This window comes from Pagrus major, chromosome 18 (genome assembly GCF_040436345.1).
Source record: "Pagrus major chromosome 18, Pma_NU_1.0".
Lineage (NCBI taxonomy): Eukaryota > Metazoa > Chordata > Actinopteri > Spariformes > Sparidae > Pagrus > Pagrus major.
In genome coordinates this window covers 16165723-16306573 of record NC_133232.1, presented here as the reverse complement: position 1 = coordinate 16306573, position 140851 = coordinate 16165723, and the positions used below count along the sequence as shown (strand labels likewise).

The following is a 140851-nucleotide window of genomic DNA, read 5'->3' as shown; positions in this document are numbered from 1 at the left end:
CCTGCTGGATCTCACCTTCAGGTCTAAGTCAGACTTCCTCTGGCTACCATGAGCGTCTCTCCTCCTTGTTACAGCTTTGTCAGCCTTTCCTAAACGTAGAAAAAACAAGACGAGGAGAAGAGAAGAGAAGAGAAGAGAAGAGAAGAGAAGAGAAGAGAAGAGAAGAGAAGAGAAGAATCACTGCAGCTACTCTACCTCTACTTCCTCATAATACTTGATCATCTAAAACATAAAACATTACCTTTGATATCCACTGATTCTGTGCTCTGTGTGAACTTCACATCATCTGGCTGATCATCATCAGACTTCTTATAGTAATACTCTTGATCAGGGGGTCCAAACCTCTGCAGGCAAACACACACACAATCTGATTTCTTGTACTGTAGCTTCACTATTTGTCTTGAGGACCAAGCCACAGCCACCTCTAAATCTTTACAATAACTCAGACAAATCTACACACACATAACCATGCATACTCTACCTTGTCAGGCCACATGAAGCTTATAAAGAGAATGATGGGAAGTCCAACGGTGAAGACATAGACACCCCAGAGCCAGGGTCGCTGGACGGTGGCCAATAGGAGGCTCTCTATGATACCAGGCTGGAATACACATATATACGCCTGTTATATAATATCTATCAACCTACTGTATATAAACATGCATACATGTCAACATGCAACCAATAGTATAGAAAGGTGACAGATCATTCCACAGTGCCTGGATACCCATAAAAAATGATCGCATGGAAGAAGGATTAGAAGAAGTGATAAAGGGAGAACATAGTGGATCAAAAAGGTGGTGAAGAGGCATCATTTAGGAGGGAGAGCTTAAAAGCTACAGAGAACACGGTGAATTTAATATCAATGTAAATGTAATTTATGTATATGTATTTATATACCAGAGCACCAGATGGTGTATGAGTATTGCCAGCACATGGAGCCCTTATTAAAACTAGAAACAGGTGTTGCTGTGCGGTAACAAAAAGTGTATGTTATTGCATTTTGGTCTATCTAAATCTAAACTGTAGAAACCTGATCATTTGATTATGCAGATTTTTTTATTTTCAAAAACATTTTTAATTTTAAAACTTTTGAACTTAGACTTTGACTTGACTTTGACATGATTTGTACATGATAGTACAAAAAATGACAGCTGAGGTGGATCAGGGTTATTACATCGGTTGTATAAAGTACAACAATTAAAGGGTTACTCTACCAATTTCAAACATTAAAGCATGTTGGAAAAAAGTAGTATATAAAGTGTTTTGTGGGTCCAGAGGATGCTGCGTGTAATCTCAGTGGGTAAATTGCATTGTGGGTAATGTAGGCACCAGGTTATGCACTCCTACAACACTGTTGGACTCATTATGGACAGTTTGAAACCAAAACTGAACCAGAGATTTGACCTTTATTTCCCAACACATTCTTCTTCCTTTTCAAAGACTGGAGCCTGCATTGCCCACAATGCAACTGAGCCACTGAGTGACATCACTGGAGGCAATTTATCAGATTACATGCAGCTTCCTCTGAAGCCATGAAAGGCTTTCAACTACTTTTTTTAACATGTGCAGTAGTACTCCCCTTTAATGTGGAAAATTGGTGGAGTTACCCTATAATTAATTAAGCAAGCGAACACTTTAAAGGTAATTTAAAAATAGATTGTAGCACTATTGATAAACTACAGAACCATAAAGCTAACTTTTTGTTTTACCCATGCTTATTGTCTCTACATTGATTTTCATGTATTGATTAAACGTTCACTGTTTATGATTTATATGTCTCTGTGAATGTGTGTCAGCATCAATAAAGTTTTAAAAAGTAAAAGAAAAAACACTCTCTTTTCATAACAGTGATTAATAGACTTCATTCATTCAAATGAAAAGCAGGTCTTACCTGTGCGGCAGCAGACGCTGGTGTCACACTGGCCACCAGCAGCGTGTACAGCAACACAAAGTCGATCTCCATGTCTGAAACTCACACCTACGTGCACACACATGCACATAAGAATGTCCACATACACACAGTAACAGTGAATATACTGCACATTTACATGTGCACGCGCAATGTGAAACACACTCCATTGTAATCTTTCTTTCTCAATCTATTATATGAGCACAAAGATCAGAAAGATAAACGACACAGAGGGAGAGAAAGACGATCATGAACAGAGAGAGCAAAGGCGAGAAAGAAAAGGGAAGCAGAGAGGGACAAAAAACAAAGAAGACTACAATGAGAGTGAAATGAAGAGCAGCACAGATGGAGCCACAGATGACTGAACAGTATGTTTCTACCTTATTAACAGTGATTTCTCAGTTTCCACACGTTCCTTAAAAGTCACTTCCTGAAATCTTCACATGTCATGTGATGTTGGACTTTGGTCCCAAGTCACTTGCTGACATGGTTGTAGAGCATGCAGTGGCCACATAAGACATGGTCATTAACACACACACACACACACACACACACACAGATCCTGTCATGGTATTAGTTGTGTTTGAAGTGTGTCTTTTATAATGCTCAAAGTAAATGGTCAATGTGAGAGTAGTATGTAATAGTATTGTAGTTATGAAGCAGCTGATACATAATGAAGTTAAAATATTTTTAAAAGTTTCACAAGGAGTTAAAAGCATTTAAAAACGATGTATGTATGACACAGAAACAGATTCAAAGTAACTTAAGAAAAAGAAAAAAGCCTCTGACCAACAATATAACCCAACATATTTTACATTCTTATTTTTGATTAGAGTGGATGAGCTGACATTGTGAAAATGTCTTACTATCTTTATTCAGGAAGCGTGAATCAGAACAATCCACTGGAGCATATCACTTCTTACAGCAGGCAGGTAATCAGTAGCATTTATAGAGATTTTACGCCCCCTTGTGGACAAAAACATAATTGTACACCTGTTCAGACACAAGTCAAGTGTACGTTTATTTATTTTATTTTTTTTACCTAAAACTATTCCCATAGGACTGTATTACCATCTTAACATCGTAGCCAATAAATGAATTCCTGAGTAAACCCTCCTCTTCAGCCAAAGTATAAGCAGTTAGTACATGTGTTATTGTATTTTTTATATATATTCTAGATCAAGTGCCTGCAACCTTTAAAATTCTTAGTCAGTTTAAATGTTTTTTTCTATACAATCTTACAGAAAGTCATATAAATGTCTTTTGGAAATGTTTGGAATTGTGAGAGGCAGAAAGATTTAAAACGCTAAGTAACAAACATATATTAAGAAAGCTTTGAAATACAAACACAAAATTTAAATATGTGACAGTGATGCTGTGTTAATTCCATATATTTCCAATATAAAGTTCACAAATCTGTGCACTGCAGAAATGTAACATTTTTTCTGACGATTGGGTCGTGGTTTGATGGTACGGAGCAGAGACAGGGTGACAGCCAACCTGTCAGCTGGTCTGGAGTCAGTCTCCTTCACTCTCTGGTTTAGCCTGTCAAACCACTACTACAGCTGGATCTCTTTATTCTTATTATTATTTATTTGATCAGACAGACATGTGAAGAGCATCTATACCCCCCGATTCTCCTTTTTCTAAATACATGATTACCTGGAGGTTCGTCTGGATTACCGGCATCAATATCAGCACAGTTACCACAAACTGTCTTACCTCAGCAACATGGAATTTATCAAACTCCCTTTTTTCTCTTTATTTAAGTAAAAGTCCTGCATTTAATATCCTACTTGAGTAAAAGTAGAGAAGCATCATGAGCAAAATGTACTTAAAGTATTAAAAGTAAAAGTGCATCATTAATACTACTATAACGTATCAATGTGTATGCAGCTTTTCACTGTTGTAGCTGTGTTTGAACTTTTATAAAATATATAGAACGTCCTGTTAATGGGTGTGGGTAACAACCAACCAAAGCCAACAAGACTTCTTCTCCTTCTATATGCCAAACACTCTTAAGCATAAAAACCTGAGTGGAGGAATTTGAGTGAGAGGAAAAATCCCATGGGTTTCAGTGGAGAGGCTGGCAAATGGAAAAAAGAAGAAAGAAAGAAAGAAAGAAAGAAAGAAAGAAAGAAAGAAAGAAAGAAAGGTATGAATAGATTAACCAGAGGAAAAGAAATTCAAACTCTCAGTGCATGTCTTTAATTCATCAAAATACATCATGTAAGCGCAACATCAGTTCAAGTAAAATGGGTCTAAAAACTGTATTTTGATATAGGGGCCGTCTTCAAGACAGATTATTGTCTGAGGTGGATATGCGAAGGACAGCTGAGAGGTGATTATCAGTGATTTTCCTGGACAGATAATAGATTAGCATTTTACTTAAAAGACATTCTGACTCGTCAGAGTAGTGATAACAAAGATGTAAATAAATAAAAGAAATGACTGTGGCTGAATTCCATTTAGTTGCTTCAGCTTTATAATAGAACCCTAACCCTTCCTAAGCAGTTTTTGCTATGCTATTGCTATGTTTTTGTCCTGCTGGGGGAGGGAGACTTTGCCATTGAGGAATGCTGTTCCCGTGAAGGGTCGTACTTGATCTGCAACGTGTTTGGATGGATGGTGCGTTTCCTTTAGTGTGTGGGGGTCTGTGGGAGTTCTCAGAGAGCGAGGGCTGGGTCAGGATGCCACCAGCCTGTACAACAAATTTAAAGATATCTGTTTGATAATAATGCTAATGCTAATAATAATTGATAACAAAAGCCAGAGTCAGTGGAATTTTTTTTGTATTTTCTTGTGAGGAACTTAAAACCTCGGAAATAATTGCTTGCTCTTCATCCGGCAGTGTGTTCTGCAGAATTAGTCTGATGGTTTGCAGCCCAACCGCCACAACTAAATGTCAGTATTGTACATTTCTGCAAACCACAGGTACGTTAAATATGAAACAAATTGACATTTCTACAATACGTCATCACATTCACTTACATGGCTTTCACGACAAGGTGGAGGGGATGGCAGCGTCGTGAAACCTTATGGCTGACAAGCCAGAGGACACTGTTCGAGACAGTGTTCAAACAATTGTAAGTGAGAAACCACTAGTGTGTGACAGAACCAAGTAAGCCACAAAAACAGCCTCTCCCAACCCTAACCAAGCCATTTTTGTGGCCAAATCTAACCAGACCATAAGCACGGCATTGTCACAACATAAAATTGAAAATTTAACATAAAGAAAAGTTGCAACATATGGTTCACAGTCGGATGTTGATTTCACTGCGCACGCTGTCGCCACCAGAAACACTCTCGTTGCCGTCAGCATCTGACAGGAAGCCGCTGCCTGTGGCGGCTGTGGTGATGTTGTGTTCGAGGGTCGTGATTCGCTGTTTCAGTCGAAGCTGGGATGAGTTGAACTCACTCTGCAGACGGGCCAAACATGTCTGAAAACAAGGTTATCATTGGTTATTAACATTACTGTGACACAGCAATAGTCCCAACAGCTGTAGTAGCTGAGTAAGTATTCTGACCTGTAGCCGGTCCAGACTGCTTTCCAGCCTCTCCACCTTCTCCTCAATTTCCTCCCCTGCAGACACGTTCACTTCCTCCAGAAGCCCCTCCTTCTGCAGGATGTCCCGCCCCCTCTGCTCCAGCTGGGCCCTGGCGTGGGGGAACTCTTGAAGCGCCTCCATCAGGTCTTGTTTGGAAAGGCAGAACAGGTCTGAGTATCCCAGACTGCGAATATTAGCCGTCCGTCTGTTTCCCATCTTGCTGCCGCTGATGTTCAGGATGCTGATTTCTCCGAAGCAGCTTCCTGAGGTCAGAACAGCGAACTGTGTGACTCCATCCTCCCCCACCACTGCCAGTTGGCCATCTTTGATTATGTACATCTCCTTACCCACATCTCCCTTCGAAAAAGAGTAATAAGTTATAAAAAGTTATAATTTTTTCTACTTACAGCAGTACTGTCATTAGTTAGGTGTAGCACTAGTAGTACTGTAGGTTTGAGACATCACTAAGTAGGTCTATCATTAATTTGCATTGTTCATATACACAAGGACATATATGCCTACGATACTATACAATATAATCCTGTCGCCGGTTTCCACTTATGCCACTGATTGACGCAAACGTGGAGGAGAGAGGTGGAGGCAGATATGAGTGCGGAAGGTTATACCTGGGGGGGTGAGAGAAGCCTCCTTTGAGTGAAACAGCGATGAGTGAACGAGTGAGATTGGATTTGGGCTTAGTTTACCCGTAAGAAATTTTCTGCCATCCAGTGTTTTTATAGCATTAGGGCAGTCATTTATGGTATAGTATAGTTGAATATCATCTGCGAAGCAGTGATAGGAGATACCTTTAAAATACCTTATTATCTGTCCAAGGGGAAGCATATAAGCAAACAAAACTGAACCAAGTATTGAACCTTGGGGCACACCAGATTAGAGAGTTTCAGATGTGAAGGTGAAGTGGCCAACAGATACTGCAAAACTCCTATTAGAGAGGTAGGAGGAGAAGCCAGGTTGACCAAGTCTCTGAATCAAGCTACAGTGGTCCACAGTATGTATGGACACCCCAGCCATTACATCCATTACAGTACTGCAGCATTAGCAATTGATAATACAGGACGTTCTTCAACATAAGAGGTAACACTAACCTTTCTACAGATGTAGTCTCCCGGACTGAAAACCTGTGGTCGAAGTTTTAATACCAATTCTACAAGGAGGCCTGCCTCACAGTCCTGGAAAATACGCACCTGTGTCCACAAAAACAAACACAACACACACAATTATTTTTGAACGTTTCATGACAACCCCAACACAAATATATTTCCTTAATGGAGTTAGGAGGCTTTGTGATGTAGATGACTTTACCTTCTTCAGGGTGTCCAGGTGAACATTAATAGCAATCTCAGCTCTCAGTTTGTTGGGCAGGCTCCTCAGCACCTCCTGTTCATCTATCGTCTTCTGATTGGTCCAGAGGTAGTCGAACCAGCGGATGACGCGCTGCTCGAGCATCTTGCTTACATGTCTGAAGTGCATGTAGTGTTTCAGGGTGTCAACGCGGCTCTGAAAGGTGGCTCTCGTGGCATTCATGTTGGAGATCATGGCTCCGACATTACCCACAATGGAGGCAAAAATCAGAACACCCACCTGGGACAGAAATACCGTTATTAGCTACTTTGATAGACTGGAACAACTGGGATCCACATGGTTTAAGGCTTTGTTGGATTATTTAAGGTAACATCATATCAGTTAAGACTACACCATTGCTATGCACTCACCAGAAAGTCAAAAATCAGGAACAAATATTCCTCATCTCTAACAGGAGGAGGTGTCTCTCCAATGGTGGTCAACGTCAGAGTGGACCAGTACAGACAGTATATGTAACTTCTGGTCAGGGAGCCAAACTCAGGATCTGATGCATTGGGATAAACCCAAGAATCAGAGCCCAGTCCCAGGAACTTGGAGAAGCTGTAGTATCCACAGGCGTTCCAGTGGATGATCACCAGGATATACAGCACCAGTTTACAGATGCGGAAAGCGTTGGGGTAGCCCGTTCGTGTCTCTGTACGTTCAAAAAACTCAAACAACCGCGTCAGGCGCAGCAGCCGGTTGAATCGAAGAAGAGGAGTGTAGCTGATTCCAACGGTCAGGTACAGGAGGTCAGTCGGAAGGATGGAGGAAATGTCGAGTTTACACTGTAACGTTCGAACGTATGTTTCCCTCAGACGCTGCACATCTTTCACCATCAAACCTTGATCCAAGAAACCTTCAAATACATCGTAAACATAAATAAATGAATGAATGTATGCTTATCTCATATGAAAAATGTGTTAGTTTAAATCAAGATCCAGTCAAACATGTTCATACAGTAGTAGAAACTTGAGTCTAGACTAGCAATGACCCAATTCTTTGAATATTAGCAGTAAATTCTCACTGAAGCTTTGAAGTCAGGACAGCCCTAGTCTTAACTCATGCACTCATTTTTTCAGTACCTGTGTGGAGACGAACAGCTATGTCCAGGATATAGACACCATCACAGATGTAGTCCAGTACCAGCCACACCAACACGTTCCTCATCTGGAGCTCATCAAAACAGGCTCTATAGAAACATATTAACTGACTTACAAGCAAAAGAAGGAAATCACAGAAACTTCCTGTACCAAACAAACATTAGTGAAAACTATTCTTTAGATCAGGAATATCAGTGCTCCCTTTTAGTAACTGGAAAAGCAGTTGCGGTAGTAATGCAGTATCAGTATGATGGGGCCAAATGATGAAGGTACTATCAAAATTCTGTGACTATCAAACTATCAAATTACAAAATTCATATTTTTTTCCATATAGGTCGATGGTAACATTGGTGACATTATGTGTATTGGAGGATGCAGGTAGCTAAATCTCCCCCTTGGGCCTATGTGTAAAGAGGAGTGAAATGCATGACAGTACATTGGAAATGTGTGTTCCCCATTGGACAAAAAAGGGGCGCTCAATACCAAAGCTTCTGCTGGCACTTTTCAGAATTAGTGTTCCATTAAACCTGCATTAAAGGTGCACTATGTAATTTTAATCAGAAGAGGAAGATCTTCATTGACTGATTTTTTTTTATAACTAAACAAACTACATAGAGGAACTCTCTTTGTTTTCATGACTGAATAAACTGGATAAACAAACTGACTTTAAAGAACAACACAATTTCATACTGTTTGACTTTGTTTACATTTGGCGGACCCTGCCACCTTCCTAACTTCAGTGTTCGGGGGACCTTATTTACCTCTGAGAACAATCCAAATATTGGATTTCTCACACCAGACACTGGAAAAAACTGTTTGTGAACATCCCTTCAGGAAGCAATGGGTGACATCAAACTCACTAATCTTGTTAGAGTCTTTCTACAGTAGACCTAGTGGAACAGTGGTAGTTGTCACAGTAGTAGATCTAGTCAGAGGTATGCCCAAGAAAGGGTTCATAGTAGAACAAGTATCAGAACTTCCACTAGTATTGTTGTATAGCACAGTTATAGTTTCCTCACCTGACAACTAGCAGGGTCCAGTTATAAAAAACAGCAACACCAATCACCATCAGCCAGTGGTAGTACGCATCATCAGATGGTGATAAGACTACAATGTTACACTTCCTCCTCCTAGCAGAGAGTGACACAAACAGAAAGTCAGAGATCTTTATGTAAGGGTCAGTTGATGTTTAATGTGTACGCATTTTTTCAATTTTTTTGTTTTCTTACGTGCGTCTGGTGCGTCTTGCTTCATTGTCTGCATCAGAGCCAGTGCGGCTGTGGCTGAACCTGCTGGGCGGGGCTTGCATGTCTGTGTTGGCGGGGCCTCTGAAACGCTCCAAGAAGGAGTCCGGTCGCTCTGTCTCCTCATTCAAACTCTTCTGTGCCCATTCTCTCAGAGTCATCACCATATTAACTATCCTGAAGACAGGTAGAAAGATAAACGTAAAAAGGTTTATAATACATGACGCCAATAATTAACGTTGTCACACAGTGGAAATAAATGAGCTCATACTTCTGAATATTCAAAAAGAAATAAGAGTTCAATCAAATTGTGGATTAGTTAATTTATCAGGTGTCATACCTGGACAGAGCACCTCGCCCACGAAAGGAATTCTGGGAATTAATATCCCTTCTGTCAATGGCCGCCATTCTCTGAAGCTCAGAAGAAGTGTCATCACACATCGACTGTGCTCTAAACACACACGCATACACATCACAAATACATAAAGACAATATTTCACTGACCACTACAACAATTTCTATAAACTCCTACTCCTACACAAAGGAGGGTAACAGTAGTAGTACACAGTAGTAAAAATGATCAAGAAGTGCAATTATGAAGATAGAAAAAGAAATGCACATATATTCATTATCAATGCATGTTTTATCCACTTGGGGGCAGTGTAAGTATTTCTGCCCACCTGATGAATTTAAGTCCAGTCGCCACCAACTCTGAAGAAAAATATGTAGCTCTTTAGCTGCTAAATGATCCACTACATTCATTAACTAGAGGCTAACTTTGCCTGTCTGCCATTTGGTGCTTGGCATGTGGCGTACAGGTGTTTGTGATGATCTATCTGCTCCTGCTGGGATTAATGAGAGCAGTGAAACTGAACCAAAACAATAAAGTTGTCGCAGTTTAAACCAAAAGTTTGAGTCTAAAGAAGCTGAAACTAAAGCTGACGGAGGCTGTCGGGTTGATGTCAGAATTCTTACACAGAGGTAAACAAAACAATCATTTACGATCTGATAAATATTGTCAGATTATTAACTATCATAATAATGTTTGGGGTTTTTTTTAAGGAAAAGAGATACAGCACCTTTCTTCAAGCTCTGTAGATGTATTATTTTTTAGAAAAGATTTGTCTACGTCAAAATGTTATCAATATAACTTTTAACAAAAATAAAAGAGGTTGTTATTGTAAATGATATAGCCAGTATGTATCTTAAATGTAACATTTAAAGGCACACTATGCATGATTTGTTGGTTGCTGTTTGAGTGTTTTTACTCAAAGCTGGTCACATTGGTGATGTTCTTAAGCACAGTGAGAGTACATTTTTTATGGATTTTGTGTGAATTCATCTGAAGCGCCTGTCCGCTGTTTGCCTGTCTGCTCTGCGAGTGTGTCTAACTCAGACACGCAAACCTGCAGCTCTTGACACAGACAGAACAGAGACGGAGACGGTGATGTAGCCTGGACGCTGTTATTGGCTGGGGGCTGCACACCACTCCACAAATGTTGAGCCCAGAAACATCCTGAACATGACGAAATACTACGAAAATAAGAAAATACAGGCAGAGGGCATAGTGTCTGCACATACAGACACTGCCACACACTTCTTGTAGGTGTCTTTACATTGTTTTTTCAGAAAATCCTGTATGGTGTACCTTTTACAACATAATACAAAATTGGAAAAAATTACCTGCTGTCATTCTCACAATGCAATATCAGTCGTAGTTCTACTTTGACTGAATGACAGACATTTACCGTAGCACTATGTACAAATATTAGTAGCACCCATACCTGCTTAGTGTGCTGTCAGCTCGGTCACTCTCCTCCTCTGTCCATGTTTTCACAGACAGCCTGTGTGAATCCTGCACTGTACCTGTCATACTACAAAAACACACTATCAGCACATTATCACCACACATACACACATGGACCACAGGAATCAGACAGACGAACAAAAACTCAACTTAACATACACACACAGTCATAAAACACACTTGTAGACACTCACACACTCTAACTTGCAAGGTACAACACAGACTGACATTAAAGAGACATGCAAACATAGAGAGACTCATGCAGACTGCCAAGCACACACACATGCAATGATGGACCCATAGTCAGAAAAGGAAGGTCATCCAGTACGAGGTCATCCTGTATCAGGCATCACCACGGAAACCAGATGGCATGGCAACAAGCAGTATGTGACAACAGATCATAAGGGAGAGACAGAAAAATGTTCACTCAACAAACCTGATGAATTTCCAGATCCAGCGTTAGTTCATCTCACATTTAGTTCAGTTGCATCCCATCTGTCTGTAGGTAGATTCACACAGACCAATACTCATGTGAAAGGATGGATGGATGCAGTGAACAAACGTAACCGATCAAAAGCGTGATCACATGGTACTTGACAAAAGCATCGTTTAAATTGCAAATTGTGTGTGTGTGTGTGTGTGTGTGTGTGTGTGTGTGTGTGTGTGTGTGCGTGCGTGGGCGTGTGTGTTCCTTTTCACCACTGAGCTCATCTGAATTCAAGAACCTCGTTTGAAGTGGCCTCTGAACTACAAGTGTGTCTCCTGATTACTGAGAGAGACGTGTTTTTTATGCACACACCTGCACAGGAGAATTGAGACGTACATTTATGTCACAAACTAGGATTCTGATCCAAAATGCCGTTCATACTGAGCAGAGGAATAAATAGTTTGAGGTGGAATGTGTTGAAATGTGCTCTGAGCGCTATGGTGGTGCACACATGGTACATTAAAGCGCGTGCGGGGTAATTGCAAGTAATTTCTTTTGGACTGAATGACACATGATTGGTTGGATTAAAATAAGTGTGCTTCCAGCAGGCTCAACAGCTGCCTCTCAACACTGATTACTGTTTGTTCTTGCTTAACTACAAAGCTAATCTTGAGGAAAAAGCTGTTATAATGAACCAGTGCACTTATCAATATTATATTAACACTGGCAAAAATGTTGTGAAATGTATTGCTTCTAGTGAGGAATTCACTGACACTTGTCTCCCAGTGTAGTTACCCTCAGCTTTACTGTTATTTATCGGCTTTCAGCTCATTGTTTTGGTTTTCTAGGCTACAAACTAACGTCTTTTTTACAGCCTACTCTAAAAAGTGAACTGTGCACAAAATTAGCGGCTTGCAAGTGAACATAGTGGAGCATTTACCAGCTAAACAGCTTGATATTTACCTCAGGCATGGCAGAGAGCAAATAAGCTAGAAGCAGACAAAAAATTAGACTTGAATTTATCACAAGGCCAAAAAAACGTGAGTTAAAGGAATAGATCACAATTAAGGAAACTACCACTTGCTTGCTTTCTTTTAGAGGGAGATAAGGCCAGTCTCATGTTAATGGAAGTATAAAGATGAAGTTAGGATGCAATTAGCCTAGCTTAGCATAATCACTACGACGCAGGTGGGAAACGGTAATTGTATTGTGAAAATGTTAAACTACTCCTTTGACCTTGAATGAACTAAATTGAAAACAATGAGGTGTGGGGCGATGGAGTCTCGAGTGTGCCACCAAAATAAATTATGATTAAGAAATTATAGATTTTATTGAATTTTAGATATATTGAATTGATATGTCATCTGCGATGTGTTGGACCTTAAATTTTCCAAGGAGACGCCTGAGAAAATAATTCTCAATTGGCAAAGTTATTATGTTTTTTTTATGATTTTCCATTCACTCATTTAAATTGCATTGAATCGAGTTGATTCATTAATTATAATTAGTGATAAAGTCTTTATCCAGGTGGCATATGGTACATAAAAAGACAATAAATAAACAGAAAACAAACAATTTATGAAAAAATGCTTTTATTTAACATTATTGATCTGATTGTACACACTGAATTTTCAAAGTATTGCTATCATGTAAAGCTGTATAGCAGTTACATTCCAAGGAGCTGAGAAAGATAAACAGCTGATTGGAAAAGTCTTTACTGAGAAACATTTGGGATAAAGAAGAAAACACATCGGTACTGGAATGTTGACATCAGCAGCAACAAAACTGGATAACCAATCCACAAGTTTAACAAAACAAATTAAAAGGTATTCAGTTTTACAGTTACTTGTGTTAAGACACAAACTGCCAGTGATCTAGCACAGCTTTGGTCACATATAAAAAGGCCCAAAGGTATTCAGTAAAGAATATTAGAATATGGCTTAGTTACAATAAATGCTCACACTGTGAATTGGCTGGCACGTTGGGAGATACAGCAGAACTTAGTCGGCATATCATGAGGTTGTGACACATGGGAAACTTTAAGGCAATGCAGCTGGGGAAATGTAAAAAGTAAACAGGGACCTCCAACCAGAGTCTCGTTACAGATTAAAAACAAACCTTAAACGTTGAGGAAAAACTACAAAAATAACTACCTCTAATTTCCTGATGTTACACAGTCGTTGTCTTCAAGTGTTTCCCATGTATCACAGCCTTTACAATTAAAGAAACAAAACCTTGTATTCATTTAACAGGCTTACTCCTCATCGGGTCACAGCTGGGCAGGAACCTATCCCAGCATGCACTGCCATTCACACCTGTATTCATATCTATGTGCATAATGGGAAGTTGACTTACTTGAAGTGACCCAAACCAAAACTGAGATCGAGAAAAAAGCCACAACCCCAAATATTTAGCACGTTATAGTCTCACTTCACTGCAAACTGTCCAACCATTTAGACGGTACTCATTTCTTTGAAGCTCTAAGATCACTACTGTCATTTTTATCTTGTGTTATGTTCATTTTTGTTTTCTAACCTTTGAATGCAGAACAGATGAATAAAGTGACACTTCTATCTTTGCTAATAGTGAATAACCACCAAAAATAGCAGACAATTCATTCATGTTCACTCTCTTCATGTTTCATCCATTCAAACAAAGGCGAAGACAGTCTGTAAGTCAGTATGTGTGTGCATGTGTGTGTGTGTAACAAGTGTATGTGTGTCTCCTTTAGACCCTTTTCATGCCTCTCCCCATCAGGCAGGCGAAGATGGTCATCACCATTTTCTGGTTAATCTCCACCAAGTCCTCAGGCAGGGCGTAGACTTTGGCTCCGATCTTCCTCGCCATGGAGATGGCATACCTGGTGCAGGAAAGGGTCACAGTTAGGATCACTAAGCAATGTATTAGATCTTTTTTCCAGTTACTTGTTTATGCAGCAGATGTATTTTAAATGTATATGTAAAAATGTAATTTATTTCAGTTTGACATTGTCTTTTATCGTCACTCTTTTATCCACATTACTGAGGTCTCTGAGGGTTACATTTGTAACCTTTTTATCAGTGTTCTCTGATGTTTTATGTCTGACATTGAATGAATTTATCACTTTTTTATTACTAGTTGTGTGGATTTATATTTGTCACTGCATGCTCAGGATTTAGACACAAACATAATGCTAACTAATAAACAAACTGTCAAAGAGCAGGAAGGTGATTACTTGGCATTGTCCAGTTTGTCTTCGTCTGACAGATTTTCTGCTTTAACCAGATCGAAGTTCACACTGTTGGGCTGAAGTGCATCAATCAGGTCCAGAACTGGAATACTGGTACCGATCGATTTGTCCTGAACAGAGGGACACACGCACACACACACACACACATCAGATCACACATGTATCCTCCTTTGCTAAGGAAAGATTAAACACTCACACTTTCTCTTCAAACAATGATACTGAACAAAGGTAAGTAAAATATATGTGAAGTCACCTTAAAGCTTTTGATAGAGGAACTCTTGCCATTCTCAGACAAAGTCTTGTTGACCCATGAAACTATCAAATCATCTCCTGCAACTTCTCCTTCTCCAAGGAATTCCAGAACATTTAAAGTGTACCTGTGTATAGAGGACAAGACAAATGTCTGGTTATCAACAATTAAATCATATATATTGTAAATACAGTATTGAACCTGGGGTACAATGAGGTAGCTAAATAGTTATGGCGCAGCAGAATACCTTGCCATAATTACTGTAAATAACTGAACCATGATGACAGGTAGCCTGGGGATCAATCTTCTCACCTTGCCCTCCCCGGTGTATTACTGGGTGTGCTTGTTTTCTCTATGCTTCACTGACAGAAACAGGGAAAGCCTTCACTGTGTGATGTGACAACAGCCCCCTCTCCCTGTTCTGGGCTGTATAACAGCTCAAACATCCAGAGTGTTTTTGTAACATCTCAGAAATACCACATAATGACTGTAAGTAATGACTATTAAGCCTAGGTCACCTCCTCATCAGCTGCCACACCAGCGCCAGGGTTAGAGTTTCATTTCCATCGTAGATGTCCTGTCCGGCAATTCCCACCAGGGAAAAACCAGCTTTTTTCTTGCCCAGCTCCACAGCATAGTTACAGTTTTCAATCTGTCGTACACACACAAAGTTAGTTTATTTTACGGTAAACTCAGTTGTTCAAAGTGAAACTGAGTGAGAGAGTTACATGTGGATGTATATAAATATTTTGTTTATATAAATTTACAAATATATATGATAGGGATGCACGATAATGTCAGCACACAGTCAGTATTTGCCAATAGAGGCTTCAAAATAACATACCGGCCTGAAATGAACATTTCTGCCGATATGACAGGACGATAAGATGACACTTTAATTATGTGCACATGACATGAACTGTTGACCAGGTCATTTTTTATCCCAGGGAATGTGTACATTTTTAAAAGCATTGTACGTCTCCATCTGCTAGTGGGCCATCACAATAACCCCTAGATTCTCCCGGGCCTGTCTCAGCTGCTTTAAAGCCACCAGAGCTGATCACGCCATTCTATACAATGTTCAAGTTTCTACCGGATGCGCCCTGACACGTTTCAGCAGCGTACCAGAAGCGGCTCTCAGCTCTGCTCAGCAGTGAATCCACGGCAAGTCTATTTTTGACAGAAGCAGACCGCGACCACATCAATCTGCACAGAGCAGATCGAGCCAGACAGGAAGTCGGACAGTGGAACAGTTGGATATGACGCCGCGGAGAGCACAGAACAAAACACATTGCACTCGCCAGGTAACAGAGACGTGCCCAGTGGAATCAAGGGGTAAGAGTTGGGATAAAAGTCATGAAAAATGTGTGCGTATATCTATGTTGGCATCGACAATTGGCCAAATGAGTTGAAAAAAATCTGCATATCAGACATCCGCAAAAATCCATTATTGTGCATCCCTTATATATGAAAATGAGATTTCTACCATTTCAAAGACTCTTTTTCATTCATGTCAGGTTGCAAACCCATTCTTTAAACGATACATACTTTAGCAGTGTGTTAATTTACCTTTTTTATATGTCCTCCTCCTCCCTTGAATGGAGGGAGGTTGACTCTGTTGTCCCAGTCCACTTCCACCTTAATCTTTTCATAAAGCTGGAGAATCACCATGGCGTCATGCAGATCTCTGCATTAAGACACACACATACACACGGGCATGTATTGAATGAGTGAATTGTGGATCAGCGTGGCAACAAACAGTAGAAATGATGACTACAGCAAGCGAGAGATACTGACCCGTAGATATGGTGAACATGTGGACGCACTCCAAGAGAGTTCATCCAGTTCCTGAACGTTCTCTCCTCTCTGGTCTCACCTCGAGGGAGACAATGTGGGAGGCAGATTAGCTTCACACACACACACACACACACACACACACACACAGCAGGGTTTTACTGGACATTTGTGAAAGTATGTGTGTGAGAGAGAATATTCATCGTTGCTCACTTTGCAGATTCCAGTCTTCGTTCTCTGGTTTGGTGAGTGCCGGGTGTTTGTTGAACAGCGTGGCCACAAAGGCCATGTTGAGCTTTGAGTTTCCGCACACGACGTCAGTAGCGGTTACAAACTGTCGGCAGCCGAGGCGGTCGGCCTGTACGAGCATACACTCTGCTCTCTTCATAAGATCCTTCTCCTGGTGACATATACAGATTTACATTTTGTTAAGGAAAACAGGCTCTCATGTCTCCACACATCTGCCCTGTATCACCTTCGTTCCCCCAGCCTTCCCAGCGTATCAGCTCCTTCCCTGCTCTCTTGTTTTTCGCCTACTCATTACCCTCACCTGTGTTTCTCCGCATCTCTCCACCTGCACCTCATCCCTTTGATAGTTCAGTTGAAGTGCATTACACTTTGCGGTCTTAAGATAAAAAGTGGCATATTCAAGCTATAACTCTATGAACTCACATAAACACCAGTCATGTCCACCTCAACCCGTGGAACGTCCTCTTTGCTGCCGTCTGGAGCAATCTGCTCAAGCAGGTGGAAGTACGCCTTGGAGTCCTGCACATGCACAGATAGACACTTAGTGAAATATGACAAAATACCAAACCACACTGATAGGTATTCCCACCACATGAGACAGATTTATACTCCTCTTTGTTGATTTCATGAACATTAAGTTGTGGATTTATGTGGGAGTCAAACTGTTGCATCAAATATCACAATATGTAACTTAAACTCTGTTTAATTTCACGGTTTCAGTGGCAATACTGTAAGAGGTTCAGGCATTCCACCAACATTTCTTTACCTTAATATCTCCAGAAAAGTTTGATATGGACATTCCAACTTTCTTTAAATGGAAATTGGCCCAGCGCAGCAGCAGCTCCTCAGGACTGAGCTTCATCAACTCTTCCAGACTCTCCCCTTCCTCTAACAACGCTGCTATAGCTGCATACACAAACACAAGCATGACGCAGAATGATGAATTAAAGCTAAATATGTTTGTAGGAGAGAGGTTATCTGCATGTTTTATTCTTTATTCCATTGCGAAAGCATGTGTTTGTGTACATACCTTCATTGCGGCTCAGCTCTATATCTGCAAACAGTCCTATCTTGATAATCTGCCAGAGGAGTCCGAGCACCAGGTGAGGTTTGCCCTCCTTCAGGTCCTGAGCTCCGATATTGACGACTTGGCAGCCGATGGCAGAGGCTGAATTCAGAGCCAAGTTCAGATTCTCCTGTTGGGGGGAAAACAGATGCACAAAGTCAGGAGGAAACAACCAAACAGGTGATGATAGAGGCCATAGACATACAAGTGTCCACTAGTTGAGAAACTGACTAACCTGTATGGTGAAAGGTGTGAGTTTCTTTTTATTGATGGTTCTCTCATCAATGGTGTCAGGAACAGAGAGGTTGATGAGTTTACTGCAAAAACACATAAAGGAAAACTTAATAGCACACTGAACTTTTACAATGCCTTAAAACAGTGAAAACTAGTTAAAGTTGAAGACAGAGCTGGAGGAAAAGTACAGATAATATCAAAGTGAGGGATCAATATGCTTAAGTCAAATTTGTCTTGGTAATATTCACCAAAGCAAGATGCCGTCTGCTACCGCTTTGAACAGAGCTTCAGTGCTGGGGTTTATGGGCAGGACTCCTTGACAGTCTGGGTCCTTCTCCAAAGATGAGTTGATGTAGTTGGCGAAGGCAAAGCGCTCCTGCTCTGAAATTCAGTGAAGTCAAGTGTCAAGATCTTTCTGTCTTAGATACCATTGGACAGTGAATCCTGATATAATCGTATAGGTATTAGTTTTACTCTGTAATAAGACAAGTTATGTAGCTTTACTAACCAGAGATTGAATGTTGAGTTCCTTCACTAGAGATCTCGCTGGTGCCCCCGATGGCTACGATGCCTTCTTTTTTGTTGAGAGCTTTCTTGAAGTTTTGAGCATACTCTTCGTTCTTCAGATCCTGGTAAATCTGAATGTGCACACAAAAACACACACCTGAGTCAATCTAATTCTGATAATTGTTAAGATACTGATTAATAACGATGGTTTACTACTCTGTCAGTTGGTTAATTAGTCTTTTCTTATTAGTTATTTACTCACTGACCATACATCAGCAATCAACTGATTAAAGTCTAGTCAGTTATCCAATCAGATAGTTGGTCAGTTAAATATCAATCAACCATTATTCATTTAGTCATCAATAGGTAGTTAGTAAGCTGTTAGTAAAGATGTGAGTTGTGGTTTAGTTAGTTACTTAATAATTCAGTCAGTCAGTTAGTTAGTTAGTTAATGTTACCTACAGCCTTGAACTCTTCCAGGTCGATGCGGCTGTCGTTGTCTTTGTCCAGCTTCTTAAGGAGTTCTCTGATCTGGTATCCAGCCATAGGACAGCGCACCTCTTGAAAGAGATTACTGAGTTCTTTGGCACAGATGTACCCATTACCATCGACATCTTGAGAAGTGGGGTGGAGGCAACAGGGACAAGGAGGGGGGGAGGGGGGAGACATAAAGTTAAAGCAATGTTTTATTTGGAGCCCATGCTGCTCTTTTCTATGTGTGATTGATACATCATTATCAGGATTTGGTCTGTACTGGGGTTATTTTATCTTAAGCTTGGAGACTTAATTAAAGTATGGGTTACAAAACAGTAACAGTTGCAGTTTTCTGGCTAGTTAGATGTATTTTTTTTTTTTTTTTACCTTTGGTTTTTTAAACTAAGCTTACCATCTCCTGGCCCCATCTTCACATTTAACGCCCAGATATAAGGGAGGTATCAACCTTCTCTTTTCATTCTTGGCAAGAAAATCAATAATCAAATTTTCCAAAATGGCAAAATATTCCTATATAACTCCAATAACTGAACTGTAGGTATATCAAAAGGTTTCATTTCTTTCCATAACTCCAAAGAGAAACATCTGTCTGTCAGATGGAGCACACACAGTGTATGAAAACATGTGTTTGTCAGCTGCTTGACCTCTCTTGGTCGACTAATATATCACTGATGGGTATGTACTCACCCACTTTCTGGAAGCCTTCTGTGATCTCCTCCATCTCCTCAGGGCTGACCTTTGTTGCCATCTTCACACCTTTAAAACAGAACGGCAGAACACAAGAAAATGCAGCATTTAGTTACTTTAATACAGTTTTAGCAAGTGATAGTCGGTTTCTCTAGCGCTCCAGAAATCGCCTAAAATGCCCAGTTTATGACCTGGTAGCCTGTTTGCACGCTCAAGTTACAGTTAGTTCTTCTAAAATAAGGCAGCAGTCGGCCCATAGAGCGGCCAGGTTTGATTCCAACCTGCTGCCCTTTGCTGCATGTCTTCCCGTCTCTCTCTCCCCCATTTCCTGTCCAAAATAAATAAAGGATGGCTCGAGGCTCTGTTAGCTTGGTCTCTGAGATGATAGCATAACGTGTTCATCATTTTATTTATTGCCGAATGCTTGGGTCAGCCTGGAGGCAGGTTAAAGCTTTGAAGCACTACAGCTCTGTTAACTCAGCCAGGGAAATAGATAGTAGCCTGATCTATTTTAAAAACCCATTTAGCATTACAGTTATATCAGCAGTGAGACTCTTATAACTTCTAATAGATTTATGTAGAATGTGTGGTGTAATATGACTCTGTAATGGAGGGTAAAAGGTTTGTAATATAGCTTATGTAGACTAAGATGTATAAATGTTTAATATATCTCTCTAGAATAAAAATAGGTATTAATTGATCCACATATTTACATCCACAATAGCTGAAAGGTAGGGACGGGCAATTTGGTGAAAAAATAATACCACAATCTTTTTGATCGCAATCACGATCCACTATCTAAATTGTGATCTCTTCGCCAGACTTGAAAATGTCTAATAATTTCTCCATTTATACCATTCGAACACAATATTGCATTCAAGATAGTTCGTTTTTGGCACAAGCTCCTCATCCTCCATGTTGCTCACTATGACTGATGTTGCATTATTTGCAGTACGTCACCCAATGAAGAGCCACGTGAAGTAATTTGTCCAGTCGGCTACATCCATCTGTCGGTCTGTTTGAATTGTGTGGATGTGCTAGTCAATGAGCCTATGTGAAGTTGGGAAACAGAAGTAAGAGGACATTAAATATCGAGATCTCTACAATTCGCCTGAAAAGGACACCTGTGGACACCTTCAAGATCTATCACCACCTGAAATCATCAGATCGCCCACCCCTGCTGCGAGGTTAATGAATCTCTTCACCCATCCAAAAAACTGCCAAGGCAAAACACCAGCTGTCCATCTCTGTCCGCACTTTGGTTCACTTCATTTGTAGTGAGCTAAAATCTCAAAACTTCCCCAAATGCATCTAATTGAGAAATGTATTGTGTGATCTGGGCAAGCTGACCATTTAATACCACCAACAAGGCTAATGAAATGAGGTAGCAGCTGAATATATCTGTTTTAGCATGCAAATGTCTTCAGTAAAAAGAAATAAATCCTAGCAAATCTTGACCAGGATGTTACTTTCTGTAGTTGCTTGGCAGCTTAACACATCACACAATACATCAAATAATGCTACAGAAAATACTGGCCTAGAAATACAGTCTTAGCAGTACTGTAAGAGATAGTTAGATTAGCCCGTATATGACTTCATATGATTTAGTCCGAGAGAGAGAGCTCTCTGCTGCAGAAAGCACAGCCCTGTTAGCTGAGACGGTATGTCAACTTGATGTATTACATCCACAGACAATCAATACAAGCCTGGGAAGCCAAGTCCATTCAGATAAGTCAGGCATTATAAGCCTGAGATATGGCATCTAGCTCCAAACATCATATGGAAAAGGGAAACTGACCATCTTGTAGCTGTTAGATGAATATAACAAAATATTTTTTTCTATTTAGACATCCATCAAAAGATCTGATCTGATGAGAAATCCAGATCCAACTTGGAGAGATGAATGATGTCTGTCAGACGTTAGCAAACTAAAAAGATCCTCTTAAGTTGTTGCTCTTGACCTTCTGTTTGAACAAAAAAATCACCTTTCCACACCACAATCAGTAGTGCTCTCTGAGCGTCTTTGAGAATCTCTCACATGTGGCACGATCGTGTTACAGCATTAGCAAAAAATACAAATAGGCTCTGCTCCTGCGGCTTAAACATGCAAACGTGGTGGTTGCATGGTTGGCCAGACACAGGCACGCAATCACAGGGACGCCAGTGTCTACAAGAACACTCCTAAGTGTGCTTGTGACGATATAAATAACACTAGTGATCAGATGACATATTACTGAATGTCTCTTATCTGTTCTATTTCAATAAAGAAGAGATGTATTCCTCCAAATGCAAAACGCGCCTGTATAAACAATACAGACAGTAATAATAGTCATTTTTGAGGGCATTTCCGGTCCATTGGAAATGCATTAAACTTAAGCCATGTTTGTAATCTTAAAATATGTTTGTGTTTCTGCAAATATCATCTTTTTAACTTCAACCTTTTCAGTGTGAATAACACAGTAGAGAAACTAGAGAAAAATATACTTTTACTGCCACCAGATGTCACTGCTACAGGAAGAACAGCCCTTAATGTGGGAGGATTTACAGGTTTGTCCTTGCTATGTTTTCTGGGTTAGAAATAGAGATAATTAGAAGTCTTGTTATGTCAGTGTTGATCATAAAATCACAGGAATATATTACTGACATTACATGATCATACATAGCATGTCTGGGAAATACTGACCAGCTGTCTGCAGCTATATAGTGAAGAAATGTCAGCTCATAGATTTCCCAATTTAAATGAGTTTTTTTTTGGTCCTTTATCGAACATATTTACAGCACCAAAGTGTACTGATTAAAAAAGCAACATAAATCAGTCATCGGGCACACATCTGGATAAAATCTGGTGAAAATATGGTTGATCGACTCGATGACCCTGCAATGTCTGGATGCAATTTGTCCTCCAGATTTTATTCATCCAGTGATGCACATGACTGAAGGAGTGTCCCTGATGGATTCCTCACACACACACACACACACACACACACACACACACACACACACACACACACACACACACACACAGTGCTTAGCATGACGATGCAGTTCATGTCATTCATCCTGACACATCCTGACAGTGTCTGCTGCACTGTCTGCCAATCACACTACAGCTGCATCCCTTAAATTTATCGAGAAAAAGAGCAACCTTCAGCTTAACTGATTTGGAAACAACCACGAAACGTCTTATACAAACTAAACTGGCCATGCAGGATTTTATATTGTTTGCTGCAAATTGTCTTGACCAAAGGTTAATCTAATTTTATAATCTTGTAACCTTTACATGGTTCGAGCTAGCTAAAAGTTAAATGGGATTCTCAATAAAACATCAGCTAGCATACTGCAAATAAAAATAAATGGCAAATAGTATTCATAAAACATTGAGATGTATTGATAAAATATCGTGACTATCATTAACATATATAACATGAAGTGGAATTTCTTTTGTTTCTAGTGTCCAAACTAGCTTTTAAATGCATGTCACACGCTTTTCCCCACAGAAATACTGCGCATTTTAACCACTGTTAGCACGTTTCTTGACTTGTATCTCTCTACATACCTTGAGATAAGCAGTGAAATGTATTTCTTGCTGAATGGAGGAACAGCACATGTGCCGCAGTGACTTATAAATCCTATTTTCTGCTCTCCGGTCAGCCTCACACAAAGACTTCCCCTCCTGACTCTGGAGAAAACGCCCTAAAACGCTCCTTGCTCTCACCTGAAGTCCGCTGCTGCAGTTCAGTAACACCACCCGGGGAATGTGTCCCTGTGGCGGCCTCTCGCTGCTCCTCTGTCCCGTTTTCTTCAGCTGACACCGCCCGGCAGGGAGAACCGCTCCGCCCCTCCGCGCCACCCCCTTCCCAACCAAGCTTCCCCCGCCTTGCTGCCCTCATGTCTGAGCACTTAGCAAGAGAAACATCAACATCTCCAGTGGAGGCTGACATTTCATAGCATTGTTCTTACGTAGGGAACAGCAGCTTATGTTTGTTCATTGATATTTCCTAAAATATATCCACTAAATCTGTAGGATTTTTTTTAAAAAATTGATCAGGTTATGGCAAATTGTTATGCTAATGCTAAACAAAAGCTCACTAGCTTAATTAGCCAAATGGCTAAGTTTAGGCTAGTACAATTAATGGGTTAAAAAGGGCACTTTTCAGCCACAATTAGAAAGAAAATGAAAAGAGGCTATATGAAAACTGAAAAAAATAAATAAATAAATACAATTTAAAAAAATTATACATATATATATATATATATATATATATATATATATATATATATATATATATATATTAAAATTGTATTTATTTATTTATTTATTTAAACGATATATTAGGTTGTTTATGCTAATTGTAGCTTATGACAGGCTAGGCCTATAGAGTGGAGTAGTCTGTAGTCCCAAAACCCAGAAATCAGTTAGCATTTTTGTACATCCAGTTCCCTCATCTCAAAGTCAGTGGGTTTTTTGAATAGTTTTTCAGTTAAATGCCTGAAATAAGGTCTGTGGTTACCGCAGGTTTAAGATATTTACATGTTTTGTTCTACGACATAACATACACCATAAGATGTCCCGCAATTTAATTATAAAACACTTACATGTCATAAAAACGGCAGTTGCTAACAATTAGCTGCAAATTATTCTAACTCTGACTATATATCTAGATCAATCAATTTATAGAAAACGTGTACTGTAATTGTGTAGTGAGATGCTTAGTGGTGGTGACGTTTAAGTTATGCGACCGCAATGTAGTCTGTCTATAGCCTAACATTAGCTTTTTACTTCTAGTGATTTTATTTACGCTTGGAAAATCACAAAAGTGTTAATCTGTGAAGATTATCTTGCTGACCAAAACGTCTTTTGTCCACCAAGGAGGTTAGCTTCATTTAACCCATGGCCGTTTGTTGGTTTGTTGGTTGGTTGGTTGGTTTGTCAGCAGGATTACACACAAACTACTGAACGAATTTCCACTAAACTTGGATGGAGGATGGGTCTCAGCCCAGAATAGACCCCATTAACTTTTGGTGCAGATCTGCATTAAAAACACCAATCCAGGATTGTTTCCTGCACTTTCTTTAACATTGTGAGAAAGGATGATTTTCGTTAATTTCTCAGGCCGTATTTAGGTGGCTGGTATCTATGAGTGTGTACAAAAGGGGACTGTTGGGCCTTGGCAGAAGTATGCGCTCTACTGAGTGCCATTGTAGTTATCATTAGGGTTTTGTCAGCTTGTTTTGTTATGTAGCTAATGTGCTAACTTACAAACCATATGTTGGTGCCAGGATCCCACCAAGCTAAATGGATGAAGCGGGACAAAAAATCCTTATTGTGAATGAACTGCTTAGTATAAGTGTTTTGATCATTTGTTTGTTTATTTTTGCATGGTAGCACTAGCCTACATTAGCTTGATTAGCCACTCTTTGAGCAAGGTTTTATTCAGTTTAGTACTTCATTGTCCCTCTGGGAGCCTCACTCATCTGTCACATCTGCAGATAAGCCTGAGGAAGTCCAACTCAAGTGTGGAACATGTCAGCGGACACACTGTGCAGTCATACATGCCACTGTAGTTACTAGTTTCTCTTTAGATGCAAAATGATATGACCTGTAAATTTTATATAAAAGCCTTTCTTTACAATAGCAATCGAACATGAACATGTCAATCGAAGATTAAAAATGTATAACCGTCTGTTAAAGTAGGTTCAAATGAGTTCAGATAGTAATAAGTAGCTATTACTTATTATTCATTCTGCAAACATGCTTTATCAGTGAGTGTAACTTAGTGGTGTGGTGTCAGAGCTCTGCTGCTACCAGTCTCTACACGCAGGAATTCCTCCTTTCTCCCTCCTCCTCCTCTCATTCCTCCTCTTCTCATACCTTTCCTTCCTATCCCTCCCCATTTTCTCTTCCCTCTCCTCTCATAGCTCTCTGTGTCTGGGGTGATGTGCTGAATCTTGTCAGAGTAAATTCCTCCTCTGTGGCAAAAACCAAGGCAGATTTTTCCAGAAGGCCTTGACTTTTGTGTTTGCCATTTTTCTGGGACACGTATTTGTATGGTGTCCTGCACAGACTTGCTCACTGTCATCTGATTGTTTTAACTTTTCACGCCTCTTGATAACTGACTTTGTAACATTAGTTATCTGCAGTGATGTAGCAGTAAATTAAAAAGATGATACAGTATTATGATTACACGGTGAATAAATACAATATAGTTTAAATAAGGTTGGTACTAGTTGCTGAAATTAATTAAGACATTTAGCCTCAAAAAAGGCGAGGCAGCACATGCCCCTTCAGCTAGACGGGAAGTCATGTCTTACTGAAATATGACTCTTCATGTTTGAAAGTGTCACTTCCTTTGATGACAGTTTTAATGTCAGACTTCTTTCTCTGTGCTTTATTTATCCAGGTAGATTTGAAGTTCAAGTGTGTTTTTTTCTGAAGTGCTTCATTAATTCAAACAGTGAAACACTGCGGTTGGATTTGGTTTAGCTTGATGGGAAATGTGAGTGTGCTCTGTTAACCTAACCTGAGTATATCATCCTTTAAACAAATGAAAATCCTTCGACTGCCAAGCTGTGGATTTGGCTTTAACTTTTAGAAAGAGGAATACACAGTGATGTCATTGAGTGCATGTCTTTGTCTAATGTTGTTCAGTCCTGTTCCTGGTGGCCCCTGCCCTGTGTATCTATGTAGGTTTCCCTGCCCCAACACACCTGACTCAAATGAATGGGTCGTTATCGGGCTTGATGACGAGCTGATCATTTGAATCAGGTGTGTTGGTGCAGGGAAACAGCTAAAACATGAAACATGTTCTGCAAGCTAGAATTGATGTGTTTAGATGTCTAAAAGCCGAAGTTGTTAAATTTACAGTGATGTAAATCAAGGAAAAGCTGAAAATACTCACTTTGAACCTAAAACCAGAACATATTTGGTATATTACAATTAAATTGTTAATCAATTTCAAAATTTGTTATCAATTTTCGGTGAATCTACGTTTCTTACTGACAGCACGGTGGTGCACTGGTAAGCAGTGGGGTCCAGCTTCCTCCACCATGAAACATGTTAGATCAGTTCTCCAGCCAGTCACCTTGACCAAGGCACTGTCTGTCCCCAGGGGCTGTACATCCGCTGCCCACTGCTCCCTCGGGATGGGTTAAATGCAGCAAACCAGTTTCACTATTCTTTGCAGCTCTAGGTATATAGTAGAATTATTCTGACTGATTGGACTGCTGCTCAAAGCTAACTTTTGGCAAAAATTCAGTAAATTAAATGAAGTAAATCTTGCAGAGATTTCACAACATTTGCAAACTTTAATCTGAGCCATTGACCAACTGCTGCTTTTCACAGCAGACATGCTTGGGAAAGCACAGGTGTGACTGATAATGTTAATGATGGCTCCATTCTATTTAGTGTACCAGTAAGCCGTGTCATGCCCGCGTAACCGTCATTTATGTTATAAGATTCAGGGCAGAGTCTATAGCAAACTGCCCTGAGAGTGCTGATCTTTGAGAGAACAAAGCCAGACAGCTTTTATATGAACTGTTTCTGCAGTTGGTTATGAGACAGGAGTCTGTGGTACAAATGTCCGTCTTGAATACTGTGTGAACTTTATTATCCAGCGAGCAACAGAGCTGGCTAGCTCGCTTGCTAACTGGCAGATAGCAATATTTTGCTGTGCCACTTTCTGGTCTGACTGGGCAACAACATGAACAGGAGAGTGAGGAACATGTCAATCAGCAACAAGTGATACCACCTGTGTGGGTGGACTGTTAGTGTGCAGGATCAAGTTACAACATAGAAGAAACACTGAGGGACCAGTATTAGTAATTAGATGGAAGCGATTCTCTCCCTACAACTTTTTTAATAATCTTACAAAGAGTATATGTATCATGTAATCATATTGTAATGAGTTAATGACTTATAATAAATTGCTTTGAGTAGTATTTTGAAAATAACCCACCCATGTAATTCAATGGCTGATGTAAAGAAGTCAAATGTTAAACTGAAACAAAGCCCACCGTCGATTATTTCTGTTCCCATGTGAATACAGCCACAGAAGGACCTTGGATTCTGTCTGCTGGTGCTTAACCAGGGCTGGAAGCCGACAGCCGGCTCATGTGATAATACTGATAGTATGTCAACAAGCCAAATAAACTGTTGGCCGATTCACTATTGTTGGCTGCTCCTCTGCCCCTCAGCAATGTGGATAGGAGGAAATGGAGGGAGAGAGGGCCACAGACAGGACTGATAGACATACTGAAAGGCTGACCATTGTGCACTTCTGCCAGGATGCAGTGAATGCTTTAAACACATGCTACTGTGACTCATAAACCAAACAGAACAGACGCTGATACTGTGTGAAAGATGTGACTCATACCAATTTTAATATTATATATAGAACTGCATAAATACACATTTGTTTGTGGTGTGTGTTTACTCAGGTAAACATTTGTTAACTATTAAGCTACATCACACTGTCATGACTCCCTGAGGCAACACTCCCTATACAATGACTTCTCACATACTGATCTAATAATGCAGTCAACATTTAATAAACCTCAAATGAAACTTGACAACTCAGCTTGCACTCAATAGCATCTTTAGTGAGGAATGACTGAGCACCATTATCTGCATCTGTATCTGTTCAACCAATTAAATTAGCCTATCTGTATCCATTACCGTACTCCGGGTTAAACCAGAAGCAGACGTGACTAGCCGCAAGTTGTTATTTTGAGCCTGAAATTGTCATTGGCTGATCAGAAGTTGCTATATCTGACAATTTCTTTTGTCATGGCACAAAAAACACAGGTGCAATAATAACCATAATGATGGTTCAGTTCCATTTAGTTCAGTTCCATGCACATGACCGAGGTCCTGACTACACAGCTGAATGGAGTGCAGCCATGATATAATGTTAATTGATAAAAGCTTTATTGATTTTATTGCTCTGTTACAACTTGGCAAACAACTTATGTCTGAACATACTTTCTGGTTAGAATTAAAACAGTTGTTTTAAAACACATGCTGTGCAACTGCAGATTTATTGATGTTTGCATCTGCTAGTTGACCTTCCTTTAGATGATAAAACTGATTTAGATATATTCATTATATATCTATATTGTAATTATAATTAAGGGATAAGGTGGTGATATTCTACATCTTTTTGCACTATCAACAAATCACAGGAAACCAAAACCCACAACACTGTTAGTGCATGTCTGAATAATTTAAGACTTACTTACCCTGTTGATGGCACTCGGCCACAAGCCCAATTGGTTCCCACTGATGGCGTAAATGTATACAAAAACAAGTTCCACATATTATTTTCCTTTCAACACAACTGGACAGTTTATTGTGTAACAGAAGTAACTCAAACAGGAGTTTTTTTTAAAAAAAAAGCATTTGTTGGGGACTATTTTCAGCAGTGGATCAATCCACATTTGGTTCTCCAGGGAGAATTCCCAGCGGCGGGACAGTGTGTGTGGAAGTGATTCAAAATAAACTACAGTGTGCATGTTCATGGCACTGAAGGTGGGGATTTTTTAATCAGGACTCCCCTTCCCTGCTTCCACCCCGAGCTGCGATTTAGGAAGCCAACACGGGTGTGTTCAGTAGTCAGATGTCACCCCATGCTCGCTGAATAAGCATACATTTGGAAATAGTTCTTTGCTGATTGCCAAACTAGTGGTTGGTGGTATTAAAGGTTAATAACAATGGGATATACTGAGCCTGAAAACTGCTGTTAGAGATGAAACAATGTGGTGAGGCTGGACTGAAAGCCAATATGACTTCAGGTCTGGGGAATTTTCATCTTTAGCTGTTCCCAGTGCGTGGGGACTGGCAGTGCTGGCTGCCAATCACAGCTGTCAGTCATGAAATCGTGTCGTGGGTAGATTGCGCTTCTATCTGCAGTTTGACTTGAGTTGTCAACCACTTTTTATTGTCTGCACACTTTGTCTAAAATAGCTGAGGTTTAACAGAGCTATGAGGTTCCGCTTCAAGAGTTTAATCTTTCTGCTCCTTCCTCCCACCACTAGCACTTATTTATCCTCTTCCCTCATCCTCCCTCTCTTCTTCTTCTTCTTCTTTCAGGCAGAACAAGGAAACAAACAGGTTCTTACTCTAAAAGCCCAGAAATATTTTTAACCTCACATCAAGTAAGAGATGTTAAAAAGCAACACGCGGTAGAGGTATTAAAAACAATCGAGGATGTTCCATCACATCCTGTGTTTGTGAACAGGTCTGACCTCTGACCTCCGCTCCAGGACAGTACAGTCATGTTGCATAAAGGAGTGGGAGAGAGGAATGCTGGTGACCGGACACTTCCAGCGTTGTTGTTTTTTTGCAAGCTTGAGGAACACAAAGTATTGTGTGACGTGTTTGCCTTTCATCCAGGCGAATCAAACTCCCCATTGTTGTCGGTAACATTACACTTCTCCCATTATTGCAGGCTGTTTCTAATCCTTAACTACACCTTCAGTACTCCTCGTAGAAGGGATGACTGTGTATCATCACCCAAATCTCATTATACAGGAGAACCCTCAAGAGAAAAAAACAAGTTTAAATAGCAGAAGCAGTCCTTGAGGTTATGTGTTGAAATGCGACACTTTAACAGAGTGCATCAGGACAATACACTCCGTCCCCTGACCACACCCATCTTAAAGTACCCCTCCCTTTCCCTTCTCACTCACTCTAGCCCACTTGTCCTTATTTGGTCGTGCCCGCAACTCGACCGATGATTGGTCGAAGATAAAACATTTTGATTGAGAAACACACACACACCTGTACAGGCTTGCACACACACTTACCCAAGCCTGTTCTCAGCATCTCCCATATGTGCTGTACACACAGGTCCTAAAATGATACCAGTGTTTCATCTGTATGCTTTGCGTGCGATTGCTGCTAAGAATAGCATTAAATTAATACAATAAATACAAATACTATACATCATTATGTGTTAATTTAAGAAAAAAAATTCCTCACAGCTCAGGTAACCATCTTGTCCAGACATGCTGTCAATAAAATCCTCAGTCTATAAAACACACTCAGTGCAATCCTGCAAATAAAGATCTACAACTGTGTGTGTGTGTTGTTTTCTGACAGTGGAGTTTTAGAAAGCTAAAATAAGACACTGACATTTCTAAACAGACATCCAGAGCTTTTAAAAGCACTACTTCCACACAGCGCCACACAGACAGCACTGTGTGGAAGTGGCTTATCAATCATTTGAGGAAGTTGGTCGTTATCACCAGGAGAAATTTGCATTTGGCCACGGAATATGCAGAAAATACTAATCCCTCTCTGTGGTCGTGACAGTGACTGTCACATTCATGTTTTCAGAATCAAGCCCTTTTCTCTGGATGTTTTAAAATGTGCTTCATTGTAGCAATGAACAGTCTGGTTTCCACAAAAACTGAGCTGACAAGAATTATAAAGAAAAAAAGTGGGAAATAAACTGTAAAATATGACATTGTGGTAAAATCTTATGAAGTGAGCTACTAATGCCCTGACAAAACAAGGAGAAACAGCGGCCTCTAGCTGACACACAAAATAAAGCACTGGGAAAGGATTAGATTGTATTGATGCGACATATATTTTTATTACACATATAACAAAACAAGAACACTCTCTACAGGTTTGTCAGATTCTTGTATCAATGGATCAGCCGCTATCTTTCGCATCAGTCAGAGGGCTCTCCTGCAGTTCAGATAACACAGCTCTGGGTGAGACAGAAAAACAAGATATTTTAAAAATAATAAGCATTCAGATGAAATTCTACTGGAATATTTTCCTCTGTAGTTCCAAGTAGAGTAACTACACTAAAAATTACACATCTAACTCCCTAAGTGAAGAAGCTTCTCCTCTGTGTTTTTTTAAAAAAGACTCTAGGATAATATGACCCCTACTCCACCAAATTTGGTCTGGTTCTCTGATCCTTGGTGCCATCTGGTGAACCAGCCTGTGTTACGAGCATTTGTGAATGGAAACATTCGGTGTGTCACCAATGTCAGGCGTTGCACTGTGCACAGTAACCTGTAGAAATATATCACGCCCTCTACAGTTCCCACTGAAAGTTAAAAAAAATTAATTAAAAAAAAAAAATGTTATGGTTTCAGCGAGGAACCAACATTTTTTGTTCTGAACCAGTTTATTTTTGGTCAAAATGCTCAGAATGGTTGAAAATAAGGTACAGGATCAGAACCAGTTCCATATTGGTGGAAAATGGGCATCAGTGGAGCTGCTAGGGATGAAAACTCCTTTCTAGTTCAAACAGAAAAAAACTTCTGAATTTTAGTCTCGGAGGCCTCAAAATCTATGAAATTGCCCCTGTCATCTCCACAGATGGGATTCTGATGAAACCTGGGGAGATGTGCTTGGGGGCCGGTTTCACAACATTTATTTCTAGGCTGGTCTGTAGTGTTAGTTAGATCAGTATAATGCAAATTAGACCGTTCCACAAAAAGTAGATGTATTTTGAGCCTTAAAGTTCGCCATCTTGCACCACCCTGACTCTGAGTCAACAATTGGTATCACCTGCCCACTATAATTTGTGGTTTTCAAACAAGGAATGAGAAGGAAAAAGATTACAGATTTGTAAGTGATTGCCTCACATGAAAACACGTTTCCTGCTGTCATACTATCACTATCTCCTCCTCACCTTTGTTCCTCATTCAGATCGAACTCAGCCAGCGCTCGCTTGGCCAGTTTTGGTGTTGCCGACAGACAGAAGGCTGTGGACAGCTGAACCAGCTCCACTGCTTTCTGAGGAGAGCCATCTCTGTGACACGCTGACAGGAATTCTTCCAACAGCTCCTCACTGTAGAGTAAACAGAGCGAGAAAAACACGATCACTAACAGCTCCACGAACATGAGCATTTATGCCAAATGTAATCTGATGGAGCTGTTACATCCACACTCACCTGCAATAACACTCATCTATTTAATAAATTAACACTTTTATTAGCTCACACTAGTGACATGTTTGCCATTTGTTCTGAAAGCTCCTGTCATGACAAGTTGGAGACATTGGAGCCAACAAAAATAATTCCAATTTTACTACTTGTAATTACCACTTAGAGGATGTCATAACACGTTTCTCCAGATGGCACCTGTTTTAAGTCACACTCCCAGCACTAATGTGAAATGGTAAACATGTCCTAAATTTGAAGACATTTAATGTGGTAAATATAAAGTCTGATTAAATCAATTATTTCCTTTCTTTATGTTTGCAGTAGAGACTCACTGAGGAACTCTGTTCTTGGCTTTGAAGAGCTGCAGCACGTCCCTGCAGAGAAACACAGATAGGAGGAAGGAGAAGTCAGATGCGTTTCACTTTAACATCATTTGGCAGTAAAAGCTCTCCTGTAAATGGACAGACGGACAGACAGACAGATGTACAGCTGTCTCTCTCTCACCAGGCCTGCTGGGTCTTGTTGGCTTGAAGCAGCAGGGAGGCGATGTGTGAGAGGGAGGAATTGCTCCACTCCAGACTGAGCTTCCCTCTGTTTCCATCGTACACCCTCTTTACATCCAGAGCGCACACTGCAAAAGACTCCTGAACCTGCAGACACAAACACATAAACACAAGCCAGTCACCAGAGTTACCTTTAATGATTTACTGTCTCCGAATGGTAGAACATTAACAGAGGTAGAACTGTGATATCTGACTGACCTCAGGACTGTGTCTGTCTCTGGCCATCAGGGTGAGCAGCTCCTCCACCAGATCAACCTTATTATCATGACCTAGAGTGCAGATATCTGGAAAACAGGTGGAAAACAACAGATTTACAAAATAAGATGTAAAAGAACAGCATCTGAGTCTGTCTGACATTTTCGAGAACTCCTCCACTTTACTTTCTTAAACTGTCTTTAGAGTGAAATGTAAACATGCAGGGTTTCTGACTATAAGCATGGTCTATGTCATTAACTGGTGGTCAGATTTCATGAGTCATCAACCACTTAAGACATCTACTGAGTGATATTAGATTCCTGTAACTGTAACATTATCTTTGCACTCACCTTTCCATATAGTGGGCAGCAAATCCAGACGACTGTCTGTGTCCAGAGCCTGCAGCAGGTCCCTCAGGCCCTGAGGGTTCGGGTAGTACACCTGGAAACACAGAGCATAATCAAATGTACTGTTCATTTCTGCAAGGAAAGAGTCATTTTGAGTTAAGATTCGAAAGTCGAGCAGCCACCTCACTTTTTTAATCCATTCCATTTGTCTGATAGCTTCGGTTACTAGTAACTTTTCAGGTTACAATATTTCACACCTTTCCTGTCCAGTGAAAACATGCATCTCCACGTGTGTTGATTTTAAATGTTTGTGATGAACCGAAGGATGAAAGGTTCCTTTATGTGTTGAGAAATTCTCCTACTTCTTAAGCTAAATTAGCTGAGAAATACATCATCAGAAAGCTGAAAACAGGCTGTTTTTCTGACACCATGAAAAGTTGACTTTTTAGAAGTAAGTGGTTCTCACAGGACATCCAAGTTACAAACATATGATGATCGTATAGAATATGATGCATTGCTGTAGATTAAACTACCCAACAGCATATAAAGTAGTTGAAATGAGCTTAACCTTTAACATCTACACAGACATACACATAAAAGCAGCAGGAATATTAATTCAAAAACATCAGATATAATACAGGGAACAGGGAATGACTACTTTTACTTCCGATAAAGAAATCACATGAAAATGGAGTAAAGTGGACCCTCCTAGCCAGGAGCAATGGATAGAGATTGTAGAGGAAATCTACACAATGGACAAATTGACGCATCGCCTGAGATGACAAGTAACACAGCTTGAAGATAAGCGGGAGACATGGAGATTATTCAGAACCCAAGACAGCAACAAAAACCACGGAATGGACCATGTGATTTATTTGATGAAACTGAGAAAATGAAACTCCCAAACTAGTATTATTCTTTTTGTATTATTGTGTTTTTTGTGTTTATTTTTTTTGGCCGTACTTTTTGTATATAACTGTTAAAATCACCAATGACAACTAAAGTTAAAAAAAGATAAATAAAAGGATCTAAAGCCTTCTTCCACCACCAAGAAAAAACACTCTACTGTTACACTGCAAGCGTGTATAACAACTATGGGGTTGATGACTCAGTAAAGCAACAGCTACAGCTACTCATCCTCATGCAAGACATTATATGATGTGGAGTAGCATTTCGGAGCAGGGAGAGAGATGCAGAGATACTGACCGAGGGAATGAGCCGTCTGTACCACTTAAACACCGTGTCAATGTGCTCCATCATACACAGCAGGTTGAAGAAGCGACCACTGGAGAGGAGAGAGGAGAGGTTTACTTACATAGGACAAGAATGCTTTCAGGTTAAGGCTCATATATACATGTTCTGTAACTAGTTTTAGGTTGGTCGAAGGTTTTTACTTACTAGTAAATACTCTGTTGGAAGGAATCTCCCAGAAGCCTCCAGTTCTCCCCAACTTCTACTAGACTCTGGATCTTATAACCCAGCTCCATATCTTTACTATCCAGACACTGTTAGGACACAAATTGGCAGAGAGAAAAACAGGTCAGGGGGACTGTAAACAGACCTACACCTGCTCCAAAGTGATGTAATTAATATGGAGACACAGGATCAGAGTGTCTGCATGTTTTAAGACTAATTTAAGACTTGGTAAAAACCCTTAATCTTAAACTAAAACTGTTATAAACAGCTGTAAAAAAAAAAAAAAAACAGCCACACAGTATCTGAATAAAATAGCTGATTAGAATTTAATAAAAGTGGAATTAAAAAACGATTTCAGGATTGATTGAATAGGATGTTGAGTAGGATGTGATATTTCAATAGCAACACCTGTGTATATATGTAAAAGTGGGCAAAGAAAGATATGTGACTGATGAAAAAAAGGCTTCTAGTAACAAACTCTTCATTTAAGACTGTGTCGTAGTTTAAAAAAAGGACTAGCACTCTGCAGGAACTCATTTAAGATAAATATTTATATAAAACAGGTAATAAAAAAGACTTACTATTCTCATTGCATTTATGAAGAAGAGAGCTGGAGAGAAAAAGAGAGAGGGCACATTACCATTATTAAAAGCCACATCATGATAGATAAATCACTCTGCTTTGTTATGGTGATTATAATTGTTCATGTCTTTTCTATCAGTTTAAGACTAAATAAAAGATTTGTTTCTCAAATAATACAGGACAACATACTATCATCAGGGTCCTGGCAGGTGAAGCTGGTTCCTGCCAGCTCTGCAATAACTTCCTGCAAAATGTCACTGTTGCCCTGCCCAGAAGAGGCTGGAGAGGAAACAAAAACACTTAATACAACTCAGCATACAGACAGCCGCACCCAAGACTATACGGGGAATGTTTAAGTGTAATATAACACCAAACTCTGTTTACCTGGTTTGCAAAAGATTGCCAGGATGTGACTGAAGGAGGCCAGGCTGGGAGCTGAACACACACAGAGACAGACATTTAACAGAGGACATCATCCATCGTAACAAACTGATCTTACTACTGTGCACCTATGTGTGTGTTTGTGTTTGTGTGTGGTGTTTGTTTGTAGTCACCTATTCCTAAAGCCTTCATCTCATTCAGAGTGTATAGAGCTTGTGATTTGCCTAAAGAGCCACAGCGTCTCAGAGCTTTGAGGACACTGTTGAAGGTCAGCAGGTTGGGCTGAACTTTCTGCTGACTCATCTGCTTCAGTAGATCCTGCACACAGAGACAGGAACACAAACATCTCACACTTTTAATGCCACGCATGGCAAAAAGAACTGCACATTTAACACTCAGTATCAGAATGTGAGCATATTTTGTTCATTTGAGAGAGAATTTGAGAGTTTTTTCATTCCTAATGATGTCATTATGTCTCATCAAGAAGCATTTTCATATTTTTATATTTTTTGTCAATATATATGGAGACCCAAAGTGTTCAATACTAAATAAATAAATAAAAATGAAATAAATAATAATGAATAACTAATTTACAATACATACATAAATTACCAATTTTAGAAATTGTTATAAAACAAATGTTTAATTGGTGTTTAATTTTATTGAATTATTGATGAATGCATTTAAAATGCCCTTTTAAAAACATTTTTATCTCAAAGAAAATAGAACTACAATGATGAAATGAGTAGGTTAAATTTGAAAGATTTCTTAAATTTTATCGCTCTTAAGTTATTTACTTTACTATTTATTGATTTAGTGTGTATTTATTCCATAATATCTTTTCAGTGGGCTACATGGACTCAGGAACACTGTGTAATACTGTAAACAAAGTTTACATTGTAAATAAACATTTAAACAATAAACAAGCATGTTCATTGTTGATGACATGACAGGTTTGACAGGTTTCCTTATTTTTATAAGGAAACCTGTCAATGTGTTCTTCAGATCTGTAACACTGAGTGAAACAGTCAAAACGGATCTTACAGTGATGACGTCCCATCTGTCCTGGTATTTATCTCCGACATCTGGAGCTGCTGAGATCAGAGCGTTGAAGATGTGGACGTCAGCTGGAAACAAAAGGCTGAATTATTAGTCATCTTTCAACAGGGAGTGAAAAGAGTGCAAACAAGCCAGTGATAGTTTAGATAGAGAGGATATCTACAGGATTTAGCGGGTCATGTTTAAAGCCAATATGTGAAGGATTTGAAAATGTGATCATTTGGCACCATCTACTGGCATCGTCAAAGATAACAATAAATAATCACAAGGTCAAAACCAATGAAAGTGTTTTCGAACTGAACACATGACTTTTATCACTGAATTAAAATGTAAAATTTCAATTTATTTAAATTTTCAAAATCCAGAGTTGTAAAGCAACTATGGCAAGCATTTAAAAATGAAATATTACAAGTGTATGCTTCAAAGACATCACTTTAACCTACAACTTCAACTCCAAATAGCGCCTTTAAAATGGTGTTTGTATCCTACAACTAATGAGTTATTGTCTGTTGTAACTCACCGGTCAGTCTGTTGTTCAGCATGTCTGTGTATAAGCTGAAGGCCTTTGCATAGGCTCCATGCTGAGGAGAGAAATATAAATAAATACACTTAATCTAGATGCACCAAAATGACCATTGTCCTACAATTAGCAGCCTGAAGGTACAAGGAAAGTACTGTGTTCATACCAGGACCATGCCTCTGATCAGAGCAGAGTAACAGTGTGTGTCTCTCTCTGGCAGCAGGTTAAAGATTCTCTCTGCGTTGTTGTTTTCTTTCCAGGTGGACTTGCTGAGGGCCCGGCGCCCTCTCCCTTTTGTTTTCTTCGGTTGCTCTCCTGACTCCTCCTGCACACACACATAAGACATACACAAAGACATACAGAAGTAAAAATAAACATAAACACTGTGGTATCAACATGGTGTCTGGAGTCTCCGACTGAATGCGGCCGGTGTATTATTTTACTTGCTGTAGCAAAAACCTGACTTTAAGTTTACTGTGTCCACAGTTGCAATTATTAGATGATTAACTGCTTAGTCAATTGAAAATGAATTGCAGTTATTTTAATAATTGATTAATCAAGTCATTTTAAAAGAAAAAACACCAAAATGTTCTAGTTTAAGCTTCTCCACTTTGACTCCTTACTCTTCTGCAATTTTGACCAGAATATTTTTGAGGGTTGGACAAACCACTTGTCTTCTTGGACTCTAGGAAACTATGACATATTAAAATAAATACTATAAAATAAAGGATGAATCAAGAAAAAAATTGACAGACGATCAATAATGAAAATAATTGTTAGTTGCAGCCCTGCACTAACTGACACTGTTTTTTGTGTTTTGTCGCTGACTGTGACCCTGAGGTTTGGATCAGGGATGACTCACCATGTCCTCCGTCTCTGGCTCTCCATCCTGGACAGGGTCTTTGTCACCATAGAAACAGATCAGGTCCAACAGGTCATGGGTCGTTTCGACAGAGACTGCTGTGCCTGGAAGAATTTAATTCAAAAGACATGTGTGATGTAGAAGGATTGAAGCAACCTTCCTAAAACAGAATGAGTTTGAGTGTGTGTGTGTGTGTGTGTTCTTACCAGCTTGGAGTAGTTGATCATACATGTCAGCAGCAGCTGTAACTTTCCTCAAGCTGATTCGTTCCTTTAGAGCCTCCTCGCTCACCTCCTCAAGACGCAGTGACACAGTCTCTGGCATCAGACACTACACACACACAAAGTTGTAGTTCAACCTTCCAAGCCTGCTGCATTACTAGACTCGATGTATATCTATGTTCATTACATATGTTCATTTGCGTGTAGTTCTTACTGGTATATGTGGTTCAGCAAAGTCTTTGGTGAAGAACTTGGGATTGCTGTTGATAAAGTATTTAGCTGCAGATCTGCCCGACTCCTGAGAGAGAGAGCACAGCTTCTGCAGAGAGAGAAGGACAACAATATGTCAGTTCCTAAATATGTGACAGTATATCAACTGTTTATTACAGACACTACAGCAGAGATTATTCTGCTTTGATTATTGATACAGCAGAGATGTGGACTGTTCATCATGACACCATCTTGATATGACTGGCATATTATAAATAAGTAAGTAAATACATGGGGGTGTTAAAACTTATGTCATTAACTTAAATACATCAACAACAAATATTATGCAAAAAATTATTTGGCTACTTGTAAAAAGACAATAAACAAGAAATACATAAGTAAAAGGAAAGACAAGAGCACGTTTTAGCTTAGTCTTGATGGGAGAGCACGTGTGCAACTATTAACACTAACAACATAAATAAATGCAGCCATAACATTATTAATTACACCTGCTCTTTTCCTGCTATATCTAAAAATCTGCTGTGAAAAAATGCTTATTTTTAAGTTCCATAATTGTGTTGTAATAAAAGTGTGTACAGGGTCTAAAATACAACAACCCAGAGGTCCCTACACACGACAGAGGACTGATTACAGAGGAAAAATAGAAAACAAAAGTGATGCAGTAACGTAGTAAGGTAATGTCAGTGTAAAGTTTAGCATGCTTGAGACGTACAAACTCAGCAGAGGTCCTGGGAGAGAGGTAAGGGTCATCCTGGAACTGGTAGGGATACGCTGTAGTATCCTGGAGGGAGAAAAGAAAAAGCACAACACACACAGACAGATAATCAAGTAAACATCCACTCTGTAAGATCCACATCCACATTAGCATCAGAAAGATGTAAAGGAGCTCTCACCCTGCTGACAGTTGCAGCCAGAGCCTCCAGCACTGCCTCCTTGCTCCTGTTCAATAAGAAGGGACATTAATTCATAGCCTTGTTTGTGTAAACTTAAACACTTGGTTGCCTCGATAGAAAACTAGATGATCTATTTATATAAAGGTTCTCTGACTATAAAGGTACAGCGTTGATTGAAGTGTATGAACCTTCAACACTTCATTTGACGGTTGATATGGACACATACCATGTTTTCTTCCTGGGGATGACAATAGTCTCTGACAATTCTGCAACAACATTGACAAAACAATTTTAATGTGGAATTTTAATGTCACTGATAAATTAGTTACAATCAATTAGAAACAACATATTCCCTCTGACATAACTGATGCCCTCTGTTGGTAGAAGGTGACATTTTCCAATAAATGCTCCAGAAAATCCAATTATTTGAAGGATCAGGTTTTTTATTGTCAACATATCCCATGAGAAAAAGACAACCAACAATGTTTTAGCCCATCACTCAATACTTCCCTATTTTCCAACCCTGTCTCATCCCCAAGACCACTGGTTCCTGCTGAAGATTTAAATCTTTAAAAGACAGGTCATTTATATATTATTTCACTTTTTCTTAGGGCCAATTTATTCACTAAAAAGAGCTGGACACTGTAGTTTTAAGAAAAACACCTCTCAAACTGGAGTAAATAGGGCATTTGGCGACTATTTAAAGCAGCGGATTAATACACACGTCTACAGGATGGTGTTTGATGATGATGGGGTAATGAAGTCAAACACTGTAGTTCACTGAGGTGTTTTTACACACTAATGATCAGAGAAATTAACTATATCCTTTATGTATTTGACTACACGGGCAACAGTCGGAACAGTAGGACAACAATAGTAGTTTGACAATATGAAAAATATAGCCAAATCTATATGTTAAGTGTAGCTGTAAATATAACCAGTGAACCTGATACAAGCTTCCAAATGATTCGGCTTTCATGACTGAATGTATCTATCAAAAGAGCACCTGAAACAGGGATGACTACATTTGGCTGTAGCTTTAATTTTGAAGCAGTTAAGATGTTGAGCACTGATATTGTCTGTACTGACAAGAGTGTTTCTGTCATGACCATAAATCTTATTCTAAGTCACCTTTATTAGCTTCTGCAGCTTGTTGTCGCAAAGCTGAAGTCCAACCAAAACTCCTGGAAAAAAAGAAACGAGAGAAGTAACATTACATCTGATTTTATAAAGGACGACTTCAATCTGCTGGTAGATTGCATCAATTCAAGGATTCCCTTGTTGCACATGCAGTATCTAATGAAACCTGTTGAAGGAGGACGTGGCCAAGACAATATCATGGAAAAACATTATAGCTGCCTACAACATTCAACGGAGCATGAGGTCAGTATCAGTAGACAAGCAGAAGTTACAGAGAGGATGACTGACGGACAGCATTTGTCCTTTTGTAACAGCACCATGTTCTTTTAACTGGTAAAGATAAACCACATTCAATCTTTGGGGTAAAATACCGTGTACATGCTTATCAGCAACATACATCTGCTCTGCTCAAATACCAAACAGTTTGCCAACATTTGCTGCAGCAACGTAATTTAGCTTCTTGAAGACATGACCTCCTGTCAAATGATGCTAGCTGCAGCTGTCAGACTCATGAACCAACCAAAATTAAATGACATAAAAGTCGACTAAATATTATTCTGCTTAAAAACACCGCTGTACAACTTTTATTACCTGTGACCCCATAACGGCTCCAAGTTTTTTAGCAAAAATCGGCTGTTTCTCTGGATATAATGCCCTACGTGCCGTCCGGGCGCCGCCATGTTGTTAAACACTGAAGGCTTCTGGGAGGGAGAAACCATGTGGGGGACCGAAAAGGGGGAGAGAAAAATAATAACAGTTTGTATTTCGAGTAAAAACGCGCTGTATCCAAACTTAACATCGATAGAGTTTCGATTTCGATGATGAATACGTTATTTTAAAAGTAAAATATCCTCTGAGTTTACAGAAAAGCGTACTTATCTGTATTTGCGTCTCCCCTCTAATCTAAAGTTAGTGTGACCGTCCCACGTGTGATCCAGCAGCAACTTTGCTACGCATGTGGTTGAACTGTGCGCCATGAATTTACAGCAAGAAACACCCTGAAGTGTGGATAAGTCTCCAAAATGTTGTTTGGAAAAGACGTGCCATGGCGGCGTTTGGAGGGCATGTCGTTTGGCATGTACTCTGCCGAAGAGATAAGGTGAGAGATATCATGTTAGCTTTTGGCTGTAATGCTAAACATGAGTTCAAAACAACACGCCTGCTAATGGCAGTATGCTATAACGTTTAAATTACACTCACACTCAGCAAGCTAGGAGTTACTGTGTCTGTGTTCATAAAAGGCGTTTCATATTATTGTCTTGAGCCCAAAATCTGATTCTCTAACAGCAACTGTGAATGTAAAATAACGTTACCCTGTTTTTTGTCTTTCCTGACCGTGTGTTGTTTATTTCCATTGTACTTGGTAGAAATGATTCTCACCTTTCTGTATAATACTTTCTATTACTGAGCTGGGGTGAGATCTGGCTCACTTATGACACTAAACAGACTAATACTAAATATATATATATAGATATAGTTACCATCCACTGCATGACCAGAGTTGCCAAGAATCCAGTATAACTGTCAGAACAGTTGGTGGTAATAATGATAATGATAAAATAGTAATAATAGTGACAATCATGCACTCTTCTCATCTCCTGTGTAGGAAGTTGAGTGTGAAAACGATCACTAACTCCAGGTTCCTCGATGCTGTTGGGAATGTGGCCCCGAACAGCCTGTACGATCTGGCCCTTGGACCTGCAGATATCAAAGAGGTACATCTCTACTGGATCACATTACATACAATCTGTGTAATGTAAAATACAGTAATGACACATCTGTAACAAGCCATAAATCAGTCTGATGCTGACTTCAGCCTCTGTTTGTAAAGTTTATGATTGTGAGTTTTAAGTTTCAGCAGATATCTTTTTCATGTTGTTGTGTGTTGTTGTTTTTTACCAGGCATGTTCAACCTGCTGTCAGGACTTCAACAACTGTCCGGGACACCTGGGACATGTTGAACTGCCTCTACCTGTATACAACCCACTGTTTTTTGATGTAAGCCTGTCCACAAATACATCGCACAACCATACATACTATAAATGCAGTACACACATGTTTACAACTCACTGTCACCGGTAGTGCAGCAACTAATGATTATTTTTGTTATCGATTAAGTTGTCGATCATTTTTTAGTTTAGTTAATAGTTTTTGGGTCCATAAAATGTCAGAAAATGTTGAAAGATGTTGACCAATTTTTTCTAAAGCCCAAGATAATGTCCTCAAATGTCATGTGTTGTTCAACAGCCAAAGATATTCAGTTTACTGTCATAGAGAACAAAAGAAAACTAGAAAATATTCACATTTGAAAAGCTGAAATCAGAAATTTTGACTTCTCTTTCCTTAAAAAAATGACTCCGAACTATTTATCAATTATGGAAATAGTTGACAATTAATTTAATTGTAGACAGTTAAACTGACTAATGGTTGCAACTTTAATCATTGGGTGTGATAGTGGAGGAGATGGACCAGCCTAAGGGTCCAATTAATAAGTCAGTATTAACATTTAAACCGTTTTTTAAAACTTGTTCCAATGAACCTGCTTCTATGATTTTTTAAAAATTATCCTGTTCTCTTATCTCCTCTTGCGGTTCTCCTTCATCAGAAACTCTACCTGTTGATGCGTGGTTCCTGTCTGTCGTGTCACATGTTAACGTGTCCCCGAGCTGCCATCCACCTGCTGCAGAACCAGCTGAAGTTAGTGGACCATGGAGCCATGCAGGAGGTCTACCTGATAGAACAAGTTCTCAACCAGGTGGGTTTATACTGGCTGTGGAAACTAATTATGGCAAGAGTGCATAGACTACAGCACAGTTCGTACCAAAAGAAAGCAGCCATGATCTATAACGATACTCATCTGTTTTGTGTGGATATGTTGAATAGTTTTTTAAATTGTCTTTCATCTAATTGTAGGTTGCTCTGCTAACTAATGTACCTTTATGATGTTGTGTAATCATTGTAGATCAACAGTTCAAGTTCTGCTTTATTGATTTGTGTGAACAATATGTGTATGTATGTATGTATGTGTGTGTGTGTGTGTGTGTGTGTGTGTTAGTACCTAGAAGAGAATCCCAAAGCCACCGGAGATGAGATCCAGCAGTCGCTTAAGGAGTTTACAGATACGATACTTGGAGTAAATGCTGAAGGTTTAGAAAGCATCAAACCGGTGAGTACACACGAAGATATGAGGACACATGATACTGAATTACAATCATACACACACTTATAATCATGTGATATACAATCATTTCAACCGTACCATGCATCCTGTCTAATAGAGACACACTGGCCTAATTATGTGTTTGTGTGTGTTTCTTCAGATTAAACACCTCGTTGAAAAGAAAAGCAGTCTGATAAATGACTTCTGGAGGATCCACATGAAAACTAGGAAGTGCCCCTACTGCAGGTAAAAATGAGGATGCATTGGACTGCATTCTCATTAAATGCTGGTTTAAAATACAAGCAATGTTTAGAGAGGTATATAGTGTATGTACAGTGCTGTATACCAACTGTGGTGGTTTTATGTTGTGTGCGCAGGAGTGGCAGGTTCACAGTGCGTCGGGAACATAACAGTAAGCTGATTGTCACAATGCCATCAGGAGCACAGACCCCTGCCAACACTGATGGTAAGTAATATTTTATTTTAAGAAATGTGATTATGTTTTGTACACATGCTATTCATTATTGAACCAACAGTTAAATGGGCTAAAGAAAACAGAGATTAGAAACATTGTTAACTTCTATGAGGAGGAGGTCATTTGTGCGGAAGAGCTTATTTGTGTATTAGTTTTTTTGTCGAAGTGTGTAACCTGTAACTCTGCACCAACATGGTGCTCATTGTTCACTCTGGGCAAATACTAATGTTACATACAGTATGTTCATACAGTGAATGCATGTTACCTGGCTTTTGTCTTCTTGTAGGTGATCTGATGGCTGGTAAGAGAGTCTATCTGACAGCTAGTACAGCTCGAGAACACACCAACAAACTGTGGGAGCAAGAAGGTAAAAATTAATTAGTAATTCATTTCATACAAGGACAAAAGATGTGATGTATCAGATTTAGCTATTACTTTTCATCAGCAGTCCCTGGGCCCATTGACACAAACACTAATACAACTCATGTAATTACAACAAATACAAGTTCGACATTTTTTTATACAAATTGTTAATTCAATCATAGATCCTAACATTAATTGAAAATTTAAATCATTACACCCAACACATGAACATATGAATAATGTTTCTTGTTTCAGTATTACTAGTGGTGGTTAATGGTGGTGGCGAGTTGTTGTTGCAAATCGCAAAACAGAGCTATTTATTATTTTAAATTAATTGATCTAGATGAGTTTTTATAGTCTTTATAGTTTTTCCATTATTGTATGTCAAATCTAATGTGGTATACACTGAAGGCCCTGTATGCACGTGTGTAGAGCACCTTCATAAACGGACCACATAGTGTCTTATTCTAACAAATAAAGGTAAAACCTGTAATGCACTAGTCCACAGTCAGCAGTTAGAAATATTGCAGCCTTGTCAAATTCAGTGCTTCCTGCTCAGTGGATGCCACTGGCCAAAATGGCTGCCACAGTGAAGGTGTAGTTCATGGGCCCCATGGTGCTCTAACATGGCCACTGGGGATAAATATGTACTACACACAACCACAAATATTTAGTAACATTAACTGAACCAGTGAAGAGTACTATTACTCTGCACTGGACACCACTAATATTGATTAATGCACACCTGGTGCAGTCTGTCTGTCTTTTTTTAGTTTGTTTTGTTTTAGCTCTATGTCTTACTGTGGAGTTGTGAGGACGAGGTGGCAGCATCATTTGTTTTCTACCACTGTGTCGTGAGAGGGTATTTTAAAGTTGATTCACATAAATTGAGCCTGCCTACCTTCCAATAATGAATCTTGCAAACAGGAACAGTATTGTTGGAAGTGGGGCTGCAACCGCCCCGTTTTCTACTCCTCTTGGCTCACACTAAAAGGTCACATAATCAGGACAAACTGCTATCAAAATAAAAACAGCACTTCAGCTTTGCCAGAGCAATTTTATCTGTTTACAGTAATGCAACCTTTGACAGACTATCAAAAAAGCAAAAGAAAGTTTGTTCTGCAGTCCCTGGGCCCATTGACACAAACACTAATACAACTCATGTAATTACAACAAATACAAGTTGGACATTTTTTATACAATTTGTTAAATTCAATCAAAGATCCAAACATTAATTGAAAATGTTAGTCATTACCCCCAACACTTGAACGTATGAATAATGTTTCTTGTTTTGGTATTAAATGTGTTGTATGTTAAAATTAATATTTTTTTTGTGGATACAAAGTGGCAGAATAGCAAAAACAGCCAAAATCTCATTCAGTTTTGGCTGTTTGGAGGAATTGTTCTAAAAATCCCACAAATACCTCCTCTTTCTCTCCCAGCTTTCTTCTTGAGGTGCCTCTTCTCTGGGCTGGATGAGGCGACGGTGTCAGAGGAGGGAGAGGAAGGGTTCAACCCAGACCTCTTCTTCCTGGATCTGCTGGTGGTCCCACCTTGCAGGTACAGAGTGATGGAACAAACTTATATACTGTACATTAAACCACTGGTACAATGATTGTACAAATATTAGTAGTACCTCCTCAACAATCACTGCAACAATTTTCTTGCAAACAAAACATGCGTGTACAAGCTCCAAAGACTCAGAATTAAATCTCCGTTTAATATACCTAGTTTATATACAGTAGGAGATATCAAAAATATTTATCTTGGCATAAGTTGATTATAGTGCTTTATCACGTCTTTACTTCTTTCTCTGTCAGGTATCGTCCAATCAATCGGCTGGGTGACCAGATGTTTACAAACGGTCAGACAGTCAACATGCAGGCTGTCATGAAGGACTGTGGAATCATAAGGAAACTTCTGGCTCTCATAGCAGGGGAGAAAACTGCTCAGGAGGAAGAGGTAACATGAAATTTGTGTGCAGCAGGTGTTAACATGTCTGTTCTCAGAGTTTTTCTCCATACCTCTTTTTTGTAGCTGTATATATCCAGTGAAAACATGTTTAATTTTGTGATACAGGACATGTCAACCTGTCCTCTCTTGTCCCTCTCAGGCTTCTGAACAGGTAGACCAGACGTTTCTGTCAGGGATCCCTGGGGTGACATTAACAGATAAACTGTACAACATCTGGATCCGACTACAGACTCACGTTAACATCGTCTTTGACAGTGACATGGACAAAATGATGACAGAGAAATACCCTGGGATCAGACAGGTATCATGTACACAGATACTGCACTCTAATAAGTCTTCCTTTTGCTCTTTGTTTGCAGATAAAAACAATCCAGTGGCCTAATTGTCACCTCTCCCCTTCCAGATCCTAGAGAAGAAGGACGGACTGTTCCGGAAACATATGATGGGAAAACGAGTGGACTATGCTGCGCGATCTGTCATCTGTCCAGACATGTACATCGGGACCAACGAGATAGGAATACCTATGGTACATCTGACTGTGTATCAGATTAATCTTTCCCTTAAAGACAGAGTACCAAGCTTATTGAAGAAGGGAAAATGTGAATGATATTAATGTCTCCTCCATGCTCGTGCAGGTGTTTGCCACCAAGCTGACCTACCCCCAGCCTGTCACTCCATGGAACGTGAAGGAGCTCCGTCAGGCCGTTCTCAATGGGCCAAACGTGCACCCCGGTGCTTCCATGGTGATAAACGAGGACGGCAGGAGAACCATCCTTTCACCTACCAACCCTGCACAGAGAGAAGCTGTTGCCAAGCAACTGCTGACACCCTGTACTGGACCACATAAGATGCCCATGAAGATAGTAAGTCAGACTGACACAGACTCAAACCCTTGTACCACCTGCAGCATGAATTAACCTTCTGTTGTCCTCCTGTCTGTTCAGGTGAATCGTCACATAAAGAACGGAGATGTTATGTTATTGAACAGACAGCCAACTCTGCACAGACCCTCCATACAAGCCCACTGTGCACGCATCTTACCAGGAGAGAAGGTACCATCTGACCTGTGCAGGCTAACTTTAGTCATTGTGATGTATTATGGAAGCAATGTGTCCAACAAATTGTCCTTTGTCTGAATTGGACGTTACAGGTACTGAGGCTCCACTATGCCAACTGTAAGGCATACAATGCTGACTTTGACGGGGACGAAATGAACGCACACTTCCCGCAAAGTGAGCTGGCCAGAGCAGAGGCCTACACGCTAGTCAGCACTGACCAGCAGTACCTCGTCCCCAAGGTGGGTTCACACACACACAAGAAGATGATTCTCACAGAGTGTAACAAAGGCTGCCACAGCCCTACTCTCTCAGGCAGTGATGGCAGCAAACACCTGATTGTGTTTCTGAAGTTTGAGACAGTGTGACTCTCTCAACACAACTAAATACAGAGTTTCTATCTGGGCTGGGTTGGAACTGATGATTAGTAAAACGTGCAACCTGGGCTGTTCTGGGTTTCTCTGAGTTCAGCTGGCCAAATAACGCAGAAAGACTGTTTTGTGCCACATTATCATTACTAGTAGTGGTTAATGGTGGTGGCGATTTGTTGTATGCTAATTGACATCATGCCTATTTAATTGGTAAACTATGAATCAAATCGCAAAACAGAGCTATTTATTATTTTAAATTAATTACTTTTTGACTAATAAAAAGTGATCCGCAAGGTTCCCCTTTCACAGTTCAGCACACGTGAACTGTAGATTTGTTTAACAGTCTGTCCAGTCGAGAGACTTGCCGGGAGGAGATTGGCACCAAAGTGAGTTAAAGCAATGGCCTGTTCTGGGTAAATTAACTGTCTTTATAGTTTTTCCATTATTGATGTAAAATCTAATGTGGTATACACTGAAGGCCCTGTATGCACGTGTGTAGGGCACCTTCATAAACGGACCACATAGTGTCTTATTCAAACAAATAAAGGTAAAATCTGTAATGCACTAGTCCACAGTCAGCAGGTAGAAATATTGCAGCCTTGTCAAATTCAGTGCTTCCTCGTCAGTGGATGCCACTGGCCAAAATGGCTGCCACAGTGAAGGTGTAGTTCATGGGCCCCATGGTGCTCTAACATGGCCACTGGGGATAAATATGTACTACACACAACCACAAACATTTAGTAAGATTAACTGAACCAGTGAAGAGTACTATTACTCTGCACTGGACACCACTAATGTTGATTAATCCTGGAGAGTGGTTATCACTGAGTCTTTGGAACTTCAACATCTGAATGTTCACTGACACCTGGTGCAGTCTGTCTGTCTTTTTTTTGTTTGTTTTGTTTTAGCTCTATGTCTTACTGTAGAGTTGTGAGGATGAGGTGGCAGCATCATTTGCTTTCTACCACTGTGTTGTGAGAGGGTATTTTAAAGTTAATTCACATAAATTGAGCCTGCCTACCTTCCAATAATGAATCTTGCAAACCAGGAACAGTTTTGTTGGAAGTGGGGCTGCAACCGCCCCATTTTCTACTCCTCTTGGCTCACACTAAAAGGTCACATAATAAGGACAAACTGCTATCAAAATAAAGACAGCACTTCAGTTTTGCCAGAGCAGTTATATCTGTTTACAGGAAATAATGTAAAAATGTCCAAAATACATTACCTGGAGATTTAAAAAAGTTGGTGCGTATGTAAGGATATGACACCTTTGGCCAATAGGTGGGGTTGTTCGCCCACTGTAATTTATCAACTGAGTCTTGAATATTTGATAATTTAAGTCTTTATTTAAACACTGGACATCTTGAAGGCTGTTTTCTATGGGTAAATGTTCCTCACTTTTAGTGTTTTAGATAATGAATAGTTACATGTGAAAGTTACATGTGAAGTTAAATTTTTTCTCTCTATCTTCAGGACGGTAAACCTTTAGCAGGTCTGATCCAGGACCACATGGTATCGGGTACGAGGATGACAATACGAGGCTGTTTCTTCACCAGAGTCCAATACATTGAGTTGGTGTACAGAGGACTCACTGACAAACCAGGCAGAGTTAAACTGTTGCCGCCAGCCATTCTCAAACCACAGCAGCTTTGGACAGGAAAGCAGGTAATTTGAACCTCTAACTCTCTGTTTCAGCAGGAACTCTTCAGCTTTTGTCTTGTCCTACAAACCAGAAAAACACAACTGTGTCTAAAGTAACTTAATGCCTCTGCAAGCTCAATTGTGTCATGAATGTGTTGTTTCCTGTAGGTGGTGTCTACACTCCTGCTGAATGTAATCCCACAGAATGCTGTGCCTCTTAACCTGGTTGGCAAATCGAAAATCCCCAGTAAAGCATGGATCCAAGTCCCACCAAGAGCTGCTCCAGGCTACAAACCTGACAGCATGTGTGACTCACAGGTACACACACACACACACACACGCACGGTGAAACAGTTTTACTCATCACTCCAAATCAACACGTGTTGACACTGATACAGTTTGAAACGAACTCTGTGTTATTGTGTTTTCCATATTGAAACTCGCCACATTGAAGAATTAAAAAATGACCGATGCAGTATCTGATCCTTTGATGTTTTTATAATGTATTTGATTCTCAGGTGGTGATCCGTGAGGGAGAGCTGTTGGTGGGGGTTCTGGACAAAGCTCACTACGGCTCCTCAGCCTATGGTCTGGTCCACTGCTGCTATGAGCTGTACGGTGGTCAGACCAGTGGCAAACTGCTCAGCTGTCTGGCTCGACTCTTCACTGCTTACCTGCAGCTGTACAGAGGCTTTACTCTGGGTGAGAAGGAGCCAGATACAGTAAACCAAATCCACACGCCAGGCTATTTGTTGCCTGTCTGACTTATAACATTGTCACTGGTTTGTGTTTGTCAGATTTTGTGTATAATAGAAGCCAGAACAGGGGTATTGTGTTTAAACTTGTGTTTGTGTCCAGGTGTGGAAGACATCCTGGTGAAACCAGGCGCCAACAGGCGGAGGAAGAAAATCATTCAAGAATCACTGAAGATTGGCACCAGAGTAAGTTATAGCACCAACTTGTTCTGGGGAAATTAACTCTCTTCATAAAAGGCCATTGTAACACACGAGTCCACCGTCAGCACTTGTGAATATTGCAGTCTTGTCAAATTCAGTGCTTCCTCCTCAGTGGATGCCACTGGCCAAAATGGCTGCAACAGTGAAAACGTAGTTCATGGGCCCCATGGTGCTCTAACATGGCCACTGGGGATAAATATGTACTACACACAAACACAAACATTTAGTGAACTATTAGTACTGTACTCTGCATGTGCCACAAATACTGTTGATTATCCTCGGGAGCGTTCATCACTGAGTCTTTGGAACTTCTTCAGTCAACAACTGCATGTTCACCTGGTGCAGTCTGTTTTTATAGCTCTACATGTTAGTGTTCTAAGTGGATTTGGTGGCATCCATGGCTGTTTGTCTTTATTCGAACAGCCATATGGGTGGTGCCAGAGTCTGAATTTTTGGCTTTAATTACAACCTTAAGTCATCTGGCTGTTCAACTGCTAAATGCTCCATTGTTTTCATGAGCTAGCAAGCCTGTGCAAGAATTGTACAGTGGGTTTTTAGCTGCCTGCTGCGGCCAAAAACTACGCTTTTGAGAGTGGTGACAGTGAACCAAATCTGTAAAATTGTGGCAGGAAAGCTAAACAATGAGCTGAAACTCACTGTAAAGCTCAGAAAAGCCAAGTGAAGCTGCAGATTTAAGTGATAACTCACTGTAGGTTCATCCCTACGTGTGATCCCTTTTACACTGTCACATTGTTTTCACATTGTCATTCATATAAAAATATCAGTCGTAGCAACTTTCAATGAAATACATCTTGGTGAAAAATGACTGGTGGTGTTATTTCGTATGAAAAGCATATTTTTCCTTTTTCGTTTCTAAGGCGCTCCAGGCCGCCTTCAACTTGCCCTCCAATGTGGCTCAAGATGAGGCTCAGAGTCGCTGGCAGGACGCTCACCTCAACCCAGACCAGAGAGACTTCAGCATGGCCGACCACAAGTTCAAAGAAGTGGCCAACCAAGTGAACAATGACATTAACAAGGTAACTGCCATTACTGTTAGTAATCCCACCACCAAACGATGACTGATGCACTTACTCTAATTACTCCCACTGGCAGACACAATACTAGCATGGTGAGAAGAAAAGGAAACAGGAAGTATTTTATTTTCTCTTTCTCAGGTAATAAAGAACTTTTTAAGGAACTCAGGAACATTGCCTGTGTTCAGCTTAGTTCCTGTACGATAGTTTCAGGTGTAAAGATGTTATTGCTCTGGGGGTATTACTTTAAATAACCATCAAACATTCATGTCTCCTTTTTATTCATGCATTACATCAGTTCAAACAGTATTTAAACAAAACAACACAACATGTCTGTGTTGTTTCCTCGTGTACAAATTTAGTTTGAATGGTTACAGAGATGTGCACAGAAATTTCGGGGGGCAGGGCAAAAAAACGGGGGAAAAACACCCACAAATTCAATATTCCCACCTCCATGTTGCGATGTTTATGCCATGTTCAAACACTTTATTCCTTGAAGAAACTACAAATTTCACTTTTTAACAAAGCTCATTCATTGTATAGTCGTTTAGACCAGTTCAGTCGCTTTTGATCTCTGGTTTCTTCCAGAAAGGAAAATTAGGATTGATGCAGGTGAATGGCATTCAGATTACAACTATATACAAGAACATTGTTGATGTGATATTTTTGACATTTCTACTGTCTGTAGAAAACAGTGTATGTTTGATACAACCAAGCATAACATTCAAGATGGCATTCATTTCCGACCGATGCGTGGGCAGAACCGTCAAATCATGGCTGGAAACTAACACACCTGACTTTGCTTTCACCGAAACCTGCTTTCTGTGAAAGCATAGCAATACTTGGAGTAGTACCAAAATTGCACAAAGCCACTGATATGCAGGACAAACACACCCAGTTGAGCGACTTCACCAGGCCCAAAGTTCAGGTTAGATGAAAAAAATCCCCACCAGCAGAGAAAGCCCGTCAAATGACGAATGACTATTGCAAGGAGTGGCGGAGTAGTTGTGTTGTCAGTATGTGTCTATTATTTTGTTGATACTGGTGTGCCTCTCCCTCATTATGTCAGTCAAAAATAATAATAATAGCCCAATACAACTAACACTAGCCAGGATGACACTTGTCAAGTCTGAAGGCAAAAGGTCCCCTTTGGGATCTTTCTGTGTACGTGCCTACAGCGTCATCCTTTAATTTGTCATCGTTCACTGATTTTAAGATGTGGTGCAAAGGAGTAATAGACTTTATAGTTCCTGTTTGAGTCTGGCAGTTTTGTTGCATATAATTTCTGTTAGCTTTCTGCTGCACTCTATCCTATAAATGGACAAAATGTTCCAAAATGCAGAATTTTTAAAAGGAGTGTGTCGTGTGTTCGTAGGTGTGCATGCCTGTAGGACTCCACACCTCTTTCCCAGACAACAACCTCCAGCTGATGGTCCAATCAGGAGCCAAGGGATCTACTGTAAACACCATGCAGGTACCCCCCAACCACCACCACCAGAAACACAAACACACTCACCTTAAATTCATCCTCACATCATTCTGTACTATTATTATTCAGTAAAACGTCATGAACTTACCTGTGTGCCTGTGTGTTTTCCAGATTTCGTGTCTACTAGGTCAGATCGAGTTGGAGGGCCGTAGGCCTCCACTGATGCCTTCTGGGAAATCCTTGCCTTGCTTCCAGCCATACGACCCTGCACCCGGTGCCGGGGGCTTCGTTTCAGGAAGGTTCCTCACAGGCATCAAACCACAGGTACGTGAAGAGAGCGTGGAAGTGTTGTGTAGAGGACTGTTTTTTGTCAACTGGGATGCCAAATGGCTCACATGAAAGCACTCTCCTTTTTATGAGTAACCCTGCTGTGACTTTGTGAGTTTAGCTCTACAAACATTTATGGAGAGTCTTGTTGCTTCATGATACATGACTATTCTTGTAATCCTGTTGTGTTCAGGAGTTTTTCTTCCACTGTATGGCTGGCAGAGAGGGACTGGTTGACACAGCTGTGAAAACATCGAGATCAGGATACCTGCAGAGGTAACGTAAACCCTACGGCTTTCTAATTTGGAAAAGGCTGCAGACGTCTTTAAATTGTGGTCACATGAGTGTGCACGTTCACATCTGGTGTGATTCAAAGGGTTCCTACGCAGTATGGAAAAATATTGTATTTGATTTTAGTCGATTCAAGTCCTGGATAAGAGAGAATAGAAAAGTATTTGAGTTTTTTGCAGATTGTTGCTCCTATTCTGTTTTCTAAAATATAAAATTCAGAATTTTAAAAATAAAGTGATCATATGAGCAGAGTGTTTTTTTATGGCGTTTGGAGCAGACGGCCAGGACAGATTAAAATGTTTACTGCTGTGTAAGAGAGCATGGGTCAGAACGGCTTGATGCTCTCAGAAGCAAGGTCATGGAGTATGACGCTGTCTCTCAGAGCTTTCTTTATGACTGCATGTCACTGCCTGCAAACAGTTCTGCCCCAAGTGCTTTATAACATACTCTGGACATCCGCAACCAAATTAAAAAGAAAATGCGGCAATACCTTTTTAATTACATGTATACATAGCAACACACTTGACAATATATAAAGCTTGTCTGGGTATTCATGAGTTGTGCAGGGATGTAGTTATCAGAAAAATTAACAAACAATCTTCTCTCTAAAATGCAGATATAAAAAAAACAGTTACAGGTAAAATATATACAGGAGGGTCAAAAAGCTTCTGTGTAGGGATGTGGATTGAATGACCAGTTTTTCGAGGGCTGGTTCGACAATTCCAAATATAAAACTTGGTTGGCTCAGTGCAAATTTGTATGCGCCACAGTACCTTGCTACAGTCTTTTGCAATTATTTGGAATCGTAATCACATACATAGTCATAATGTAACATGCATTTTAACGGTTGAATTTTAAACCTTTTATTTACATAAAACTAATAATTTGTATAATGTCGAATATGGTGTAAACGTGTAAGAACCCTGGATTCATGTTTCCAGTCTCTTTCAGAAGCGCTGAGAAGCAGAAAAGCATACAGATTTTTAATTCCCCTGCACATGTCTGCACAGGCCCAGCTGAAGTATTTCCTTTCATATCTTGTACACGAGAGTAGTGAAATGGCAATGAGTCATCAGCTTCCCTGATACAAGCAAAGGAGACTGTTATATGAGCTGTGGTCACCACATCGATATTCAAATCACAGGTATTGACGTGCTCACGCTATTCAACAGTCAGCTGGTTTTCAGCAGAACTGTTGAATTGTTCTGGGTTCTGGGTAAACTGAGATCACAGATGTCTTTGTTCTAGGTGGGAGTTTCCAAACCAACCTTGACGTATTTTTTTTAAGCATGACTCAACTGTAAACCCACACCAGGATGTGTTATCAGTTGCTGCTTAAACAGACAATTTAGAGGATCATTTTTTAAGATTTGGAAGGGAAACGTCCCACATGGCTTTTGCAAAGGAGCCATTGTCATTATTTTGTAGTGTGAAATATATCTGAACCAGTGGAGCATATTTATAAATTGGCCATGATGTGAACTAACGCAAAAAACACTCCAGAGTGAAGAAACTCATCTTAGACTGCATTACACCCTCCTTATACCTGTATTCATCTTCTCTCCGTCTCCTCTCTGCAGATGTGTCATAAAGCATCTGGAGGGGTTGGTAGTGCAGTACGATCTGACGGTGAGGGACAGCGATGGATCTGTGGTCCAATTCCTGTACGGTGAAGATGGCCTGGATATCCCCAAGACTCCGTTCCTCCAGCCAAGACAGTTCCCCTTCATAGAGGACAACTATGAGGTAAAGGAGAACAAAACACAAAGATGGTGTGAACATGTCATAAGTCATTACATGCACGTAAAGAGTGCTGTTGGAATTTTAGACAAGAAAATGGTCTGAATGCAATACTTTTTATCTCAATGTCTTTCTGATGGTTCGATCTGTTTTTGCTTCATTGAGAACACCTTGATGAGTGCACATATGTTATTAAAACAAACAATGAGAGGGTCAGTGCTGGGTCACTTAGCGTCTGATTAGCTGTGGTTTAGAAGAAGTTCAGTTCAAGAAGTAGAGGTTTATATCACAGCGGTGTGCTAAATTGGATGTGATTACTACTGCAAAGCAATCACAGACTCTGCTGAAGAGCAGCAAAACCAGATTTATGATGTTAGGTGAGCCCAACCCAACACAGGTGATTCAGAGGAACGTTGCTGAATAATGCCAGCTTCTACATTTCTGATTTTACACTTGATTTGATGATAGCTTTTTAGTTTTGGTTTGATTTGGTGGATAAACATGTTGATAAACAAGTTTTGGCCCCACAGTACGTATAATTTGGGACTAACGTTTTTTTTAGCCTTATATTCCCTTATAATATTGGTAAATTAGCACCACAGATATACAGACAACTATCCTCCGATTACTTTGATACTGAAGAAATCAAAATAAAAAATATAGACCTCTTTAAGTCATATATCTCTGTAGCCTGTAACAGGGACTAAAAATACATATTACACATTTTCGATACATTGCACAGTTGCATTGGTTTGACATAAATGTTCATGAATTGTAAAAGATTAGAATTTTTGTACACTGAATTCTGTGACTTCAAAAAATTCTTGCAACCTGCAGTTGCAGTTATCATTATCTGACTAATGATAACTGCAACCACGGGTTAGGTGACACAGTAACCATGACCGCAGTTTCAACCACAGGTCCTGACGATGGCAATGTGGCGTATCAAAACACATTTCTTTGTTCCAGTCAACAGAGGGTTAACCTGATTTAACTTATACTGCAGCTAAGCTACTGGCTCCATGAGGACTACTCCTCAGAAAATTAGTATTTAAAAAGACTGCAGCCTTGTCAAATTCAGTGCTTCCTCCTCAGTGGATGCCACTGGCCAAAATGGCTGCCACATTGAAGGTGTAGTTCATGGGCCCCATGGTGCTCTAACATGGCCACTGGGGATAAATATGTACTACACACAAACATTAAGTGGGATGAGCTGCACTATTGCGCTGACTAATACTAATCTGAGGTTCAATAATATAAATGTTAACCTTATAATTAATCTCTATAGTAATATTTTCCTTCACATTTTATAAAATATGCATATTATCTATCTTGTCTATACTTATATAAAAAATCTTGATACTACTCTCACAGCTGTGCGTCAAGTACAGAGGATCGAGCACGGTGGCTATTAGCTTAGCGTAGTATAAAGACTGGATGCAGCAGGAAGTGATTAGCCTTACTCTCACCAATGCTAAAAAATACTCCAAAGAGCACATCTAAAGCTCACTAATTTAAATCTACAAATTGATGTTTTTACATTTGGTTTGTGTAAGATTTAAACAAACCAGACGATTAGCCTGCGTTAGAGGTGTTAGTGGGTGTATTTTTGAACCTTGGACGGAGCTGTGCTAGCTGTTCTCATCTGCGTTAAGTCTTTATGTTGCGCTAGGCTAACAGTATCCTGGCTTTAGCGCCCTGCTAAACACAAAGACAAGAGAGTGATACTGATTTTTTCATCTAAATCTCAATAAGTGTATTTCCAAAATCATCCACAATGTTACATGCAATACATTTTGTATTACTAATTTGGCTTATCTGAATTTGCCCTTCTGTTGAAGCACATATTAGTGTTTTATGATTTCTAAACTATTGTACTATATGTACTGTAATATATTACAATTTTCCATTTTAAATTCAGAGCCTTGTGTAGAAGATAAATAAATAATTGAAATTCTGTTTGTGTAGTTCTGTGTGTTTATAGTGGTGCGCACTCAAACTTCCTTCCTGAAAATGTTGTTTGTTTTTGATTAAACGGCTCACCTCAAGTTCACACAGTGGAGTCTTTTCAATAAGCATAAAGCAGAGCAACTCTGTTTGAAGAGTGTCTGTGTCTCCGTCTCCACTGTTTGAATAAGAGATGGATTATAACACGCTCTAACACATTTGGTAGAAAATGAACCTGAACAGAAAAAACAGCTGTGTGTTTCCTCATTCCTGTTAGGTTATCAAGAGGTCCCAGGGTCTGGACGAGGTTTTGGCACGTTTGGACCCTCAGACTGCCAATCAACACTTTGCAGCCATCCAGCGCTGGAGAGCAAAGAGAGAGGTGGCATGTCCACGGAGAGGTACATAGCAAAGTTTGACTGTGCAGTAAGGCACAGGCACGTCTGTCTGATTCATAATCAGATTTTTAGATATATATTTAAGCTGATGAAAATGTGTTTGTTATACTTTTGTCATCACAATTCCCACAACAATTAACCCATTTCACATTCAGTTTCTCTGGCTATAAGTGTTGTTGAAAATAACCAGCTAAGCAGGCAGTGACATCCCAGTGAAATGTTAAATATGACTTGAAACAAACTGCTCTATGATCCATACTGCTGTAATTATGACCTTGTTAGAGCAGCCATGTTAACAACTGTTACACCACCAATTTTACACATCCTGGGGAGTTCTACTGAATATGTGAAAAAAGTAGTATGAAACCTTTTGTTGCTCCAGAGGAAGCTGCTGTAATCTAAGAAATTGCCTCCAGTGATGTCACTCAGTGGTCAAGTTGCATCTTGGATAATGTAGGCTACAGGTTTTGAAATAAAAACGTATATCTGTGATATGTCTGGTTCTGCTGTATTGATTTTAATAATTTATTGTTAAACTGTTCATAATGAGTCCAGTAGTGTTATAGGAGTGCAATGCTAGACCAGTAGCCTGCTGTTCAAAACCCTCTGCCTACATTACCCACAATGCAAACGCATTCTTCAGTAGGAGGTCGATAATTTGATCCAGAATCCTGGAAATTGACAGTGAATTGTTGTTAGCTACATTTGTTCAACGCCTGTGAGAATGAGTCATGTCATCTTTGTGTCTTAATCTGTGTCAGGAGCGTTCTTGCTGTTTTCCCAAAAGAAGTTGGCCAAACTGAACCAGACTGAACAAAGTACAGACCCAGATGTTTATGGCAGAAATGCAGCCATGCAGCAGGTATATACAGACATCAACCAGATAATTTAAAATGTACAAAAGATTAGTCAGGTTTGCTGGCACACTTTGTTCCTCAAGCCTAACCCAGTTGGACTGAACTTCAAAACTCTGCTCCCTCCCCAGGTCGTACAGCAGTGGCACTCTCTGGATGAGTCCAGCAGATCTAAATACAGCAAGAAGTCCTCCCGCTGCCCCGAGCCCTCTCTGAGCTTGTTCAGGCCAGACGTCTGCTTCGGATCAGTGTCTGAAAACTTTCACAGCATCACAGATAAATACCTGCAGGACAGAGGCAGGCTGAGAGAGGACAGCCTGGACGCCAACAGGTACTGAATGTCAGAGTTCTCCAAGACACATCTAGAGCACACAGTGAATGACATTTCATAAGACAAATATGGTCCTCAGGAAGGGATTATGGTCAAGGTGTCAAAGGATGTTGAAACCATACGACTTTTATAACAAAAAAAGGAAGTACAGCCAACTCCAGTGCTTCCAAACTTAGAAATTACAGACCAGGCTTCAGGCTTTTATTTAATTTGACTGCAACTTGTTCATAGTGACAGCACTTTTAATCGACAGTGAAAGCACAAGATTAACAAACATTACATTTACATTTTAAATTTCACCAACTTAGATTTGTATTAAGGGTTCCTCAGCATTGGACACTGCAGGTGCCCTTTGAGGTTAAATAAAAGGTTTGAGCTTTTAGTAAATGAATGCAATTTAAAGAAACATTATTCACCTTTTTGACCTTTAAAATAACAGCTTCAAAATCATGTTGATGGTACAGTGTCTTGTAATAGGGTGAATGGTGTCTCTGTCTCAGCCACTTCACCAGCCTATCACTTGTTTCTGCACTATGTAACTTCAGTGAGAGGGCAGGATCACAGTGTTACATACATGTTTACTTGCTTACATTGTTAGGACGTAATGAGTTTTGTTTGTAGTTAGCACCTACATTACTTCCGACATATCATGGAAATGGAAGCACATTTTATTAATGATTGTTGATTAAGAAATTAACCTGAAAACCTAAAAAAAAAAAAAAAAAAAATGTCTTCAGTTTTGTCTTTTTGTGCTTTAAAATAAGCCCCATGTCTCTCTGTGTCTTTAGCCTCCGCCAGCTGTTGCACTATAAGTGGCAGCGGTCACTGTGTGATCCAGGTGAAGCAGTAGGTCTGCTGGCAGCTCAGTCCATAGGCGAGCCCTCCACACAGATGACCCTCAACACCTTCCACTTTGCTGGCAGAGGAGAGATGAACGTCACTTTGGGAATCCCTCGGTAATGTCGCCTCTACACCTAACTCATTATTTACTCATTTATTTATTTCATTATTTAACAGTGTGCAAAATGTGACATTTTTCTTCTCTTTGTGGGGAGTGAGGTTATGGTAAATGTTTAACTCACTTAACCCTTTTGTGCCACGCTGCTGTCTTGAATTTCCTCCTTGCTTTTGTTTTGACTTATGCACTTTTCCTCTCTGAGGAACAGGGAGTGGGCAAGAGCTTCAAATGACTCTGTTGAAATAATGTGTTGAAATCAGAAGTAGTTTCAAGTCTAAATGTGCTTTATTTTGCTGCTTCTTTTAGTAGTTTTCAACAAGGCAATTATGCAAATCTATTTTCTGTATAAAATATAAAATCTTTCAATTTTATAGACATTGTATAATGCACCTAAACAATCCAATCTAAACAACAAATAAAGAAATTAATTTCTGTAAAATAAAAATGAAAGTGTTCCCACATGATCATTTATGTCTGCCTCAACCACAGCAAAGGACTATGAAAAGAAAGGGTGTAGGTGGAAATTAAGTGCAGAAATTGTACTAGACAGGAACAGCATGGAGCGCCTTGGTAGCCGAGCGGTTACAGCAGATGACACATAACCGCAACCGTCTTGATCTTGAAGAAGGCCTGCGGGCCGAAACATCATCTAACTAAAAACTTCATATGGAGCCAGAGTGTGCAAGGTTTTTTTTTGTTTGTTTGTTTTACTTTTCTGTCTGCTGTCAGTGATCAGCACCTCAGTAAAGCCATTGGTGACCTTTCTATGACATAACTGCAACGTCACTAGTTCACTTCCAGCAGGGGACCTTTGTTTCATGTCATGCCACCATGGCTCTCCCCACATATCCTGTCAGCCTCTTCACTGTCATAATCTCCAATACAGATTAAAACGTCCCAAAAAAACGTTTGATTCAATTAAAAGAGAGAAGATAATTAAAAAGAGATAAAGATAATTTAACTTTGGCTCTGTAAATCTCATTCATGACTGACTAGAGTTCTTTTACAAAATACCTGTCCTGAAACTCTTTTCCTACATCAAAACATCTTACTTTTGTCTACTTACTCTTCCCTGATTCATACTCCCATGCCCTCCATTGGACTGTACCACAATGTCTCACTCTCTCTGTATTTGCTGTCTGTCTCACAGACTGAGGGAGATCCTGATGGTGGCCGGCTCCAACATCAAAACTCCCATGATGAGCGTTCCAGTGCTCAACAACAAGAAAGCCTTGAAGAGAGCAAAGACGCTCCGTAAGAAACTCACCAGAGTCTGTCTTGCTGAGGTAACGACCAGGTTCTCATGTGTCTTTATGTCTATAAATATCTTCTGTTTTTTCTTCTTCTGTTCTTTTTGCTTGACTCATCTTCCCTTGTCTTTGATTTTCTTTAAGTGTGTTATTTTGGTGTTTGTTTTATAGGATTTCAGTGGTACGAAATTGACGTTTATCATTCCATGTATATTTGCTCATCTACGGTATTGAACTGTATACCAAAAATGAACTTTGAACCAAAAAACCCTTCTGGGGGCGCTCCGGTAGCTCGGTTGGTAGAGCGTGCGTCCCATATAGAGAGGCTTTGCCCTTGCTGCAGCGGCCCAGGGTTCAAGTCTGACCTGCGGCCCTTTGCTGCGTGTCATTCCCCCTCCCTCTCATCCCATCTCCTGTCATCTCTCGATGCTGTCCTATCAATAGAGCCATGAAAAGGCCAAAAAAATACACAAAAAACCCTTCTGTTTTAATTCCTTTAACAGTCATTGTAACTGATAACTGAGTACTAGTATATCATAATAAAACTAGTTGTTTAATTCAATATACTGTGATGACATAAAATGAAAAGATTATCAAACATGAAAATGGTATTTTACCTTTGTAACCCTACTTGTTCATGTCTTTCCCATCTTATGACTTTTTTATTTTATTTTCACTTTATGTTTGCACATGTCTGGAGTTGTGTTTCAACTGTGCTTATAATTTGTTTGCTTAACTCATTAAAAACTAGAACTCACCACAACACTGTGTGTGTGTGTGTGTGTGTGTGTGTGTGTGTGTGTGTGTGTGTGTGTTCGGGTGTGAGCAGGTGCTGCAGAAGGTGGATGTGGTAGAGACTTTGCGTATCGAAAATCAAAAGGTGCGGATGTTCAAAGTCACCTTCAGCTTCCTGCCTCCTGACCGTTACAGTGATGATAAGCTGCTAACACCCCACCAGATCCTCCACTTCATGGAAACAAGGTGTGTGTGAATCTCTGTCAGTCTCTGTGTGTATGTGAGGGCCTGTCCAGGAATGCATTAGGAAATATCCTGATTTTAACCTCTGACCTTCTCTGTTTTACACTTTGTTTGGTTGTTTGTCCTCCCAGGTTTTTCCGTCTCCTCCTTGAAGCCATCAAGAAGCGCAGTGCCAAGCTGGCTTCCATCGCCGTGGAAACAAGGAAGGCCACCCTCAGGGATAAGGACCATGATGGCGATGGGACAGCTGACACAGCAGGGGTCTGTGTTTTCATTTCAGTAGTCCTTATAGGATTCTTAGGATAATTGTTGTCGCTCATCTTTAAACTTTTCTTTCCTTGAATACCAAAAAAAACCCTAAAATATCTTTGTCATGTTGACATTCCTCAGTTGGGTGATGGGGAAGGAGAAGAGGATCAAGAGATTGTTGACGACCAGGCCAACGAAGGAGACGCTGATGCTTCAGATGCCAAGCGAAAAGACAAACAGGAAGAGGAGGTATGAAAATGGATAAAATACTTTGTATTACAGTAAATACAGAGACGTGTGTGTGTTTCAGCTGAATCCCTCTCTGGGTGGACTAGCAACTGACAAGTTTGGACAATGATTTGCATGTTTCAGTTTATCCTGGGTTGTTTATGAGATGTGCAAATGCTTTTTTTTTCCGCTACCTCTGTTAATCTTCTCCTGGATGACGGTCATAGTCATGTCAGTGCAGTTAGAGCTTGCTCTCATCCATGCACTTCATAATGTCATTGTAGAAATTTAACAAGAGTTTACAGCCGTAAAGATGGCTCTGTGATGCTGTACTTAAACGCTATGGTGGTTTAGGCTAAATGCTAGCACACTTACACTGACAGTTGAGCAGATATAATGTTTAACGTCACCGTCTCAGTTTAATGTGTTTGAATGCTAACATTTGCTAATTAGTACCAAACACAAAGTGCAGTTAAGGCTGATGGGAATGTATTTAGTTTTAGAAATGTTAGAAATGGTATATGTTTTGGAAAAATAAAAAAAATGGACCTGATGATGGCACTAATGGAACTTAAAAAGAAAAAATCAGCATTGTTATTAAAATTCATCCTGAGGGGAACAGTGGGACCAATTATCATGGCAATACATCCAACCGTTAATGAGAAATTTCAATTTAGATGTTGAGGTATTTATATTCAGGGGTAAAGTCAGGGGATCACCAACGTAAATGGGATTCATCCTCTGAGGATTGTGAACCCACATTGCCATTTCCTATTATTGACAGAAGACATCATAAATAAACAAATAAAAAAAACATTACAAATATTAAAACACAATAACGTTAATATCGTCCATGTTGGATTTAAAGTAAAAACCTGGATGTTTTGTAGAAATTAAAGCCTATGTTGCTGTTATTTGTCTCTAATTTATAAAAAAACAGATTACAAGTTACTTCAAAGACAGTTGTTTAACTGCAAGAAAAACCCTTTTTCCAGCAATCAAAATATTGTATGATCTAGTAAAATGAAAGAGGTCATATTATGCCAATTTCAGGTTCATACTTTTATTTAGGGGTCCTAGTAGAATAGGTTTACATACTTACACATTATTTTTTTTCATATGGTGCATTGCCGCTGTATTCTACCATTTCATCGTGTTTGCTTTCAGCTGTTACAGGAGTCGTGATTTAGTTACTGCTGGTAAAAGCCTAACATTTCCTGATTTCGCTGCTTCATAATAAAAGCTTTTAAATAACTAAATAATGAAGGGGTTTTATTGTGAAGAATTTATAGGGAATGAAATGTGTTTGCCAACAAAAACGATTTAGCATCTTTTTTCAATAGTGCTACAGGGAGGAAGTGTGTTTACAGCCGCTCCTCTGACCACTACACAAGCTAAGCACATCATCAGTTAAAGACATGCCTTCAAGCAGGTAGCCCTGTTGTAATGGGAATGCAAATCCCTGCTGTGCTGGACTGATGTGCCAGAGGAAGTATTTTGTGACGTTTATCTGCCTGAAAATCCTGCTAAATGTTAAATCTAAATGTAAAAAATGAAATCCTAACTGAAGCAAATATAAAATGATTAATGTCCATCTCTGCTTTCCTCTGCAGGTGGACTATGAAAGTGAGGAGGAGGACGGAGGTGATGATGGCGAGGATAAAGAAGATCAGGGGGAGGAAGAGGAAGAGGCGGTAGAGAAAGCAGAGGATACTCTGGAGGAGACCCAGCCAGAGTCTGCAGGGCTGGGAATGCAAAAGAAGAAGAAAAGGGCAAAGAGAGCAGAAGAAGAAGAAACCTTGAATCAGATGAGAGTGAACTCCGTTCTTCAGTCCAACTCGGCGATAGAGCGATATTGCTACGATGTCAAGCATGAACTCTGGTGTGAGGTGAGTTTTTATGTGTTACACAAGCAGATTGAAAATGTTTTTATATGACTTTCTTGAACTTCCATGTTCAGATTTTAGGTTAGACTTCAAGAAAAAGGCAGGCTATATTTTATCATTTTATTATTTGCAAAATGAGCTCTGAAGGGAACAAAGCCAACAATGAGTGGTTGACGTTGTCAGGCTCACCCGTCCGCTACAGACCTTATTCGTTGTACATTACCTGTCACACAAACACACACACAGGAAGATAGAGGGAGAGTAAGAGCTAGTTAACAAAGCACAACAGAGGGATCTGAGTGAAAATACAGCAGAAACAGCAGGCCATGAGACCAATATGCTGTACGACCAGGTAGGGCCAAGGCAAACTTGACATACAGAACACCCAAAAACATTGTTCTAAAACTAAAGTCAGCCTAACCAAATCACGCCAGTTTGAGTCAAAACACAGCTGATCAAAAGCCGATCAAAGTATCCTACTTAGATAAAGTAAATGCTACACCAAAGTTAAAACATCAGAGAGAAAGACCAGAGCAAGGCCACTCAACAGGGACAAAGTAAACATGGTGACTCATGTTAAAGGTGTGCTGCTGTGCCGGTTCTAGGGTTGAACAGTCAGGCTCACTGTACCTGACATTTTGTTAGAAACAAACATTTAACTGCATCACAGGAAACACATTTTTACATCCTTTTAGTCAAAGAAACAATCTCATATAAGGTAATGCCTTCTGCATAAACAAGGGATATTTAAATGGTGGGCACCTCATCTCCCTGTGAGTCTTTAGTTTGGATTCCATAGTGGTTCCACACATTTCAATTAAAAGTATAATATTAAGATGTCTAAAACGACCCAACCTTTGTTATATATTCTGTTGAGTTGTGTACTTACAATATCCCAAATGTTACGAACAATGTTTAAACACAGAGTTTAGTTTTGTGGGTGAAACAATGGGCATGCTGAGCCTTCAGTCATGTTTTGATAGGTAAGATTTTGGAACAACTGGAAATATGTGGGCTGTCCCTACTGGCATTTCAAAATAAATCAGGAAATGTGTATAGGACTGTATGTTATTGAGCTAGACGGATTTTTCAAGTCACTGATGCAAGGATATTCACAATTATCCCGATTCATAATTGAAATTGTGTTTTTTTTTTCCCCACCCGCGATTAAATCTTATATCCTCCCATCCCTAATTGTTAATGTTAAAGTTCAGTTCTGATTGACTGTATTGTACTTTCTTGTGTAATGGTTCATTTGACATGTTTGTAGAAGCATGCAGTCTGTAACAATCTTGATAGCTAAGGTTAGTTCAGCTAGGTAGATTAACGGCTCAAACAGACAATACAACACAATTTTATTGGTTGCAATGTGCACTGTATGCATTCGATTGGTGTGATGTTGTCCTCTTTAGGGACAGTCATCTAATGTGGAGGCACAATAGCCCCTTTGACACCCTACTTCCACTGCCACCAGTGTAGCCACAGTCTTGCCTAGCTTATTTGTCTGTGCCAAAAGATCCCACAGTTAAAGCTATTTAAAACACATATAAGTAGTATTCTGATTACAAAGAAAAGCCATTTCATTAAAATATTGTGACTTTGTTCATTTAACCTCCTCACTGAGCTCAAGCCTGTTTTGTACTGCAGTTGTTGTAACATGCATTCTTCACTGTAATCGTGACCACAGTTCCACAACAAAACGCATATGATGTAATGCTGCAACGTGCCTGTTGTCCCACAGAGATATGAATCACCTCACACTCTCTCACTCTGTCACACATACACAAACTAATACAAGAGTTTTCCACACCTCTTCTTCTTTAAATGTGTATGGTACTCATAGGACAGTTTTTTTTTTTTTAATTGGTTAACAAGTTCAATCGTATCTAAGCCATACTGTTGCTGTCCTTACCTATGTTTCCATACTGGTTCATCAATTTAAAAATGACTCAACAAACACCTGTGTCAGGCGTTACACATTTTGTTAATGGCCACATACCAGCCAATCAAAATTGATCTCATTTGTATCCTCTTTGTAGGCAGATATGCTGGTTTTAAACCAAACAATCTGCAGCTTTAAGATGTCTGCAGTGTTAGACCTCCTCATTGGATTATTGTTTAAACCTTGATCCCTTTATCTTCATAGGTTGACCTGGTGTTGCCGGTTAGCAAGGTGCACTTCGACCTTACTTCAGTCCTGTCCACGCTGGCCCAGAACGCCGTCATCATGGAGACCAAAGGCTTGACTCGCTGCCTGCTCAGCGAAACCACAACAAAGACCGGAGAGAAAGAGACCGTTCTCAACACAGAGGGCATCAACATGCACGAAATGTTCAAGCACAGTGATGTACGTGAGCGGTTGTGTTTTAGAATGCAACACATTTTTGGTTACGGTTTACACATCTCATTTTAAACATGAGACCGCACTGTGGTCTTAAGGACAGATTGCCCAAAGAAGTATAATGAAATGTACCATGTTTATTCTAAAAAAGGTGCAGTTTCTGAAGCATTATAATGTAGATAGTTGATAGATGAATTGTTGAGAAGTGGGTAGGACTGATAAGTGTAGCTTGTCCATTTTGTCCTTAATATTTCTAACCTGTAATGCACATAAACCATACGACACCCTTTAGAAATGACCAGTAATTATGTCATATAATCTTATCAACATAGCCTGGTGGATTATGTTTGCTTTACTGACTGCAGATAACAATGTGTGTTGATTGTTGCTGCTTTCAAGTATTTAATCTATATATGGTGAGGATTTTAAACATTTATTGACAGAAACCACACATACCTGTGTCATTAGTGACCAGTCAAAACAAGAGATTTCTCCAGGACAATATTTATAAGTCAAAACTTTGATTTAAGATGCCTCTAAGTTACATGTGGCACGGAGGCTCCAGTTGAAGGGATGTACATGATGTGAATTCCAGATATTGATTTAAATTATGACCAGACAACACATCTCAAATTCAGTCTGAACGAGTTAGTGTTATAGTGTTAGTGTTATAATATTTTAGATATAGTTTCCACAAATACACTTTGTGGAGTTATATTACCAGTCCAGGGCTTTGAAATCATCCAATAATTCACCTTATGATCTATAATCACATGGTGGCATGGATACGGAACGACCATTTCACAAATCTGATAAGTGATTAACTGTTTCTGATATGTGACTTCCTCTTGTGCCTATTCAAATCTCATGCAAATCTTTGCGGTGGATTCAAGTAAAGAGAACATTGCTCAAAATGAATAAATTTTTCCCTTCAGATCTTGGACATCAACAGACTGTACTCCAACGAGGTCCACGCCATGGCTAAGACCTATGGGATTGAAGTGGCTCTGAAAGTCATAGAGAAGGAGATCAAAGATGTCTTTGCTGTCTATGGTGACTCTCACACACAAACACACACACTTGAACACAGTAAAAACATCAGATACCAGACCACTGAGGTTTCATCTGTACTTCTCTGCCTGTCTCTAGGTATCGAGGTTGACCCCAGACATCTGTCACTGGTAGCAGATTACATGTGTTTTGAAGGTGTGTATAAGCCATTAAACCGACACGCCATCCGGTCCAACTCCTCCCCTCTGCAGCAGATGACGTTTGAGACCAGCTACAAATTCCTCAAACAGGCTACCATGCTGGGTGAGTAACAGACGATAATAATGATAACGCAGAGAAAAAAAATATGCAAAGCAGTCTCTAAATAATATGTAAAAACTACAGTTGCTTTAAACTATCTTGTATTCCTTGAAGTTTCATGACAGTGTCTCACTGATGTGGATTTTAAGTTGTCTCCTTTACCCTTCAGTGAACCCTGCCCTTGTATTGAAGTCTGAAGTCTGTTTTTCCTTCTTTTTCAGGGTCACATGACGAGCTGGTGTCACCCTCAGCCTGCCTGGTGGTGGGGAAGGTGGTCAAAGGTGGGACAGGACTGTTTGAACTGAAGCAGCCTCTGCAGTAGGAGAGGAGATGCTGCAGTCAGTAGTCGGACTGGTTGGATGAGGCATACTGTAAAAAGTTATCTCACCTGAACTGATAGGATGTCAGAGCTGGAGTGGATTCACTTTCACTTCTATGAGATATGACGTGTACCTTTTCTGACACATGAATAAGAATGACTTGTTTTGTCTCAGTCGTACTTTATATGGTTGATGTGACAAATGCTCTTTAATATTTGTTGTTTGAGTCAGATTGTTCCTGAATGAACTGATTTAAAAGCGACTGATGGCCTCTATTAGAAATGAATGAAATCACTGAGCAGTCCCTGTATCATACTTTAAAAGGATGCATTGTGTGTGTTTACTGCAGAACAACTATTTTTTTTGTCTTTTGTATTTAATAATGAAATAAAGTAAAAATATAAAACAAAAATGTTGTTGTTGTTGTTTGGTGCAATAAACCTGTTATGAGTGAGCACATGGGTTTTATGATCTTCTCGTGTCAGATGGTTGAGGGCTCTTATTACGAAGGAGCGGAAGTGAGGCCGAGCGTTCCGGCCGCTGATAGGCTGGACGAGGAGGCCGAAGAAGTGTAGCTTGCATAAATGGCAGCGGGATGAGGAGCTGATCAGTCAGTCTGTCAAATAGATTGGACATGGCTCAACTACGGAATCCATTGAAGGGTGAGTCAATAAGTCAATGCTATAGAGAAGAAATGGCAGTTTAAAGGACAGAGGGATAACGTGTGGTTAGCACCGCTCACCATTGGAGTGGACCCGCTAACGGTCCCCCGCCGTGTGTGTTGCGGTACATTGCTCGACCAAGTGCTGAAGATAAGCTGCATGTTGTGCTCTTCGTTGTCTTTGCTTCCACACAATGTTAACGCTACTGTTTGGCCCTGCTCTGCTCATCGTTATTCGAGTTAGAATAACCAAAACAGCCGAGCCCCAAAGCAGGATATTCGTAGGCCGTGTTATTAAAATACGGCACTCAAATGAAGCCTTGCTGAACCATCAAACATGGCAGAAACACGGTTTATTCAGCAGGTAGCTCGTCAAAGCAGTGTGGGGAAATACGCATTATCAATATCATGAAATGCTTCGCCTGGAGTTCAATGCTGTGAGTCGTCTACAGTTATTCATCAATCCATGAAAATGTTGCCTGAGGGGCATTTATTCGACCAATTTTGTGGCGAAACTACCAAAAATATTCTGTAGTAGCAAGTGTCCTAATAACTAAACTAGCACCGTAAGCTAACGGTATAACGTGAACTCATACGTTTGGATATAGACATAAAAGTGGGACGTCACACTTTTTGCTAACATTAGCTACATTTCAGAGATGACTCTTGCCTTCAATAAAGACGGAGTTACTTGATACGTAAAGATTAATATTTCACAACACATGGAGCAGTCGTAAATGATGATGTATTATGATGGCTTAATTATTGCTATTATACAAATAAGTACTTACTGAACTTTGAACTCCACCTCAAGCAGCTACGACATTTAAAGACTGCTTGCATGTTAATATGCCTGCATCAGTAATGTTAACAATATAACAATGCTACCACACGCTACTCTTAGCTTTGATACTTTACTTTTGACTTTACTTTTTACATGTTTGATACTACTATCTTATAAGTAAAATGTAAATACAGAACCTTAACATGTATTTTAAAATGTTGGTAAAGCAACTTTTATATAAGTGATTGCTTTTCAAACTCCGAATTTAAATATTTGAGTACAATGAGGTAATAAGACAAACTCAGAATTATTCATCTTTTCCATGACTTAATAAACAAGCTGTTCTCAGAGGAAAATGAGGTCGCCAGAACACTGTTTGAATCATTGTCTATAGGTTTACCCTAAGGGTAATGTGCAGCCATTTGCTACAACAAAGTTACATTCCAGTTACAGTACGATCCCTAAAAATCTTAGTATTGAAAGGTGCCATATAAATAAAATTGTTATCATAACACCAGTTTGTATGTCCCTCCATTAGACATTGCTCCGCTGCGACATAACTGCCAGCATTACATCAAACAGCTGTTTCGTGAAATGTCAGCCTAATTTAAAAAAATGTAAGTTATTTGCTGCTGCTGTTTTAGTATCCCATCTTACATTGTTCACTAATGTGGCAAATATACTCTGTCTGTCCAGGATAAGACCCTTGAGAGCCAGAGGGCTCGAGAGGTCAGCAGTGAAACCAGAGGACTTCCCAGAATCCAATGTGGACGAGATCAAGATGAAGCTTCCTAAACGCTGGGTTGCAAACAGGTGATGATAACATAACATAACAAAACACCAAGACTCGTACTGTTACCTTTGAACAGTGGTGGGTAGATAAACAACACCTGATGAGACTGACAGCTGAAGAACAGCAGTATCATTTATGGCCACTGCCAGTTTGTTATTACAACTTGCTCAGTACAGTTTGCATTTACATTTATATATACCTGCATATACATGACTTTAAAAGGCAATTTTAACATCTAAAATACAGACTTGGAAGTGAACACAAACTCCGAGTCTAAATCAAAGCACAGTCAAGTATCACGTGTCTAAAGAAATGTTATCAGGCAAAAGCCGCCGTTACTCCCAGAGGGCAACAACAATGGAAAGCTCAACTGTGAGTTTGTTCTGCAGATTAATCATCGCACTGTGTAGAACCTGTTTGTCAAACTTATATCAACTAACAGCTAATCTGAATGTCCACCTGATGCTATGCTGACTGTGCCCACTAAACAATGACGATTGGTACCTAGGGAATTATTGCCATAAACTAACAATCAACATTATCCCTGTGTATTATGTTGATGTTCATGGGACACAGTCTTTTTCTGTGCTCTTGTCGATTTATCAATATTTCTTCCCTGAACTAAAAAGTCTGCCACAGTATTCAAAATACAACCCAGTCCACTTTTATTTTTGTGCAGAGTATAGTGCCAAAAGGGTGCCAAACGGTGCTTTTCTCTTTAACTTCCTAAAACTTTGCACCCTTCTATTCTCGTTTTAGCCCACAACATATTCTGCTGTGTGAAAAAAATATGTAAATGCTTCTGTGAAGGTTTAGGCTAGGGCTGCTCGATTATGGCAAAAATCATAATCACGATTATTTTGATTGATATTGTAATCACGATTATTAAAGACGATTATTCATTGATTTGAGAACAAGCATTTATTGAACTTTTAACTCTGGTATTTCTTTGAACACGATAAGTTTGAACTGAAAAACAAGAAAAATGCAAGTAAATAAGAAAAATATATTAATAAAATGAATTAAATAATATGTAAAAAAAAAAATCCATAGGTCCGTTGTGGTGGCAAAATATAATGCTGTTGACACTTCTCTTGCAACTTTTCTGCGACATTCGTCATAAAGGGCAGGCAGCGCAATTCTGCTGAAATGGTGACGTGATGGTAACACTTACTACCGCTTGTCCATTGTGTTAATCAGTTTATTGAACCCCGGCTCGCTAACGGTGTTGATAGGGCACATGTCTTTGGCAATCATGTATGTGACGGCATCCGTTATTTCTTCATGCCTGCGGGAGCTGGGTGGATGTGCGGTGGCATTGTAAAGTGTGTCCTTAATTGAGAACGGTGTGGCGGTGGCAGGAGTCGAGGAGCTTTTCATTTGTTTTGTTCCTTCACTGCTTGGTCATGTATTACTCTGTGTGTGGACTTTAAATGGTTAAATTAATTGGTCGTGTTCCCTTGACTTATCTTGCACAATATCTTCGTTTGTTCCGAGTCAGACTCCTCGAAACCGAAGTGTTTCCACACCACAGAATTCGCTTTATCTTTCTTCCCGACCAAAGGCTCCTTTCTGCCATCTTCTACCGTCTTCTTCTACGCGTTTTTTCCAAAAACCCACTGGCAACACACACCGGTGTGGCTGAAAGCGAAACTGTTCAGGCGGGGGCGGAGCGGAGTGGAGCGGAGTGCACAGGTGGAGATGGAAGGGTTCGCTGCATTTACCACACAAGACACGGCGTGCGGCAGAATGATCGTTTTATTACGATTATCTTGTTTTCATGATCGAGGGAAGCCAAAATCGAAATCAAAATTCAATTAATCGCCCAGCCCTAGTTTAGGCCCAGGTCAGATAAAATGGCCTCATGTGCACATTTTTCTCTACTATCAGTGCATCACTCTGTTGGTTATCAGCATTTCTCTGTGTCTGAATGTGACACCTGCATACGTCCCTTCTCACATCTTGTCCCACCACTTAATACTCACAAAACCTGTTGCTTCTGTCATGGCAACAACAATCTGAAAATGAGGAACAAGCCATTTTCACTCACAGTATTGTCACACTTTTATTGCTTTGAGCGTGGTACACAAGACCAAGGGTAGTCACAATAATGCCAGCTGTTATCTCTCTTTATACCATGGCTTCATTAGCATCTTGCATGCCTTTGTTCTTCAGACAAAAGGCTTATAAGACAAAGGTCAGGATCTTCTGATGACATCCAGGTGAGCAACAATGCCTTAGTTTACGCAATCAGGCCGCGTTTCAATCAGTCGAAGAATACATTTTGTGGAATTCTGCAAATATAAACATAAGAAAAATTAACATGATGTGCATGATCAAATCCTAATTTTTTTTCATTTTACAACCCAAAATCATCATCATCATCATCATCATCATCATCATCATCATCATCATCATCATCATCATCATCATCATCATCATCATCCAGTTTGGGATAGAGCAGAGTCAAGTGTCTGTTCATGTTTGTCACTTTGCACAGCATTTACACTGGCCTTAGTGCATTGTTTCCATATCAGACCAATCAAACCACTGATAGCAGACGTAGTGATAAGAAACAAGGCAATGCTTTGCGTCAGTGTGCAAATGTGGGATGTACCCATGAATGACAGGGTCCCACTCATGCACATCATGCAGATATTTCCCACGCTTCAGTATTCTCTTATAGCTTAGTTATTTTTGTGTCATTACTAGCCAGTATTTGACTTATGACACAGGAATACTATTGCATGTAAGCCAGTGCGCTAAACAAAAATAAACTGTTTCTTGCGCTCTAACGGAGTAGAAGATACAGAATATGGCACTAACAATGTGACCTCTGATATCTGCAGTATTGCAATTTTAGTCAACTCTGATCATTTTCTGTAACAATTAAACACAATGTTTCAAACTCTAACAGGATGCTTCCCTTCTCCCCATCTCGCTCTGTGTGTGTGTGTGTGTGTGTGTGTGTGTGTGTGTGTGTGTGTGTGTGTGTGTGTGTGTGTGTGTGTGTGTGTGTGTGTGTGCGTTCAGGCGTGTGTTACTGCTGTGTGTGGTTTTAGGTTTGCTGGGTTTGGTAACAGTCTCTCTCCCACTGATTGACACGGAGCCGAGCAAACCTGTTGACTGGCATGTCAACCCTGCACATAGAAAGGTGAGAGTGAGCATTTGTAGTGCAGAGTATTCAGGCTTTCAAATTTACTGTTCTCAGCATTCAGAGCTGAAGCTCAAGTTGACAGTGTAGAGACCGCCATGTTGACACAGATGCTTCCAATATAATAGAAGAGAAAAAAAAAACAAGAACAGATAGAGAATTCATAATGGAGCTGGAGAAAGCCAAACAAACTCAGTCAACATCAGAGAGACTGTATGAGCTCTGCTTTTTGAAGCTACACAGTTAAAAAACAATGTAACATCTTACACAAATGAATAATTTCCTCCCAACGGGATCGTCAGGTGTGTTTGTTGTGTTTTTTCCTGCACACAAAGCTGTTTGGTTGCTCTTAGATAAATGGCTGGTTGTTTGGTACAGATACCCATGGTTTCCACAGGATGCCACCAAGTGATGTTTGGGATTTAGCTGGACTTGGGACATTTATGGGATGATCGATTGTTCCTGTTGCAATTTGGATTCTATAGTCTTCAAACTCTGCTAACTACAGATGGTTGCACAATGGGCTACAAGCAGGATATAAATTGATGTGATCTGAGGGCGCAAATGAAATTAATCTGAGCACCGTGATTAAAATCTAGCAAGATAAACTAAGTTATGAATTATTTGAGTGAATGAATACCTGTCTGGCTTTTTAGGTACATTTGTAGAGTAGTGTAATATGACTAATTGTAGATAATAATTTTTACCATATTTCTTTTGTCGAAGTGTTGTGAGAAGAAATACGATTTTTTTTTTCTTACATAATTGAAATTAACATGAAGTGGCTTGGTCAAATTGGGAATAAAGACTTGTTGACTGGTACTGAAACTTGGATATGAAGATGATTTTTAAAGAACATTCTTTATTTTTTCTTCCATGTTGCTAAATGTAACACAATATGGTTTCAGTTTGTTCATATACTGTATGACAAATAAACATAGAAAAGCAATTTATCTTATGACTCTATGTTGCCACGGTGGAACATTAATATCAGTATAATAGTTGTAACTGCCTCAACATCGCAGAAAATCAAAAAAAGAAAACGCTTTGTATATGACTCAACTTCCTCTTCATTGAAAAGCCACTAAAATTGAGTCCATGACACAGGTTTGAAAATCTGCTCTTTGTAACCGCTAATCTGCTTCTTGGTAGTAATATGTTACACAATGACTGACCCCCGCCACTTGTTTTTGTCTCAGTTTCCTGACGTGCTGTGAAAGAAGCTACCATATTACCATGGCCTGTTCACCTGAGCTGAGCATTGTTCTGATTTTTGGACAGTAATGGAAATACCCTCAATTATCAAAGATAACTCTTTATCTTTATCTTTATAAAACTGGCGTAGATATTACAAGAATGTGTGCTGTAGTGTAACAGCAGAGAATTTGGCACTGTTCATCACACCATCATTTTAATATCACTGCTTTGGAGCTGACATAGAGCTGACATCTTGTTTTCATAACCTCTGCAGCAGGTGCACGAGCACGTGCGCAAGGTTTTGGATGGTCCGTGTCGTCCGGACAGAACCAGGCAGAGCCTGTTAGCACGACTTCCTGCTTCCAGTCAAGAGACTCAGCCCTTCCTGTGGAAAGACATTCCGTTCCCTGATGATCTCTTCCAGTATCCACCGCCGTTTGGGTTCAAAGGTCTTCAGGGCAAAGTAGAGGAGCTTCTTAAAACGGTGAATAATACAACCTTTTACTTTATGAAGTGTAAGTACAATGTTGACTATGTTTATTTTATTTGAAGGTGGACCCCAAGAAGAGTAGTTGTTGCCAAGACAACAACTTATGGGGAATCCAATAAGCAATAAACAATGTGACAAATGGAAATGCCAAAACACACATGCAGATATAGTAGAGGTACACCACAGCAGTTGTTGGATTAGATTTGTTCAATGTGAAATCAGATCAGCCACAGCAATAAAACCGTTGCCACCAAAACAGCTCTCACCCATCAGGGCATGGACACACGGCCTCTGGGGGTGTTCTGTGGTGTCTGGCACCAGGACGTTGGCAGCAGATCCTTTGGGTCCTGTTGGTTGGGGGTTGGGGACTCTGTGGACTGGGTTTGTTCTGGACTGGAGAATGTTCCTGAGCAGTTCTTTTGGTGTGGTAGGGCATATTTTTTAGGACAATAATGTTTGGTTGGGTGGTACCTGTCAAAGTCACGCCTCTGCCATCTGTTAATTTTGCGGCTGGTTGGTGTATAATACAATGATATAATATCCTGACTGGATTCACATTGCAGATATATTTCATTTATGACTATGACTATCTCTATTTATATTCTCACTAATAGCACACAATTTACTTTTGATACAGTTAATCTTAACATTTAAAATTAACGTATCTTTAATTTTGTTTTTACTGGTCATATTTCAGTCAAAAATGCCTTCAGTTCTCACAGTTAAATATCTATTCCAAGTCTAATCATATCTTTGGATAAACTGTAACCGTTGTTAACAGTCATCAGGTGCTTATAGATGACTAGAACTGGCTGGCTACAGAGGCCTGCTGGTTTCCTTTTATATTAGAAACCTGTTTGAACAGTGAGCAGGCAGCTGCACCTCTAGATGGAATGAATTGTTTATGGTTTATGTTCATGATGAGGTGCAGCTATAAGGGTAAAGGTAAGGGTATTGTTTCATCTTCTAAAATATTTTAAATCCCACGCAAATTTAAGATACTGGTAACTGCCAAGATTTTGCTACGATCACTCAAGTATGGTATAATCATTATGACATAATGTTTATGAACAGTCAGGTGAATTCACCTGTCTATTATGAATCCCTTCACCTGGTTTCCATGGTCATTTCTAATATGCCACCCATTATCACGTGATATGTGTTAAAATAACAGAGATCGGAGCCAGCTCAAAGTTTTACGTTTAAGTTTAAGAGAAATCACGACGCAACAACACAGGATTGTTACAGAGAGAGAACTCAGCGCAGAATAGGAAATGCTTGGCATTTATTTGTCTCTGTGGTAGTGTCTCTTGCTCTGTTCATGCAGCCGTTGCTGGGTCATGTCTTCTGCACATAAGATACAGGTCAAGAAGGGGTGAGTGGACTCACTTCCCTAAACTTAGGTAGAAAAACAGTTATATAAAGAGGCGCAAGACTTCAATTTACATGTCTCTAGTAAGTGCAAAATTTCCATCACAATATGAAACGCAAGCAGGAAGGCTTTTGTTTACAGTGCAAACTGAGAACATCGTTGACTGAGCAGGATTTGATAACAGTGCATACCTGTTGGCAAAGTACCTGCTCTGACCACACCGTCACAGTATGTTGTAACAAGCCTTTTTTCAGGCTGGACTAAGATGGCTGGCTTCATATTGTAAAGATATTTCAGTAAGCCAACATAACATGATAATCCTGGTAGGCTCATTTCTCTTAGAAAGAACGGACAAACCAACATTGGTCGACAAAGAGCAGGGATTGAAATATTCATTTCTTTTAAGACAAAACTTTAAAACAAATTATCCACAATGAGTATTCTATTTTTTTTTTTTTTTTTTTTTTACATTTATTACATTGAGGTACAACCTGAAAATTAAGAAAGGAGGAAACACCATCACCTGGTTTATAAATGGCATCACATATATAGGATGTCTGTATGAGTGCTTTTAAAAGTTTTGATTTGAAACTTGAAGCAAAAGTTTCATTTGTGAAATAATGATTTCTGGCCGCACCTAAAGCTGCAGGACTTGGTGCTCCAGTGTCCAAGACCCCCAAGTACATATTGCTATTTTTACACAAATTGAGCACCACTATAATCGGCTACATGCTCTCAGGTTATTTTGATAGAGAATTAAGTGGCGGTAATTAGCAGCATGGAAAAGGGACTTTTGATTAAACAGATTCTTTTCCCAAGTTTCCATCCAAATGTAGTACAAATGTTAACCCTATTATCAGAAATTCTGTTAAAGAAATTTCTAATGAATGTATTTTTCCATCCACTCGTGTTTTGTGAACATTAAGAATAGGTTGACGGAGAGAGAACAATGAGATGATATTATTAGGACACCAGTCAAACCTCAAACAGTTAAAAACAACTTAGAAAAACATGATGGAAATATGATTTTTCTGTCTGTTTACTGAATTAATTCAAGGTTGATAGTTGGTAGTCTTCTCATCACTCCACACATATCTGATGTTTTTTTTGTCTCTTCAGTGAAGAAGCTTCACTGATGTTTAAGTCACATGCTTAAGTCATGGTTTATTTGCTGCATGTATGTCTTGCACTTTGTTTTGGTTTTATTCATACCATATATTTATTGACATCATACATTTTTGATACTTTTTTTTTTGTGAAAATTTGCCAAAAGACAGGTGGATGGAAACTTCATAATGAAAACAGTAATTAACAGATTGTTTCAGACCCCAATAAAATTAAATAGGTTCAGTTATTTTCAATTTAAGTGTCATTGTGCAAGGGGTTGCAGAAGTTTGGCACTGACAGACTTAGAAAATAGTGGAACATGCACCTTTAGCTTATGTGAATGTAGTTTAGCTGACTGAAGGTTTTCAATAATGAAATTCACATCTAATTTCTACATTGGGCAACCCAGTAAAACAAAGATCCTGAATCTACTTTCCTCCGGGGGGAAAACAACACAAAAGTATATCTTTATGTTCTTTATGTTGGAGTAAAAACCTCATGATTGTATGTGTGAATTGTCCTTTACAGCTGCCAGACTCTGACTCCGCATCTCAGCCAGGAAACACGTCAGATAAATGTTGCCGCTGTGTGATCATAGGAAATGGAGGCATTCTCAAAGGCCTGGAGCTGGGCCAACTCATTGACCGTTTTGACACCATTATCAGGTCAGAAACATAAAAGTGAAAACATGACTGTATTAATCCCTTTTTTACACAGTGGTCGATGTGGAATAGTGACCAGATCAGTGCAGATGGAATGTTAACCTACTTGACTAAAAAAGTGTGTGCGGATAATCAATATGTAAGTTTCATTTTGACTGTAGTGTCAAATGCTCTGGTAATAATTATCATCACCAACACTTCCCACCTTGTGTACCCCAAAGTCATGTGACTCAATTATTTATATCAGAAATCACTGACTAGGTTTCTCTCTCGTTCAGGCTGAACAGTGGCCCTCTGGGAGAGTTCAGTGTTGACGTTGGAAGTCGAACCAGCATCAGGATGAGTTACCCAGAGGGCACACCGCTCCACTGGGTCGACACAGACCCACACACTCTGTTTGTAGCTGTGGTGTATAAAGGTGGAGACATAAGCTGGACCTCTGCTATGATCAACAAGCTCACTGTGGTGAGTAGTTTGTGTGTGTGTGTCTATGTTTATTGACTGGGTTAAACTTGTCCCAAATCCAACGATAATGTTGTTTATTCAAACATGGCTTCAGGAGGAATCAGTAACAAATATATCTTATTGGGTTTTATGTATTTTAGAGAAAATTCTGTCCTGCAACACATGCAGTCCTAGATACAGTAGTGAGCACTTCTTTCAAATCATTTAGTCACGTTTAAAGACTAAAATGGTAGCACAGCATTATCAAGAAATGTCAGCACAGAATAGTTTTGACTATCAGGACTACACTAAGTTCGCTGAACTCTTGCATGTAGCTGTTTGTTGCAGGTTTGTTAGTTGGAGGAATTTTATGCTTTTTTTTAATCCATAGAGTGAAGTTGATATATTTATACATGTTTATACACTATTGCCTGGAATGAGCAAACAAAATGTAGACATTTGAGCATATAGCAGAAAAAGAAAATCACTGAAATCATACAAATGACTCCCAAAATATAAACGGTTTCTAAGTCATAATATACAAAACAAAGTGATGGCAGATATGGACATATTTTACTTCCTTCCACTGTTTGCTGACCAACAAAGTATGCCTTTGCATAGAGTTCAAACAGTAACAGTGAAAACAAAATCTGCTGGTGAATTTGGTTAACAAATCGGATTTATTACCTCTTTTCAGTCAGAGCCGGCTTTATGTAAATTAGGCAATAAATAGTCTGTATTTCCACTTGTCTTTGGTTTACTTTCTTTGAACGACTGTGTGGCTAAACTCCCTCTCTTAGCCGGTATCCCTGATGAGTAGCTACATGTATCTAATGAGTTTGCATGACTCCTCTTTCGTGTTGGCCTGTTCCTCATATTGTTTTTAATCTCGATGCCACTACAGAAGAATGTTTTTGTGTGATCAAGATTAAAGCTGATCTGTAGTCTTGAGAAAGAGCTGTCGCTGTCTCAGATCAGAGTTAGGACACGTGTCCTTTGTGTTGCAGCCTCTGTGGGACTGGCTCTTCTTCTGGCAGAAGGTTCCAGATCAAATCCCTCTTGAGCCCCACAGGTTCAGACTTCTAAACCCCGGAGTCATCAGAGAGACCGCATTGGATCTACTAAAATACCCTCCGCCCACAAGACGCCTGTGGGGCAAGGACAAGGTAATAGACACTTCTTATACTGGGGATTAAATAAAGTCTGTCTGTTCTTATAGCCACTGTACAGAATCAATCAATCAGTCAAATACAGTCTGTTATGTTTAAGAGACACGTTTTAACTGGCTTGTTTATATTTATTAACCAGCTTATTACTATCACCTGCTTGTAGTTAGATAAATACAAGAGTAGTAATTTAAAAGTCAATTTTGAATTTTTTAAATACATTTTATTTTGAAATTATTTGAATTTAAAGCAGTTACAAGAACTTAGATTTCTTTGTTGATTCCGGCAGCCCCTATGGACAAAAGTGGTCATAAAGCCCTGTGTCATTGTGATCTTGATCTGGCCAATGCTTGCATTTGTTTTGGAAGTCGATGAAAGAAAGACACAACATATTGTTAATACTTGGAAACACAGCTGTTTGCAAGATACATGACAGTGAAGTGATGTATATTTTGTGCCCATGTATGATGATGGTGAAACAAAGTTAACGTTTTTTTTAGTGCTGTACCACCAGACTACAGAGCAGCTTCTTTTGTCAGGCTGGGAGACTCATCAGTTCATCCTCAGCACTTCTCCATAATAAGTAGTTTTAATTTTATGACGTATCCAAGCTGGAAGACCAGGAATCCGATTTGATGACATGGCTGTTGGCAGAATAACTATAATTATTCCGAAAGAGCCGATCGGCTTGCTGATGGTCTTGTTTGCTCATGTAGATCATCTAGAGGGATCAGTCTTACATCGAGACTGTTTCGTTACCAAAAAGTATCAAGGTTCCTTGTAGTACTTAAATTAACAGAGACATCTTAAACACTGTGGCTCTACTTCTCTTTTTAAACAACACTTGGAGGACCAGGTCCTCTTTGACAGGGAGCAAGTTTCAGACTTTCTGTGCAGTCTCCATCACATGTGGCTGTGCCCAAATTTTGTTGTGTAGGAGAGGCTCCCCCCCGTGTTTGGTTTTAGATATTGCAGTACTGACAGCAAGAGCATATTTTTGCTGAACAGCCCCATATTTATACATTGTCCAGTGTACATTGTGGTTATATTCCCCTTTCCTAAATTTAAACAGTTTTCCCTTAAAATGTAAACTGCCAGAAATGTTATGTGAGATATAAAGTTGATATGAACTTTTATATTAAAAAGTCAGTCAGTCAGTAACACTTAGTATAATATATACAAAATTATTTTCATGAAGGATCTGCACTAATCAGAATACGATTCAGCTTTATTGGCCGAGTATTTGTACACGTGAGGACACGTACTGACACAGGTCCAGTAGAAATGGAGATAGTAATAGACATACAACTAAAAACAAGATCTGCAAATGTTAACAAAGGCAAGTAAAAATAAAGAAAGCTATTATGTACATACAAGTAGGTGACAAAACCGATGTACATATAAATATAAAATCTGACAATAACCAACACACAATGGCTGTATACAGGGAAGTGTTTCAGTGATCTGTGATAACTTTTCTATTTAGGAATGGAAAAATATAAAATTGGAATTCTAAAATGTATTATTTGGGTAGTTTATAATTACAAAAGCAGATTACTTTTAAGGAATATAAAAAACAAAAACAAAAAGAAGATGCAACACAGGATTTCAGAAAATAAAACTATTATTGATGGTGGTTTGCTGGGACAGAAGTAGTAACTAAACAGATTTGAGTCAAGAATGGAAAGAAATAATGGCTAATAAAAGATGATGACAATATTGTTTTTCTCCTTAATTACATTTTGGGTCTTTGTTATTTTGTCTGCAGAATGTGCCTACTATTGGTGTCTCTGCACTGGATTTAGCCAGTCTGCTGTGTGATGAAGTCAGCCTGGCAGGCTTTGGCTACAACCTCACCCAGCAGGGGGCGCCACTGCACTACTATGACAACCTGCCCATGAGCGCCATGCTGCAGGAGACGATGCACAATGTGGACAGAGAGACTGAACTCCTACAGAGCCTAGTCAGAGAGGGGGCCATCACTGACCTAACAGGGGGGATTCACTGCTCCTTCTGCTGACCCTGAGATATCTGACTATAAAGCACTTCAACCTGTTTGTTGTGAAGTGCTTTTTAAGAAGAAATGAAAATACTGTGTGGAAAATACTGTATAGATGTAATAGCCTGACCAAAAGTGTTACAAACCATGTGAGAGGTAAACTTGGCCCAAAGACTGAAAGAAATGTAGTCTAAAATCTGTCAAATTTGTCACAAAGTGCTTCTTGAAGGAAACAAAAAGAAAGTAATAATAGTACCCGCTGGGCTAGTCTTTCAGTGTTTATATTTTAAGGGTTCCTCCGTTAGAAAAAATGGCCTTGTAGCAGCAATTCCATTCATCTGTCCCATAGATTTTTAAACCAAACCAATGAAATGCTTTAGCGTTTCTTTGCTGATAAACAAACGTTTTTTATGTATAAATCATACATTTCTAATGATTCAGATTCATACCAGCATTTCAGACAAGTATTTATCCAGATATTCAATTTATTGCGGGTATTTATTTATAAACATCAAAACACATGCACCCCAAACACTATGTAAAAACTGGTATTATTACAAATAGCTCTCACACTTCTGAATTTAGGACTACTTCAGCTTGTAATACCAAAATGTCTTACCGGTATCATCGTACCTTTACTAGTACTAAGAGTTAAAATGGTAGTATCAAAGTATATCCATAAGCAGATAAACTGAACTAAACCTATTCTTCTTTTTTTGACTTTTAAATTAAATGACAGTTAAATATGTTCAATGTATTTTGTGTGTTTACACTGGAACAAATGGATCTGTACTTAAAGTTACAGAGGAATGTGAAAACTATTTTAAAAAAAGTGGATTGATCTGCATCAGTCCAAGATGTCTTCAAGGATATTTTTGAAGCAGGCTTCAAATGGCTAAAACATCTGAAATCATATTTCCTCAGTTGTGTTGTTACATTTTAAAAGATGTTACAGAAGATAGTACCAACAGAATTTTGTGAAATGTTACGTTTATCTGCACATTTTAGCATTCCACTGTAGATTAGCAATGTAACAATTTTAAAATTTTACTTATTCAGTTCTGTCTGTGGTTTTGGTGGAAGTTAAAACAGTTCCGATTTTTTTTTTTTATACAACTTTATCTTATTTACTGTGTAGTCTCTCAGAATGGCTGGCCTGTGAAAAAGAGTATATAGATGTTTTTTTTTGTGAAGAGTCTTATTTCACTGTAATTTCATGAGACTTTATTAAAATGCACCTATGATGGAAATAAATACATGACACAGTGACTATATTAGTTGAGTATTTGCATGCGAAGGATTATTCATTTTATTTCAAAATTATGCGTTTCATAATTAAATATCAGGATTTAAATGTCCTATTTATGTCCATTTAAAAACAATCTAGATAAAACTATAATCCACATTAATGCACAGGGTTACAGCTGCTATTGCTGTCATCTAGCAGATGTAGCTGTCAAGCTTCACATTTAAGAAGCAAAATGCACTTTTAACAAGTTTGGAAAAAGCAAGTCATTACGTAACAAATGGCAGTAATGTGACCCTAACCCATTTGGTCTTAGTCCCAAGTAATTTTTTCTTGGACAAGTCAGGTCAAGTGGATCATTAGTTAAGGCGGGTCAAGTCACTTTTGCCCCAAGGTACTGCAGTCTTATCTGCAGTATCTGGTCTTTGTAAAGAAAAAAAGACATGGTATTAGTACCTTTCCAGTTATATCCAATATTATTGGCTGGTTTATCTAACCTGTTAAAAAGTTCGACAATTAATTGAATTTGTATTAAAATTATTAATCAGTGAAATAAATGTAATCTAACAAAAAAGAAATAAAACAAATTGAAAACATTACATGAACATAGACAAGTCATTTCAGGAATTATGTCTCAAGTCAAGACAACTCGCAAGACTCTAACTTCCAAATTGAGTCTTCAGTCATTTATATCCTGTCAGGTCAAGTTACCACAATCTCCACAATTGCCAACATCTCTAACAAATGTTACCCACTTTTACAGAAAAATATGCTTGAGTCAGATCATTCTGTCAGATGAAGTGAAATATGCCACGAGCACATTGCATATACAAGTCATGTATATGCATAAAGGAGTGCACACAGGCCAGGACACACCAGGTTACATATTAATACTTGCTACTCAGCAACTATGACAATGATTGTGAGACGAAGCTGGTTTGTTGATTGTACAGCAAACGTTGCCTCCTGTCTTGCTGATTGCAGAAATGCATGTCTTAAATTCAGTCTATTGTGAAGCTATCAATGTATGATCAGTTGGAAGGCACAGGGCCAAGCCATGCCTCTCAAACCTTTTACTACTAGCGTTACTGGGACCGGAAATCAGGCAGTTTCCCCTTCAAAATAAGGTGTAAAAATATGTTTAAATCGTTACACCATCAAAAGACAATCTGAAATGACTGCAACGGCATTTTATTTTAATTAAACATATCACCAATGAAATATATAACGCACTTATACTATTTTACTATTTAGTACTGGTATCTTTTTTCCCCGCATAAAGCTGTGTAAACACAACGGGTTTTATTTTGAAACTTTTATCCGGACGTTGTAGTTTTTAACTCCACAATTAGGTGCGCGTGGTCAAGAAGACGAAGCCGGGGAGCTCTGCTGCTAACAGGTGAAGTGCCTCTGACAAGTTACTGTTTGTCGGTTTATTAAATAGACATAAATGATCATTTGTAGAGTAGTTGTTGTACCGCATGCTGAACAAAAATGTACACATGTAACATTAAATTCATGCAGGGTTATTGGACTATAGGAGCAGCCCGAACTCTGCATACATCTGTCAGTTTAACGGTATCTTGTTAACGCTAAAACATGAAAACGCGTGACTGAAAAACCGACTTTTCCTTCATGGTTTTGTCCTACGCACTATTTAAACTCGGCGTTCACATTAAGAAAGATAATATATGACTGCTTCCTAAACACTGAGCACACTTCAGTCATGTTTCACGTACACACAGTCTTCATTCACTCAGTACACTGCAGAGTCTGCACGGTTAACGGTTGTAGTTTTTAGATAATTGTGGGCATTTAACTGATAGAGGGGCAAAGTGCTGCCCGGGGTCACTGGTTATGCTCCTGGTAAATGGCTCCTGGCAAAGTTGAAGGATTCTTAAGGAGTTTTCTTCAATTTTCAGAAAACCCGAGCTTTAACTTTATGAATGGAGTTTGCGGCTTGGTTCTGTGTGGTGAGTAAGGGGTTGGTTCGGTTTTAAGTCTGTTGGTGAGTGTTGCAGATTGACTTGGATTCTGGTGCCGTGTGTGTGTGTGTGTGTGTGTGTGTGTGTGTGTGTGTGTGTGTGTGTGTGTGTGTGTGTGAGATTAATGCATGGTAAAAACAGTTAATATTCTGTAGAAGCAGAGTCTATGTGCATAGATACCGTCAGACAGGTGGACACAGACTGTAAACGACGGCTATAAGGGGTCTTATGGCACAACGCAGGTTTTGAGGTGAAAGGTGACTTGTCTCTGATTGGCTGAAATCCATGAACCCACCTTACTTTCATTGGTTCCTTGGCAGGCTTCCTCCCTACATAGTAGACTCTCTGCCCCGCCCCCCTCCCTGGTGTCGCTCGTTATGCACTCAACAACAGGCATGTAGTGACGTATGACAGGAAAGCCTGCGTGTCGGTTCTAAGGGGTCCCAAGCCAAAAGTAACCACTGATGACTTTAATATTATCTTACATATGATAAGTTTCTAAATTTGAATAGTAACTACAGTGATCAAATAAATGTAATGGGATAAAAAGTATTTTTTCTCTATAAAATGTAGTCGTATAGAAGCATAAAGTAGCATAAAATGGAAGTACAAGTACTAGAGTAAATGTACATAGTTACTTTCAACCATAATGTAATAATTATTTCATTGTTGTTGGATTAAAAATAGTTCAAAGTTCTTGATCGACATTCCCATACTGCGATATAGAGTCAGAAGGATGCTTGATTTTTGGGTCTGTTACTGATATTAGGAATTTAAAAATTCTGATATTGACATATATCGGGTGATATACATACAGTTTTTGCAATAATCCCTTAAATGTTATCAGACTCTTGTGACAAAGATATGTAATGGAGGCAGGATATTTTATACTTTAACAATAAATTTTATTATTTAAAATTTAAAAAGGATATATGTCAATATTCGGCATTATAATACCTGAAATAGTAAAGGTATTAAGACTATATCTTAACACTCCACACTCCACACACAAGGCGCTCATTTCAGTTTTTATTGTGCTTCAGACACAGTCAACCCAGGGGGCCTGTGGTGTTCCTGTAGTATTTGGGGGCCTTTTTGCTTTTGCTCATAAAGTAAATGCAACAGGAAATGTAAACTTGTTTTGTCCTTACTCACTCACTCACTCACTCACTCACTCACTCACTCACTCACTCACTAAGCTGGTAAAGATAAGATATGCTATCACTGGCTGATAGAGCTCAGCTGAGATATGTGTGTGATAAGACAGCCTTTACTTGAAACAAAAGGACTTTTCTCACATTTCTGTTGTGAGGATTTGCTGCTTTTTCTCTTTTCTGAATATCTTTGGGTTTTTGACCCGTTGGTCAGACACTATCTTAGTATTTAGGAAGTACTAATAATGGGCATTTTTCAGGATTTTTTCATATTTTATTAATCATTCATTAATGGGCTCTTGTAAACACAGACCCAATTTTAGAGACATGAGTCAACAGGATTGCCTTTCTCTCTATTCTGCAGTTTTTTCTTCATCAGCCTTTATCTGTCTTTGTCTAATCTCAGCGGACCACACAGGGTTCGTAGGTCACTGGGGGAAAGGTGAGACCATCGAGCAACTGCTTGAACTTGTTGGCAAGGCACTTATCTAGGGAGTCACATTTCTATTCATGTTTAATAGAATCTACAGTAGACAGATGATACAGATGTGCAAGACAAACAGGGTGTGTTGATGCACAATGCAGATTTGTGGGTTTATAGATGTTTTATATTTGATTGTACTTTGCAACAGCAGTTAGAAAAATCACAATGATGTGAACGCCATACCTTTACTATCTCATTGATCTTGTGCAGGGATAAATTCATTGATGAATCCTTTGAGTCAATCAGACTCACTGTCTTGCTACAACCAGCCAATCAGAGCTCTGCCTGGAACCGGTCTGACCTTTAACTCAGATTAGCTGAGGTTATATATCACCTTGTAACTGAATCAGTGAGTGTTTTGTGCAGTAGTATTTCAGTGCATGCTCGTCAGGGTGTGTGGTTGCTGCAGCAGCAGTAACAACAGCAGGGTTGCTGTTGGATGTTCAGCTGAAAAGGAGACTCACAAATCCACCTGGCTGCTTTCTGTTACAGGTGAGTCAGCGGGGAGAAATTCAGTATGAATAGAATAGTACAAACCTACAGATCCTGGGCCTCAAGCTGGACAGACTATTCTAGTTTAGAGGTTGGCACTGTTGTTTGTCAGTAACCTTTTAAGCATATTTATGGTAAACATGCAGTTATCCTTTGTGACTGCAGAAGCGGGAATGTGTGGAAGTTAAATGCAATCAAAAAAATCCCCTTCTGACTGTGATGATTCTTCTGGATTCCCCGAAATGGAAATGGCTTCAAGTAGGGCTGGGCAGTGTATAAATATTATAACATTATTGTGATAGAAGACTGTATATCGTTCTTAGATTTTGGATATAGTTATGTCATTGTTTGACACAAGTGTTGTATTTTCTGGTTTAAAGGCTGCATTACAGTAAAGTGATTTAATTTTCTGAACATACCAGAGGTTATGTTTTCGCCCATGTCCGCCTGTTTGTTTGTTGGTTGGTTGGTTGGTTTGTCAGCAGGATTACACAATTGCAGATTCCACAAAACCAGGATGGAGGATGGGTGTCAGCCCAGAATAGACCCCATTAACTTTGGGTGCAGATTCGGATAAAGAGATGGATCCAGGAATTTTCTTTAATGCAATTCTCTGAACTTACCAGACTGTTCTACTTGTTCTAATACTTGTCTTTACATCCACATTACTAATAATTATTTATCATAAATCTCATTGTGATAATATTTTGTGAAAGTACCACAATATTGTCGCAATGTCAAGGTATTTGGTCAAAATTATTGTGATATTTGATTTAGTTTCATAGTCCTAGCATTTATTCAGTTTATTAAGTGCTATGAAGATATTTCAAAATATTGAAATAAACAGGATATTGTGTATTGTGTTATAGCCTTAAAATATTGCAATATTATTTAGAGGCCATAATGTCCAGCCATATTGAAAGCCACTAAACCCATACGTTTTGTTTTTGAATTTTTTTCTTGCTTAAGATATGTTCCCTTACACTGCCAAATAGAGTGAAAAGAGGTACAATCTTGTTTGAGTGGATTATCGCTTTTATTTTTGTAAAGCTGTGATATAATACCGTCACCATAAAGAGCAAACAAATACCATTATATAAATTTTAGGTCATATCCCCCACCCCTAATCCACACTATTATTTAATGGGGTATGTTCTGGGCCGAGCCCGAGGCCCATCCTTCATCCAAGTTTCCTGGAAATCCGTACAGTAGTTTTTGTGTAAACCAATCAACAAACAAACAGGCACGGGTAAAAATATAAACTTAGGTTATAAGATTGAAGCACCAAAATCCTCTCTTTATAAAGCTATATAATTGCCAGCAATCAACATTTTTATTGTAAACTTATAAAGTTGATGAGAATCTAAGTTGTTACTTTATGCTTTTCATCTCTAAACATTCATCAGAGGTTAGAGGCGTGAATCTTCACTGGACTCACGATTCAAATACAAGACGATTCTTGATGCATCTCAGTGTATGGTATCCTCAGTAATCTATATTACTGCACATGGCTACTTTTTCATCATTTAAATTCCCCTTTTATTCAGAAAGACCTTCCAATAATCAGACTACTGCAGTCAACAAAATAAAAGCTGCATCTTTTCAATACATAAACATTACAAAAACAAAACATTTATCCATCTGCAGTGCCTTACACATTTGTTGTAATCTACAATAATAATGTTTTCACATGGCAGCTTTAAGATGAGGCATTTATTGACTGCTGCACACACCTCTCAGAGTTGGATGGCAAAGTTGACAGCACCTCCTTAGTTCTTGGCTTATGAGCTGGGCTTGCTATAACAGTTATTATTTATGGCTGCAGACGTTAGCTTCAGGCGAAAATAGCTAACGTGATTAGTAATTGTTGTGGGGCTGAAGTCACAGTCAGCGTGGGTCTCGTCCAGTTTGTGCTTCCCAGCAAGTTGTGCTCCAAGATGTCAGTTTTAAAAAATACTATTTTTCACTCGTAGATGATCTCTGCCTCCCTCCGACATACCTCCAACATAAGTAACATTAGCCTAATGTCCGCCCACAATTTATAGCGTGTGAGCAATGTTGCGACGTAACTTTATTGTCCAGCTGAGGCCGGACAATCAACAATCAGCATGAGCTGCAGACTTTCAATTATGCTCTGTCTCTGCATCGATGCAGAATCTTCCACGTCCGCATCGCGATGCATCTTATAATCGAGAAATTCCCACACCTCTATTTGTCATTAGTGAATATTCATTCCAAAAAAATGGGGAATGATGCTAAAGGGGTAGTTTACTTGCAAGGATGATGAATTTATTTTGTATTCTGTTCTCATTTTGTGTTATAGGAAGATGGTCAGTAAAACTTTGTCTGGATATGATCAGTGCTGACCATCAGTATGTTGTGTCAGCCTGTAGTGTGGGCCTAAGGTCACTTCGTCTTCAGGGTTCACATAGAGGTTGACCTTTCCCTGTGTTCTCACCTTAATACCCCAGACTCTGTTACTAATCTGTTTATTCTTAAACAGCTCTTCTAGTTTGTGTGTGTGTGTGTGTGTGTGTGTGTGTGTGTGTGTGTGTGTGTGTGTGTGTGTGTGTGTGTGTGTGTGTGTGTGTGTGTGTGTGTGTGTGTGTGTGTGTGTGTGTGTGTGTTACAACACTGAGAAACTCACCCCACCTGTGGAAAAGAAAACACCCACACAAACCGTGGGAACCTGGCACACCTTCTAAACTTGAATGTGTTAAATAGATGATATGTGATCTAATTATATTGCGATCTGAGCCACAGGTCCACAGTAGTAGTATCACTACAAAGTGCTCTGTACTTAACATTAAGCCAGGTTTTGCCCTAGATTAGGCTTGAGTGAGCCATGGATTCAGTTGACTCAGATGACCTAGACTCCACATTTACATCTTTGTTGTCAGAACTCAAACACTAACCTAAAAGGGTCAAAATTGTTTTTTTTTAAAATGTATTGCTTGCGCTATATACAATAAATGGATTTGGCAGAGGCTGGCCATTTTGATCTTTGGTACTTTCTTCAGACCATGAAAACACATTTTCTAAAATCCTTTTGACACTTTGGGTTGGCAGCTTGGGTTGGATGCAAACCCAAACTGTCGATGACCTGGGGATGAGACTCAACAATCAACCATATTTCTCCAAGAAGTTTCATTTTGTTACTTTATAATGAGATGATAATAAGTACAATTTTCTGCTCAATGTTTTGGTCATTTTACATTCCAGATTTTTTTAATTTCTGTTTTTGTCCATGCTTTTCCCACTAGGCTGCAAACGGGCAGAACATGTGTACTTCTATAAATAAGATTAAGCAACATTTTGGACCAAACCACACAGACATAGTCCTAGTGTTTCAGTGTTTCAGTCTTATACTGTTAATAAGGGAGGATGTGTTTTTACCCAACTTAAACTTTGATTGTAGCTTAATTAGTATTTAATAGTATGTATACAACTACAGAGAAATACTTACGATGTGAATTTTTTTTTTCAGGGGCCTTAAGACTCTAATTTTGGCACTTTTTCTTCTGGAGGTAATTCTAGTGTTAAGTGTATCTATTCATTGTACTGGGTTAGCAACATAAATCTCAAAGAGAGATATCTCAGCAGATAAACATGAGATTATTTGCATAGACAGATCCCAGAAGGGACAAGTGAGAGAGTGGGAACATGTCATGGTCCCCAGAAGATGAACCCTACTGACCCTACTTTTTTCCCACAGTCAGCATGTTGGCATGCTGAGGTAAAAAAATGATAGACTTTGTTCCATTTTCATTTGGAAATACTGGAAAAAATGGTTTAATATTTAACTAATCACAGTACAAACACAAACATGAGGAATGTGGTTAGTTGGTAGTTAAGAGTAACAAACCTCCCAAAGGTAATTTTATAATACTTATAAAAATTAAACAAAGCTGTCTTCTTTTGCTCTCTCTAGGTCCCCTCCTGGCCAGCAACCCTCCACACACTCCTTGTAATACACACACTCTTAACCTCACCTCAGGGCCACAACATTCATTACCACTCCACCCACCCACACAAACAGGTGCACTTGCCACACACTATCTTCTTACCTTTTTCACCTCGCCGGCAGCAACATGCTGAGCCAGGAGTTCATTCAGAAGCTGAGGTTGCCAGATATGGAGGATGTCAGCCAGTCCATCAGGGGCATCTCCACCCCCATGTTAGTTAGCATGGGGGCAGTGGCTGCCGCGACAACCTACTACCTGGCAACACGACCCAAGGCCCTCCCACCAGTCTGCGACCTTCACATGCAGTCAGTCGAGGTTCCGGTAAGTTTAAGGGCAAAGTCTGTCTCACAGAGTCAGGTGTCTATAGGGTTGTAGGGCTTGAGTTGAGGTCATGGTCTATAGGGTCTTGAGTAAATTATTAATGTGCATTAATATGAAGACCATTATCAGTTTGTGGTGAAACTGAAATCTAAATCTTGCATTTTTGTGACAGTATCCCACCCTCTGCACTTCCTATTCAAAGATATCATGCAGCATTTTGTTTATTTGATGGTAATCTATTCACATTTGTGTTAAAAGATAACTACAAAATCAGTGATGAAATGTATCTAAAGTCCATTCACTCATTAAATGCTGGTCCAGAGCCCAAGTACTGTATTTTCATCAATATTCAAATAAAAACACACAGTTTTCAATCGGAAAAATGTTGAATAAAGGCCAGACCGATAGCAGTCCACCAATATGACTTTTAGGTACTTTGTACAACACTTTACAAAGTACATAAAAAGTATGACATAAAATATAAAAGAATGTACTTCATGATAGAAGCACACTGAAACTGGTGTTGGAATTACTAGATCTATCATAACCAGCTTTTATTTGTTTTTATGTTTTTATCAGGGTGGAGAGTTGGCACGTCAATCAGTTTTACTCAATGGAGACGGAGATCACTTGACCTATTTCTACGATGATGCCAGAACAATGTATGAGTTCCTCCTCAGAGGGGCCCGAGTCTCCAGTGAGTCACAAATACATCAATGTTTTACATCTTTGAGTGGGTACACTGAGTTACTCAAGAGCCTGTACCCTTACATGGGGTTGAAACTTCCACAACAGTAAACTAGAGCTCATTCTGCTCAGTAACTCTTAACATTACTTTTCCTTTACAAGTACATTCACTGAGGTTCTTTTTACCAATGTAGTTTACTTAAAATTTTTGGACCATATCCTTTTCCCTGTACTTTACTGAACAGTGTTAGCTCAGGGGTTTGAGTCAGCAGTCTCCCCTGTTACACTATTAACACTGCAGTTTTACTGCTGCCTAGACCCTATTGTTTGTGTGATTTCCAAAAAATAAGTCTTGTTTGTCAGCACCAGAATGTATATGTACAGTGTATTAAGATAGCGCTGTAAGATATTTACTCAATTTTTTTTTTTTCTTTTATTGTCACTCCTCCCTGTGTCACTTTCCTTTTATCCTCCAGATAACGGTCCCTGTCTTGGCTCCAGGAAACCAAAACAGCCCTATGAATGGATGTCCTACAGAGAGGTAAGAGTCACCTTATAAAAACATTATGGCCTCTAGTTGGACACAGTTATAGACAGTCACACACACTCAGAGTGGATTAAAAGGTAGAATATCCTGGCCTCTGCTTCTATCAAAAAGAATCTGTCTGTGTTGAGTCCTGTAAATTCATGGAAGAGAATAGTTTATAATAGCTATCATTATTTTTTTGTTATGTAAGCTTCAGAAGATGCATTCTATAGTACAGCAGGGCTGCATGAAAGGTAATGTCATAGTCTTATCAGTAACATGTACCCTTAATAACCAATTCTCCAATGTTTTGATGTAAACAATAGGTTTTTAATCCAACAAATAAAGAGGTTACTACTTAATCGTCTTAACTTAATTATCTGCTGATACAGTTTGTGTGTTAGAGTGAAGTCTGCTGATGGTAAATCCTATTAACACGTATTTAATCTGGTTCATTGCGTTTATTATGGCAATAAACTTTATTATTTTTGAAGATCACTCTTCCATTTCATGTTTCTGTAAGGACTTGATAATGAGGTGTTGGTAACATTACAGTTAACAAAATATATTTCACGTTTCTTTCTAATTACTATAGTATGTGAACAGGGAGGGAATTAGTATCACTGATAGTAGAACTTGGTAAGTACAGCTTGAACACTGTAGGTAAAATATTAATGAAATATTCCAGCCTCAGCCTGATTGACCATATTGTGCTTTTGTTTGTCATTTACTGATTAAACCGGTTAAGAGCTGTAAATGTGGCAACTAGTGACATTTTAACTGTGATAAGTAACAGAGCATGTGATTGTTGGGTATAACTACGATACTGAAAATCAAGAAACACTTCATATCATGTGTGCGTGTGTGTGTCTGTGTGTGTTAGGTAATTGAGCGAACAGAAAATCTGGGTTCAGCATTTCTCCACAAAGGACACTCGAAGACCACCGACTCCCACATAGGCATCTTCTCTCAGAACAGACCTGAGGTACAGACATGCCCCTTTCACTCCTTTTCTGACTCATAACTCAGTCAAATCCAACCATATAGACAAACATGCATCTTTTTAGATCCACTGTGACACACACTTTCTGAGGATATCTCTGATGGTCATTGCTAATAAACATCCGAAAATCTGCTTAGAAATCAGAGAAAAAAGACACTCCTCAGACCTTGCCTGAATCATCGTGATATTTTTCATTATGAAAGTTTTCCAGTGATAGTTATATGCACACCCTTGGGTACATCGCAAATAGGAAGTGCTAAGAGCCTATGCGGCCTACTTTATAGTGCCAATTTGCCAAAACGTAAACAAATATAGGCTAGGAAAAACTAGGCTCAAGTTGTAGCCTTCAGTAAAATCACTAATAGTGTTCTTAAACTTCCTGTGTACATTCCTGAAGCATTACGGGAACTTAAGTCCCAGAACTTAGAGCATAATTGTCCTCTAGATAGAAGTAGGACAAAGAATAATAACAGTAGTGACAAAATCTGTAAATGATTACTTTACTTGTTTGCTCTATTAATATATTTTTTGACATTCAGGCTCATAATGTCACATCATGTGGTTCCTATGGTATTTATCTGCTATTGCTACTGAGTCCATTGATCATCCTTTAATGCTTTTTCATGTGTGTTTGTGTGTGTAGTGGACCATCATTGAGCTGGCATGTTATACTTATTCTCTTGTGTCAGTCCCTCTGTACGACACACTGGGAACAGAAGCCATCAGTTATATTATGGAGAAAGGTAAACCCCAGCAGCAACAACATGAAAACCTACACTTCAGTGTTTTTGTCGGAGAACTGAGGGCGACCTGATCTGTCTGCATGGGTTTTTGTTTGTTTCTGCAGCTTCCATCTCGACCATTGTGTGTGACGTGGTAGAGAAAGTCAACCTGGTGCTGGACTGTGTGAAGGACAAGGAGCATACTGTGAAAATCATCATTCTAATGGAGACCCCCAGTGCCGACCTGGTCAGCAGGGGGCAACAGGCTGGTATCCACATCCTCAGTCTGCAGGAGATGGAGGTTAGTTTGTCTTTTATTCCTTAATCATTATTTTGCTTTATATATTGTTCTTTTTTTTGTTTTATCTCGTTTGTGCTTTCCCCTTTTGCCACCTTGTCTTGTTCTTACCTTCTTTTGTTTTTTTGCTTTGTTGGCATTTTTTAAAATTTCCTTTTTTCTTGTTAGTTTTCTTGTTGTGTTGTCTTCACTCCAAATGTCCTTTTTTTATTTAGATTTTCTTGATTGCTCTGTTTTTTGCTTTCTTGCCAGTCTCTTTATTACTCCATCCATAATGACTTCATTAATGTGCTTCTCTTGTTGTGCAGGCTATTGGGAAGGCCAACCATCACCAACCAGTGGTGAGTAGCTCCTTACCAGTCAATACTTAAAATAATGATAATGTTGTCAGTTATGTGGCACTGCTTGAATGTTGTCACCCCCACCCTTCCAGCCTCCACAACCTGAGGATATGGCTGTTATCTGCTTCACAAGTGGAACAACAGGTGACACACACACACACACACACACACACACTAAATATAGCACCCAGTATGATTTCATGAGTAATCAAGAGTACCCTACTACTACTTTAAAGATGTAAAGATGACCTATGTGTGTGTGTGTGTGTGTGTGTGTGCGCTTTCAGGAAACCCAAAGGGAGCTATGCTGACTCATGGGAATATTGTGTCCAACTGCTCAGCCTTCATTAGAGTGACAGAGGTGAGGTGCTGATGTAATACTTGATCTCCTACCCTCCTCTGTCTACTCCTCCTCTTTGCTACCTCTTCCTTTCCTCCTCTACCTCCTCTTTTCCTCAGTTATTGCCTCCCCTCCCTCTCTCTTCCTCTCCTGCTCTACCTCATTTCCTTCTCCAGTTCCTCCTTTCCTCCTCTTACCACCTCTTCTTTCTCTACCTCATCTTCTTCCTCCTCTACTTCCTCCTTTCCTACTTCACCTCCTCCTCTACCTCCCTTTTCCTTCTTTATCTCCTCTCTTCATTCTTTGTCTCTTCCTCTCCTGCTCTTCCTCTTTTCTTGCTCTACCTCCACCCCTCCCTCTCTACTTCCTTCTTTCCTCCATTACATCTCCTCTCTTTCTTTACCTCATGTTCTTCATCCTCCTACTTCCTCCTTTCCTTTTCCACCTCCTCCTTCACCTTCTCCACATCCTCTTTTACTCTTCTACCTCTACCTCTCCCTCTCTTTCTACTTTTCCTCTTCACCTCCTCCTCTTATAACGCTATAATTGACAATACTGTTAATATTCCTGTACTACAGTAGTAATGCCGTCATGGCTTCAACAGATCTACTGAGGAAGTAGGGCAAAGGCAAAAAAAAAGGAGCTTTGTTAAGATTGTGGCCAGTTTCTGTTGAGTCAAGTTCAATGCTAGAATAGACAGAAAAGTAAGAACAAGAGTGAGGGAGGTTAAAGCGACTTGACTGAGATTTATTTGTATTCGTTTTTTTTATAATGATGGAGCAGAGCGTTTCCAGCTGTTGCACTGACATTTCAATCCCTCCAATGATTCAGGATCCAGAAGTACCACCATATCTCAAGAGGAAGAAATAATGATAAAATTTAATTTGTTTGAAGTGGGAGGAACTTTGGTAAACTATTCCCTCTTCTCTCCAGTCTTGCGCTCAGACCACGTCAGAAGATGTCATGCTGTCTTTTCTACCTCTGGCCCACATGTTTGAGAGGGTGGTGGAGGTACACACATTAACAAACTGCTTTCTCCTGCCTGTCTGTGTGTTCCCCTGTCTGTCTGTTTGTCTGGCTCGTGTCCATCGCTCGTGTGTGTTTGTACAACTGTGTGTCAATGTGACCCTGTCTGCATTCCTGTCTGTGTGTGTATACACGTGTTTTAGGTTCACTGTCCAATGTGTACCAGCGACGTCCATATTTCCTACCTGCCCCTGGCTCATATGTTTGAGAGAGTAGTACAGGTATTGTATATTCCCTTAGATCCCATAGTCACCCTGTAGTATTCCTACAAACCCTGTGTGTCAACCTCTGTCATTATATATGAAGCAGTTATGAGGAGCTGTTAAATTTTCTCTTCTGACAGGGAGTGATGATAGCGCAGGGAGCCAGGATTGGCTATTTTCAGGGAGATATTCGTTGGCTGTCAGATGACCTGAACACACTGAGACCCACTGTGTTCCCTGTGGTACCCCGACTCCTGAACAGAATGTATGATAAGGTAGGTGGACACAATGATGATAGCCTTATTGACAGGAGTATTAGCTATCAAAACTATCACCTGACGCTGCTCATATTAGCATTTTAAATTAAGGATGATACTGTTCCTAATAATTGTAAGCATTGGTGTGTGTGTCTCTGCAGATCTTTGGGCAGGCCAACAGCTCTCTGAAGCGCTGGGTGCTGGGCTTCGCCTTCAGGAGGAAGGAGGCAGAGATGATGAAAGGCATCATGAGGAGAGACAGTATCTGGGATCGACTCATCTTCGGGAAGGTCCAGGTACACAGAGCCAGCACAGTTCAAACTCCTGTTACGTCACTGTATGGTTGTCTCCTCCATGTCTTGGAATGGGATTTTCTAGGGCTGGGCGATATATCAAATTAAAGGAACTCACTCAAAAATGAAAATTCAGCTATTATTTACTCACCCTCAAGCTGATGGAAAATCGGAGGAAGTTTTGTAGTCCAAATAACATTTCTGGAGTTTCACAGCAAAACAGGGTTGCAGCATTCTCCTAAACAACCGAAGTAGATGTGGACTTGTTTTAAGACAAAAAAACAGCTGAAAAAAACAAAGTGGCTTCACACAGCTCATAGAGCCTAATCTATTCCAAAGTCTTGTTATCTACACCCCTTCTAAGGCTGAAATATTCACTGTAGCTGCTAAGCTAAAAGCTTAGCCACAACCTGGCTGAAGTATAGGCATGAGCTCAGCTGCGCATTGAGAGTGTAAATAATGTCTTTTCAAATCAATTTGGTCTCAGGGCTTGCAGAAACTTGGATAAAGCTGGACGAGCTGTATGGAGCCACTTTATGCTTTTTACTTCTTTCTTTTTTTCTAATTTTAGTCTCCATCTACTTCAGTTGTTTAGCAGAATGCTGCAAGGCTGTTTTGCTGTGACGCTCCAGAAATATTTTGTTGACTATGAAACTTAACCTGACTTTTCATCGGCATGAGGGTGGGTAGATATTGACTTTTCATTTTTGGGTGAACTTATCCTTTGATACAATTAACTAATTTTTTTAATTATGCATAATAAATAAAATAAACATTTGGTTAGTTGGTTCTATGAAAGTAGTTTTTTGTTGTTGTTTTCTCACAATTTACTTCAACTTCAGATACTTAGGTGGCTTTTATGTTTGTAGACACAGGCTTAACTCATATGTAGGGTTTGTTACAGAAGGCATTGATTTATATCCTTTGAGCACACAATAAATATACCTACAACTTTAGCATTCTCAAACAGCTTAGCTGAAGGTGATGCAGTGTTGGATAATGTTTTTTATGTTATTTACTTGGTATGTTGATACTGCATTACTGTCAGATTAATGTAGTGTGCTGCCCTCTACAGGCCAGCCTTGGAGGTCGTGTGCGTCTCATGATAACTGGAGCTGCTCCCATCTCTCCTACTGTCCTCACCTTCCTCAGAGCTGCAATAGGCTGCCAGGTAACACGAACACACTCAAGTTAAGCTCAGCCCTTTTTCAAATGTTATCTGGTATCTTTTCTACCACCTTTAACTGAAACTGTGCAATGTACTACTGTCTGCAATCATCCACAATCTTCTTCTGTTCCCAATCGGTTGCCTAACAATCATAGCTTTTCCTCTGTCTCAGTTCTATGAAGGCTATGGACAAACAGAGTGTACAGCTGGATGCACCACGACCATGCCTGGGGACTGGAGTGCTGGTAATGAATAACAAAGCTGCTTGACTTAAAAATGTGAAATTATGTTGTGTTTTTTTTTCTGTCTTACGGCATAAAGCCTTTAAGTGATGGATGAACTAAATTTTACCTCATGTCGACAGGCCATGTTGGAGCTCCTCTGCCGTGTAACTCAATCAAACTTGTGGATGTGTCTGAGATGAACTACCTGGCTGTAAACGGAGAGGGAGAGGTGAAACATAAACATACATCATGTGGTTTTTATATTTCTTATAAATGCACACTCATAACTGACTGTGTATGTGTTTTGGTTTTAAGGTGTGTGTGAAGGGTCCTAACGTGTTCCAGGGCTATCTGAAGGACCCAGAGAAGACTGCTGAGACTATTGATGCAGATGGATGGCTTCACACTGGAGACATTGGAAAATGGCTTCCGGTACGTTAAATTATGTCGTTTAATTTCAACCTCACTTTTTTCATCTCAATGCTACAGATATTTATTTCACCCGAAATTAATTACCTTCAGCTTTATTCATAGCATTCTGTGTGTTTGTCAACCTGGAGGCGTTTCATAAATATGTGGACTAAGATAAATTCTGTGTGTATGTGTTTACAGAATGGCACCCTGAAGATCGTGGACAGGAAGAAGCACATCTTTAAGCTGGCACAGGGGGAGTACATTGCTCCTGAAAAGATTGAGAATGTCTACACGAGGAGTGATGCAGTGGCACAGGTCTACGTGCACGGAGATAGTCTACAGGTAGGTGGACGAAATTGAATGTGTGAATGTTCCCTGTTTAACTGCAATCAAGCTAACCATTAGGCCCACAGTCTCTCTGACCTCTGTTCCCTTTGGTTAAATTTACTGTCTGTATTGTGTTTTATATGCAGGCGTGTCTGGTAGCAATGGTGGTTCCTGACCCTGACTTCCTGTCTGGCTGGACCAAGAGGACGCTGGGACTGGAAGGCAGCTACCAGGAACTATGTGGCAGAGCGGTAATACTTTACATAGTGTAATGACACAATGCATTCAGACTGCATACATACTGCTTCCTGTGGCCACACTGTAAATTAATTTCCCTCCTTTTGACACATGTACACCAGGAGGTATTTCTGCAGTTGTAAGGGGGTGCATGGAAAGATCAACTAATTCAAAAAGAAGAAGAAAAAAGAAATTGCTTTTTCTAATTGTACTTCTTTCTGTTTCACATATTTGGTTTGAAGGAAAATAAAGAAATGGCACTACAAACCAGTGTGAGGCTAAACTTAATATATTTATTGGCACAATAACTAATAAACTACCAGCACCAGACCAGCCTCCTACCAAACTGAGACAGCTCACACCTGAACTCTAATTGAGTGTTTGAAAAATAGTTAGCAATCAAGCAGAGAAGTAAAAATGGATAGCTACAAATAACAGATAAAGGTTGAAACATCCAGCTCCAGTCATATCCTCTATATAGTATGTAAGTTTGACAAACTCTACTGAATACAAAAGAAAACAAAGACCAATGAACATTAAAGGATCACTTTGTCTTGTATGAGGGGAATTATTGTAAAAAGTCCACATTTACATAATTAATATTTAAAATAACACATTTTAGAACACGACAGATGGTGTTGATGACCAAAACAAACACATTTGAACTACTAAAATTGCTTTAAACAAGAAACTGAAAGCTTAGACTGAATGAAGCTTGTTTTTGGAAACCATAGCCCATGTACAGAGAGCTAATTGAAAGAGCTTTTTATTAGCTCATTGTACTGAGCAACCTGCCTTTTTTCTGCCTGTACAGGAAGTCAAGGCAGCCATCTTGGAAGACATGGTGCGATTGGGCAAGGAAGCAGGCCTCAAGTCCTTTGAGCAGGTACAACACTTGCTCATAATTCAGTGGGCCATACCTCTGGATAGCTCAGTAGACTTTGTGGTGTTTTTACAAACTGTTTCCAGCCATGGGACTCTTTTGTCTGAAAGTGAAACTTTATCATCCCCTCTAACACAACCTGCCACCACGTATGTGTCCTTTAGGTGAAGGCCATCTGCATCCACACTGAGATGTTCTCAATCGAGAACGGCCTGCTCACTCCAACTCTGAAGGCCAAGAGGAATGAAATGCGACAACACTTCAGATCTCAGATAGACGAACTGTACGCTGGGATCAAAATGTAGAAGGAGAGCAAAATGGAAGAACATGCACAAGAGCATGAAGTGAAATGAAGGCATCCTCTCAGACCAAAAGGATTGTGGACCTGTTATGTCTTCATGAACATTAACACTAGAAACAACAGGAACGGGAGGTGATGTAGCTTTTTAATGGAACTTGATTTAAAGCAGTTAGAACAAAATCATCAACCTTTAGGATCAACAGCACAGAGTACAAAACCTCTGAGGGTCCAGAATAGATATTTTGCTGAATATAAATGTGTCTATTGATGAAGTAGTTTTGCATATGCTATGTACAGTACACAATCTGTGATCCTGTGTTGATTCAAATCAATTTTTTTGTGATATTACCTTCATGAGGGGCAATTTAAAGGGAAGTATCGAAGAGCAGCTCTGTAGCATCAGATATCTCAGGATTTTAGTGACGAGAATCACACACCTTACCTCCTTACACCTGCACACACCCTTTAACTTTAAGGACAAAGACTCAGGCCACTACTTCAACATGTCAGTGTCTTAAATTACATTTTTCGTCAGAGCTCATGATTTTATTTTACTGTTTCTTGAGTTTGTTCAGTAGGAAGTTAAAATTCACAATGGTTAATAGGAATGTTTCTGCTGGGTCCTTGAATCTTTTCACGAATAAGCTTTGGTCCAGTTAGGATCCTGTGAACCAGCAGAGAGAGCCATATTTTAAAAAGTCGAAATAAAGCTAGCTGTACACAGGAAAATCGGGTACTAGAGAACAAACAGGACATAGGGAAACTGCTTCTGTTTTAATTTATTTATGATCTTAACAGGAAGGGAAGAGATTGTTTAAGAAATCAGTTTTCTTAATTTTTATAATAGGGTGATTAAACCCAAATGAAATCCTCTTGAATGTTTTACTGTTTTAATTCCATGGAAGTACTTTTGACTGTGGTTTGCCATAATTGTTTTTACTGTTACTCAAATTTGTTTTGTAAAAATGCTAATTAAAAATCATCAGAACAGCTGTGTGATCTACTGTCTTTTGGTTTGTATGGGCTTTGTGTTTGGAAAAAAACTATTTAGCTGTGTAGTTGAGTTTTATTGAGTCCTATTATTTGTACATTCTGTATTCATAAGGCCGAGACAAATTATATCATATTATTTAGGATGGATTGTATCCAACAAAACAAACAAAACATGCCTTTCACTTGTTTTATGTGTTGAAACTAGAGTAATTTGTGTGTAAATAGCTTTGAATTAATTTCATTGGTCTTTATAAGCGTATGCATCTAAAATACTATTTCCGATTTTGTTCCCTGGGACCTAAATTTTGTACCTTAATTTGGATTTTTTGGGGGGGAATTTGTACCTAAAGTTTTCCCTGGGACCTAAAGAAACAGAACGGTGCTGAACCTTTCGCTTCCCGTAGGACCGAAATTTAAGCGAAACTGCGTAGGGAAGATATTTTTCGCACATTTTCAGTACAATTGTTTATTTTACGTAAACCGTACCCGTACTACATCACTGTGAAGTTACGTATAATGTGTTGTATTTTTTGTCCCAAATAAACGTACGTTTTGTTATGTTAGTTTTTTAGTTGTGAATAACTGCTCCAGATTTCACCCCCGTTTATGTGGAATGGTACAGTCCCACTTCAAGCGTTTTGCGGGAAGCAGTCTCAGTTCGAGCCTGGTTTGAAATACTAGTGTTTACATACATTTCTAAGCTGCCGATGTCCAAAATGAGGTGAGAACTATAAGTTAATTATACGATATAATGCAGCCAAAATCTGAGCCCGTGAATCTGTTAAAGACACCGTCTCTCGTATGTTGGTTTAGAAATTTGAAGATGTAACGCTGCCCTGCTTGTCCTCTGTTATATGTTACGTTAGCTAATTGTAACGTTAACTTGCACATTTGAAATGAATTAGTGAAATAAGAAAAGTAACAAAAGCTGAATATGCTTTAAACATTGGCCAGATTCTGTGCTGCTAAGTTCATTCACAAATGATTTGATTGGTGCTGTTCGCAACCGCCATTAATTAGCTACTGTAATGTTAGCTAATTTGGCAGAAGACATGTTGGAGAAAAATAGTCATACTAGCTTATCTGAACAAAAAAAACAAAAAACATGCCTTGTGTTGGTGGTGATAGAAGAGATGTTAGCTTTGCAGTAAATAACGTACATTAGTAAAGTTTGCCACATAATAGCTAACGACACAACTTCTCCTGAGTAGATCTGAGGTCAGCGTCAAACTCTAGCCTGGCTGGAGCTGATGGGTGTGACTGAGGCAGAGCCAAAAGCTGTCACCTGGTGCTGGTGCTGGTGGCACAAATATTGAGACTGATCTTAATGTAACGTCTCCTGTCTTCTCTGTTTCCACAGTACCAAAAAGGGCAGAGCAGCCAAACTGCGCAAAGAGCCACAACATGACGCTGAAGTGAGTTGGTCAGTGGTCACTGTAGTATATAATCTATTATTTGATGCAAATTGGTACTTTTGAAAAGGGATGAAACTGGCCCATCCCCTTGTCAACTGTATATATTTTTCTCAGCAAAACACAAGAAGAGGGAATTGCCATGCAACATGTTGATGTATATGTCTAGCTTGATTTACTGTCAATCATGGAATTGGAATTTAGTTGTTGTCTCTTGTGTCATAATCCAGAAACAATCACGGATAAGTAATATGGATTCTCCCGACCTGTCTGCTATAAATAAAGTTAGCTTCCTGGAGGGACTGCAGCAAAATTATGGTGAGTTTCCACTGTAGTGCTTTATCTTTACCCACGTCAGTGCCATTGTGTCTTTAAACTGTCTGACAAAGCATAAACCATTCAAATATAACACCTGCATTATTTTACTGCAGCTCTTGTTCAAGCAGAATTCACAGAGACATTGGCAAAAACAAAAAAATGTGTGAGTGTAGCATTACAGCAAACCACCAATCTTGTGCTGACAATAGAACTCTTGTGTTGTTTAGATAAACCTCTGCACAGTACCGCCTTGGAGGAAGATCTAAATGTCCCAGAGGAAGAAGAACGGGTAAACAAAGGAAAAGCCATGAGAAAGGACACTGCTGAGAAGGAAGAGGAGAAGAAGAAGAAGAAGAGAAGTACTGGAGGGAAGGTCAAAGCCAGGTAAGGTCAAAGGACTATGTTTACTACTGTTACTGTCCACACTGATACCATTGTATTATGTACACAACACAGAAGTTCCACGGAGCCCCTTTAAGGGTGTATAGAAAAATGTAGATAAACTAATTTGAAAAATAAGTAAATATTCTTTAATATTCATGAATAGAGGCCTATGTACACATGCAACATGTGTTCACAGATAGACATGTGTACACATTCATAAATACATCCATAACTTGCACCTGAGACAAGTGATGAAAAAGGCACATTTTGAAGTGAATAGTTACGTGGCCTTAGAGACATGGGTGTTTGGTTTTAGAAATCAAGACAATTTCATTTGACAGTTATCAGCTGAATATAGCACACCAAGTTACAGTGGGCTTTACAGGTCCACACCAGAAACAATTGCTCTACCACATGGACTCTCAAAGTTGTGACCACAAAAAGTCTGGAATATAAATGGAAGAAAACTGAGGAGAAGGAGCAGCACTTTTTAGAAATACAAATACTTACAGATATATACAGTATACAGAATACAACAATTGTATTATTATCCACCAACAGGATTTCTCTATGCCAAATACAAATGTAATACATCCAGTATGAGTTTGGATGAAATACATCCATGAACAAGTCCAGTGTCTGTTCATAAGTGTGTTCCAGGTCCAGGTGGAGCAGTGTGAAGAAACTGTGGTGTAGCACATTTTTTGTTTGTAGCGCTTTTGTGGTTGTATCATATCTTGTCCATCTTTTGTAAAAGTGTGTTGGTGTTTCTGTCTTCCCCCCAAAAAATGTCTTGTCTGTCTGTCAACAAGTCCATTAAAAAAGCAGCAGAGGAAGAAAAGCGTGAAGAGAGAGAGGGAATCACGAAGTGTAAAGTCCACTGACCTTCAGTCACAGGTGAGGAAGTAAATAATGACTTTTCCAATAACAAGGGTATCTTACCACAATTTTGGCAATAATGTCATAATGAAAGTAGCTTTCAAAAAGAAAAAAAAACACGAGGAGAGGTACTGTTTCACTTATTTCTTTCAGGAGGAATCTGACATTGACACCACCCAGCAGAAACGTAGGAGAGTCCTGTCATCTGATGAAGAGGTGGTGGACGAGGACACGAGTTGGGTATGGCAGACCGTTGTAGTCAGGAGTCTAGCATCCACAAGAATATGGCCTAGATTAAGTGTTTTACTTAGTTTACATTCATCTTTTTCTTTATTTCATTTACTCAGAACCCGAGTCCAAAGAAGGCCAAGGTGTTAAGTTTGGGCAGAACCAGGAAGTCTTCGTCCAATAGGTCTAAATCTAGAAAGTCTTCATCAGGTAAGGGAAAAAAGAGGGTAGCTAAGCTGCAAAGTTAAACGTCACTGTTCACTTCAACCTCAGACCTGATGTTTTAACCCTGTTTTAAGAAGTAGTTCAACATTTTGGCAAATATTCTTATTCGCTTTCTATAGTTGTAGAACATTGATACCAATCATGTCAATATATGAAAGTGAAACTTGCTTATCAACTTATTATATCTCATTTGTTACTATATCTCCTGGCTCTAGCTCCTGCACCTACACTTTTGTTTTGTTTTTAGTATTTCATTATACAGTACAAAATACAGTTCATGTGATAAACCTCAGTAACCAAAACCTAATTGTTCCACATGAAGGCAGCACATCTGCAGACGCAGAAAAGGCCCACACTGATAAACAGAGGAGACGTGGTCATCAGGGAGGAACACAGTTGGAGGTGGTGCTGGATGCTTTCCTTGACTTCTGTGAGCAGTACAGGTAAACCAAGACTGTAACTCTTTATCATAAGGGTACAACTCATATACTGAAGTAATGACTTAATCATCATAAAAGATCATTGTTAAGGAACGTTACTTCACAGTAACTTATTATGTATTCAACTGAGCTAGGTTCCAGATCAAACTTCATTTCAGATCCATGAAAGACTTTTAAACAATCGTTGTTCTCAAAGACCTCTAGCTAATATTTGTAGTTTGTAATCTAACCCTGTCATATAACCACACAATAACTAACTACTTACATGCACACTTTAAATCATTTTATTGCAGTTTGAAGTGGTCACATTCCTTGTGTGTGTGTTTATTTCTCAGGGACTCCGTGGAGTCTACAGCAGTCAAACAGTCCATTGATTCTTTCTCCTCCAATGTGAGAGAGCAGCTCTCGGAAAAGGTCAGACTTTCCTACTTCTATTTAATTTGTAGTTCTGTCTAAGCAAAACTTCCACAAATTGTTTACAAGTTGTACAAAATGCTGATGCCATACTTTTGACCAAGTCCACTGAAGGATCCTGGTATCACATTTAGAGCTCTGCATGGTGAGGCACCAACCTACATTCAAGAGCTCCTAATGCCCTATACCACAAGTAGGACTCTGAGGTCCACTGACCAGGGTTTGTTAACTGTTCCTCGCACCAGGCTAAAGACAAAAGGAGACTGTGCTTTTGAATTAGTCACTCCTACACTCTGTGTACTCTCTTCCATTGAACTTACGTAATGTGGACACAGTTGACGCATTTAAAAAGCAGCTAATTTATTTAAACTTGCTTTTGATTAATGTGTCTGCCATTTTATATTCTTTTTTTCGCCCCTAGCTTTGCTCTGTTTCTTTGTTTTTGTTTCGTTTTTCTGTAATATTGTTGTGAAGCACTTATCAGCAACTGATACAGTATGTGCACTTAATCAGGGCAAGCAACAGGTGTTTGATTAGAGAATCTACTACATAACTGCAACAACTTTTTAAACTTTTGATCTAAAGTGCTAATTGTGATTTGACTATACTGGAGAAACTGTTAGAGAGAACTTAGAGTTGTTAAGTCTTTTATTCATAAATAAGCCCGTAAGACTTTTGATATGTACCGACACGCCCAGGGATTGGTTGGGACTGTATCGGACAGTAACACTGGAGTGGTATTGATCAAGTCAACAACAATTGTGACCATTAATATTATGATATATCTATCAGAACAGGACTGAATGATATTGGTTAATATCAGACCTTAAATCGAACATTTATAATCTCTGCTGTGTTTTCTCTTCCAGATCTCCTCTCACAAGAATCTCAAGGTTCTAAAAAGAGAAAACGCAAAGGTAACTATGGCAACCAGCTTTAGTCTAGGTCTGCAACTAGCGATTATATTTAAAGTTGATTCATCTGTCGATTATTTTCTAGATTAATTGATTAGTTGTTTGGTCTATAAAATGTCAGAAAATGGTGAAAAATGTTTATCAGTGTTTTCCGACACCCATGATGATGTCCTCAAATGTCTTGTGTTGTCCACAACTCAGAGATATTCAGTTCACTGTCATAGAGGAGTAAAAAAACAAAAAAACAACAGAAAAGATTTTCACATTTAAGAAGCTGGAATCAGAATTTAGACTTTTGATCAATCATCAAAATAGTTGGTGATTCAATATAATAGTAAAAGTTGGTGGTGACTGACATAACTTAATAACTATTAGATGAACTGGGATTTAATGTTGTAAATAAGTTTATGGTTCTCAGAGGATGATGCCTGCTGACTTTAATGGTCCTCTGACTTTTCTTGTAACATTTGTGGTTTTGAGTAAAATGTCTCAACAACTATAGAATGGATTGCCATAAAGGTTGGAAGTTGGACTTCATCCAGCCCAATCAGCAGGTGAAAATGTGTTCAATGCACTGGTTGATGAACCAAATACTTGCAATACTATATCAATCCCATTATGTATCTTAAATCGCTGTATTTGGTGTTGTCCCTAGAACATCATAATAAATGCTGGCCCATGACAGTCATTGCAACCCACCAAACACGCTGTTGAGATGAGCTTTGCGACTTGTGTTGGGGTTGTCCCTGGAACACCATAGTTAATGGGCTCTTCTCATTTCTCTATTTTGTTCCTCCTCATCTCCTCTGTCCTCTGTCCTGCCTGTGACCGGGAAATCAATCTCAGCATGCCATCTTAAAGCATGACTCAATTCCTGAAATAATCCTTGAGGAGGGAGGAGACAGAAGGCTTACTGAACGAGCTATGTATGAGCAAGGATGTACGGGTGTAACCTTTGTGGAAGTCTCTTCGGCTACAAAACAGCAATGAAAACCGTATCCAGAGCAAGCCGTTGTGGTTGAGTAGGTTAGAGTTAGGGACTTAAAGACCATATGATTCTCCCCCAGGAGATTAGGGACTGTATCCCGTATGGAATATATTATTATTGTGTATTATTATTATATTAGTATATTAGTATATTATTATATGTTCAGTTATTTTTTTTACACAAAGTTCAATCATATTTCCCATGTCTTTTCCATTTTCTGCCATTGTTTGGTTAGAATTAGGCAACAAAAATACTTGGTATTAGGGAAATGTGGTTTGGGTTTAAATATACCCTTTCTCAGTGTTTAACACGTTAACAAGGTTGCCCATTTTTACAGTCTCTTTCCCCAGTCACAAAGCTGTGACATGACAAAAAATGTGATGGGTCAGTGTCAATGATGGTCCTGCGGCAACATGAATTATGATGTTCCAGGAACAACACCAACATGGTGATATCAGATCACGCCAGTCCTATCAGCCTTTACTTTAATTTTTTTAAGCAAATGTTAGCATGCTTACCAACTAAACTATGGTCTTGAGCATGGTAAACATTATACAGTACCTGCTAATCCACCTCAGAGAGCTGCTAAGCATGGATGTAGACTCTTGTTCTAGATCAAAGGTCTTCATGTATGTACTGTGCTGTTTTGTCCTGTTTGTGTCAGGTGGGTTCTTTGATCCGTCAAAAGACACAGAAACTGTTGGATGCCAAATATGAGCTGATGAGGTGAGGAGAGGCACTTCCATGGCACAAACACGACAGATGTAATTTACACAAACTAAAATTACTGCAAGGTTTTAGTGTATAAAAACACTCATGAAGCAGAAGCACAGTGTATTTTTACTGTTGAAAGCAAACATTATCACGTCTTATAACGTCTAACTTCCTGTACGGGTTGTACTCACAATGACCTTTGCTCTGTGTGTATTCGGTCAGGGCAGAGAGGGAGGTGCAGTTGCTCCTGAAAGAGAAAGATGAACTTAAACTCAGATCATCTGATCTAAGACGAGGCCAGGCCTTCCTGCATGACATCAGGGGGCTCAACAGACAATACCTGGACTACCGACACAAACACCCTAAAGAGAAAGAGACGGTACACACACACACACACACACACACACACACACACACACACACACACAGACAGAGAGATGACGTACATACTGCCTGCTTATTTGTGTGCCTTGGTCATAGGTACAGCTTTAGCAATACAAATTGTTCTATCCTATTCGAGTTACACTACACAGCTGATGCTTTTCAGGTCATTGTAACGTACTCCCTCTTTTCCTCTCCTCCTCCCATTCCAGTATGGGGCGTCCAGCTTGCCAGCTTTGCTATTGGAGGCCAAGCATATTCAGTCGGCAGAGCATCAGATGCGAGGAATCAATAACCAACTGGAAAAAAGACTGAAGGAGGATGGTACTCAGATTTAATGTGCTATGCCACACGCACAAATTGAAGAGTACATATATTATGAATGATACTAATGCTGCCGGAAGTTTTCAAGTTAATACAGAAAGCAGCATAACGTTTTGGACTGTGTTGTTTTTCTGATTTCTTTGTGTATACTGCCCAAATCCTGTTCAGTAAATAAATATAAAAAAACAAATAAAAATAAAATAAAGCAAAAAATAACAGCATGTGTTTTTTTTGTGTGTGTTTTTGTTGACATCAGAGTAAAAGATCTGAGGTGAAGTGTACCGACACGTCATGGCGTCGGACCACACAGTGTTTGAAGCCTATCAACTGCCTGTTTTGATGCAGGTGCGCGTTACATTGTATCATTCCTCCCGCCCACTCGGGCAGCAGCGTTCCTGATTGGCTAAGACTTTCAGGGCTGTACTTTGAATAGTTTGACATTTCCTTATGATAGTAGTTCGGAGTGGTAACTACCTGCTAATACATCTACCGCCCTGTCACAAAAAGGTACGTTTATTTTGGACATAGTCATATTTTAATTATTGTTATTTACACATGAGTTTGACAGGCTGACTTTGTCGTGTCAGTTGTAGTTGAGAGGACTTGGAAAAACCGCTGTTCCTATTAGCCTAGTTTGCTGTTGCAGTCTTGCTAACTAGCGTTAACTTTTAACAAACTTTTAGCATCTTACAAATGATTTTTCGCGTGTCTCTGTCGAATGCAGTTGTGAATTACTTAATGCAGGTGGCCAATATGCTTTACCCAGTATGTCTTGACATATACTAAAGGTTTCAAGTCATATTCGCATGTATGGACTTGAAGCGCTGGGGGAAAATAACATTGTAGATTAGTACACAATGCTTTGACGGTCATTCCTATATTCTCTCTCACAGGAAAGAGTATTTGTTAACGTCGCCTTAATTACGTAGATACGATCAGTGACTCGTGTCAGTTAGGAACAGCAGCCTAGGATCATTTTCTCTTTTCCTGACCTACATCTGCTGTACATAGTTTCCTGTTTTGTCTATGGAGCTTCGCTGTGAGATGGCACCACGTCCTACCGGAACTGTAACACTTGTATTTACTACTAGTAATTAAATACATTTTATGATGCAATATTATTTATATATTGGGATATCAGCTCGTTCAATCCATCCCTGATCTTAACCATGCTATACAGTGCTGTGAAAAAGTATTTGCCCCCTTACAGATTTCTTTTGTTTTTGCCTTTTTGTCACACTTACATGTTTCAGATCATCAAACAAATTTTAATATCAGACAAAGATAACCTGAGAAAATACAAAATGCAGTTTTTAAATGACGATTTCATTTATTAAGGGAAAAAAGCTATCCAAAAACCAACCTGGCCCTATGTGAAAGAGTAACTTCCCCCTCAACCCTAATAATTTGGCCCTTGGCAGCAACAACAGGCAATGAGTCATTCACATCGCTGTGTGTTTCAAGCATGAACGGCCTGTTTAAGGTCATGCCACAACATCTCAATCTGATTTAAGTCCGGACTTTGACTAGGCCACTCCAAAACCTTCATTTTGGTTTTTTTTTAGCCATTCAGAGGTGGACTTGCTGGTGTGTTTCGGATCATTGTCCTGCTGCATAACCCAAGTGCACTTGAGCTTAAGGTCACGAACTGCCGGACATTCTCCTTCAGGATTTTCTGGTAGAGAGCAGAATTCATGGTTCCATCAATTACAGCAAGTTGTCCAGGTCCTGAAGCAGCAAAGCTAGTTTTACGCCAGATGTAACGGGACGCACACCTTCCAAAAAGTTCCACTTTTGTCTCATCAGTCCACAGAATATTTTCCCAAATGCCAATAATCAAGATGTTTTATGGCAAATGTGAGACGGGCCTTTGTGTTCTTTTTGGTCAGCAGTGGTTTTCGCCTTGGAACTCTCCCCGGATGTCATTTTTGCACGGTCTCTTTCTTATTGTTGAATCATGAACACTGACCTTAACTGAGGCAAGTGAGGCCTGCAGTGCTTTAGATGTTGTTCTGGGTTCTTTTGTGACATCCTGGATGAGTTGTCGATGCGCTCTTGGAGTAATTTTGGTAGGCAGCCACTCCTGGGAAGGTTCACCACTGTTCCATGTTTTCTCCATTTGTGGATAATGGCTCTCACTGTGGTTCGCTGGAGTCCCAAAGCGTTAGAAATGGCTTTGTAACTCTTTCCAGACTGTCAATGACTTTGTTTCTAATCTGTTCTTGAATTTCTTTGGATCGGGGCATGATGTGTTGCTTTTTGAGATCTTTTAGCTTACTTCATGTTGTCAGACAGGTTCTATTTAAGTGATTTATTGATGCTACAGGTCTGGCAGTAATCAGTCCTGGGTGGAGCTAGTGAAGTTGAACTCAGCTTTCCAAACAATGTGGTTAATCACAGTTAATTCATGATTAAACAAGGGGCGGCAATTACTTTTTCACATAAGGCCAGGTTAGTTTGGATAGCTTTTTTCCCTTAATAAATGAAATCATCATTTAAAAACTGCATTTTGTATTTTCTCTATCTTTGTCTGATATTAAAATTTGTTTGATGATCTGAAACATTTAAGTGTGACAAAAAAGCAAAAACAAAAGAAATCTGTGAGGGGGCAAATACTTTTTCACAGCCCTGTAAATGATGCCAGGAGGAAGTAGTCTGGTTACTGTGGTAATTTTGAAACCATCGCGGTCCCTTAACTCGACGAGTTTCTGCCTTGTAGTAAGGAATCAGAATCAGTGGTTCAACTCAGATGTTTTAAGTAATCTGTAAATGTAAATCATACAGTGCATTTAACCTGAAATTCTTGCTGCTACCCTCAATATGGTTAAATGAAATGTCGTTTCTGCTGATCACTGAAAATTAAATGTTGTGTTCTGGACAGTTGGTTAAACCACAGACTTCCCTGTCAAAGTTTTTCATTGGAGTTAGCGTGACTATCTTTCTATCAAGAAAGTAGTACTTGATTGAGAGGAAGCCTGTCCACAGATCTGAGCCTAAATACCAGTTGTAGTGAGTGAGGAAATGTTTAAGTGTATGAAGAAATCCTTCAAGGACTGGCTAAGTCCCAGTAAATAGGACAGGGTTTTTATGGCAGAGAGGAGATGGGCCACCTCACATGGAACAAAGACCAGCACACTTAGAATAAAAAAAAATACATCAAGTGTTAATTTGTGTACTGTTTTGGGTGATTTACTGCCATGGCTAAACTGCTTCCTCGTGAAAAACCTGTTGAGCCGTCGGAAAGTCTACTGTAAACAGATTTTTTAGACTCCTAAGTATTCAATCCAGTATCTCTTGGGCTATACTGCAGTTGTCATTGTTATTTCCTAGAAACATATGAAATCTTTCATTTCAGACCACTTGATAGACTGTGTAACTGTAGAAAACAGTTGATGTTGCTTTGGCTGGTATGAGTAAAGGTTTCTTTTAACTGGAATTGAAAGTTATTTGATGAAGCCTGCATCTGCTTTGACTGAGAGCAAGGCGAATACCAAGAAACCTAAAAAGGAAGGAAAGGTCATTACGTTCAATGAATCTCACTTTGGGGCCAGACTGTGGTGACAGCTGTATTGAAGTCTATGGAAGATGCGTGGAGAAACTAATTAAAACCTAACATATCTCTGTCGCATGACTTCTAATGAGGACATGTCTCCAGAAAATGAAAGAACGTACTTTACAGAGAAGGTTAACGACGGACTTTATTGACACTCCATGCATCTCCCAGAGGCTTCAATACATCTGTCTCCACAGTCTTGCATCAGTGACGTAATGACCCTGCCTTCTTCGTTATGTTCCTTGCTAATTACCAGGAACTGTAGGAGCAAGATAAGTGCAAATCTCAGAACAAGTTGGTGTTTTTTCCCCTTCCTACATCCTTCTTATACGTCCATGTCTGCAGGAAAATGGCAGATCCTCGTGGTGACGGTGATGCACAGAGTCCAAAGGACGAAGTGGACGCTTTGAAGTTTTCTCTAAAGAGGTAAATATTGTCCATTGTTGAAAATAGGGTCATTAATCTCATCCAGCCATTCACTTTAAAAGTCCTGCACACCTGCACAGTTGTTTTCACATACTTGACTGTCTACACCTCTGTTCAGGGGGAATGAAGGTGGGCAGAGCAATGCTGTCATTAAATGAGGTCACTGGTCTCTACATCACTAAGAAAGACAAACGTATAGTTTGTCCCACCATAGAGGGTGCAACAAAGCTAAACGGAGAATCGGGAAAATTTCAGACACACACTGTCTGCACACCACATAATCAAAATAAATCAAATCAACTGTGGGGATGTGCAGGGTTTTTAAAATTACTATGTGTAGCATCAATCAGATTATTATGTAACAGGTTTAAGCATGGATCAGGTTTCATACATACTGCATCAGATGGCCAGGTTTCTAAAGGCCAATACTTAAGGAATGATGGCTGCCATTTCCTTTTCATTGTATGTTTCTTTATTATGTTATTGTTATTTAACAAGTAATACCTGTACCTGTAGTACAGTGTAGGCTATAAGCCATTGGCGTACATTATTTCCGTAACGTAGAAGGTCATTTTCAAAGAGCTGTAGATGCAATAGATGTGGAAATGCTACATTGCAAAAAAAGAAGAAAATTGCCACACACTTTTATTAAGTTATTGAAACATTTATTATACCATCACTTTCATAAATCACCCTGTATAATGAGAGGCTCTAAAATTTTCCATGTGGTGTTAAACCAGCCTCTCAAGTTTCATCACCCGTGAGCTGTCAAATCGTGTTAAAATGTCTGTAGACATGTTAAATAAGTTGCTAAACAAGTTCCTCTAGTTTCAGATCACGTCCTGATGAGGAAATGGACTCTGGTCCCATCAACAGCAGTAAAGCAGCAGACTCTGACCCTTACCGCTACAAGATGGACTACCCCAGCCTCGGAACCTGTCTTATTATCAACAATAAGAACTTCCACCCGAGCACACGTAAATACATCCATTCAAAAAGACACAAGCGTGACACACACACGGTATGCTTACAGAGAAGAGATGGGAGGAGTGTGGCTAAAGTCATGCTATGAGTTCTGAGCTGACATCTTGACATGTCACAGTGGGAAAATGACAGGTGTGAATAATAAAATTAATGATGGCTGAATTCCATTTAGCTGCTTCAGTTTCAGGGTCCTGACACTGTGCATACTGCCTTACTGCCTCACTGTCATAGTCTACTGGGACACTTGGAGACAATATAGCCATTGTTAATGTTATTAACTGTTTGTTATTTTCCTGCTATGAAAAGTATAAATATCTGCTGTGGAAAAAAGCCTAACCGAAAGACGTACTCTTTCCACGTCTCCACTTCATAATTTTCAATGAAGCTTGAAAAACTAGACACAAATACAAATTAAAAAATAGATCCAGTTCTCATGAATTAACATAGCAGTGCCACAATAAACATGTCCTTGTCTGTTATTCACAATGTTTACTAGGGTTGTCATGATTACAATTCTAAATAGAAAATTCATCAAAGTTTGCGGTACATTTCAAATGGTGTGTGTGCTGCTACACACACACACACACACTCTGCATTTATACAGGTTTTGCAGGTGTGGAAACTCAAGCTGCTGTTCAGTAACCTTCTGCCACCTGGTGACTAGTGTTAAATAGTTTTCTTAATTGACTGGCAAAATACTTAACTCAATTATTCAAATGTGACCACATAACCTTAATGTGGTACATTCTAATTAAAAGATGTTGGTTATATCACACTTGTTACCATGTAGCTTTTAAAAGAAGAATTTCAAAATGTGAATGACAGGTGTGAGGGCATGAAAACAATGACTTGTTGACCTTTACATTTGCAGTAAAATTAGTCTAATTGCAGTGTGCAGTCTTAACTGCTTAGCTTTAAAGTTTCACCAACAAGAAGAGTGAGTTCAGTTTATGATGTATGAATCTGAGAGACAGGTCTCGAGAGCTCACATCCCAGCTCTGTGGACTATCTTGTAAAAGCTGACATTTAAAGCCTGCCGCACTTTTGTGTTTGTGTTTCTCTCTAGATATGAGTTATCGAAACGGGACGGATGTTGATGCTGCTGCTGCTATGAAGGTCTTCCGTGATCTGGGTTACAAGGTCCAAGTCTTCAATGATCAGACTGTGGAACAGATGAAACAACTGATGCTTAGTGGTAACTGAAAGTTTTTCAGTTTTTCATTAATTCAAGATAGCCACTGAGAGTGATCATGTTCATGTTAACTCTTTATTTAAATGGTCCAGTGTTGGCTCTTAATAATTACTCATCAGGTACATCTGCTGCATTTATACAGACCACAGGAGCATGGAAACGTCTGAGTGTCTCTTTAATTTTCAAAGTTTTGAAAATTGTTCATGCTATGCCAGACTTGAAGGTTCTTCATTGTGAGAAGTACAACTGCTTGATGCTAAATATCAGCACTGTCCTCCGTGTGTGTCTCTAGTGTCCAAGGAGGACCACAGTGACAGTGCATCATTTGCATGTGTGTTGCTAAGTCATGGAGACGAGGGGATCATATATGGAACTGACGGCCTTGAAAAGTTTGAAAACCTTACACAGTCCTTGAAAGGAGATTGCTGCAAGAGTCTGGTGGGGAAACCGAAACTCTTCTTCATACAGGTCAGTTAAATATACCCACATTAACACACATAGACTTGTGATATTGTACACAAACCTTCATGTAGAAAATAAAAGGTCTTTAAGGTCCTGTGTTTAGGATTTGGGGGGATCTTTTGGCAGAAATGGAATATAATATTCATAATAACGTTTTCATTAGTATTTAATCAACTGAAACTAAGAATATAATCACAATTGAATGTAATAAATCTAATGCAATGAAAACTGTTAAATACATTAGAATGAGCCTTTTATATCTACAGAGGGAGCTGGTCCTCTTCCACAGAGTACACCATGTTGCACCGCAATCTTTCTACAGTAGCCCAGAACAGACAAACTAAATACTGACTTAGGCCTTTCACTTGGACTGTAACAATCCATTGATCTGGAGCGATACTCCCTAACTCCATGTGTCAACGTCTCTGTCCAAGCACACCTCCTTCCTAAACATTCAAACACTGCTAGTGCAGATGATGGCAAACAGCCAATAACAAGACAAAGATGATATTTACAGGAATAAATAAACAGTGTGGCAATATTTTGGACTTTGGAGAAAAGACGGGTCAACAGACAAAGAGGCCATCTCACTTGCTCTCACTATGGCAATATCAGCCGCTTTTTCATCAGTGTTAGGCTGACAAAATGTGCATGCAGGCAGGAAAGCTAGGCTTGCCTAATTTATGCAATATAAAATGCCATAGACTTAAATTAATAATGGTGACTAGCAGAAAGCATTTGTTTGTGTCTCCTCGACAGTTAATATTGCCTGGATTTGATTGTTTTAAAATGTTCTCGTTGTTAATCCATGTTTTATGTGTGTTAGTTGACTCAGTGTAAAGTAATCTTTACTGCACTTAACCCTTACAATTGTTTACAATTACTTATGTGTTGTTTTATAGCCAAAAGCATAAAAGAAGGTGGTGGCAGCTTCTCTTGTAACTGATTGTGTTTAAAGGGCCGATGTTGACTCAACAGTCAAATCTCAGGTGTATATTATTTGATGCCAGGGTTTGAAAGAAAGGAGTTGAACATTTTATGTTCAAGTGCAAACATAAAGATTCTGTGCTACTGAGTCCCAGTACTGCCATAAAAGATGATCACAGCTAATGAACATATGCCTGGATTTCCTGTCCTCTCCAGGCGTGCCGTGGTTCAGCTCTGGATGATGGAATCGAGTGTGATAGTGTAGCTGAGTCAACAGCAGAGAGGATTCCTGTGGAGGCAGATTTCCTGTATGCTTATTCCACTGCTCCAGGTAAAAAGAAAAAGAGAGAGACTATTTGTCCTGTTAATATTTCTGCCTTTAACTGACTTACTGAAATCTGACTTACTGTACGTGATGTTGGTATTACACTGTATCACTAAATGCCCTTTTTGTAAGAGTGTTAACACAGTGAATTGTCCTGCAGGCTACTACTCATGGAGAAACACAGCGAACGGCTCCTGGTTCATGCAGTCGCTGTGTGAGATGTTGCAGCGTCACCACGGAGAGCTGGAGCTGATGCAGATCATGACCCGAGTCAACCGCAAGGTGGCGCTAAGCTTTGAGTCTGCCTCCAACCTACCTGGATTTAGTGCCAAGAAGCAGATCCCTTGTATCGTCTCAATGCTGACCAAAGACTTCTACTTTCCCAAATAAAGATTTAAGATTAAAGATTAAGACTACTTTTAGCTACAAGAAACTACCTACCTGTGAGAAACATTCAAAAGTGGCTGCGATAGTATTGCCGATTTCATATCCATTGATTTCTACTAATTAATGTTGAGCCTGATCAGTTTTTAATGATATGGTTTTAGTGCTGGGGCTATCTGGAAAACCTGAAGCAGTCATAAGTCTGTTGTTGATCATCATTTGTTGCAGAACACTAAAGGCTGCATAAAGGGAGATTTATTTTCAATGAGCCTGTTTCAGTGAATGTGGAAATGTGGAAACCTTACTGCATGTGGAGTAACTACATATACATAATACCGTATATTTACAACATAAACAGCTAGTTTACCAGATGCACTTTGTCTTTAAATGCAATAAATGCACAAGCACAAATAGTTCACTGTAAATGTGTCTTTCTATATTGTTAAGAGTCTCTAATGAGGTCATCACATGGGGAAAAAATCACCAAAAATACTTGACCATAAAATACGACAATGCAATATACTGATGTTATATTGTTATCATGAAATTAGACTATTTATCATCTTAGATTTTAGGCTATCATTGTGTCATGATATGGCACAACGAGTGTTGTCTTTTTTTTTTTGTTTGTTTTTAAGGCTGCATCAACTGCCTGCATTAAATAATGTCTAACACACATTGTAAGATATTTACAACAAAAGAATCTCAGATCTAAACCTTTATTTCAATATTTATATATGTTTATTTATTCATTCAATTTTAAAAACATAAACGATGTTAACTACATCTATACCTATAAATACACGAGTAACCAACAGTGTATGAATACTGAAATCTCAATAGATCAGCTAAAACATATACTGTACCTAACTAAATTAATGAGCATTAAAATAATCATGTAACATTAAAGGTGCACTTTGTAGTTTTGGGGGGAAAAAAATTAATCAGAAGAGAAGGCTCTTCATTGACTGATATTTATGTCTTAACTATATAAACTTTCATGACTTAATAAACTGAATAAACAAACTGACATAAAGTTATACATTATGACGTGTATGAATTGTGTTGCAGAAATATCAACTTAAGTTAGCTTGCTAACCAGATAGCCCTAGCTTGTCCTGGTCCAAAGCTCCTGTGCTAGCAGTGTAAACACCAACACTCCACTGGTGCTCCGAGTCTGGACCGCTAGCTGCACAGCTAAATGAGCTAAGAGGCTAACTGGCTAACAAGAGCGACAGCGGTTACACTGGTGATATGTTGCTCCGTTTGTTTTGAGAATGAATTTGACGGGTGGACAATTCTCACATATAGCACCTTTTAATGAGAGTTATTCTTCTCTCCACTGTAAGACCGTTTTTGAAAACACACCGGGTCTAAGTGTACAGAGAGGTCACTTAGAAACAATCCTTAAGAGCTTGTTTTTAGCAATCTGAAGCTTACTTTTAAGGATTTGTGGACAAAATCTGTACCAGAAGGTGGCAGCATTATCAAAGATTCAGTGAACTGAAGCAGCAGCAAGACTTTTCAATGTTGCAGCCTCTTACAGGGCTGCTTTCCTGGTCAACAATTTAGCCTACTATTGACAAATGGAGACCTCGAGATATACAGTCTATTGCAGGTAAAGACACTGTGCATCACAGACATTTCCTAGGTCTGATTTTTTAGGGAAAAAATGAGATGGTTTAATTGCAAACTCAGGACTAAATTATCTTCGTGTAACTGAGCCTGTTGTGTACTTTTATTTGGAGTGATGTGTTTATATGAATGATTAACAGTTTATGAGGGGTGTTTTGTAAGTTAGTGCTGGTATGTGGACATGTAACCACTAGAGGAAGCCAGAGAAACATGTAGTGAAGTTCTGAGGGCCTTTAATGAATCAGCAGTCTTTTAAATATACACTACCAGGAACTGAAATCCTGCTGAAGTTAACCCTTGATACACTGGTGGGACTATTAAGTACTGTTAAAATAATGGTCAGTAAGGTTCTCTTCAAAATCTTATTTACCTTTACATGCCACATTTGATTCCAGCTGTCACTCTTGTTTCTCTGTATTTCAATAATTCAAACAAGGTTTGGTTTAACCCCCCCCCCCCCCCCCCCCATACTACACAATATATGTATGATGCAGAGTTTGACTGACTATCTATGCTCCCCTCTGTCCACATGTCTGCTTTTGTTTTCGGCAGCCTTGCTGATAAAGTATTAATTTCTCTTGTAGTTTATCGGACCCCTCCCCAGTCTCAGCTGCAGCATGTGTGTGTCTCTGTGTGTGTGTCAGGAAAAGATAACCCAGACTTTAGGCAGATCTCTGCTGGCCCACAGGGCTGTGACATGACCCTGTATGACTTTTTAAAACTGCCTCCTCGCACAGTCTGCATGCCTTAAGTGTGTAGGTAGTAAATAACACTGCTCATCAGACATCCTATTTTCTGTTCCTCTGTTTTTCAAAAATCTGTTTTCTCTTTGGTGTAAACAGAAAGGGCAATGTAGGAGGCAGACAGAGGCAGAGATTTCATAATCATACTGGTACTTCATCCGAAAATGAAGGTCTTTGTTATTATCTTGTTACTGTCTGTGTTTTTATTTTAAAGTGGACACATTCAGTGAAATAAATCCATAATTCATGGTCATTCATAATATTCGTTAGGATATAATTTATAAATATACAAGTCAGCCTAACATAACATTGGCTTTAAAGGGGCACTATGTAGTTTATAGAGGAAACAATTCAAACTCAATGTTTTTATATTTACAATATTAATGAGGTAAGAATACAAACTAAGAAATATGTATTTTTCCATAAGTGAATAAACAAGCTGTTCTCAGAGGAAAATAAGGTCCCAGAACACTGTTTGAAGCTAGAAAGGTGGCAGGGTCCGCCACATATAAACAAAATAAAACAGAATGAAACTGTGTTGTCCTTTAAGCTCAGTTTGTTTATTTAGATTATTCAGTCATGAAAACAAAGAGAGTGCATTTATTTAGTCAATAAAGAAAAAATCAGTCAATAAAGTCAAATAGTGCACCTTTAACAACATGAGGATACTACAGGTGAGAACATTGCCTTTATTGATAATATATTACCGATATCATACTTTACCAATAAGATACAATTGCATTTTCAATCATGTACACATTTTCATCAGCCTATAAAAAAAAACTTCTTGATTAAAACTCTTTCAAATGCACAAGTTCAACCATAACCTCCAGGACAGCAGCGCAGCACAGGCAAATAAAGTGACCATCTGCAGTTTTCAAATGACTGCAGGTGGGATGATATACACACGCATACAGAGAATTGTTTAGAGTTTCTGGTTTCGTTTCCAGCATCAACCGTGCAGAAACGGATGGAGGGGAGGAGGAGGAGGAGGAGGAGAAGAAGAAGAAGACGATAGAGGAAGTGAAAATGAAATCCTGCTCAAAGATCGTCTATGTTTTTGAAGAAAGCGATTCAAACAGTGTAGTTTCACCACGTGCTACTCTGCAGTAACACCTGGGCTAGCCTATGTTCTCTAGTGTAGTTCACACTCGTAAGATATTTTACTCAACCTTGCACGTTTTCAATGACAGCTTACGTAGTGTGCAATTTGCAATGTTTGGCCACGGTATTGTAGCCATGCGCGGGGGGACTACAAACTATGTTTCTCAACCTTATTACCGGAGTTCGAAAAGGGAAATCACATTATTTCCACTCGTGGATAATTGATCACAATGGGGGGAAAAAACAGAACACAATCAACAACTAAAGGAAGACGTAACATTGCAACCTCCAGTGCAGTTGATTTATCAAAGTAATTCTTGAATCCGCTGTGCTGAGACCTTGTTTTATCAACATTTACTGTAACTTTTGATTTCTTAATACTTTTCAAATTAAAACCATTAAAACCAGGTATTTTGCACTGATGTGCAACCTGTGTTTTGGTTTATTTTGGTATGGCAAGGTCACATCGTACTGAGAGCACCAAGTGTAACTATAACTAAAATTGTATTTTAATGCTTTTGGATGTACCGTGTAACACATATCCAGGTACTACAGATTAAAAAAAAATCTTGCTAATACTAGTGCATTTACAATGATATCCATTATGTTTATTAATGTACTAAATGAATAAAGCGAGAAAGGAAAGGTTGGTGTCGGTCTTCGTGGTACTGAGAAATAGCAGCAGAGTGAGCCCTCTTCGTGTCGGATTTTGTCCAGGGGAGCGCGCACGCGGCCAAGAGACTTCCGCGACGGCGCTCGAGACCGACCCAAAGCGAGAGCACGAGCGCAGGAGGGGGATTTCCAGCTCGAGCCCCCACTTCCCGAGCCAGCCGTTGTTTTGCTTTCGGTCTGGACACAGAAACAGAAATAAACGACGACCACACTTTCCCTTTTCCACTTTAAAGCACAAACAAATCAACTTGTCCAACTTGAGCCGCGCTTGTCACTCTGACAGCAGGACCGCGAAGCTACAGGCCGTCCAAACTGAGCAGGTAACGTTTGATTTCCGCATATTAACGTTGTTGACTTGCTGCTCGCAGCAGACAGACTTCCTACAGGACGACATGACGGATCCCTGCTAGCTCGCTGTGTGTAAGTGAAAGTGGGACTGTAGTTTGTCTCCGCGTTTGTTGACTAGCTATGGCATTTATTTTCACTTTTGACTCGGTTGTTTTTGGGTCAGCACGCTGGCAGACAGCAGACAAACAGACCGCGGTTAACTCGAGTTGACCCCTGTTGCTACATCAAACTTTAATCCCAAATAAACCTGTTGCTAACATTGAACGTTACTTAAGGTCAGATCTGTGGCTGGAAGTTGTTTTTCTATCGCATGCAGCTAGTGAGAGAGGGCTAGCTTTTGTTAGTTTGAGGTAAGGACGTGAGTAAAGTTTAAAGTGTAGTTGTAACTGTATTTGTGTGTGTGTGTCTGTGAGGCGACACACTGACTTGTGAACAATATTCACGTTGCATTCAGGCCTCCGTGTCTGTGTTAGTGCACCAGAGCACTGTTATTTGAACTAAATTACAGCTAACTTATCATATTTTGCCATTTAGAAATGTAGACATTTAAGGAATAAAACGTTTTTGAGTGATTGTCAGTAAGGAGGGCAAGTCATGTCAAAACGATCTTCAATATCATGCTCAAAATATCACCTTTAACCACAAATGTAGTATTAGACCTTGTGAGTTACATGTATAATGATGGGTTTAGTAACGCAGACATTGTAAATGTTGTTCATTATTCATTTTAATCATACAGCCTGGCTTTTGTTGAAATCTACTTCTTTTTTTTTTTTTAGGATCATAAGTGTCCCTCATTGTGCAAGCAGGAAAAAAGCACATTGCCACATACTAATATAACTGTCAGCGTTGGTCTGAAACTAGTTAAAAGCCTACCCACATGATTTTCTTACATTTTTTCCTTTTCAGCCCTAAAACTAATTACTAATGTTTCCACAGCCATCAAAACTTTTGATTTGAAATATTTAACTACCACACAGTGAACCATATTTTAACAACCATTTTAAATCTAATGTTGGCAATAGTAATATAGAGCATATGACAGTGTCCTCAGGCAGCCTGTGTGTATGAATGCTGTGTTTTTCAGTGAGCAGTAAGCCGGATGCAGCTGGAAGTTTCAACAGTGTGGCTCATATGGGATAATATTTTGTATTTGATGCTGTGCCATGTCACCCTGTTTGACCTGTTAGGGAGCTGGCTCTCACGTCAGGCGGCAGTGTGTTGGCTCACTCTGGCGAGCATGGGGAGTGTCAGGCTCACTGGCCGGCTGATGTTGCCCACCGGACTTTGGTCACATCAGAATGCAGGGATCATAACCCTGCTCTTAAATCAAATGTGTGGGGGGTGGGGTGGGTGAAGATTGCTCGCACTTGAGTAGAAATCATACTGAAGATACTGAATCAGGTATTCAGTATCTTCTTTTAGTTCTTTTTGTTGTCTTCCTTCTTGTCTTTTCTGCACAAATATTGTATTTAAACTTTTAATTAATGAGTCAAAGAAGGCCAGTATGGGGTTGTGGATATGAGCGGATAAGGTTGCTGCAGTTACAGACAGTGAGCAATAATTTATGACACCTGTTCTTTTACGCAAATTGTTAAGTGAAACAGTAAACTCTTATCTGAATTTTATCTTTACGGCCACAGACAGAATGGATTCAACAGTCTCCTTAAGTGGTTGCTTGCTCTCACATTGGTTTACAGAGTAAATCATGTGCTACCGTGATTGGATATTTGTATTGTTGCCTATGCCCCCCAAGCTGTTTTGGACAGCATCAAAACTAACTTATGACTTTTCCCAGATCTAAGGATTGTGTTTAATCTTCAGGGTCATTATTGTGTATTAATCACAACTCTTTTTTATATTACATTTTAGAGCCAGACTGATATATTGGTTGATATCTATCATCTGTGTTATGTCGTCCAATATGCGCTGATATGAAAACTATTTTGTTAGAGATTGTAAATGAAAATGGGTGCATTAAATTCCCAGTGAAGTTTTCTGTGTCTGTGTGCTGTCATTTTAGACAGTAAAGTTTATTATCCTGCCTTTGTTAGATATCTTTGCTACTAGTGTTTAGCCACATTTGAGGGATCGCTGCAAAAAAATATGTGTGTTTCGGCTGATATAGGGAAATCAGAATTTTGACTCCCTAATAGCAGTATCGACGTCAGCCCCAAAAATAGTGAATCGGTCAGGTTCTGTTAAATATAGAACCAATCCTCTTGAAGTCTTTTAAATTTAAATGTTAGCAGCCATCTACACACAGATATGTCTTTTATAATATGTGTGTGTATTTTTGTGTGCACACAGGACAAAATGCCAGTAGAGAGAATGAGGATGCGACCGTGGCTGGAGGAACAGATCAACTCATGCCAAATACCAGGGCTCAAATGGGTTAACAAAGTAAGTGTACGCTGATGCGTCCACACACACACACACACACACACACACACTGCTGTTAAAGTTCACAGACTGATGAAATATAAACATCTTTAGGAAAAGAGGATCTTCCAGATCCCGTGGATGCATGCTGCGCGCCATGGCTGGGACCTGGAGAAAGACGCTCCGCTCTTCATGAGATGGGCCATACATACTGGTAATACACAGATCCACACTGTACACCGTCTGCTTCTCCTTTTCAGTGGTTTTCATTTTCATGCCTGCCAGACACTTCGGCAGTTCTCTGTCTCAAATCAAAGAAACTTTCGATTAGCATGAAAGTAAGAAATCAAAATGATCAAGTTGTGAGAGCGTGCCATACATTCAGACAAGCCACACAGAGATTCCTTTACGGTGTCTTTGTTAGGAAGCACACAGTAAAAGTAAACAGAGTAATAGTAGGAAATCCCATGACTCCTTGCTGCATCAGTTAAGAGGAAAGTGTTTAAAAATCAGCAAAGTTCTTACCAGGAGGACGTCCCCAGGGTCAGAAAAAAGATAACAACAATGATATTAGGAAGCAGTAATGGTAGTGTCAGTGGGAAATGTCACTTTATCCACCAGTTTCTTTGGGAGGTTACTGGGGAAACGATTATAGGTGACACACTAGCAATACTTAGTTGGATGACCAAGAAATGAACTGATTTTGCAGTATTTAATATATTTATGGCCTATTTTTCATAGCAAGCAAATCCACAGAACTATATATATTTTTTATATTTTTTTTTTGCCCATGCTAGCTGTTGTCAAACTAAATCATAACTATGTGTACACCCATTAAAACCAATAAAGCAAACTAAGTCACAGTTTACTGTCATAGTTTTTATGAAAAAAATGTTTGTATTTGTGTGTCATAGCTAACAAATGCACATAACAAAAAAGCATTTTTTTTTAATTGTGTCTCGTCTCTCACAGAATAGTGAGCAAATCCTAACTGAATAATGTGTTTAAAATCATAATTGAATGATTAATCACCTTGAAAATGATGGTGATTGTTGTGTCATAGGCCATCTGTAATAATAAATAATCACTTGGTCAATCATCTGTGGTTCTCTGTTTCTGTGTATGTGTAGGTAAATTCCAGCCAGGCATAGACCGTCCAGACCCCAAGACGTGGAAGGCTAACTTCCGCTGTGCCATGAACAGCCTGCCAGACATCGAGGAGGTGAAGGACAAAAGCATCAAAAAGGGAACGAATGCCTTCAGAGTTTATAAGATGCTCTCCTCCTCAGAGAGAAGCCTGAAGAAAGGTGAGTGAGATCCTCAGCTCACTTTTCTAGATTTGATTCATTTCCCTTAAAAGGATTTAATTATAATGCCATATTCACTGTATTATGACAATTGTCAGATATTTTCTGAAAGGTGTGTGTTTCTGTTTGTCCATTCAGGAAAGAAAAAGACAGACAAGGAGGGGAGGACCAAGGGAAATAAAGAGGTAGATAAACATGTAAAAGCCATTTTACATACTGTATGAAACCCACAACCTTGTTAAATACATTCAGCATGTTATTTTAGCTCTGCAGCACTGCTTACAATGGCAAAACACCACAAAGGAAGATTGTGTTTCTGATTTCTCACTCAGTCATTGCAATTAAATGTCCTCCTGGCTAGTTCTGTGACATGTGAAGCATCACAGAAATATTAAGTGAGAAATGTCATGCCAAAGCACAGCAGAAGATTTCTGGAAATCTTACTCAATGAGCTGGCAGGTTTGCAGAGTATCTAACATGAACAATTTAATCTGGCTCTGGTTCCCACATGACACAGACATTTCCCAGAAAGGAGAGGCAGTAAACAACCCTTCCTCCCCCATTTGGTTCTGCCTGTCCAAGCAGTGCACCAGTGTAACCAGTAGCTGCTAAAGGAACTGTAAACTAATAGGATTGACTTCTTTCATTTCCAGAGTCAACAGAAAGGAAGAGAAAACATTCACTGTTGTTTAACCTTTCTGTGGACTATTCTCAATTCTCAATTTGAATCTAAATTTGACTGAAGAATTGAAGAAAGAATATAACTACTAGTTATGACTATAATCCAAAATATAAGTACATTTAAGTACAATTAAATAAATACACTTATACTGTATTTTCCTTCAGAAACACTAATTTTGTCCTAACTTTCCTAGACTTAAACTTAATTTAAGAAGTAATGACAAATTACATCTGTTCAGTCTGCTTAAACAGAGATAGAGATCAACAAGAACACATCAATTTTTTTGAGCACTTGTTTGATATTTGGCTGTTTTAGTATATTTTGGTCACTTTGATTTGTGTGTTTACTTTCCTGAAATACTCCAGACATCAGAATTGTACCCTGGTCTGTTCTTAGGAACAAGCTGTTTATGAGCCTCACTAACAAGTAAATTTGTAAAGCTAACTACCAGAGAAACTCTCTGCACTGCGGCACAACATCCCAGCTGTCTTATTAGAGCTTCTCATTAGTACAATTAGAATGTAATGAAGTGATTACATTGAGCATAGTGTGTTTAAATGGGCAGGTGAGTATTGATGTGCATATAAGTGATATAAATGGTTTAGAGGATTGTTTTCTGCTCAGTTTGTACAGCTTATATCGTTGTCTGCAACTTCAAAGTCACCCTTCTTTTTGGACACAAACACTGATCTTTTTCTTTGCCTTTTTCTTTTCCCATCAGGAAGCTTCTCCATCTCCAGACGGGACTCTTCTTGATACTCATGTTGGACCTGTTGACTACACAAAACAGGAAGTGATCAAGCAGGAAACAGTAGAGTTTACAGTGATGGACCGTGCCTCAGGTACTACAACAGTCTTCTATGATTATTTTGTGGCTGTTGAGTTCAATGACTACATGACTTGAACATACACAGCACGATAGCTAAATCCCTTTCTAGTACGTTCATTATCTGCATTAACTGTTTTCCTTTACTGGTAAGAGTAATCATTTGAGAATAATAACAGTTAAATGCTCTGCCATGCAACCAGGTCGAGTTTACATATATTGAATAACTACAGTTGTTTTTTTGAGGTGTACTAACAGCGGATGGAAGAGAAGATTGTAACTCTTTATCTTGTCACAGTGTGTAGATGTGTAACTAGATCTTGCCACACACTTGATAATTTTTTTTTAATTGATAAATCATTGACTGCATGAGAGTGAATCCAGCCCATCTTAACATTACATCCTGTCTGCGTGTTCACAGCCATTCATAGTTCAGTAGAAGACCACGTGATCACCAGCGAGCAGCTGCCATTCGTCTGTCAGACGATCGAAGTGACCACCGAGAACGAAGAGCAGACTGTGAGCTCCTCCCACTCGTACCCGCTCCAAATCTCGCCTGTATCTTCATGCTGCGGTGAGATGACGCACACAAACACACACACATCACATTTTACCACATTAGTTATGAGAAGGGGAATAAATAAGTTACTTGTATGGGACCATGTTATTCAGAACCACAGATTTGACCACAGTTACAAAGAGCGACATGGTGGTTACCAGGCATGCATACAAAGAAGGAACTTTATAGGACACGGCTACAGCTACTTGTGTGTTGAAACACACCGCTTCATCTGGCTGTCAAATCACTCCTTCTGATTAAGTGTTCATTTTGAATAGCCAGCAGAAATAAACTGTGGTTCAGATGTTGACCCTGTGAACTCTTCATATCTTCCATTACATCATCTTCTGTGTCACAGTCCTCAGATCTTATCTTAAGTGTGGAACAACGTGGACAAACCAGCTGAACGATAGACGATCATGACTGTGAACAGTAGTTTCATTAGCTGTATTTGTAGTTCGAAATGATCAATAACTAAACAGCCTCAAACTGAACACGGTGATGCCTAACTATTTTGTGATGCTTAGAGTTTCATCTTACATAACTTGTTTAACTACCGGCTTGAGATCTGTGTGTCACCTCTCTTTGCATTTCAATCTTCTCTCTTTCCAACCGGTCATTCAGGCAGAGTTGGCTCTACCAGTTTACAGTTGTAATCATTCCATCTGTACAGAGAACGTTTTCAAAAAACTCTCAGGCTTCAAATTAAATCTTTTATGTTCCTTACTTTAACATATTGTGCTGCTGTGTGCAAATGGTTGCTCTTTTTAAACTGTGAACAAACTGTTGTTGAAGTTTCGCCTTTGTGGTTAAAATCAAGGTCTGATTCAACTCTTCCTCTTTCCGATGCTCTGCATATCCTTCCCTTTCTCTTATTCTTTCCCCTGATTGTATGTGATCTAAGGAAGACTTGTTGCAGAATTGTTATTTCCTGAATATAAAATCACGTAGTCCTTTATGTGTGTGTTATTTCTACAGGCAGCGACACAGACAGTGATATAGAAGACACCAAAGAGGTGAGTCTCACATAATAAACACTTATACATAGAAGAGAGAGTAATGAATGAGTAAATAACTGCTCTGATCTTCAGATAAACAGGTTTTTACCTGTTTCAACCTTACAGCTGAAACAGGGTGTGTGTGTGTGTGCGTGTGTTCCTTCCTGTAATGTTGCGAGAAACTGAGAAAAGGGAGGGCCTTGTCTGGAACTGTGGTTGTCAAACATTAACAGTTGATTTAAGGTTGCCATTTGTAGTACATTGTACTCAGTGCGCACACACACACACACACACACACGCACACACAAACACACACACACAATCACACACAGGTGTACACATACACACACACACTCTTATCAGTGGTAAGATTAGTGTTCTAAACTGTGTGTTGTAATTTCTAAACGTTTTAGTCGTTTAGTCTCAATAAGGACTGGAGTGTTGTTGACACTAATGTCGACACGTTTTACATGTGGTGCACTTCATCCAACGACATCCTGTGCAGCAAATCATGTACAAATATTTGGACTGTGTCAGAGATTCAGCTCTGTGGTCATTTTTGCCGTGGTGTTTTTGGTGTTGTTTTTATGCTGTAATCCAGCACAGTTTCGCCACAGCATACGTCAGAAATGAGAAAATAACTGTGTTTTTGCTTATGCAGATGTCTGACCTTCTTCATCTCCTTTTTCATTGTTTTCAACCTACAGGGTGTCGCTGAAGTCTGGAGGCGGGACTACAGCACATCAGTTCTCAGGGTTCCCACATGTTCTCTCCCCGGCATGGCCACCTTCGTCACCGCGAACAAGCCCAACTTCAGGGTGACCAGTACGCGGGACCCGGCCCCCCTCATCAGCTACCACACTGACGGCTGGAAGCCGGCCTACAGCCAGAACTCTATTGTGTCCACGGCCAACAGCCACACCCACGAGATGCGCGCAAGTGTCATTATGAAAACCTCTGATGTCACTTCGTCCTGACCTCTGACCCCAGTTGAGGGAGTATCATCACTGCTTCCAGGGCATAGGAATGACAGATTGTTTGTTTTCTCCATCAGGGCCATGTGGAGCTTCAAAACCTTTGATTTTATTGTAGCTTCTGTTTGGGCCATGAATTCTCTCACTTTTCCTCTTAATTGGAGAAATTGCTGCCTGATGTTAACAATATTAGTGCACTGATTGGTGAGCATTTAAGCCCAGTTAATTTTTATCTGTCTGCGTGATGTAAAATTCATCATCATCTTCCCATGTCTGCAAGGGCTCACCGACCATCCGTGTGCAGCTTGTAAATTTAAGGGCATGTGGACCGTACACACCGACAGACAGGTATGCAGACATGTGGAATCTGTGTGTTTGCACATCCGTTTTTAACTACATCTGGCTGTTGACACACCATAATCATTCATGTGTCACTGGTAGATCCGTTTCTCTGATGCTTTGTGCTAAAACTTTAGCATACACAATGCCAACAGGAAGACACTCACCTTTACTTTTATCTCATGAAAGAAAAACTTGCTTTTGGTTGTGGAAGTTTCTTAACATGTTCATATTGCACAACCGCCTGTAGATGAATACATTTTTAAATAATTTTTTAAGTCGGTATTGCCTAGCTGTAGGTTTGAAACTTAGTTCTCATGTTTATCCACTATGTTGGAATTTAAAAGCACGCAGTCTATGATCACCTAAAACCATCACAGGAAGGAAGGAAGGTGTTTTTTATTTCATACACATTTTTCTGCTCTCCTCCATGAAATTGCCAGATTTATCTACATGTTGTTTATTCACCATGAAAGCAACACTATGTAACTTTTAAAGTAATTCTGGAGAAAGTTGATTGTTGAGTTGAGTCAAACACCAACGCTTTAAAAACCAAATTAGGTCTTTGGCGTTGGACCCGAACCATTGATTTTTGTTTGGTATTTGACGATCTGGTGCACTCCGCCACTTGCCCAATGTTAGCTTGGATTGACGACCCTGCAAAGTATAAGTGGTTACAGTAATGATGGATGGATGAATGGATGGATGGAAAGATACTCAACAATCATCTTTATGCATAAATCACAATGTGTTGCTTTAAGTATAGAACCAACTATCTGTTACCAGTTAACAATAAAAGTGTAATAGTGTTAGCATGAAACATCACAGCAGTTGCTGGGACACATGGCTGGAACAAAGATTGTAAACAAAAAAAAAAGTATGAAAAATCACAAACCAACTTTACTAGCAGCAAGTTGCAAAAAGAATCAAAGGCTTATTGTTTCATCATGATTAATAATGACAATCATTATGAAGCCCTGATTGGCCCTGCGGTGGAAAGCAGGCGTGTGTGTGTGTGTGTGTATCTGTCCGTCTGTCTGGAGACCTCAGGACAATGTAGCCGCCAACACACAGACAGCAAGAACGACAGACTCACTGACAGACAGACTGACAGACTGTGAACAATGTATTCATGTCCTCTCCTCTCTCCTGGTGTTAATAATGTACATAGCTCATATGTATGTGTGCCTGCAAAGCCGCTTCTGCACCTTACGGACAGCACTGGTGTGTGTGAGTGTGTGTGTGTGTGTGTGTGTGTGTGATAGAGAGAGAGAGAGAGAGAGAGAGAGAGAGAAAGCCTTATTGAAGATGTGTGCCTTTGATAGAGTGCAGCTGGATTCAAACTATCTGTGCTTCAGTCTGCGAGTGTGACATTCAGGTAGCTTTCAGGAATTGTATTCGGCCCTGTTTGGATCAAGACAGCAGGCAGTGTGATAGTGTGGAGCATGGAGGAATGGAGAAGTGGTTAACATTAGTTTTGTTTCTCTGAGTCTTGACCTGGTTAACTTTAGTCAGCCAGTTAATTCTGCGAATTTGAGGTGAATATCTCACTCTGATAATGAGGAAAAAGGAAGTTCAGGTTTGAGATGCATCACAGAGGACTGTGTCATCATCAGGAGAGGCTGAACTCTGTTGTTTTTAAGTCACTTTTTTACATTCTAGTCTCTGGGCTCACTCAGAGCACACTTGTCACGGCCCTTTCTTTGTTTTGTCCACCTCTCCATTCTTCCCAGCTTAGAGTACAGTAGCCTCTAGCCTTAATCCTGATGTCTTGAATGAAAAATCATTCTTGACACCTTAAAGTACAAATATATGCACAGAACGATGAACGTTGGCAGCAAATGGAAGACATGTCTTATTTGTTTGTATTTAGGATATTATAATGTACCTTTTTAAAGGACCAGAATATGAAATGTTCATATAACGTCCCCTGAGGCTCCTCAGTTATGACCTATGATGATCTGAAAGCTACTTGTGTTAGCAGCGAGCAGGCTAAAGCACAGGCTAAAATCCCAGCCTGCCTTTAACAAACTCCAGTGGGAACAGCTCTAAAAGTTCCTGTAGGAAAACAATAGGACAAATAGGAACCTGCCATGATTTTGTGAACCAAAGCACTAGAGAGATATACACTGGACGCACATCACTATCATGGTGAATTTATTTAAGATTTTCATCAAATCAAAAGGGGTTTGGACGAGGAGTAGGCGTTGCTTTATCAAATGTTTCTTCCATGTGCCTTTCTATTGTTAGAAACTTGCTTCTGTTTCCGTGTGGTCACACTTAATGATAGTTCACGATTGGCTGCAATACACTGGCAATATTTAAAGTAACGTATGCCAACAATTTTGTCAACAACACCTGTCTTTTTTAGCCATGCATTTGTCCTTTTGAGCCCGTTTTGTTTTCCATAGTGATCACATCCTCTCTGAGTGATATTGAAAAATAACCCAGTGGTTGTAATGATCCAATCAGATGCTGTTAATTTTTTTTTGTGCCTAATTACTTTAAAGTGTTAAACAGGGTGATCCATGTCAGGCCTTTTTAATTTAATAAAAGTTTATGTTTTCAGTATTGAAGCATTAGTTGACCTGAAATCAACAAGTTCTAAAGTTACAGATGATCAAGATTTGTAGATGAACAATCTAATAATCAGACCCCTCTGTAATTCACATTGCCGCAAAAGCATGACCATGTTATTACAAAGAGGTCTAGCAAAGGAAAAACTGAAGTGCACTTATTAGTGGAGTCCATGTCCGCTTTGTCACGTGCATAAAAGGGACGTCAAAGCAGCCAGAAGTCAGCATTGAAAGTCGTCAGATGTTAGATGTCGGGGAGATGTAATAATGTTCTCAAAAAGTGTCCCTCCACGTTTTGATTCCTGTGAATCGCTGTTCAGTTAAAGCCGAGGTGTGTCTCACATACCATAAAGGACAACATTATCATTCAGCTCAAAGAACAATTAAAGACTTCAGTGCTTAGCTTCTCGCAACCGGGTTTCCACTGCAAACACGTCACAAACTGTTTATTGTCTGTACATTATGAAAACTACATGTGAATCAGCATGTAAATCTGAATAAAGACTTGTTTTTGTATTTATTCCAAGGTGTTAAATGTGCTTTATTACACAGCGAAGGACAGTTTATCTCGCACACTCATAAAGATCAGAGTCCACTTTTATGGCTTATGAGAGACCTTGTTTATCTGTTGCTGTTGAGGAAAAACCTGTCCAGTAAAAACAAAGTCCTCCGTCACGGACGTGCGGCCCGTCCTTGGAAAAATGAGGTTAGAGCTCCGGTTTGATAAGACACAAAGGCTTGCTGATGTGTGCAAGTTAGTGCATGTAATGACTGCAGGGGTTTGTGTGGTTTTAGCTTTTTGTCAGAGCAGATGTCTCCTTGTTTCACACACAGCTCATTCAGTTTAACCAAAGCACTAACTGCTGTTTCGGTTTCAGTTGCTGTTCTCAGTTCTTACTCTACTTCCTGTTTGTCTCCGAGGCCTAGATGGATAGCTGGCACATTGCCTTGACAACTGCTAACCACATGCCATTAATCACAGTTAACAGTCTGTTTTTTTAGTATGTTATAACGGCTATATCTTGCTGACTTTGACAAGTTTCCTTTGTGTTCACGTCTTCTTTTTCTTCCTCATGTCCTCTGCTCTAATCTGGAGCACTGGCAGCAAGAGTCATCTCAAAAAGTCCCTACTCTGTTTTCTATTCCCTTTAATGTGAGTTCTTCAAATACCGGGAGGAACAAAAGAAATGGCTTCTTAAAAATGACTTTAGGAAAAGCTTGTTTTCTTAAAGTTCATTTATCTTGATAACATGCTCAGCAAAACCAATTCACTTGTCAATTTCAGCAAAAAGAAGAAAAACCTCACACACCACGTTAACAAAAAAGGCAGATTTAGTCATAGTTGTAATTTAGTTTAAGCCATAAGAACAGTTTAGACTTTGACAGTCTACATTCATATAAAATGTAAAGTGTTATAGTAAGCTATAAAGCCAAGGTAACCTAATCTGCAAACAGATCATACTAACAGCCATGCAGTGGTGTCTCACTTATGCCATCTAGTGTTTAAAAAGAAAAACTGCAGTTTTATTTATTTGATACAAGTATGCCCTATATCTATACCTATTATTCCCATCCGAATGTTCATGCATTGAAACAAGTGCCTGTAGGAATACTTCAAAAACATTGTAGCAAGTCCTTTTGAGCCACTTATCCCATATAGGAACATAATAATAATAATAATAATAATAACAATAATGACAAAGACAACTAGATTGGTGCTTTGAAAATGATGCGGTCTGTAATAAAATCATGAATAATCCAATCAGTCAATCATCATCAATCTAAACAGTAGTGGAAGTACTCTGACCTTTTACTTACAGGTAAAAATATCAATACAACAACGTAGACGTGCGTTACCCATAATGAGATGGGTATGATGGACACGAGTGGTGGATAGTTGAGTTTTATTTTTCAGTAATAAAGCCTATAGTAAAGTATAAAAATAGTCCAAAGGGGTAGGACTCAAAAAGTTTTCCAACTTTTCACTGCTTGATTTAATTAATTGAATAATTTACTGTATTTATAAGTACAGTAGATGAGTAAATGTAGCTTCCCACCACTGGTTCAACTATATTATATCCTAATGATGTTTAATTTGACATGTGGTCCACATTATACCGTACAACAGCATATTCATCATTTAGAACTTGGAAAATATATCTTATCCATGTTTGTCCCCAGTAGTTAAAGTGCAGCCGCACATGAAGTGATCATACGCTGCACTGTGCCAACATCAATGGAAACAATACAAGGCTGGAGGCTCATTGACATTTTGCTCTTTCAAAGCCAGAAGCTCATCTTTAGCTCTAATGGTCTCTCCAGAGTGTCCTCCGGCGTCATCACAGCTGACCGGCGCTCAGTCTCATTCTTTAGTCTCTCTCACAGTTTGGTCACAAGAGCTTTTTGTGCCAACAGAGAAGATCTGATCTCCTGGATTTGTGAGGATCTTCTTAACTTCCTCTCAGCTTTTGAGCTAAGCTCCCAGAGTTTCTTCCTTTAGTCAGACTTTTGCAGATTTGGACTACTCCTCTTCAAGTGTATTGCTAATTTGCAGATACTTGGAACCTCAACACAATCTTCCCTGAGCCAGAGCTTTTTCAAGAACAGCTGGGGATACTTTCTCATTATTCAACGCTTTCTCAAGAGCCATACTGGCCTTTTTTTTCCTTTTCAAGATCATTTTCAGTTTGGTATCTGAGAACTTTTCCATCTGTATTGTATCCTGGTGAAAAGCCCTGTCAGTCTTTCTTTCTCCAACATTTCCTTTTCTCTCCTTCTCTTAGTCTTTTTTTATCAGAAGTTCCACTTTATGCGGATCATCCATCTGGAAAAACTGAGTTGGTGGAGACACGTCAACACAATCTTCTTGTACAAATAGAACACCCTGAATCTCGCCATCTAATTTGAGGCTGTGGAGTGCAGAGGATTTTCACAGCAGTCATATGAAATGTCAATCATTTCCTAATCACTGTTTGTGCACAGGATATCCACAGTTCTGAGAGAAGTGCTGGAGTGCAAAGAGTTTATGTTTGCGACTGCTGCGTGTCTGTCCCTCTTTTGTTATGATCAGACCACCACTTGAAATGTCAGGAAGAAACACTTGAAAAACATTGGCAGTGAGAATTTAGCAGATGAAGTTATTTGAAACATTTTTTGTATAATCATTAAAAATCCCAACGGCATTAGATTCACCCCAGAACATATTTCCATAATGCCAAAATGTTATTTTGTAAGAGAAACCACCTCATTAAGGAGGAAATTGGCTCTCTTGTTTTGTATGGCTTTAAAGGTGCAATATGTAAGAACTGGCCAACTGTTAAATCCATACTCCCTAAAAAAAGAGGGGCAGCATATCATCAGAGTAACCGCTAACTGCTGCTAACTGTATTATGTTTATACATCCACTTGTTAGCGCGTTAGCTCAGTTAGCCATGCAGCTAGCCTGCATGGAGAAGTGTTGGTGTTTACACCTCTAACGGGGAGTTTTGGACTGCTGGGAGAAAGAGGTTTTCAGATCCGGAGCTAGCTAGTTAGCATGCTAACTTTAGCAGATATCTCTGCAACGCAGTATGTAGCCGTCTTTGACATCACATTCTGTTCATATTTTTTGTAAATTTTCTAATGTTTTAAACTCAAATTCTTACATATTGCCCCTTTAACTGTTGTGGGGTTGACCTAACATCATGTTAGCTTGATTAACTGGTAAGGTAACTTGAGGATATTAGCTCAGTAAATTGGCAAGAATTGGCCACCTGACTAAATATCACCACAGTAATCAGTAACTTCGGTTACCTGTAGCTGCTAACTGTAGCTGTCATTAGTTAGTTAGCTCATTTAGCCATGTAGCTTGCTGTACAAATTTGACTCTGCACAGACTGGAAGGTCAGCACACTGGGGGAGCATTGGCGAATGCTGGTGGGGAGTGGCACCAAAATAAAAACCAGAAACGACGCGAGACGAGCGGGCATCCTCCCAAGCACCCCCCTCAGGAGGCCTGAGCTATATTATTGGACTATGGCCTCTTGCTGTACAAATTTGTATTACGAGACAGGACGGGCTGGGGCTACCTGGCTAGCATGCTAACTTCAGTAGATATCTCTGCAACACAGTACATAGATGCCTCACATTTTGTTGATAATGGTAGAGAATTTCTGAAGGTTTAAACTAAAACTCTTCCATAGTGCAACTTTAAAGCTGTTTCACATCGTAAATTATTTGCTGACCTTATGATACATGTTTTATAAATCATCTCTATTTGGTGTAGAGTTCATAAAACTATTGACAAGTTCATATGAACCAATCTGTAAGCGCTGCCACTGATAGCACGCTAACATTATTTTGGCCTGAGGAGCCGAGTAACTGTGTGAAGAAAGTTAGCTTGTATGTTGGCTAACCACTGGAAATCTCAGTGTGTTCCTGCACAACAGTTTCCTGCCTTGAAGTAAAAAAAAATACTGCAGACTATCATTATGATTATCTTAGTTGTTGCAAATAGACCTGTTATTGCTTTCAGCTTTCAGACAACTTAGCTCAGCTAAGAAGCTCTTGTGCTTGTCAACACGAGCACTTAACAGGTAAGTCATTTGATCCATTGTTAATGTAAAAAATATTGATTACAGTAGCTTTAATACCCATTCAGGAATCAATAAGTAGCCACAGTAGAGCTTGCTTCGTGTTTGGATTGACGGTTTTTGGCTTCTTCTTGCCTATTTGACCTGAACATCTCATTTTGGCCCCTATACTTTAAACTTAGTCGTAGAAAATGGGCCTTTGTTTCTTTTACAACATGCTGGACCACCAATACTGCCCTTTGAATATCAACAAAAGCAGCAGCTTTCACATGTTTCTAAAGATAAGTAAGCCTTATTTGACAAATCAAAATGGATGTCTGTAAGCTTGCAGGAATAACATGAACTCAGATTGTGTTGTATTTATTGAGGATACGAAGACAGAATAGCTAAAGTCTCGGGGGAGATTTGATCCCGGGCCTGCAGGGAAATGCAAGCTTTCAGAGGAGGGAGTTACAACAACAACAACAACACCAATGCACAAGAGGCGAGGAAGTCGTAGTGTGTGTGCATGTTGCCGCTCCTTTACCCTCACTTCTTTCCACACACCCTGTCGCTCTCATAGGAATACGTTTAGGTCATGCCACACCTGGTCATGTTATATTATGTTATATTTTCTTTCACTGCAAACAGTAGTATAAGCTACACAGTTTGAGTGAAAAGTTGAATTTTAGAACATCCTTGCATTTGGTATGCCCCCCTGTTGCTTTAATGGCAGCATGTACTTGAGCTGGCATGGACTCCACAAGTGTGTGCAGCCTCAACCGTATTCATTCGGCGGCCATTTTTCTCTGACGTCAAGCTCAGGCTGCTGTTTTCCAGAGGGTTAGGAAACTACATAACCCATTAGCTAGCGTTAGCGTTCAACCACTTCCTAGCCAACATCACTGTATGAGTGTTTTAAAGTGTCCTCCCCATCCTCCAGCCTGTCTTCACTTCTCGACTTCAGAGTACTGGAATCTACCTGGAGAAAAATAATATGTGTTCAGCTGCTTGGATGACGGTCCGCGTGGACGTTGCACTAAAGGAAGCAGAGGAGGAGGTGAGTTAAAAGGGGGATGAGTAGAGGTTTCCTCAATCCACCTCACACTCTGAGATCTGTCATGGCTCAGACACAGATGGAGTCTTGTATGTGTGGTAAATTCGCTGGCATAACAATACATTTTTGCAGTGTTTCCAAGAGAATACAGACTTATTTCCCTTTTTGTTCTACAAAGTGGTAAATGCAGACATGGAAATGCTTGAGGGAATAGTATTATGCATCCGAGAGTCAAATAATCTCTTCTTTTCTGTGTCCTAAGGGCCCGACTTTGTCCACAGAGCTGTATGATTCCCCTGCAGGTAACACATAACACCAAGTTCCTATCTGAATTACGGGTACAATGTGTTCAGTGCTGTTCTGATATGAGGCTGTACAATGGAGAAAAACCTGTTATGGGTTTTGGAATTCTACCAGAAAAATACCTTTGTAGAGATTTCGCAACTAAGTGGTGAAAAACCTTTGTGTTTTATGTCAAACGGGGACCTGGCTGCCCTGATAGTTTGAACCTCTCCGCTAGAGAAACACAGGGACTGCAGCTGAAAGTTAAAAACATGAGCAAAAAGTGCTGTGTGCCTCCTTTCCAAGTCAGCGGAACAAGTGCAATCTGAATGCTGCAGAAACTAATATGTTTGGTTGAAGACAGGAGGACATGAGGAGGATAACTTGATTGGATTATGACGTACACAGCAGTCAGAGTGAATTATTATTATTATGGCACCCACAGGCAAAAATAAGCTGTTGGGGACCCACTGACTCCACCTCGAGTAACTGCCGTGTGTGTTATGTCGCCTCCAGGTTTTGACATGGCGGCTTCGTTATATGCCCAAACACCAGAGATCCATCAGCGCCGACTAGCCCCTCAAACTGAACAACATTATCTAACTGCCCTTTAAAGGCAAATAGAAACTTTCTCACATCCAGCGCCCCAAAACTGTTCAATCAGTTTTATGATGTTACATCACCACGGTTCAAGTTTGGTTAGGATGAGGCAGAGGAGCCACTCGGTTAGGTTAAGGGAAACACGGGAGGAGCTTTCTAAAGCTTTTTTCCGCTGCATGTTACAACTTGGCTCAACGCAACTCGATTCACTTGTGGCACCAGATGCCTTTCTTGATTTAGCTTTCGGCGGGATTTTTTTAACTGATCGTCATGACGACACCGCATGAAACTGCTGTGACATCATGTTCGGCTCAACAAGGACACTGAAGGGATGGTGCACAGGCACACTGCAGGAGGTAACGACACTATCATCATTTCTGGCACCAGTAGAACATCATAGTTCTAACACGGCTGTGCAGTATGAAAATCCTCTGTCATGTCGTATACTTGTCTCACTGCCCACCTCTCTACAAAAAATCCCCATGTGAAGTGTTATCGTCCCTAAACTCTTCCAGAAAATGCTGCCTGCT

The 140851-nt window shown here is 39.5% G+C and overlaps 9 protein-coding genes and 4 non-coding genes across 18 annotated transcripts; 10 read left to right on the top strand and 3 right to left on the bottom strand.

The window, feature by feature from the left end:
• Positions 1-5166: 5166 nt before the first annotated feature.
• On the bottom strand, positions 5167-11042 carry LOC141013543 (cyclic nucleotide-gated cation channel-like). The gene is made up of 10 exons (XM_073487296.1): positions 10954-11042; positions 9510-9620; positions 9155-9346; positions 8945-9055; positions 7908-8014; positions 7194-7681; positions 6784-7062; positions 6567-6665; positions 5440-5817; positions 5167-5352 (listed from the first exon to the last, which is right to left on the bottom strand). The coding sequence occupies exons 1-10, from the start codon at positions 11040-11042 to the stop codon at positions 5167-5169; spliced, it is 2040 nt and encodes a 679-aa protein (XP_073343397.1).
• A 1936-nt stretch (positions 11043-12978) lies between these two features.
• On the bottom strand, positions 12979-23678 carry LOC141013358 (plastin-2-like). 2 transcript variants are annotated; one of them, XM_073487056.1, is made up of 16 exons: positions 23627-23678; positions 19912-19980; positions 19195-19346; positions 18734-18863; positions 18474-18606; positions 18227-18308; positions 17956-18121; positions 17692-17831; positions 17349-17444; positions 16890-17076; positions 16680-16758; positions 16452-16569; positions 15401-15534; positions 14886-15009; positions 14618-14742; positions 12979-14263 (listed from the first exon to the last, which is right to left on the bottom strand). In XM_073487056.1, exons 2-16 carry the CDS (start codon positions 19970-19972, stop codon positions 14131-14133), a joined length of 1860 nt encoding a protein of 619 aa, XP_073343157.1. In that variant the 5' UTR covers positions 19973-19980; positions 23627-23678; the 3' UTR covers positions 12979-14130. The 2 variants fall into 2 exon arrangements, with proteins under 2 accessions (XP_073343157.1, XP_073343158.1); XM_073487057.1 differs by lacking the exon at positions 23627-23678 and adding an exon at positions 23468-23612.
• Positions 23679-31480: 7802 nt separating this feature from the next.
• Positions 31481-41923, bottom strand: ptcd3 (pentatricopeptide repeat domain 3). The gene is made up of 23 exons (XM_073486611.1): positions 41819-41923; positions 41219-41271; positions 40314-40353; positions 40088-40133; positions 39907-39975; positions 39178-39282; positions 38949-39072; positions 38743-38846; positions 38047-38205; positions 37881-37941; positions 37346-37428; positions 36475-36619; positions 36305-36355; positions 36110-36199; positions 35920-35948; positions 35321-35427; positions 35129-35207; positions 33926-34016; positions 33579-33664; positions 33322-33467; positions 33150-33191; positions 32565-32723; positions 31481-31625 (listed from the first exon to the last, which is right to left on the bottom strand). Exons 1-23 carry the CDS (start codon positions 41905-41907, stop codon positions 31568-31570), a joined length of 2016 nt encoding a protein of 671 aa, XP_073342712.1. The 5' UTR covers positions 41908-41923; the 3' UTR covers positions 31481-31567.
• Positions 41924-42180: 257 nt separating this feature from the next.
• On the top strand, positions 42181-69506 carry polr1a (RNA polymerase I subunit A). Its single transcript, XM_073486610.1, has 37 exons — positions 42181-42326; positions 42834-42942; positions 43130-43225; positions 43833-43982; positions 44283-44393; positions 44548-44633; positions 44765-44853; positions 45149-45229; positions 46668-46785; positions 47046-47187; positions 47339-47500; positions 47603-47725; positions 47835-48062; positions 48144-48251; positions 48350-48496; positions 50099-50290; positions 50435-50584; positions 50785-50968; positions 51125-51207; positions 52101-52259; positions 53632-53730; positions 53857-54009; positions 54206-54288; positions 55884-56049; positions 58268-58391; positions 59150-59250; positions 59374-59573; positions 60362-60529; positions 61682-61817; positions 62611-62762; positions 62891-63020; positions 63150-63257; positions 64850-65125; positions 67269-67469; positions 68399-68516; positions 68613-68777; positions 68996-69506. The coding sequence occupies exons 1-37, from the start codon at positions 42250-42252 to the stop codon at positions 69094-69096; spliced, it is 5076 nt and encodes a 1691-aa protein (XP_073342711.1). The 5' UTR covers positions 42181-42249; the 3' UTR covers positions 69097-69506.
• Positions 45751-45887, top strand: LOC141013877 (small nucleolar RNA SNORA5). Its single transcript, XR_012180464.1, has one exon. It is a non-coding gene; the product is annotated as a small nucleolar RNA SNORA5 (small nucleolar RNA).
• LOC141013876 (small nucleolar RNA SNORA5) lies at positions 49218-49354 on the top strand. The gene has a single exon (XR_012180463.1). It is a non-coding gene; the product is annotated as a small nucleolar RNA SNORA5 (small nucleolar RNA).
• On the top strand, positions 51301-51437 carry LOC141013871 (small nucleolar RNA SNORA5). The gene has a single exon (XR_012180458.1). It is a non-coding gene; the product is annotated as a small nucleolar RNA SNORA5 (small nucleolar RNA).
• Positions 57105-57241, top strand: LOC141013872 (small nucleolar RNA SNORA5). Its single transcript, XR_012180459.1, has one exon. It is a non-coding gene; the product is annotated as a small nucleolar RNA SNORA5 (small nucleolar RNA).
• A 146-nt stretch (positions 69507-69652) lies between the features above and the next one.
• On the top strand, positions 69653-84193 carry st3gal5 (ST3 beta-galactoside alpha-2,3-sialyltransferase 5). The gene is made up of 8 exons (XM_073486906.1): positions 69653-69756; positions 71236-71352; positions 74366-74486; positions 75958-76167; positions 79181-79317; positions 79593-79779; positions 80766-80924; positions 82693-84193. Exons 2-8 carry the CDS (start codon positions 71321-71323, stop codon positions 82942-82944), a joined length of 1098 nt encoding a protein of 365 aa, XP_073343007.1. The 5' UTR covers positions 69653-69756; positions 71236-71320; the 3' UTR covers positions 82945-84193.
• Positions 84194-85501: 1308 nt separating this feature from the next.
• On the top strand, positions 85502-102812 carry LOC141013178 (long-chain-fatty-acid--CoA ligase 1-like). 4 transcript variants are annotated; one of them, XM_073486784.1, is made up of 21 exons: positions 85502-85568; positions 92216-92570; positions 93150-93267; positions 93734-93798; positions 94667-94768; positions 95430-95529; positions 95634-95809; positions 96115-96147; positions 96240-96291; positions 96435-96508; positions 97657-97734; positions 97857-97991; positions 98135-98269; positions 99342-99437; positions 99607-99679; positions 99799-99887; positions 99974-100090; positions 100271-100414; positions 100546-100650; positions 101451-101522; positions 101684-102812. In XM_073486784.1, the coding sequence occupies exons 2-21, from the start codon at positions 92376-92378 to the stop codon at positions 101822-101824; spliced, it is 2100 nt and encodes a 699-aa protein (XP_073342885.1). In that variant the 5' UTR covers positions 85502-85568; positions 92216-92375; the 3' UTR covers positions 101825-102812. The 4 variants fall into 4 exon arrangements, with proteins under 4 accessions (XP_073342885.1, XP_073342886.1, XP_073342884.1 ...); XM_073486785.1 differs by lacking the exon at positions 85502-85568 and adding an exon at positions 86124-86142; XM_073486783.1 differs by lacking the exon at positions 85502-85568 and adding an exon at positions 88180-88284.
• A 640-nt stretch (positions 102813-103452) lies between these two features.
• On the top strand, positions 103453-110655 carry cenpu (centromere protein U). Of its 2 annotated transcripts, none has more exons than XM_073487428.1 (13): positions 103453-103534; positions 104174-104228; positions 104456-104543; positions 104771-104927; positions 105740-105824; positions 105963-106046; positions 106154-106244; positions 106582-106702; positions 107035-107113; positions 107983-108030; positions 109680-109741; positions 109952-110108; positions 110323-110655. In XM_073487428.1, the coding sequence occupies exons 1-13, from the start codon at positions 103521-103523 to the stop codon at positions 110446-110448; spliced, it is 1167 nt and encodes a 388-aa protein (XP_073343529.1). In that variant the 5' UTR covers positions 103453-103520; the 3' UTR covers positions 110449-110655. The 2 variants fall into 2 exon arrangements, with proteins under 2 accessions (XP_073343529.1, XP_073343528.1); XM_073487427.1 differs by having other exon boundaries at positions 105960-106046.
• A 222-nt stretch (positions 110656-110877) lies between these two features.
• On the top strand, positions 110878-119100 carry LOC141013463 (caspase-3-like). Its single transcript, XM_073487211.1, has 7 exons — positions 110878-110941; positions 114333-114413; positions 115242-115390; positions 116464-116592; positions 116882-117057; positions 118195-118309; positions 118464-119100. The coding sequence occupies exons 2-7, from the start codon at positions 114337-114339 to the stop codon at positions 118691-118693; spliced, it is 876 nt and encodes a 291-aa protein (XP_073343312.1). The 5' UTR covers positions 110878-110941; positions 114333-114336; the 3' UTR covers positions 118694-119100.
• A 3112-nt stretch (positions 119101-122212) lies between these two features.
• On the top strand, positions 122213-134352 carry irf2b (interferon regulatory factor 2b). Its single transcript, XM_073486662.1, has 9 exons — positions 122213-123161; positions 125500-125592; positions 125686-125785; positions 126702-126878; positions 127017-127063; positions 128282-128402; positions 128808-128960; positions 129924-129961; positions 130651-134352. Exons 1-9 carry the CDS (start codon positions 122793-122795, stop codon positions 130918-130920), a joined length of 1368 nt encoding a protein of 455 aa, XP_073342763.1. The 5' UTR covers positions 122213-122792; the 3' UTR covers positions 130921-134352.
• Positions 134353-140851: the final 6499 nt, after the last annotated feature.

Coding starts and splice junctions, on each gene's coding strand:
- polr1a (XM_073486610.1), top strand. CDS start 42,250: ATGTTGTTTGGAAAAGACGTGCCATGGCGGCGTTTGGAGGGCATGTCG. Junction 46,786..47,045: donor CTGGTGGTCCCACCTTGCAG/GTACAGAGTGAT, acceptor TTTCTCTGTCAG/GTATCGTCCAATCAATCGGC. Junction 63,258..64,849: donor AAGACAAACAGGAAGAGGAG/GTATGAAAATGG, acceptor TTTCCTCTGCAG/GTGGACTATGAAAGTGAGGA.
- LOC141013358 (XM_073487056.1), bottom strand. CDS start 19,972: ATGGCAACAAAGGTCAGCCCTGAGGAGATGGAGGAGATCACAGAAGGC. Junction 18,309..18,473: donor GCAGACGGCATCTTGCTTTG/GTGAATATTACC, acceptor GTGTTTTTGCAG/TAAACTCATCAACCTCTCTG. Junction 17,445..17,691: donor ACTTTTCTGGAGATATTAAG/GTAAAGAAATGT, acceptor GTGCATGTGCAG/GACTCCAAGGCGTACTTCCA.
- LOC141013543 (XM_073487296.1), bottom strand. CDS start 11,042: ATGACAGGTACAGTGCAGGATTCACACAGGCTGTCTGTGAAAACATGG. Junction 8,015..8,944: donor TGGACCCTGCTAGTTGTCAG/GTGAGGAAACTA, acceptor ATGTTTCTATAG/AGCCTGTTTTGATGAGCTCC. Junction 7,682..7,907: donor AGCTGTTCGTCTCCACACAG/GTACTGAAAAAA, acceptor ATGTATTTGAAG/GTTTCTTGGATCAAGGTTTG.
- LOC141013178 (XM_073486784.1), top strand. CDS start 92,376: ATGCTGAGCCAGGAGTTCATTCAGAAGCTGAGGTTGCCAGATATGGAG. Junction 96,292..96,434: donor CTTCACAAGTGGAACAACAG/GTGACACACACA, acceptor GTGCGCTTTCAG/GAAACCCAAAGGGAGCTATG. Junction 97,735..97,856: donor TGTTTGAGAGAGTAGTACAG/GTATTGTATATT, acceptor CTCTTCTGACAG/GGAGTGATGATAGCGCAGGG.
- irf2b (XM_073486662.1), top strand. CDS start 122,793: ATGAATAAAGCGAGAAAGGAAAGGTTGGTGTCGGTCTTCGTGGTACTG. Junction 128,403..128,807: donor AGTGATGGACCGTGCCTCAG/GTACTACAACAG, acceptor GCGTGTTCACAG/CCATTCATAGTTCAGTAGAA. Junction 128,961..129,923: donor GCCTGTATCTTCATGCTGCG/GTGAGATGACGC, acceptor TTATTTCTACAG/GCAGCGACACAGACAGTGAT.
- cenpu (XM_073487427.1), top strand. Junction 106,245..106,581: donor ATCTAGAAAGTCTTCATCAG/GTAAGGGAAAAA, acceptor TTCCACATGAAG/GCAGCACATCTGCAGACGCA. Junction 108,031..109,679: donor TAAAAAGAGAAAACGCAAAG/GTAACTATGGCA, acceptor TGTTTGTGTCAG/GTGGGTTCTTTGATCCGTCA.
- LOC141013463 (XM_073487211.1), top strand. CDS start 114,337: ATGGCAGATCCTCGTGGTGACGGTGATGCACAGAGTCCAAAGGACGAA. Junction 115,391..116,463: donor GAACTTCCACCCGAGCACAC/GTAAATACATCC, acceptor GTTTCTCTCTAG/ATATGAGTTATCGAAACGGG. Junction 116,593..116,881: donor GAAACAACTGATGCTTAGTG/GTAACTGAAAGT, acceptor GTGTGTCTCTAG/TGTCCAAGGAGGACCACAGT.
- st3gal5 (XM_073486906.1), top strand. CDS start 71,321: ATGAAGCTTCCTAAACGCTGGGTTGCAAACAG. Junction 79,780..80,765: donor TGATCAACAAGCTCACTGTG/GTGAGTAGTTTG, acceptor TTTGTGTTGCAG/CCTCTGTGGGACTGGCTCTT. Junction 80,925..82,692: donor GCCTGTGGGGCAAGGACAAG/GTAATAGACACT, acceptor TTTTGTCTGCAG/AATGTGCCTACTATTGGTGT.
- ptcd3 (XM_073486611.1), bottom strand. CDS start 41,907: ATGGCGGCGCCCGGACGGCACGTAGGGCATTATATCCAGAGAAACAGC. Junction 33,665..33,925: donor GCTGCCCACTATATGGAAAG/GTGAGTGCAAAG, acceptor CCTGTTTTCCAG/ATATCTGCACTCTAGGTCAT. Junction 32,724..33,149: donor GCCAAGAACAGAGTTCCTCA/GTGAGTCTCTAC, acceptor TTTACTCTACAG/TGAGGAGCTGTTGGAAGAAT.